The sequence below is a fragment of a genome, unplaced genomic scaffold (assembly GCF_019419815.1).
Source record: "Pyrus x bretschneideri cultivar Hongxiangsu unplaced genomic scaffold, Pyrus_bretschneideri_v1 Contig22, whole genome shotgun sequence".
In the NCBI taxonomy this organism is placed as follows: domain Eukaryota; kingdom Viridiplantae; phylum Streptophyta; class Magnoliopsida; order Rosales; family Rosaceae; genus Pyrus; species Pyrus x bretschneideri.
This window is the reverse complement of record NW_025999524.1, coordinates 1,664,524-1,806,813: the sequence shown is the minus strand read 5'-3', so window position 1 is coordinate 1,806,813 and position 142,290 is coordinate 1,664,524. Positions and strand designations below refer to the sequence as shown.

The 142,290-nt window shown below is 37.8% G+C and overlaps 14 protein-coding genes, 1 long non-coding RNA gene and 1 pseudogene across 17 annotated transcripts; 4 read left to right on the top strand and 12 right to left on the bottom strand.

The window, feature by feature from the left end:
* Positions 1-169: 169 nt before the first annotated feature.
* On the bottom strand, positions 170-1,838 carry LOC125477867 (protein pleiotropic regulatory locus 1-like). The gene has a single exon (XM_048585375.1). It carries the CDS (start codon positions 1,710-1,712, stop codon positions 282-284), a length of 1,431 nt encoding a protein of 476 aa, XP_048441332.1. The 5' UTR covers positions 1,713-1,838; the 3' UTR covers positions 170-281.
* Positions 1,839-8,873: 7,035 nt separating this feature from the next.
* LOC125477860 lies at positions 8,874-10,476 on the bottom strand (annotated as a pseudogene).
* Positions 10,477-18,585: 8,109 nt separating this feature from the next.
* Positions 18,586-21,631, top strand: LOC125477545 (transcription factor BHLH094-like). The gene is made up of 6 exons (XM_048584724.1): positions 18,586-19,279; positions 19,529-19,729; positions 20,009-20,074; positions 20,247-20,315; positions 20,417-20,488; positions 21,051-21,631. The coding sequence occupies exons 1-6, from the start codon at positions 18,971-18,973 to the stop codon at positions 21,177-21,179; spliced, it is 846 nt and encodes a 281-aa protein (XP_048440681.1). The 5' UTR covers positions 18,586-18,970; the 3' UTR covers positions 21,180-21,631.
* A 1,745-nt stretch (positions 21,632-23,376) lies between these two features.
* Positions 23,377-34,446, top strand: LOC103946285 (phospholipid-transporting ATPase 3-like). The gene is made up of 27 exons (XM_048585130.1): positions 23,377-23,556; positions 24,358-24,423; positions 24,863-24,924; positions 25,340-25,421; positions 25,633-25,743; positions 26,822-26,899; positions 27,056-27,152; positions 27,358-27,464; positions 27,808-27,873; positions 28,296-28,417; positions 28,543-28,642; positions 28,746-28,823; positions 28,924-29,040; positions 29,658-29,807; positions 29,951-30,055; positions 30,378-30,520; positions 30,838-30,939; positions 31,052-31,115; positions 31,207-31,419; positions 31,665-31,830; positions 31,970-32,049; positions 32,155-32,394; positions 32,648-32,869; positions 32,949-33,116; positions 33,257-33,607; positions 33,687-33,793; positions 33,896-34,446. Exons 1-27 carry the CDS (start codon positions 23,377-23,379, stop codon positions 34,191-34,193), a joined length of 3,675 nt encoding a protein of 1,224 aa, XP_048441087.1. The 3' UTR covers positions 34,194-34,446.
* Positions 34,447-35,201: 755 nt separating this feature from the next.
* Positions 35,202-40,688, bottom strand: LOC125468285 (disease resistance protein RPV1-like). Its single transcript, XM_048584650.1, is given in 6 exon segments — positions 35,202-35,644; positions 35,647-35,953; positions 36,071-37,642; positions 37,773-38,186; positions 38,297-39,401; positions 40,096-40,688. Coding segments are annotated over 6 exon segments (4,170 nt in total). The 5' UTR covers positions 40,593-40,688; the 3' UTR covers positions 35,202-35,369.
* A 3,115-nt stretch (positions 40,689-43,803) lies between these two features.
* Positions 43,804-52,796, bottom strand: LOC103942656 (disease resistance protein RPV1-like). Of its 2 annotated transcripts, XR_007258560.1 has the most exons (6): positions 52,224-52,796; positions 50,441-51,527; positions 49,900-50,313; positions 48,198-49,769; positions 47,327-48,094; positions 43,804-44,136 (listed from the first exon to the last, which is right to left on the bottom strand). XR_007258560.1 is itself a non-coding variant. In XM_048584649.1 (5 exons), exons 1-5 carry the CDS (start codon positions 52,718-52,720, stop codon positions 47,405-47,407), a joined length of 4,260 nt encoding a protein of 1,419 aa, XP_048440606.1. In that variant the 5' UTR covers positions 52,721-52,796; the 3' UTR covers positions 47,170-47,404. The 2 variants fall into 2 exon arrangements, 1 of the variants encoding a protein (XP_048440606.1); XM_048584649.1 differs by lacking the exon at positions 43,804-44,136 and having other exon boundaries at positions 47,170-48,094.
* Positions 52,797-54,111: 1,315 nt separating this feature from the next.
* LOC103942655 (disease resistance protein RPV1-like) lies at positions 54,112-63,022 on the bottom strand. 2 transcript variants are annotated; one of them, XR_007258559.1, is made up of 6 exons: positions 62,413-63,022; positions 60,612-61,716; positions 60,071-60,484; positions 58,365-59,939; positions 57,455-58,225; positions 54,112-54,316 (listed from the first exon to the last, which is right to left on the bottom strand). XR_007258559.1 is itself a non-coding variant. In XM_009352842.3 (5 exons), the coding sequence occupies exons 1-5, from the start codon at positions 62,907-62,909 to the stop codon at positions 57,533-57,535; spliced, it is 4,284 nt and encodes a 1,427-aa protein (XP_009351117.2). In that variant the 5' UTR covers positions 62,910-63,022; the 3' UTR covers positions 57,368-57,532. The 2 variants fall into 2 exon arrangements, 1 of the variants encoding a protein (XP_009351117.2); XM_009352842.3 differs by lacking the exon at positions 54,112-54,316 and having other exon boundaries at positions 57,368-58,225.
* Positions 63,023-63,939: 917 nt separating this feature from the next.
* On the bottom strand, positions 63,940-69,457 carry LOC103942657 (disease resistance protein RPV1). The gene is given in 6 exon segments (XM_048584651.1): positions 63,940-64,784; positions 64,896-66,418; positions 66,421-66,457; positions 66,589-67,002; positions 67,130-68,234; positions 68,929-69,457. Coding segments are annotated over 6 exon segments (4,098 nt in total). The 5' UTR covers positions 69,426-69,457; the 3' UTR covers positions 63,940-64,262.
* Positions 69,458-72,016: 2,559 nt separating this feature from the next.
* LOC125477728 (5-formyltetrahydrofolate cyclo-ligase, mitochondrial-like) lies at positions 72,017-74,226 on the bottom strand. The gene is made up of 8 exons (XM_048585144.1): positions 73,897-74,226; positions 73,674-73,814; positions 73,409-73,573; positions 73,196-73,237; positions 73,036-73,081; positions 72,707-72,777; positions 72,459-72,585; positions 72,017-72,354 (listed from the first exon to the last, which is right to left on the bottom strand). Exons 1-8 carry the CDS (start codon positions 74,171-74,173, stop codon positions 72,342-72,344), a joined length of 882 nt encoding a protein of 293 aa, XP_048441101.1. The 5' UTR covers positions 74,174-74,226; the 3' UTR covers positions 72,017-72,341.
* A 13,940-nt stretch (positions 74,227-88,166) lies between these two features.
* LOC125477816 lies at positions 88,167-89,816 on the top strand. Its single transcript, XR_007258718.1, has 2 exons — positions 88,167-88,303; positions 89,263-89,816. It is a non-coding gene; the product is annotated as an uncharacterized LOC125477816 (long non-coding RNA).
* Positions 89,817-92,801: 2,985 nt separating this feature from the next.
* Positions 92,802-95,612, top strand: LOC125477789 (serine/threonine-protein phosphatase PP2A catalytic subunit). The gene is made up of 6 exons (XM_048585253.1): positions 92,802-93,160; positions 93,679-93,793; positions 94,492-94,600; positions 94,692-94,769; positions 94,882-95,073; positions 95,174-95,612. The coding sequence occupies exons 1-6, from the start codon at positions 92,908-92,910 to the stop codon at positions 95,345-95,347; spliced, it is 921 nt and encodes a 306-aa protein (XP_048441210.1). The 5' UTR covers positions 92,802-92,907; the 3' UTR covers positions 95,348-95,612.
* Positions 95,613-95,899: 287 nt separating this feature from the next.
* On the bottom strand, positions 95,900-98,039 carry LOC125477716. Its single transcript, XM_048585129.1, is given in 5 exon segments — positions 95,900-96,228; positions 96,455-96,745; positions 97,698-97,730; positions 97,732-97,834; positions 97,963-98,039. Coding segments are annotated over 5 exon segments (615 nt in total). The 3' UTR covers positions 95,900-96,117.
* Positions 98,040-100,646: 2,607 nt separating this feature from the next.
* LOC103950908 (probable inactive receptor kinase At1g27190) lies at positions 100,647-103,144 on the bottom strand. Its single transcript, XM_009362155.3, is given in 4 exon segments — positions 100,647-101,945; positions 101,947-102,375; positions 102,377-102,624; positions 102,627-103,144. Coding segments are annotated over 4 exon segments (1,821 nt in total). The 5' UTR covers positions 102,769-103,144; the 3' UTR covers positions 100,647-100,943.
* Positions 103,145-109,241: 6,097 nt separating this feature from the next.
* On the bottom strand, positions 109,242-111,626 carry LOC125477804 (transcription factor MYB1R1). Its single transcript, XM_048585279.1, has 3 exons — positions 111,193-111,626; positions 110,780-110,991; positions 109,242-110,113 (listed from the first exon to the last, which is right to left on the bottom strand). Exons 1-3 carry the CDS (start codon positions 111,470-111,472, stop codon positions 109,613-109,615), a joined length of 993 nt encoding a protein of 330 aa, XP_048441236.1. The 5' UTR covers positions 111,473-111,626; the 3' UTR covers positions 109,242-109,612.
* An 8,583-nt stretch (positions 111,627-120,209) lies between these two features.
* Positions 120,210-122,663, bottom strand: LOC103950966 (glycosyltransferase family 92 protein RCOM_0530710). The gene has a single exon (XM_048585366.1). The coding sequence runs from the start codon at positions 122,233-122,235 to the stop codon at positions 120,412-120,414; it is 1,824 nt and encodes a 607-aa protein (XP_048441323.1). The 5' UTR covers positions 122,236-122,663; the 3' UTR covers positions 120,210-120,411.
* A 4,749-nt stretch (positions 122,664-127,412) lies between these two features.
* LOC125477649 (TORTIFOLIA1-like protein 4) lies at positions 127,413-131,652 on the bottom strand. Its single transcript, XM_048585019.1, is given in 7 exon segments — positions 127,413-127,850; positions 128,630-129,084; positions 129,556-129,709; positions 129,711-129,804; positions 129,807-130,145; positions 130,449-130,557; positions 130,713-131,652. Coding segments are annotated over 7 exon segments (2,004 nt in total). The 5' UTR covers positions 131,550-131,652; the 3' UTR covers positions 127,413-127,834.
* Between the last annotated feature and the right edge of the window lie 10,638 nt (positions 131,653-142,290).

The window sequence follows — 142,290 nt, the reverse complement described above, 5'->3', positions numbered from 1 at the left end:
ATGGAACAATAAGTTCGACTCGTACCTGTCAGAGGCAAGTAAATTTTACATGTTTAATCTAAGTGTTCTCTTCCTTTCCTTCGACTTCCTCAAACCTCAATCTTTAGCTACTTTTTTTAACTAGAGCAAACCAAGTTTTGAAGTACAATTAAGCAATTGAATTACGCATATAAAATTCAAGGCCTGATAGTAACGCATACATTATGAAGCAGAATTAAAATAAACATCATAAAAAAGTTGTAAACTTCAATATCGTAGTAACAAAGTAAGCACACCGTGAGCTAGAACCGCCCAACGTCTCTAAGATTAGGAGGCCTAAAATTTAGAGGATGAGTTTCCGGGGTGGCCTTTTCATCTTGTTTCCACATCTTGATTGTCTTGTCAGCTTCACAAGTAACCAGCCTTGTGCCAGTGACATCGTAGCAAAGAGCATAAATCCCAGCTTCACTCTCCAGCGAGCCCGGTTGTGCAATTGTTTGGGATTGCTGGAAGCTGTGGCCGCTCTTCCAATCCCAAAACCACAAGCTACCGTTGTCGCCTCCTGTAGCCATAACTCCATCTTCGTTGACGGCCATCGCGTTGATAATGGACTTCTGTTGGGAGAGCATGTTGTGCAAAAACTCACCCCTCGGAAGGTTGAACTTTTTGATGGTGTTTGTCGAAGCCGATGCGAAGCAATTACCCCGATCTAGCTTAGGATGATGTGTCAGTGCTCGCACCGATTTCTTATGGTGCGTTAAAGTTGAAAAGGTTTTTCCCTTCCTAAGGTCCCACAGCTTGACAGTTGTATCGTGAGACCCGCTAATAACTTGTGGATCCATTGGGCGGGTGAGAAGGGAGCAAACTGTATCTTCGTGTCCAGTCAATGCATGAACTTGCACATTCTTGAGACGAACATCCCAAACACGGCATACGCTATCCCGTCCCCCGGTGACTAAAACGTCAAGAGTCGGATGGAGAGCCATGCTGTAGACGCCACTAAGATGACCGTGATACGAACGGATAACCTTGTTCTGTTCAAGGTCCCAGCATTTGACTTGTTTGTCATCGCCAGCCGAGAACAAATAGGGTTGCCTGGAGCTAACGGCAAGGCTTCGTATTTGCCCAATGTGTCCGGTAAGAGAAAGTTGTAGCGTCCCGCTTGCTACGTCCCATATTTTGATTGTCCGGTCTGCAGATCCTGTGCAGACCCATCTGTTGCTTGGATCAAAAGCAACAGAGCGAACCCATCCTAGGTGACCGCTGATGACCCTGTAAATCTTCCACGGGCTATGCCAAACGGGACTTGGCCAATTTCGGGCTAAATCCAGCGTTGTTGTTGAACACCTCTGATCACGGGAACGGGACGAACCAGGGGCATACAAAACCGGAGTGGCATCAGAAATATTAATCGGCGCCTTGGCCTTGGGGGTTGCAGATGGACTCAAAAACAAATCAGCGTTTTGATCTCCTTGGGTGCTTGAATGACTCCTAGCAGTAGTAGGATTAGGATCAAGGGGAAGAGCATTGGACGATTCATCGTGGTCGGCAGCGGGGTTTTGTCGATCAGCCGTCGGTTTAAGTCCACCGTACTCAATGCTTGCCTTGGAAGTCATGCGAATTTTTTTAGTCTGCAGGTCAGGAGGGCCCAGTTCGCTGCCATGGGTGGGGAAAAATAAATCGCCAGGTCTCTTTAGAGATTTAGAAATCAACTTTCCAAGTGACGACTCCATTGGCTTCTCTTGTTTCTAAGAAAAGTTGATCAACTCCTCTATATATAGTTTCCATTGGCTCCCACTGGGAAACAAACCCTAATTATACTCGGAATTGGAATCTAAAATAGTTTCCTGTAAGTAGTAGGATTCCTTCATTGTAAGTTCTATATGAGAGCAAACACTTTGGTGATTTGATTAAAGACATTTGGAATGATAAGGAGATTAGGATTGACACTTGTGGTAAACTTATCAGGAGTTGTATTAATTAAAGTTTCAAGTCAGATACATTCTCGATAAAACTAGAACTCTTCTAGCTGATATAATGCATAAGTGTTTCACGGTGATAAGGTTACTCTTTGATATGGATCACTTAATGGGAGGGATCCTTATTGAATTCCATCGTATGAAGTATAAAACTGAGGTCCCTGCTCTCTCACAGTACACGCAAGTTTACAGAAAACTCAAGCCCCATTGAGAGAGACTTGCTTTCGGTTGTGTAGAGTTGCAGAAGAACTTCAGTTATTAATCCTAGTTCTTTAAGACGATGTCTTACACAGGTAAGTGGTTAAGTTGATAATTGTGAATAAGTTTTTCCGTTGCATAATTTACTTACATTTGGTATCAGAGCCCTTCACATATCATTTAACCCTATGTTGAAGGCATCAAGAAATTTTTCCTTGTCTCGCAGGTTACAGAACTGGTAGTGTATCATTAGGGAAATATATATGAACACGATCAAGTGATAGCTAAAGCTATCCTTGATCATAAAGACATATATTTTCATTCATATATACATACCAGTGATGGTGTTTAAATTCAAGACATGATCAATGGTCATCCAAAGAAGATCATTCTTTCATGCTTAGAATTTAAGCAGTATATCACTTTATATACGAATGTTTGAATCGAATTACTATTATCAAACCACAAAGGTTTATAATTTTGATTACAGAAATTCGAATGTTGGTTATAAAGGTGATATGATTAAAGAAAGTCTTCACATGTTCATCAATCCAAAGATGTTGAAAAGGTGATTTACAGTCTGGGGATTTAAGGATTAATACTTGAACTATGTGCTTTGATAGTTATGAATCCTAGCTCCATGCACCTTAATACAGTTGAACCACTCACTGGTGTCAACTATAAGAAATGGAAGCAAGATCTTGAGATCGTGCTAGGTGTCATGGATTGGGACTTAGCACTTAGAACTGAAGAGCCCCCTACTCCAACAGATGGAAGCACCTCAAGTCAGAAGTCTAAGTACGAAAAGTGGCACAAATCAAACAAAATTTCTTTATTGATTATCAAAAGGAGCATGACTGATGTGGTTCGAGGAGCCTTCACAGATGCTACCAATGCAAAGGATTTTCTCAAGTCCATTGAGCAGAAGTACCAAGAGTCACCGAAAACTGAGACAGATGCTACCAATGCAAGCGATTTCCTTAAGTCCATTGAAGAAAAGTACCAGGAGTCACCAAAAATTGAAACAGGTAATCTCACTGACAATCATGAGACATGATGGCATAGGGAGTGTGTGTGAGTACATTTTAAAAATGGTGGACATCGCTGGAAAACTCAAAGCTTTCGAGGTACTAATCCCTGAAACTTTCTTGGTACATGTGATATTGAGTTCCCTGCCTGATAGTTATACACATCTCAAATTGTCCTACAATGCATTGCGTGAAAAGTGGGATGTGAATGAGTTAATTTCAGTATGTGTGAGTGAAGAGGAAAGGATGAAAAGTTTGAAAATGAGAAGATTGAGTCTTTGAACTATGTACAAAGTACCACCAAGGCACATACACCCTTAACCACCGATGCAACTAGAAAGAATACTACCAAAAGGGTTCCCTCTCCTAAAAGAAACACCAAACCTAACAAGCCATCGATTCTCAAACGTTATTTTTGTATAAAGCTTGGCTTGCCACTTGAAGAAAGGTAAAAACTTTTTTTTAGCTTGTTTCGAGTCTAATTTAATTGATATACCTAGCATTAAATGGTGGCTTGACTTTAGCTTTTCTATTCATGCTACAAAATCATTGCAGAACTTCATAACAAGTAAAACATCAAGGATGAAGTCAAAGTTTTAGTTTGCAATGGAAAAAGAGTTGAAGTCAAAGCTTTAGGAAGTGTTAGGCTAAAGTTAGGATTTGGATTTTTTGTTTAGAATTAGAAAATATTGTCTATGTGCCTTCCATGAGAAGGAAGTCGATTCCGTTTCAAAGTTAGTTTTGTTGAGTTTTTTTTTTTTTTTTTTTATAAATAATATTGGCTTCAACCTATTTTACAAAGGCTAGGTCATATGTCAAAACAAAGGATGAAGTTACTTGTCAAAAATGATATTTTGCCTCCAATAATTTTTTCAATGATTTTGAGTTCTGTGTGGATTATGCTAAGGGAAAAATGACAAGTAGTAGAAAGAAAGGTTCAACAAGAAGCAAAGAAACTTTAGAAATCATCCACACGGACGTTTGTGGCCTTTTTTCCTACACAAACTATAGAGGGACATAAATATTTTATAAACTACTTTTTCTCGATTTTGTTTCATCTATCTAATTTCAAAATAATCAAATGCACTCGAAACTTTAAGATTTCAAAATTGACATCGAAAACCAATTGAAAAAAAAAAAAAACTAAGGAGGTTAGGTCTGATAGGAGAGGTGAGTTCAATGGTAGATACACTCAAACTGGCAGACATTAGTCCATCTGCTATTTTTATTACAAGAAAATGGAATTGTAGCTCAATACACCACAATGGAAATCTCGAGGAAAACGAAGTGGCTAAGAAAAGAAGGAGAACCCTAATAGACATGGTAAGGAGCATGATTTGTATGACTAATCTACCAAGTTGTTTATGGAGTTAGAGATGGATGATCATGCAAGTACAAGAACCGACAATCTTATATTTGAAGAAGCTGATTAAATGGGGAATGATGCTGAACATTCATCGATTGCAGCAGCCTTGGTTGAAATTCCAGATCAATTAGAAGAAATTAAGTATGTGTAATGATGATGGTCTGTTATACCAAAGCCTGATGATGTGTTGCTCAATGAGCAACATACTTAATTATGATCATGCAAGCTGATGAGTCAATAACTGTGAGTGGCAACTGCGATCACCGACAACTAGCAAACAAACGTGGCCAGCTGCGGTGAGCACCGACTACACCGATTGCAACAACATGCAAACATTCATGCAGGGTACGTGGAATTGACACCTGACAAACGTGGCACGAAGATGGTCTAATGGAGATTAATACTGAAAATACTGAGCCCACACCAATTGTAGCAATAGTGGTTGAATTTCCAAGTCAAGTGGAAGAAGATGAGAGCTATGATGATTGCAATTTTCAGCATGGCAAAAATCATGTGCTGTTGCATGGTGAGCAGCAAATGCGTCATCATACAAGGCACGTGGAGGAAGGAGTTTCAAGTGGCAATGACCACCGACTGAAGCATGACACTGAAATTGAGGTGTTGTTAGACGGTGAACCGCATGTAGGAAATCAGCAAGGACGCGTGGATGAAGCAGCTGTGAATGGCAGTAACCACCGACTGGAGTCAACAGTTTTGGCAGTCGGTAATGTTCCACCGTTTTGAGGAAACCAAATAGGGTAAGAAAGTCAACATTCTCATCATATTTTGTGTATTTGGTAGAGATAGATTTTAATTTATCAGAGTTTGGTAATCCTGGGATTTTCAAGCAAGTCATCTCGAGTCCAAAAATAGACAATTGATTACAGCAGACATCAAGACAATGGTACCTAAAATTTTATCGAGTTGTACAAGAGAATGTTTCACAGAGAACCCATGAGACAAATTGTGTTTATTTGAGATTCAGTGGGAGCAATTTTATCATTCTAGTTCTTTATGTGGATGATATATTGCTCACCACAAATAGTCATAGTTTGTTGGATGAAACCAAAGTTTTCTTGCAAAGACACTTCGAGATGAAAGACCTGGGAGATGACATTTATGTCCTAGGGATTCAGATCAAAAGAGAGAGAATAAGAGGGCTGTTGGGTTCTGTCACAAAGAGCATACATAGAAAAGATTTAATATGTCTTCATGTGAGACTACAGAAATGCCCATATCAAAGGGTGATATATTGAGCGAATTATAGTGTCCCAAAACAAACTTGGAGAGGACGATGATGGAAGATAAGCAATATGCATCCTGGGTTGGGAGTTTGATGTATGCACAAGTGTGCACAAGGCCTGATGTAGCCTTCACCATTTCGGTGCTTGGTAGGTTCCAATCCAGTGCTGGAGAGGCTTACTAGAATGCAGCAAAAAGAGTGATGAGATATCTTTAGAGAACTGAAGATCATACGTTAGTCTACAGAAAGACATAGGACCAAAGATCATATGTTAGTCTACATAAGGACATAAAACATCGTTTAGAAGGTTACGATGACTTAGATTTTGCGGGTTGTCCAGATGATACGAAATCAACATGGGGCTGTGTGATCTTAATGGCATGTGGAGCAGTATCTTGGAAGAGTGTAAAATAACAGACTGTGGTTGCTTCAAACTATGTTTGCAGAATACTTGTCCTATTGTGGAACTGTGAATCTAGCCATTTGGTTGAAGACTTTCATAACAGGACCACAAGAGGTGGACTCAATCTTGAGAACTACACAGATTTATTTGACAACAGAGTAGCTATATTTTTCACTTGGAATAATAAAAGGTAGAATGCAACAAGGAACTTGGATATGAAGTATCTCATTTCTCGAAAAAAGGTGGTAGCTAGTTTGGTCAAGATTGATTAGTTGGAGACTAATTCAATGATTGTTCATCCATTGAATAAGGATGTTCCCATGGCAGTTTTCAAGAAGCATGTCAGCAAAGCATGGGGGTATTGGGTGATTTTAATGCAGCAAACTCATGCAGGAAACCAGTGGGAGCAAACCGATACAGGAAGCTGCATATCAGGTTCATTTTAAATGTTAGTTTTCTTCAGTTGCAGTTCATGTTCTGGAAGTTGTATTCGAGTATTAATAATAAAGGCTTCTTAGCTAATAAAGAAAATGCTGTAAGGTTGTTAAAGTTCCCAAAAAGTATGCAGCATATAGCTATGATAAAGCATGAATGTTTTTATGCATGATGAGTAATGATCTTGAATTATTATGAAGGAAAAACAACCTAAGGGCTTCATTCAGAAGCATTGGGATTGCTTTCAATCCTGAAGGGGACCAGATGTTTGACATGTTACAAATACATATCCAGTCATGTCTTACATTGTTTTTATATCTTGTTGGAGTCTCATGTGTTGGTTAGTTTCATTGTAAGTAATTATGGGGACGGTACTCTTTGAAAGTTGAGTGTGTTGCCCTATAGTTCTCATGAATACTTGTTAATGACAGAGACTGGTAAATCGAGAAAATGTCCAATACTAATCTCATGGCCAATTCAGATTCATTCCATATTAAGTATAAACTATACAAGTTGACAAAGTATTTGCTCTAGTGGGAGAATGTAAGTTCTATATGAGAGCAAACACTTTGGTGATTTGATTAAAGACATTTGGAATGATAAGGAGATTAGGATTGACACTTGTGGTAAACTTATCAGGAGTTGTATTAATTAAAGTTTCAAGTCAGATACATTCTCGATAAAACTAGAATTCTTCTAGCTGATATAATGCATAAGTGTTTCACGGTGATAAGGTTACTCTTTGATATGGATCACTTAATGGGAGGGATCCTTATTGAATTCCATCGTATGAAGTATAAAACTGAGGTCCCTGCTCTCTCACAGTACACGCAAGTTTACAGAAAACTCAAGCCCCTCTCGGTTATGTAGAGTTGCAGAAGAACTTCAGTTATTAATCCTAGTTCTTTAAGACGATGTCTTCCACAGATAAGTGGTTAAGTTGATAATTGTGAATAAGTTTTTCCGTTGCATAATTTACTTACATTCATAACTTAGGGTTTATATTAGGTTATTAATTATTACATATTACCTTCTCCGGGTTATTCTGCGAAAAGGGAAACCTAATTCCAAATGGGAAAGTAAAGAGAACCCTAATTATTAAGGAGAGGGGAAAGGAATTAACACCTGTATTAGGAAATCTACTATCTAGGGTTAATTAACATTTTGGAATAAAAGTTTATCCTAAAAATGTCTCGAGACTGAAAACTAGATATATGTGATCGATAATGTCACTAGCTTTAAGTGATGGTGTTGAGAAATAAATTGAACGTCATCTATGGAGCTATAAAACCTCAAAACCACCCCTTTTAGCCAACCGAATTTAGGATTTAAGAGTCAAAGCTTGATAGATGATGTGTGAATGGGTTAGTAAAAATCTAAACATATTCTTTCACGATTACAAAGCTCTGGTAACTTAACAAATGTTGAATTTTCGAATTGTTAACCAGCTTTTTTCTGTAGAGTTCTAAACTCTACTTGACCCCATGATCAGGCATTGCATTTCGAAGTTGGGAGCTTGGGGATCATCATAAGGAAGATTCAAGACAACGAAGAGGTAGAGAAGTTTGAAACCTTTCAAACCCAACACCAATTACACCACCCGACACCGCTCGACACCGCAATCAAGTTCACCTATGAACAGATACGGTACTGATGGTACATATACCTGGACTTCAAACATCTATGCCCCCATGCCTTTTAAGTGATGGATAGAAGAATATTTCAAAGTATGATGGTTCCATATCTTGTCACTTGACTAATTCATGTATGAAGTTGTATTGAACGAGACATTTTGGTCAATCTAGTAAATAATGTTATATGTGATCTTTAAGTACATGCTTTTATGCTGTGATGTTATACCGTCATGAGATAGTTACGTTGTGGTATTAGCAAATGATACATTCACTGGGACGAAGAAATTGTCTCAGTTTAACTTTAAATACATGCTTAATGCAATCAAACTCATTTCCAAGGGATGACCATCTTACTACGTACTCTACTTAATTCGATATTTCAAAAATGCAGGCAGCTTCACCTCTATCGCAAAAGTGCAAGGCAGCTGATCAGAACAAGTTACAAGAGATGGAACAATAAGTTCGACTCGTACCTGTCAGAAGCAAGTAAATTTTACATGTTTAATCTAAGTGTTCGCTTCCTTTCCTTCGACTTCCTCAAACCTCAATCTTTAGCTACTTTTTTAACCAGAGCAAACCAAGTTTTGAAGTACAATTAAGCAATTGAATTACGCATATAAAATTCAAGGCCTGATAGTAACGCATACATTATGAAGCAGAATTAAAATAAACATCATAAAAAAGTTGTAAACTTCAATATCATTGTAACAAAGTAAGCACACCGTGAGCTAGAACCGCCCAACGCCTCTAAGATTAGGAGGCCTAAAATTTAGAGGATGAGTTTCCGGGGTGGCCTTTTCATCTTGTTTCCACATCTTGATTGTCTTGTCAGCTTCACAAGTAACCAGCCTTGTGCCAGTGACATCGTAGCAAAGAGCATAAATCCCAGCTTCACTCTCCAGCGAGCCCGGTTGTGCGATTGTTTGGGATTGCTGGAAGTTGTGGCCGCTCTTCCAATCCCAAAACCACAAGCTACCATTGTCGCCTCCTGTAGCCATAACTCCATCTTCATTGACGGCCATCGCGTTGATAATGGACTTCTGTTGGGAGAGCATGTTGTGCAAAAACTCACCCCTCGGAAGGTTGAACTTTTTGATGGTGTTTGTTGAAGCCGATGCGAAGCAATTACCCCGATCTAGCTTAGGATGATGTGTCAGTGCTCGCACCGATTTCTTATGATGCGTTAAAGTTGAAAAGGTTTTTCCCTTTCTAAGGTCCCACAGCTTGACAGTTGTATCGTGAGACCCGCTAATAACTTGTGGATCCGTTGGGCGGGTGAGAAGGGAGCAAACTGTATCTTCGTGTCCAGTCAATGCATGAACTTGCACATTCTTGAGACGAACATCCCAAACACGGCATACGCTATCCCGTCCCCCGGTGACTAAAACGTCAAGAGTCGGATGGAGAGCCATGCTGTAGACGCCACTAAGATGACCGTGATACGAACGGATAACCTTGTTCTGTTCAAGGTCCTAGCATTTGACTTGTTTGTCATCGCCAGCCGAGAACAAATAGGGTTGCCTGGAGCTAACGGCAAGGCTTCGTATTTGCCCAATGTGTCCGGTAAGAGAAAGTTGTAGCGTCCCGCTTGCTACGTCCCATATTTTGATTGTCCGGTCTGCGGATCCTGTACAGAACCATCTGTTGCTTGGATCAAAAGCAACAGAGCGAACCCATCCTAGGTGACCACTGATGACCCTGTAAATCTTCCACGGGCTATGCCAAACGGGACGTGGCCAATTTCGGGCTAAATCCAGCGTTGTTGTTAAACACCTCTGATCGTGGGAACGGGACGAACCAGGAGCAGAAAAAACCGGAGTGGCATCAGCAATATTAATCGGCGCCTTGGCCTTGGGGGTTGCAGATGGACTCAAAAACAAATCAGCACTTTGATCTCCTTGGGTGCTTGAATGACTCCTCGCAGTAGTAGGATTTGGATCAAGGGGAAGAGCATTGGACGATTCATCGCAGTCGGCAGCGGGGTTTTGTCGATTAGCCGTCGGTTTAAGTTCACCGTACTCCATGCTTGCCTTGTAAGTCATGCGAATTTTTTTAGTCTGCAGGTCAGGAGGGGCCAGTTCGCTGCCATGGGTGGGGAAAAATAAATCGCCAGGTCTCTTTAGAGATTTAGAAATCAACTTTCCAAGTGACGACTCCATTGGCATCTCTTGTTTCTAAGAAAAGTTGATCAACTCCTCTATATATAGTTTCCATTGGCTCCCACTGGGAAACAAACCCTAATTATATTCGGAATTGGAAGTTTCCTGTAAGTAGAAGGATTCCTTCATAACTTGGGGCTTTTATTAGGTTATTAATTATTACATATTACCTTCTCCGGGTTATTCTGCGAAAAGGAAAACCTAATTCCAAGTGGGAAAGTAAAGAGAACCTTAATTATTAAGGAGAGGCGAAAGGAATTAACAATTTGTGTTAGGAAATCTACTATCTAGGGTTGATTAACATGTTGGAGCTTCGGTGGACTTAACACTATTGGTCGTGTAAACGAGCAAAATGTATTTTCGTGCCTAAACAATTACATGAAGTTGTACATGCTTGTGACGAACTTTTATTTTAGAAAAAATTAGTATCCGATCCCTATTTACTAATGTTCATTAACTGAAATTTTATTAATTTTCATATTTTGATCCATGTTCCTAGCATTAATGTAATAATAAATTTACATGTCAGTTACATAATTTTTTAAAATAAAAGTTAATAATTAATTTAGAATTTTAATACTCACACCTTTATTAAACTCCTAACTAATTTTCAATTCAAAACATTTCCAAAATAAATAAGAAAAATTAGAATAAGTTTGTACCCATTAGCTTTTTAAAAAAAATGTTTTCAATTTTTTAATCTTATATGTACCCATTCATGTAATTTTTTTTCAAATTTTTAATCTTAAAATGTAATCATTCTTAAATATACCAATTTGTTATATGTAAAATGAACCCTTTTTTTATATAAAATCTATTCATTTTTTTTTCTAATCCATTTTTAAACTTATATGGGTACATTTTTTTTCTTTGATTTGAGAATGTATCCATTTCAAGTTTAATCGAAGAAATTTACTAATGTTATTATGCCTAATATCTTTTTTTTTTTTTGTGATTTTGAAGAATGTACCCATGTTTTGGTACAAAAATTTTTTGGTTAATTTTGATGAATGTACCCATGTTTACATATATATATATATGTGTGTGTGTGTGTATGTGTGTCTGTGCACAATAGTATATTTTTATTTTAATATTTTTAATCCCACAAATTATGATTTTTTATTTAAAATCTCATTAATATAAACAACTATAAATTTTAACTTTTAATTTAAAAAAATATAGTAACATACATAGAAATAAATTATCACAATAATTTCAGGGATTTCAATCAAAAATTGAAAACCAACAAGGTTTCAGTCAAAGAATATTCATAACTAGGGACCGCATCCAAAGTCCTCCTTTATTTTAACAAGACAATAAATTCAATCAAAGCAGTATAATTAAATTTGAATTTGAGTGCATAGAATAGTGTTTTCCCTCAAGACTAGCCAATTATAAGTAATGCCCCTTACTTTAGAGTTTACCTCACTAGAGTAACAGGTCAATAATTGATTGTGCGAGCGTGCCACAATTAAATAATGTTGTTAATTAATTTTAATTTCTAATCGAGTGTGGAAGTGACAACGATTTTTTTTAAGAAAATGATATTTACACACCTATTTTTACCTTTTACACACCTTTAATAATTTTTTATCATTAATCTTCTTCAATTTATTCGATTTGACAGACGAAAATTGAGAAGGGTATGTGAGAAGTAAAAATAAGTGTATGAATAACACTACTTTTTTTTATTCCAAGAAATTAAATCATGTATAGAAATCAAATCATGTGTATAAATCAGAATGTTTCGATTGATAAAATTTTGAATAAATTTAGGCCCAAATTAATATCACAACAAAAAATAAAGTGAAAATAATAAAAAAAATTGGTCAACAAGATCTTTATACGTATTAATTCGAAACTATAAACCAGTTTTTTATTATTATAATTATTTTTACCTCAACATCAAATAGTCTCTATTATTATGGAAGCGTGGGCAACCTTTGTGTAAGTAATTACTGAAATTAATTTGATGACGTATATCACAACGATCAGATCTCTCGTTTGGAACAAAAGGTATGCCAAGTATGCACGGTGGACGTCCATTCTAGGCCATCAATTATACTTAATAGAAAAAGTTCGGATGACAAATTTTTACAATCACATCGTCATATAATAATATTATTTAATGAACAAGTGATAATATGTATGTTTATTATCAAAATTACACCTTAGGTCCATAATGCATTAATCATCACCAACAAAGTTGGATCCACATATGAACCAAGGTGTTGTATTGGGACTCATTGGAGGCCGAAAAGCACGCCAATGAAGCCCACCAAGTGTTTGAAATAATATATGCTCGATATACCTTGGTAAATCAAGCAGCACAAAGTCTCGACAACACTCAGCATATTGTTTCTTTCTAAATACTAGATTTTTGTAATTGTGACGTCTAAAGTTGGAATCGTGGATGCGCCAGTGATATCACTTGATGGATCCGGCGGAAGAGTTTACACTCTCAACGCTTGATCATTCCGGCCAATTAACTGCGTCTGGATTTAGTTTCAAACAGGGTCGCAAAGATGATGAAAGCATGTTGAGAAAGAATTCAAAAACTCATCACATATGTTCCCCATCTGGTTGTCCACTCTCCACTTGGGCTGTCTGGCACCATTTGCTTTTATCTTCCAAATAATCAGGATTTACAGCTTTCATTTCAAACACAAAAATAATAATTCAAAAGAATCTAAAAAATATAAGTGATCATTTATCACAGTAATAGAAATGTGTTGAGCCCTTATACGACGATATGAGTTCAAACTCTATAGGTGACACATCCCGATCTAAAATCAAGGCGTGACAGCCAACACGTCTTGATTTTAGATCAGATTGTGTCAATAGGTAACTAATATAATATTCTAACAAAATCTATTGGTTTTTTTTTTTTTAATCAAATGTAACATTCATTACCAGCAACAACAAACTTTACAAAATCTATCGTTTGACAAATAGATGTGCATGTTTTTTTTTAATTGGTAGGTAAAAAGGGGAAGAGATTCTTTCCGGATCTTTTCTACCAAAGCCACTGGATCAAGTGATTCAGACTTTCTAAATTTCATCTAACAGTCAAAAATTATCACAGCTTTTAAAAGGTCAAAACAAATCGACCGTTAGATGAAATTTGATTCGATGATTTTGGTGAAAGAGATCTTGGATGAGATGTTTTGGATCCCAATCCCCATATCTAATCTTCGAATTATTATGGTTAGCCAGGTGTCTCCTGGGCCACATGTCATTTCGTTGGGCTGAAAAATATGGTCGAAATCAGGACCCAGTACGTACTTTCATTCCAGACGTACACTGCAACTGTGATATACTGATATATGCCCCAGCTAGCTAAAAGTCCAAATTATTAATGTGGTGCAGCTAAGCGCGAGCTGTTTTCTTCCTCCTTTTTCTTAACGTAAAAAAAAAAAAATTGTTATTAGCATTTCAAAAATTTCATTCTACATTTCTCACAAGTGTATTTTTCTTTCCAATTATGAAAAGTTTGAAGTGTCAAATAAGATTTTTAGAATGTTAATAACAATTCCCTTTTTCGATAACCGGAAAGAATCGATTACCGATATGATGCAAGGATGTGTTAGGATTGCACTGAACTTGCACTCTATATGTGCCACAATTCTTTAGTCCTTTCTGATCTTTTATCCTTATTCTTATTTTATTTGGACTTTCATTATCACTAAGCTTTTACTTTATATATTCTGTCTTTAACCTACTTAAGCGAATACTTTTAGATTCTAACACTTTCCATCAAAGATTAAACATGTGTTTCATCTAACAGCACTATATCATAATTATCATCTACGAAAAAACATACACCAAAAATTATCATCTTACGAAAACAATCCCAAACATAAAAGACTTTGTTGTAAACATACGTCTTACAAAATCAAATTCCAAACAGACCCTAAAATTGTAGGATGTAAAAAACACACGCTTTATGCATGCAACTTGTCAAATCTCATCAATTTTTCCTTTTTCCTAATTTATGATCACTCCCCAATTAAGAAAACCCGCGAGTGATAATATCCCCATACAACTACTTTTTCCTCAGCATTGAAATATCCATCATTAATCATAATTGAAGAAATTGGATTGAAATTTGACAATCTGTGGGTGCATATTAATTCCATAAAATTGTTCTGACATCTACAGCTATCAAACACTTTATCATCCACGGCCAGTTAGGTCCCATTTAAGTATCCTTAACATTAAGCCCCTTTTTATGTCAGTGGTCCAATTTTTTGTCGATCTAAACCATCATATACGAGTCGTTAACTGGTAACTTTAAATGATCATCTAGTTATGCAGAAATTGATAATCGTTGCGGATCTTATCAATAGCATCAAATTTTTATTTTTTTTATTTTTGTTTGTTTATGAAATTTAAATTTAGAATTTCATTAACAAAGCAGAGATTGAGTATCATTTCGTTAAATAATTCAAATGAAATGTCGACCAAACGCGCTCTTACCCCAATATGACTCATTTTGCTCACGATTTGAGAATAGTATCGCACATATGGTGACATCCCATCTGTCTACTTACTATATAAAACTGCTACATCCACCCAAAAGAGAAAATGGTCGACAGAAATTTCGTAGTACAAGCATCTGGCACAAAATCGCATGGTGATTTCGAGACCATCTTTACTATTCTCCCACATGGCATGCCTAATTGAACTAATTCCTCCATGTAACAGTAAACTTTGGTTTTAAAGAAGAAGCGATATACTACTGAATTCTAAAAGTAAAAAAATTTACGATGTTATGCAATACAACATGAAAAGAGTCTATCAAGAGACATCGATATGAAGAGTAACATAAAATGGAATATGATGAGAGTAAAATATTTCCGATCAATTAATCTCAACATTACATTCGTAACAAATCCAAATACAAAGTTATAAATATTAACTTAGCGCATTAAAATATCAATATCGATGATGATGGATGAAGAGGACACAGTGTTGTTAATCTTTGAAAAGGCAAGGCTACCAAACTTATTTCCCTTTGCTGTGCTGGTAGCTGTTAGCCATATCCATTGCATCGGATTGAACACAGACGACAAAAAAGGACCAGTGTCGCAATCAACGCACGTGATAAAATAGATTAACTGCACGAGTTGAATTTCTCGATTTAAGGTGTGGTAGTTACTTGGAGCAAGGGCAGCATATCCTTTCCGGCAACTGCGCGTGCCTAACCACAATTGATAGTAGAAAGAGGCAAAGGTTTGGCACGACTTGTACTCGAAGCGTTCATCATATCCATCAATTACTATCTTATGAGTTTTGACAAATGCGTGTTGTATGTATACCACACTAGGTCAGGCCAATGACACAACCTTACCACTTCAATTTGCTATATCAAAGAGTTGTTAAAGATAAGTACGAGTACGATATCCAATAACCGATTCCAAATTCACGTGTTTATTTATGTTACGCTTCATTAATTATGCGATGATTTTAATTGTGGATGCATTGTGAGCTACAAATGCATAAATCGTCATTATCAACCTGCAACCTGCGCACATGCAAGACCGACCTTATGATTGTTCTTTAGGGGTACTAATGAGTACAAGAGCCTTTTCGAAGCCTCTAATTTTATTTCAAAATCTCACATTTATTTAGGGATAAAATAAAAAATAAAAAAAAAAAACTCTATGCATGCATGCAAGCAATGGCTGATCTAGGATTCAAACTTTGGGAGGTCCTAATGTTATAGTTCCAAAGTTGTTTAGATAGAAACAGAGCGCGAAACTTCAAAAAAAAAAATTCAATTTATTCACTAGCATTTTGTTGAACACTTGATGGGCTTGTTATCGTCAACTTAACCAAGTTGCGCACATGTTAAAAGATATTGATCTATGCCGAAGCAATATGATGAGTGCTATCGAGAGAACTTTGTCAAGTGTTGTCGAAGCACTATGCAAGAGGCATTTCGTCAAACACTTGGTAGGCACAAAAAAGACACGTACCAAACGTTTGAAGGGTCTTCAAAAGACTTTCAAATGTATTTCTTGAACTCTAGGTGATCCTGGAACCACCTTGTCCCAACACGCATCCGTCACTGCATGCAAGAAACTGATCCTGATTGTCGTCCATGCATTCGAATGGTGATCCTAACCGTCAATACTTTACGAATTCTGCATACATCAATGATCAAGATCAACATTCACATGTATGATTTACCTTAGTCATGCTCTCATGCATATATGCAATGGATATTGTTGATATTTTTTCTAACACGTGAGAAATACATTTTAGTCACGGAAAGGAAAGTATTGCTGGGAAGTGGTCCTAGGTTATATCCTATACTCGAGCAACAGACAAGCACACTTGCTCAGTAGAAATGTGCATGTAATGGAAATCTTATTTTACCCAAAAAGCATCTGCCCAATATTTCATGCACACCTCTATATATCTCTATGTATATATATTTGCACGTGGAGTATACCAAATTCGAAGCTTTTTTTGGTGAGTGCTAGAATTGCTGTCACTGATTCTTTTCCTCTAGAGGGGTAATGATTCTCTGTCAAAGTTGGTTTGGAATAGAATTCCAAACGGATTGAGATAAATTGGAATGGAAAGCTCCCTACTTTCTTTCAACTTAACTGATAATTTAAGGTTGCAGACTAGATGATTCTTTATTGCAATGACGAAAAGTAATGATGTTTATGCATCTTAGTGCAAGTTTGATCTCTGCAAATTTCTTCCGCCTGACAACCAACAATTAAACTCACTAATGCTACTGTTTGTAAAAAAAAAAAAAAGATAATTTAAGATCTTTTTTACTTGCTCATAAGTCATTTTACTATAAATTTTAATCAAAACACTTTTAATTCTTTTTGTCAAATGTGATTGTAAAAGTTTTTAGTTGTCGTAATGCACCTTTAGTTTTTTCATAAGCTCATTAATAATGAGTGTTTTATAGTATATAATTGGAAAATACAGGATATCATTTGGTTAAAATATGCGACATAAATTCATAAATGAACGTTAGATCCAGTGACCCACAATCTTTATGATATTTATAGAAAATTCTTATGTTCAAATTTTATGAACTCTATCATTAAAAAAACCCTAAAAACATACATCCACTAATGATATTTGGATATTCCTAATGTAAATATTTGGTTAAAGATTGAGGTCGAGATTAGTTGAAAAAATAAACATCTAATTTCAAAAAAGGGTATTGCAACGTTTCCTTTTTGGGAAACAACGATCATGATAGGCCAGTTAAGGGGGGCCTCTACCTTGTCCAATCAATTCTCCCCCAACATAGATTAGTCGAATCTTTAATATTAATTAGACCTTTAACACACATCATAATCAGAACAATGATTAAACTACAGAAAACCCACTAACCCACCTTTTAGGAGATCATAAGCTACGTTAATCAAGCATTAAACAAGCCTAATCCATGCACTTAATAATCAACATATCGTCACCCGAGACCTCAAACAAGAGAGTACATTGAACTTCTACTCGGCGCTAGCCAGCGAAAACTTCAGCTTCACCCCATCTTTCATAACCCAAGAAATAGTGATCACGTTAGGGATTGAATTTGACTGTCATGGTGTTTCGGTCTACTAATACAATATTTTGTATAATTTTTTTTTCACTTGTTATTGCATTATTTGATTGTAAGGACGTGTAAATTGTTCTTAAAAAAAATTTGTATATTCTCTGTAGTAAGAAGTTTTTTCAGTACAATTTTTACTTCATCAATGGGTACTAACGATTAATTCATGTTATAACACATATCTTCTTTAGTAATAGCATACATGGGTTGTAAAAGTGTTGTCACTCAAGTAGTCGAGAGCGTTTACATTGGTACTTGTAATTTTTTTTATTGCAATGGTTCACCTTTGATATAGTCGTGTTAATAAGTAAATATAGGCTAGTGATATATAATCTTGTAATCCATTTATATTTTAATACGTGAATAACATCACACATGGTGAGACAACTTTGGGTACACCGTCGTAGTAGTATTCCGTTTCAAACAATGTATTTGTATCTTAAAAATTCTTATCTCACGTGATCGTATGACTAATGCTCCAAAGTGTCTCCCCACCGTCAATGTGATTGACTGGGATCGTACTTTGATCGGACGGTGGAGAACCGAGGAGGAGGTTTACATAAAGAAGAGTGAGAGAGAAGGGAGGGGGACGGAGGGCATGAAAAGAAAGGGACAGAGAAACGCTGGAGGCTCCGAGAAAAGCTCTCTCTGTAAGTGACTTCGCTTCGCAGCTTCCGAGGTCGCTGTCGATGAAAAAACCAAGTGCTTTGCGTGTTGTGAAATTGTGAGGAGGAAGAGGCGCAGGCGGAAGAGAAAAGTAAGAGTAAAACTCTCCAGTACGCAGTAGGCACAGTGCGCACCTACCTCCACTGTCCAAGGAGATCACGCACAGCACCAAACACTTTCTCTCTCTACATCCGTCGACTTTGAGATTTATTTGAACTTACTATTTGAATCCGGCGAATGCGAACGTTAATCCGAATCCAAACCCGAACTTGAACCGGATCGGAGTGTGAACATGGATCCGCCGACGCTCGTAAACGAGTGCTCGTTCTCCAACGCCAATGCGACGTCGTTTAATTTCTCTGAGATGTGGGAGTTCCAGATGAATAGAACCGGCGCGAGCGCCGGTGACTCCGGCGGAGCTTTGGGGCTGCGCAGGCCGAACTTTTCGCAGAGTTTCGCGCAGTTTGGGGACGTCTCGGGTGCGATTCGGGACGTCTTGGCCGGTAGTGATCCGAATCCGATGAGAGGGCATGGCGGTGCCGCGAGGAAAAGGCGCGAGGCCGACGACGAGTCTCCAAAAAGCAGTGGCAATATTGGCGCGGTATTTCTATTGTTTCTTCATTCAATATATAATTCTTCATTCAATATATAATTCAATTGTTTATTTACTTAAAACTCTGATTAGCTTTTTGCTAATTATAGCAGACTATTTCTGTTTACTTTGTGATTAGTGATTTTCTTTGAAATTTCTAATTTCTATATCTACACATGTGTAATTGGAATTAGTCCTCTTCTTTAATTGAACAATTTCTAAATCTGCATATTTTTGTTCCAAATTTTGTCTTGGCAGAGTGATTGTGATGCGAAACGGCTTAAAACATCATCTCGCTGCAGAAATGAGAGTACTCGCGAGCTGAAAGCCGAAGTGGAAACCAGTTCAGGCAAGCCGGCGGAGCAAAACGCTCAGCCGCCTGATCCGCCTAAGCAGGACTACATACATGTCCGAGCTAGAAGGGGTCAAGCTACTGATAGCCACAGTCTTGCAGAAAGAGTAATTTACTTCATTTGTCCAAGTCCAATATTTTCGAGCGATATTATGAACTACTCTAATTTACGAGACCTGAAATTGAACTCTAGGTTGTTAATGTCAGCTACTTTATACTAAGGGCTAAAATTTGAGAAACGGGACATGAATCAAGCACTTATGATCCATAACATTCTCTTTTGTTCACATAACACCATCGTCGATTTTGGTTGAATTTTCGAACAATCTTTTTGAGCTATTAAATGATAGATACTGACTGAAAATTTGGAAATATGTGGTGGACAGGCTAGAAGAGAGAAGATAAGCGAGAGGATGAAAATCCTCCAAGATCTGGTCCCTGGTTGTAACAAGGTAGGGTATGGCCATCCTCTTAATAAATTCATCTACTAGTCAACTACCAGTTGCATCTAATATGTTCGAAATAGCGCTCATGGAATTTTTTTCGGTTTTTATTTTACCGAGTTGGTTTCCGCCTTGGATTAACATGTAGAAAACTGCTGATATGGTAAGTTATCCGATTCAGGTTATTGGAAAAGCACTTGTGCTTGATGAGATAATTAATTACATCCAATCGCTACAGCGGCAGGTTGAGGTATGAATATGTTTATAATTTGCAGTCGTTCTTCATTTTTACTATGAATTTTTCAACATGCAACTTAGGCTCGAGCACTGTCCATGTTCGGGATGTTGCAGTTCCTGTCGATGAAGCTTGAAGCAGTTAGTACAAGAATGAACCGTGGAATTGAGGCGTTTCCTGCTAAAGATGTAAGTCTATAGGTTATATGCAGTTGTTAAGCGTTTAAAATCGCTTTCACCTCGCTTTTTTCTCTCTGAGTGCTTCATCGTAGTACCTTCTTGTTTTCTTTTTCCAACTTTTTTTCCATATGCCATGTATTATTGCACACATCAAATTCATCAGTCTAAACATGTACATGTCAGTCGTCTTATTTGAAAGTCGGTAAAGTAAAACCGAAGCAATATGACTATGTGAAGTTGCCCGTCTGTGTTGTTATCCATCGTTGTCCATTTTAATGACGGAAAACCAGATTTCTGTGTTTTGAAAATGTCTGTCAACATTTTGGACCACAGTTTCGTTCTCTTTCATCAGAACTCTGTTCACATTCACGCACGCATTTCTCCTAGATGAAGCTACCATATCGATCACAATAGGAATCCATGAGTTAAGAGTCCAAGTTATTGGTGAATGTGAATCTTATGTTGGGTTAAGAAACAAAAGCCGAAAAATACTGATGTGTTGGTGGGAGTTGATTCATTCCTCTATTTTATGGATTGCCATTCTTATAACAGATCAATTTTATCATTTCAGTTCGGTCAACAAACATTCGATAGTGCTGCAATGGCTTTCGGTACACAGCCTCGAAGGGAATATAGCCGCGGCAATTCACCCGAGTGGTTGCATATGCAGGTTGGTGGTGGTTTCGATAGAACAACATAGCCTAGAAAACTCGTCTTCAAACTGGGAATAAAAGCACAAAGGGAACGCTTCCTCCTTCAGCAGCTGTCTAAAAAAGTATACCGCGTTATGTTAAATCAACGAAGACCTCCTCCTCACACCCTACATCAGGCATGGAGTTGTGATCATTTCCGTCTACAATGCAGCTTAAGTTAGTAATGTAACTAAACATCTCCATGTGTTTGTGTGTTGACAAATCGAACTTTTAACTTCGTGTATCATCGCGCCTCTATAGCAGGCTACATATTCTTCTCCGTATAAATACCGAAACAAAACCCCCCGGGGCAATTAGCAATGTTCTTGTAAAAGAATGCTGCTTGTTCTATATTTTCGATACTCTCGTCACGTCTTGTGTAAACGTTGATATAACATTGATGATTTGTTATTAAGCTGAAACAACATTAATTAAATAAAATTAGTTCAGCTTTCTGGAATCCTATTTTTCTCGCTGGGATATAATGTTTTTCAGCTTAGAACTTCAGCTACCATCCTTTTAATTTGATGTAAATACCCACTGAGCAGTGAGTACAGGGAAAAGACATTGACGTGGGAGAGCACATTTGTTTACAAGTTGGGCCTAGTGACAAAGAAAGGGGGGACAATTGTTAGGCCCAAAGCCCAACAAACAAAAGTTGCACAAAGAAGTTGGCCTCGTAACAAATAAATGAGAAATTCAATTTTAAAATTTTTTTTATATGGAGATAAATTAATAATAGTACAAGCAATAATAGGGTTAATTTTATTTTTAAGGAAACTTTAACGAAAAATTCCTGGTACTATTTACTTTAACGAAAAATCATATTTTTACATTAAAAAGTTAATCCTAATACTATTCACTTTACCCTTTATTTTGTTCTTATCGTTAAAACTCAAAGTTTTCAAGCATTTTTCATTCGTTTTCCTTTATTTTTATCCGAATGACTATTGTTCATAAGCATTTTTCATACAAGTAATAGGGCAAATAGAATTCAAAATTTGTAACTTCGACTGTAAAAATTAATGCTCTTATTTAATTGAGGTTTTATGAGATTTAAGATAAGGTTTTTGCAACAATTGTAGACCAAAATAGTCACAGGCAAGGTAATAATTTACTTGACATTTTCAGTTAAATCACATGAATATGATGGAAATTTTTACTAAATGTAATAGACCCAAATTACGTATAGAGACTGTGGGTTGCATATAAATTCATTATTTTTCAAGGAGTAATGTTAGCAAGATTAAATTTTTTAAACCAAACGATGTGTATATAGATGATTAGATTATTGATTAAGTATCGATTAACATACTTCATTCTTATTGGTGACATCTCATTTAATTTGCAAGTTCGTTTAAAATTTTGATCTCTCTAGTGTTATTCTTTTAAAAATATATATTTATAAAAAATAAATAAAATTTGCCACAAGAGATGCTTATGAAAATTTTAAAATAAAAAAAATGATAAAATGGTACTCTATTTTAAACTTATTAGATGATAAGTTTTGACTAGATTGTAGTGTCACTCAGCAAAATCCACTAGAAGTCTCACACAAGTTTTTCTTCTATGTGGCAAGAGCCTTGTAAATACAAAAATAAAAAGGTTTAAAAATGCTATTAAATCATCTTATAAAAAATGGTATTAAATCCTAAATGTGCCCCATAAAATCTAACGTAAAGGGGTAGTTAGAAAAGTCCGTCAACCGCCCCAGGCCCCCAAGACCGCCACGACCCGCGTCTTCTTCCGAGTCTGAACTAACCGTTACATTTACCAACGGCGAACCAAACGACGCCGCATAGAAATTTGGGAGAACCAGGTCCTGCTTTGCGCTTAAGGTATTAACCCTTCAAACACCACGCTCCCACTCGCGCGTCAGGTCACAGTCCTTCTCCTCGGTTCCTCACCAGTCACCACATCTAGAAAGCCGCCAGATCTCGCCATACGCGCACAGAGTACTCGCGCTGAGAAATTACCTCATTCACGGTCTACGCGAAAAAGAAAATTCAAACACAAAAAAAAGGAAGAAAAATGAAAGCAGGTTTGAGGGGGCGTTGAATACGGACGCACTTCCTCCGGCACCGTTGGACGAAGCGTTTTGAACCACCTTTTACCGGCGAGAAATAGGGGAGTGGACGATTGAGGGTCCGATCGGAGATTATTCTTTGGAGACGACTCGTCGTTTGAGTTTGGATCGGGCCGAAGATGAGTGGGTGGAATCGGTCCTCGAGAGGAGCGAGGCTGGGTGGTCGCAATTCGAGTTCGCAGCCCGAGCGGACGTCGACGACTCGGACGGTTCGGCTCGGGAGAGTCCAGCCACAGGCGCCGGGTCACCGCACTATTTTCTGCAACGATCGCGAGGCTAACATTCCAGTCAGATTCTCGGTAGGTGACTCGATTTTTCTACCTATTGTCCTCATATTCTCCGTTTACTGTATTTTCTGTTTGGGTTCCGAGAAAATTAGGAGAGAATATAATCGAAATTGAAATGTTGGATTGTTGATTTTCTTCAGTTAACGTCCAGGAAAATTGGAACTTCACTGCTTTCGTTATTTTTTTTCTCCGTTGAATTAGTTGCGGTTAGTTATTGTCGGTTTTTAGTGGATAGTGTGGTATTGAAGAGATTAGGGTTTCTGTAACGGAAAAAAAAAATTTAATGCTAAAAATGCTGTTTATGCTACATGAAGCTTCCTTATGGTTCTAAGGAATGATCAATGTTCATGCAAAGCGCAATGCAGTTGTGGAAGTAAATTTAAGCTGCTTTAAGTGTTTGTGTTTTTCTAATTTATTTAATTATTTTTTGGATTCTGCTACCAACAAAAAGGAATAAAGATAGGCAAGCAAGATTATCCGCCTGTATAGAAGTATCAATGTGGGTAGTTTTCCGCTCATTGTGGTTGATTGAGGCTTCACTATTGTTCTTGTAGAGTGTTAGGCTGTTAGCTCCCCACTTTTTATCTGGATCCCAGAACAGTAGATTAGGATTTGGCATAACAGAATCTAGAATATTTGACTAGCACAGTGGATATTTTCAGGATTTTGTTTTAGCTCCACCATGTACCATCAACAGGTTGTTTGACTATAAACCTATAGGATATATAATCTATGTTCTGTTATCTGCTACTTTAAATCTTACATCGTTTTGTTTGTATACGGTTTTAACTATTATGCATTCAATTGTTCCAGGGGAATTCTATATCAACTACAAAGTACAACTTCTTTACTTTTTTGCCAAAAGGACTCTTTGAACAGGTAATTCACGGGCCTTTGAACTACATAGATGAATATGATTATATTAGAATGTAAAGTTATAATATGATTCGGTGCGGCAATTTCTGACCCAACCAAATAAGAAGTTAGAACCATAGCTTGTGTACTAAATCTTATTATGGTTGTTTTGGAGTATTGACAACTAGACTAGATGGATAAGAAAAGTTTATAGGAGATGCATTCCCCTGGTGGATAAAGTTGAAAATCTTAAAATTAAGGGCAATTTCAATGAATTTGACTTTAGTTTTAAATCAACCTGCTTGCTGATGCAGTTCAAAGCTTATCTGTTTTGTTTGTAGTGAAGTGTAGGAATATCATTCTGTGATGGGTTACATATGCATAAAACAAATTGACTAGAGTTGCCAACACCTATGATTTTATTTTGTTATGGTCCTGAGAAATTGTTTGTTTACACTGACAGTTCAGGCGGGTAGCTAACCTGTACTTTCTTACGATCTCAATTCTATCAACAACGCCAATCAGGTATTTTAACTTTATTTGGTTTGGTACTTATCTTGTAATGTTATATTACAAAGTCTTAACATGAAAACCAGTATATGTGTAGGGGTAGAACCTTTATGAAGGGGAAAATGTGCACCTGAGTATAAGAGATGCCATTTTTTTTGTTTATTTTTTGCATTCAGTTATGCACATTATTAAGTGGAAGTTTGTTTTTAGTTTCCAAACATAAAGGAGAGATGTTTGCACCCTATTTTCTTCAGTTTGGGTTCTTTTATTTGTTATTAGCACACTTATGTGCACTTTGGAAATATTACTTACAAATTTGCTTTGGCTTCACTGAATCTGAAGGGTACTGACTACAACTGATTCACTGTAATAATTTATAATAGTTGTTAAATTCTAAGCATAACGTTTTCAAGTATGTGTAATATTGCAGTCCTGTGCATCCTGTAACCAATGTGGTCCCTCTGAGTTTGGTGCTCTTTGTTTCTCTTGTTAAGGAAGCATTTGAGGATTGGGTGAGTACCGGTCTGCTTATTATATCCTGCAGCCTTGATTTTTACCTTTTTTGTTTTTCTGTATTTCCAATATCAAATCTGTGTGTGTGTGTGTGTGTGTGTGTGATAGCTGTGATTTGAAGTTTTATCTATTATTTTTATGCAGTTAAGTATGAAACTGAGGATGAATGTTTAACTAAGTATCTTTTTATTTTGAATTTATGTTAAACAGAAGCGCTTCCAGAATGATATGACCATAAATAATGCTTCTGTTGATGTCTTGCAAGATCAAAAATGGGAAAGTATTCCCTGGAAAAAGTTGCAGGTTGGAGATATTGTCAGGGTGAGTGTACTTCTTACTTAAGTTTCCTCTTGGAAATGCATTTGATGTGCCATAATATGATATATGCACTTCTATAAGGTTATTGTGTTATCCTGTAACATGGATATCAGTTGTAACTTCTGTGGATGATGATAGTTGTTGCATGTTGTAAAACCTTACCCACCCAACCCTGGTGCAGAAAAAAAGATTCCCATTTATTATATAAGCATTTGAGCACCATCTCATTTTCACCTTATGGTGCATCTATTCATTTTCTGCTGATTGTTTTTCTCCAGTTTATCGTATTATTCATTTACCCTTCTATTCCCATCATTGTTTATTGCACATTAGAACTTTGTAGGCTTGTGAATTATCGTATCCTAGCATCCTTTATTAAAAACTCTGTATTGGGGGGTTTTGCTCTGTCATATTATATTTTGATATTTTTCTATGGATAAACAAGTCTCCAAGATGATTGGCACTATTGACAACTACCCAATTATGTGGGAATTGATTTTTCTTTGTGGGAACAAGGGTGGCGGGGGGACAGAAACTACTCAGTGCTGCAGTTCAGCTGATGCGTGGTCTTGTTGGCATGTTGATTATGTGTGCATACGTGACCACGCGATAGTTGAATTGGCACTATAGCAGAATAGAGATTGTTGCTATCAGAGAGGTTTTGTCCTGTTGATGATGTGTGCAAAGTGCAAACGTGACCATGTGATAGTTGAATTGGTTGGAAGTGCTCTTTAATTGTAACTCTTCAACATGATGATGTTTTTAAATAAACTTGGTCTTGTGATGGCTGAGAAGGTTGGAAATTCCCATTAGTTGTAACTTTTCATCTCTCCCACTCTTGCTCTTTACTTGCTGCCCAAAGTTTTAGGAACATGGAATTGAGTAACGCTTTATATGGTTATGATGATTTTTTTTTTCTTTCTAGCAATCAGAAGATATTTGATGCATATTGTCTTGGATGTTTGCTGTTTTTCATTTAAAATTTTGAATTGTTCTGTTTATATATTTGCATGTTGTTTCCATTCAAAAAGGAATGTTATTTGGCACTACCTAGAACCTGATGTTTTTGTATTGGTTTCAGATCAAGCAGAACGGATATTTCCCTGCAGATCTGCTTTTTCTTGCTGGTACAAACCCCGATGGTGTCTGCTACATTGAGGTCTTTGATTCTTTCATCTCTTTTAATTTTTGAATATTCAGTAGTGCCATGTTTAACATGGATGGACTCACCCTTTTTCAAAATAAATAATAAGTGAAATATTTTGTTTGTTTGCTTTTTGTTTTTTATTTTTATTTTATTTTTTATTTGTAACAGACTGCAAATTTGGACGGGGAGACTAATTTGAAGATCCGAAAAGCATTAGAAAAGACTTGGGATTACTCGACTCCTGAGAAAGCATCTGAATTCAAAGGTTTAGTATTTCCTGTTAACCTGCCATTCAGCAAGTCTTTATAATTGTACATTCATATACTTGAGTGTTCTTCAAACAATGATTTAAGTAATCTTGTTAAATGCGATGGGTGTGAAATTTGATTGCTAAATTGATGAGTCATTTGTTGCAGTTGTGATGATTCTGATGAATGCCTTACTGATGAACGTTTAATTCCTAATTGCAGGAGAAGTGCAGTGTGAACAACCTAACAATTCATTGTACACCTTCACTGGAAATCTCATTATTGACAAGCAGACATTACCTCTATCTCCAAACCAACTTTTGCTGCGAGTATGATATTGTTTTTGTTTCTCAGTAATGGAATTTATTTTAGAACGTGATTTTAATAGCTTCTCATGGATTTGCACTCATTTTTGCTGTACAGTTACTTGTAGCTGATAAAAATGGTCTACATTTTACAATCTTGCATATCAATTTTCTGTGGAACTAGTTGGTGTGCATGAATTGTTTTTTGTCAACTACTAATTTTAGAGTTGTGAACCATGTTAATCTTTGTATTATTGATCCCTAATGGTCTTGTATCATTTGTTTGATTTGATTTCGGCTCTCCTATATACCTGTGAAATTGACCTGGAAAACTCATTGGAATTGCGACTTTGCTATATTTTTACAGGGTTGCAGTCTCAGGAATACTGAGTACATTGTTGCGACTGTTATATTTACAGGTCATGAAACCAAGGTATGTTATCAAGAAGTGGAGTAAATTAAATGCCTCTTATTTTAACTCCCAACCTTTATGTTTACATGTGTAGAGTGTAGTAAACGTGAATTCTTGGAGCAGTTTCCTTCTGTCTGTCAGTGTTCTTACTTCAGTAGATGTTTGTGACTTGGATTCCCCTTCAGAAAAAAGTACTTTTGTGCTATTGTCTTACACATGCTTTTTTTACATCTCCCATTCCTCTTAGTTGTTTCTCTTTGATTCTGAAGGGTATCAAGTCCTTAATTTTATAGTATGTTTCATGTGTGTTATAAGAAGCTACTTGCATTTTCATCTTATCCTATTGGTACCCACCGTTTTCCCTCCTCCTCCTCCTCCTCCTTCATTATGTATATTCTGTCCATACTAATGAATTATTGGTAATCTTCTATTTTCGTTTGCAGGTTATGATGAATGCCATGAATGTTCCTTCGAAAAGAAGTACACTGGAGAGGAAACTTGACAAACTGATACTCGCACTTTTTGCTTTTCTCTTTATGTTGTGTTTGATTGGAGCTATTGGCAGGTGTGAGAATATGCTATCCTGTAATTTGATTATGTATTTTCCTTTGAAATTTATATTTCCACTCAAATTCTTTACATTTTTTTTTCCACATCATGATGATGTTTTTGGTTTATGAAATTCTGTAGTGGTGTATTCATCAACCACAAGTACTACTACTTAGGTCTCCGGGGGAAAAAGAATGCTGACTCATCATACAGCTCATTTGACCCTAATAACCGTTTTCTGGTAGCATTCTAGCTTCAGCAGAATAATTGTTGTAGAGTGGATTTCTTTGAGTAATTCATGTTGTACTATATATTTTTGATTATATTGTTTATCGGTCTTATAGGTTATCCTTCTGACGATGTTTACCCTCATTACTTTGTACTCAACAATAATCCCTATTTCTCTTTATGTTTCCATTGAGGCAAGTTTCTTCGCTCAATGCTGCATCTGCCTGCTACTTAAATGTATAATGCTATTTTTGATGGGTAGAAAACTCTACTAAAATATTTTATGGATTGCAGATGATCAAATTTATCCAGTCTACCCAATATATCAATAATGACTTGCGTATGTACCATGTCGAAAGCAATACCCCTGCTTTGGCTAGGACTTCGAATTTGAATGAGGAACTTGGACAGGTAAGTTAATCCCTAACTTGTATTCTAATAGCACAAGGTTTTTTTTCTCTCTAATTTATTCTGGGGAAAACAATTATTTGTTACTATTTTTGTTTACTTTGTAATCTTATTACTATTTATCACAGTTAGTAACGTGAAAAATACGTACTGCATTATTCGGCAACTTTGTTAAAATAATACTTAAAAAAATTCGGCCGATACTTTTTAACTAATATTTATTTAAAATTTTTTAGACATTTTTATCGGGGAGCCTTGTTGGCTTGGGTCTCCCTTTATTTATTCAATATGTTAAAATACGGGTAGAATGCTTGAATTTTATATGTAAATTAACGAAAAATGTGTGAAAATAATGTGTTTTAAACATGAAAAGTACGTGTATTGTACGCTGGAGTTTTAAAAAACGTGCAATTTAACAAATCATTAATACATGTATGGAAAAGGGAAGTTTTTTTTATAAACATGTAGTCTATAATACTCGAATTTACTAACTATGCTATTTATTACTTCCTCTGCGCAATTAGAAAAATTTGCACTATTTTAGTATAACTGAGGAATGTTTTTATTGAAATCTTTATCAATTTGCTTTTATTAATGGTGACAGTCTATCCTTTGGTCAGGTGGAATACATCTTTTCTGATAAAACTGGAACTCTAACAAGAAACTTGATGGAGTTCTTTAAGTGTTCAATTGGAGGGGAGGTCTATGGAACTGGTATCACTGAAATTGAAAGGGGAATAGCAGAGCGGAATGGTATAAAACTTGATGAGGTATCTCTCTCTCTCTCTCTCTCTCTCTCTCTCTCTCTCTCTCTCTTTCTCTATACACATTTATATTATATGATATAATTATTTTATATATGAGATAGAAAATTTCCCTCTTAATGAAGTTATGATTTCACTGTTCCTTAAAGGGGTACAATTCAGGCAATGCAGCCCATGAGAAGGGATTTAACTTTGATGATCCTAAGCTTATGCGAGGAGGTTGGAGGAATGAGCCTAATCCTGATCTTTGTAAGGTAGATTTTTTTATTTGTTAGAAGTATAATGAAATATTTTTGTCATCGTTACTGAGGTGTGGAGCTACATGCAGCATGCTAAATGTTGGAAGTTCTTTTTCTCCTTTTGTTTTAGGGGATTATGTAGCTGTTTGCACTCTCTTGTAGTTTTTCTCTTTGCATCTTGTTTTATGGGTCTGTAGGGTTTATGGGAGTTTATTTTCTTAGAGGGAATTCCATACAGGATTATTCTTTTGACGGCTAAATTAGTTTCTCTGATTCTCTAACTTACCAGAAAGGCATATTATAATACTTATATTGATAGATTTTGTTCTATTGGTAGGAATTCTTCAGATGCCTTGCTATATGTCACACGGTGCTTCCTGAGGGTGATGAGTCCCCGGAAAAAATCACATATCAAGCTGCATCCCCTGATGAGTCTGCTTTGGTAATTGCTGCAAAGAACTTTGGCTTCTTCTTTTACAGGTATACAATTCTCAGTTCTGTCCTATTGACTGGGATTGCTATTGTCATACTTGTGTATATTTCAACATTTAAGCCACATAGTGACAGATGTGTGAAGGGAGGCTCAGTTTCACATCCTTTAACACCAACCTTTTTTTATTTGATCCATGAATTTGTTTCCATCCGATCTATATTTCAAATGTTTGAATGGTGTCTATTTATTTGTACTAATAAAATGTTGCTCTCCATTCTTTTTCTGGTTCTGCTAGAAGTGCTTTGAGAGAGCTGTTATCAGTTAGTCTAGCTTAATTTAAAGTAGATATCTTCCTTTTTCTCAGACGTACACCGACAACAATATATGTGCGTGAATCTCACACCGAGAAAGTCGGTAAAGTCCAAGATGTGTCTTACGAGATTCTCAATGTACTTGAATTTAATAGGTGGGTTATGTCCTTGAACACATTTGTTCACTTTTATTTTTTGGGCCACGTACTTATATAATTTCATGGTTGATTGACTTAACATTTATTGCAATTTCTATTGATTAACTAGTACGAGGAAGCGTCAGTCTGTTGTATGCCGTTACACGGATGGCAGGCTTGTTTTGTACTGCAAGGTAATACCGTATTGAGGCTTTTATATTTGATGAAAACTGCTGAGCAGTTGGCAAATAAATTAACATTATGTCAGGAACCTGTTATTGACAGGGTGCTGATAATGTAATCTACGAGAGATTGGCATATGGACAAGATGATTTGAAAAAAGTGTCTAGGGAACACTTGGAATTATTTGGATCTGCTGGATTGCGTACTCTTTGCCTGGCCTATAGAGATTTAAGTCCTGATACATATGAAAGCTGGAATGAGAAATTTATTCAGGCTAAATCCTCTCTAAGGGATCGTGAAAAGAAGTTGGATGAGGTATGTTCTGTTGAATCTGGTTTTGGTAGTATAGTGGTGTCACTTTCGAGATTTGGCATGAACTGTTATAACTTCATTACCCTTATTTCTTTGAGTCGTTTTCTGTTTTATTCTTCTATGCATCCATTTCGTTTTTGTTTTAACAACCAACCCCTCCCCCCCCCCCCTCTCTCTCTCTCTCTCTCTCTCTCATTATTTATTGATGTTGGTATTAATTATTGAAAATAATTTTGAAATCAATGAAGGTGGCAGAACTCATAGAGAAAGATCTCATTTTGATTGGATGCACTGCCATTGAAGACAAGCTTCAAGAAGGAGTTCCAAATTGCATTGAGACTCTATCAAGAGCTGGTATTAAGATTTGGGTGCTAACGGGGGACAAGATGGAAACTGCAATAAATATAGCTTATGGTGAGTTGGTATCTTATGAGAGCTGGGGCTTCTTTATTCCCTTCACCTTTGTTCACTCACCATCACTCTTTTGGTCTCTCTCTCTCTCTCTCTCTGATATCATTTATCTTTTCTTTTTTTTTCCTTAAATTTGCTGCAGCCTGCAATTTGATCAACAATGAAATGAAACAGTTCATTATCAGTTCAGAAACTGATTTGATTAGGGAAGTTGAGGACAGGGTAAGCAAAAAGTTATTAGCTTGCACGTATAGCCTTTACATACATTAGAATCACTATCAACCATGATATTTTCCACTTACATATACGTTCTGATTCTGGTGTTAGGGAGACCAAGTGGAAATTGCACGTGTCATTAGAGAAGAAGTAAAAAAACAACTAAGGAGGTGCCTTGAGGAAGCGCAGAACTATCTTCGCAGTGTGTCTCACCCAAAACTAGCACTTGTAATAGATGGGAAGTGCTTGATGTATGCCTTAGACCCCATTCTACGAGTGACGCTACTGAACTTGAGCTTGAATTGTAACTCAGTTGTTTGCTGTCGGGTTTCCCCTTTACAGAAAGCACAGGTGAGTTTTCCAATGGAATTTTAACTCTTAAGATTATGTGTTTGAGTAATAAGCCTGTGATGAAAATGGAATTGAATTATATAGTACCTTTATGAATTTCTATTTCTGTTTAACATGGTTTAATTAAGGATGTAACGTTGCTAAAATATCTGCACTAGAGAAGCATAAGGAAACGAGTTTTAGTTCTTAAAATTTTGTCTCTAATATATATAATATTTATGTAGTTTACTAATAACATTGCCACTGTCTTTAGGTGACAAGTATGGTAAAAAAAGGTGCAAAGAAGATAACACTGAGCATTGGTGATGGTGCCAATGATGTAAGCATGATCCAAGCTGCTCATGTTGGCGTTGGAATAAGTGGGCAAGAAGGAATGCAAGCAGTGATGGCTAGTGATTTTGCTATTGCCCAGTTCCGTTTTCTTACTGATTTACTGCTTGTGCATGGACGGTGGTCATATATTAGATTATGCAAGGTATGGATTTCTGGTAACTTTCAAAACTTTAACATTTGTCGGGTGGGCACGAGCTGACAAATCTTATTGCATTTTTCAGGTTATTACATACTTCTTTTACAAGAATCTTACATTCACATTGACTCAATTTTGGTTCACCTTCCAAACTGGATTTTCTGGTCAAAGATTCTACGATGATTGGTTTCAGTCATTGTATAATGTCATATTCACAGCCTTGCCTGTAATCATTGTCGGGCTTTTTGACAAGGTATTGTATCTGTCCATACACTCAATAATACCAATTTTCTTAAATTGCGCCCTGGGAGAAATTATTGTTTGGGCCGTTGCTTTATTTGTGGACGAGGCGTATAAACTCTTTTTTTGTCAACTTCTGTTCTTTATCATCAGGATGTCAGTGCAGCCCTCTCCAAGAAGTACCCTGAACTATACAAGGAGGGAATAAGAAATGCATTTTTCAAATGGAGGGTTGTGGCCGTATGGGGCTTCTTCTCAGTTTACCAATCCTTAATCTTCTATTATTTTGTCACTTCCTCGAGTGATCGTGGTCAAAATTCATCCGGAAAGATGTTTGGACTTTGGGATGTCAGCACAATGGCCTTTACTTGTGTTGTAGTGACAGTCAACTTTCGTTTGATTATGATGTGCAATTCAATCACAAGGTGGCATTATATTAGTGTTGGAGGAAGCATTGCAGCGTGGTTTATATTTATCTTCGTATATTGTATCATAGACCAGAAGGTGGGTCTCTTTATCTTCGTATTTGGTTTGTTCGTGGAGATTTTGATTTGAGATATTAACTGATTTATTTGTACTGCAGAAAAATCTTTATTACGTCATATACGTCCTGATGAGTACCTTCTATTTCTACTTTACACTTCTGCTAGTCCCAGTTTTTGCACTTTTTGGCGACTTCGTTTACCAAGGGTAAGAAAATGAGATCTCCGTTGCAATCTGCAGCTTTTCAATAGGGGGAGGGGTGGTTTCCCTTTGTTATTTGATGAATTAATCGATGTTTTTTGGATACAGGATCCAGAGATGGTTCTTCCCGTTCGATTATCAAATAATTCAGGAAGTTCACAGGCATGAGCCCGAAGGTAGAAGCAGGGAAGATTTACTGGAAATCGGAAACCAGCTCACACCAGCTGAGGCAAGGAGCTTTGCCGTAGCTCAACTCCCCAGGGAGGGATCAAAACACACTGGATTTGCTTTTGACTCGCCTGGATACGAATCATTTTTCGCTTCCCAGCTGGGAGTCCATGCCCCTCAAAAAGCATGGGATGTCGCTCGAAGAGCCAGCATGAAAAGGACACCGAAAAAGAAATAAACCAGATTAAGAAGATTTTTGTATAAATTGTCATTTCGACGTTGAGGGGTAGGAAAATTTGTAAGTAGCTGTGCCATATCATCCGTAGTTCTAGCTCTTTTGATATATCCAGTATCTGTTTTATGTGTTGGGGAACTGTAGTGGTATGTCCAGGCTTGTCACGGTTGTACATTTACATGAAGTGGTTCAACTTAGAGAAGAACATTTCGTTTCCGGTGTAAGGGAAACTAAATTTCAACCATTTTTCGTTGTCGATCGCTTTTTTCTCAATTGAGGTTGTATCTTTGTCCTATAGTTTTCTACGTATCATTTTTCGCTTCGTAATTTTCAACATCCGCTGCATCAAGTTCTTGGGTTTTCGCTTACGAACCCTAAACGCTATCAACACAATGCATCACATTGGCTCAACAACGACGTCGTTTGACTTAAAATGTGAAATTTCATTCAGGAAAAAGAGCAGATCAAAGGGATTTATCAATCAAAGCGTCTTTGTAAGCCTGGATTAGGATTGTGGTGCTTTTCTAAAGAAAGCAGTTTATTAACAAATCTGGAACATCAAATGTGTATGGTAAAACGAAAAAAAATGTGTTCTACCATGCTTCTAAAAAAAGTTTTTTTTTTTTTTTTTCAAAGCTTAGTGATGATGTCCATTTAATGAAATTTTCAAATAACAAGTACACCCTTACATACAAGTATACCCTTACATATTTTACAATATTTGTCCTTACATTATGCTCTTTAACAATTATTATATCACATTAAATATCATATCTTTTTTAATCATCTACCACATTCACAGACTCAAGACACTTTTGTTTTTTTGTTAAAAGCACTATCACAAAAAAAAAAGTTCACCAAACACTCAAAAACTTTATTTTACACTTGTTTATTCTTACAGCACAACAAAAGCAGTTTTTGTCTCCTTTTAAAAAAACATCATAATACCAAACAAGCCCGTAATGGATCCCACACATCTAAATAAACGTTTTAAGTTTCACACAGCAGAAGGATACGAGGCTGTTTTTTATAAAAGCGATAAAGGAGGAAGGAATCGAATACAGGACCTTGAGTGCAGAAGGATACCGACTGTTTAAGTTGATAGCCACAACCACAACCAACTATGACAGAAAGACGAGAGAGCACTACGAAGCAAGAAATAAAGTACCCTCGATCATATTATGACATTCTTTGTTCACTTCCTCGGTTCTCCTTCTTCAACACCAGAACTAGATTCAGGAGTGCAGTCACCTCTTCAAACGAGTCGAAAAACTTGGCCAGTTTTTCTGACAAGGATTGCTGGCTTTCATTTAATGACTCCTCGTCTCCTTCATACTCATCATCACCTTCGTAGACAAAACGAATCCCCCACTTCTTCAGCTCGACGCCTGTCATCCATGGCGGATCTCTCCTCGTTACATGTATCCTATAACCTTCTTTTAACTGAGAAACCAAGGATGCCCAGTCGGGTATTGGCACAAGTGAAATTGGTCTTCATTTGTGTTGGGTACTCCCTGTAAGTTCAATGCTGAAGTGAAGGTAGGAGAATCCACTACGAGGATCTTTGCTTGAATGTCCCCTATTGCAGGGTGTTCTTCCCTTGTTTCATCTGGTATTTGCTGGTTGAGAGAGACTACAACGACTATGATCACGCTTTTGAGAACGCGGTTTTTTCTCTCAGAGAATGTAACCACACCTTGAGAAAACCAGTCTGGTATCTTGCTTCCTGGCATGCTAAGATTGTGTATTTTCCTCAAGTAGCTCTGCAACAAAAATTTCCAAACCTATGACTGAGTTACCATTTCTATACACGTGCATGCGTGTGTATTCGTGAGAGAGAGAGAGAGAGAGAGAGAGAGAGAGAGAGAGAGAGAGAGGACCTTAGCAAGTCTTTTCTTAACAACCGATGAGCAAGCATTGCAACCACTCGCATACAACCTCACCAAGGAATTCAAGCATTCAAGGCCTGGAATATCGGCAACTTTATCACAACTTGTAAGGTTCAGCTCCACCAAGTTTTGCAGGTTTGAAATATCAGAGATACTTTCTAATGAGGTGCAGTTTGCAATATTCACTTCATCCAAACTCGAGGGAAGCGGAGGCAGAGACTTGAGCTTTTTACAATGAGACAACAAAAGCTTCTTAAGAACGGACAGTCCACTGAGACTGGCTGGAAGGCTGCAAAAACTATTGCGGCTTAAGTTCAAGGTTTCGAGTGATGACAACTTCTCAAAATCATCAACTTTTCCAGATATATTACAAGCACGAGCATCCAGATCATATAGCAAGGATAAATTTGAGAATGAAGTTGGGAGTATAAAATTGATCTCTTCTGTGTGTTCCCTCTTTTGAAGCGTCTTTCCCATTTTTAAAACCATCAAACTAGAAAGCATTCCAAAGCTCTCAGGTAGTTCTGTCACTGCAGTATCCACCATATGCAATCTGTGCAAGGACTTGAGTTGTCCTATTGAAGCTGGAAGCTTGCCTAACTGTTTACATCCGTTCAAGCGCAACACGGTAAGATTTTCCAACATCCCTACTGATTCTGGCAACTCTGTGATAGTAGCATCGGTTATGACTATAGCAGTTAGTCCCCTCATGCTTCCGATTGACTGCGGTAATGATCTAAGAAATCCACATTTCCCCATCTCAAGCTTCTCAAGTGTTTTCAAGGCACCTATTTCATGCGGGAGAATTGTGATTAATGTCTCATCTATTTGTAGCACAACTAGAGAATTTAAACCTCCAACTGAATCAGGCAATTCTCTCATAAACTCACCGCGCCCCACCGATAACTTCCTCAAGTTTGACAAAGAACCAATGGACGCAGGCAGTTCTTTGATAGGACTACCATAAGTAAGAAATTCCACTAACGAATTCAGGTGTCCAATGGAATCTGGGATGGTGGTCAATGAATTACACCAGAGCAAACTTAGTCTCTCAAGGTTTGCCAAAGATCCAAATGAATCGGGTAGTTTTTCTAAAGCTGAACCATTAAGGGATATTTCTTTGAGAGAACACAACTTTCCAATCAACTCAGGTAGCCCTTTCAAAAATTTGCATCGGTTCAAGCTGAGCCTTTTGAGTTTCGTAAGCTTGAAGATAGATTCAGGAAGACTTTCTATCACTGTCTCGTCAAGGAGAAGTTCTTTCAATGATACCATGCCGTCCATGTTGCTGGGCAATTTTTTCAATTTTGAGCAACCGGTGAGGATTAGGTTCTCAAGTTTTCTCAGGCCAGATACATCACTGGGAAGTTCAATAAGGTTCGAACAACCTCTCAGGTTCAAGTGGACTAATGTATTCAAATTCCCAACCGAGTCATGAAGTTTATTGAGATTAACACATCGCTCAAGAACAATCTTTTCCAAGGCGCGGTTACCAGATAAATCAGGTATAGCAGTTAGATAATAGCATTCGTGTAGAATCAAGAACATCAATTGCTCTGGCACCTGGAATACAATCAAAATCACCCTTTATATTACAGAGAAAACTAGCTTAGAAAATCATAAAAGTGTAAAGCATCCAAAGAGTAGGATAGAAAAGGATAAAGCAGATGATTGATCAAATCGTGAAGCATACCATGTTACGCCCGCGCCACAAACTTACAAGTTTGCTCTTTGAAAGATCAAGGACAGCAAGTCGCCGAGGGCAAAAATCCGAAGGAAGAAATTTCAAAGGACAACCTTTCCATTGTAACCACTTCAACTCAGCTGGAAGAAACTTGAACTTCCCTTCCAAATTCACAAAATTAATTTGGAGAAGTCTAAGATTGACCATTGCTCCAAGGGGTTTGGAGCAAATTACAACCTCTCTCTTCTTCTCTGCTTGATTTTGAAGATATGCTTTGTGCCTTTCCTTTAGGTATGTTACTGCAGAGCTAAAACTGGGGCTTTTTCGAAAGCTGTCCCACGAAACGCTGTCACCACTTGGATCCCGCACCATCCTTATCGATGATTCGAAGTCTAAGACTATCCCTTGTATACATCTTGTTCCCTGTTGTCAAGGTATCGAAAAATATATAAGAAACTGTGGTAAGAAATATCAAGCCAATCATCATCTAATCTAGAAATTGTGCCACATGAATATGTGAACAATAAAAGTACCATATCATCCTTGAAGACATTCAAGATTTCATCACGATCCCAAAGTCTACTACGCATGCCAGGATCTACAACGCTTTCATGTCTAACGATTTGTCTTCCCATGTCTCTAACTTGATCGTGCATCCACAGCATACCGCTTTCATAAACCTTCACGAGAGATTTTGCGGTGAGATCAGCAATTGCTATCTCACCATCAAAACCACAACCCTTCAGTATGTCAATTGCATCTTCTCTCTTCATATTCATTTTCACAAATAAACATGCAAAGTCTAGGAAGATACACTTCTCTTGCTCGTCTAGAGCATCATAACTTATCTTTAACACATTCTGAAGATTGCCGGGACGAATATGTTTCAGTTTCTGTAGACTGTCTCTCCATTCCTCTATTCTCCTCCGATATAATAGGTAAGAGCCGAATACTTCAAGAGCCAACGGTAGCCCACCTGTGAGAGACACAATTTGCTCGGACAGGGCCAGGAAATCATCAGGGGGCTTTTCCTTTCGCAGTGCATGGTAACTAAACAGTTCAAGCGCCTGAGACGAATCCAACTCCCTGACCTCATACAACTTGTTCACAAGATGATCGGGCAAGACACTTCTATCTCTTGTGGTAACAATGATTCTGCTTCCTTCATAAAACCAGTCTCTGTTGCCAATTAAAGCACTTAGTTGCTCTACATTATCAACATCATCCAAAACAATAAGAACACGCTTCTCGTACACAGTCGCTTTTATTGCAGAAATACCAGCGTTAAGTTCATTTACCGGCATCTTCAGAGTAGAAAGACTACCGATAAGTCTGTTTTGAAGCGATATTAACCCCTCGTGTCCTGCAGAAGTTTCTCTAACATTTGAGATGAAGCCGCGATGCGCGAAGTAAGCAACAAGTCTGTTAAAAAGGGCCTTGGCAAGAGTCGTCTTGCCAACACCACCCATGCCATGAATTCCGAGCACTCGAACGCCATTGGATCGAACATCCAACAACCTCATCACATCTTCAACTCGAGAATCAAGTCCCACTGTGTAGGAAGCAAGACCTACCGGGGTTTTCCTTATTTCATTCAAAACCTTTTTGACCAACCCCTGAACCACCTCTGCTTCCTTGCTGTCAAATTACATGACCACAACTACATTAGTTTGCCTCTTGGGGTGATGAGCACAAAAGATAACTTTAGCTTTTACACCTCTAATCTTTTGGATTAAGATTTCAAAGACATGAAGCAAACTAACCAAGAGAGGAATCACGTGATCAATTGAAAAAAAACTATGACCAACTTAATTTGATTAACATTTTGCTTCAATCATACAACAACAACAAAGTTTTATCCTACGGAATGGGGCCGCTGTATGACTCCCAGAATACTAGTGCGCTTGGTTTTGCGCCATAATCTTAATCTTAGATATTTTGACTTAGTTTTTCAGCCCTGATTGCAGTGTGAAACGTTAAATTGTAACCTGAATGAGAAGGATAGTTAATTGGGAAGAAGATATTATATAAAACTGAGATTTGACAAATCCCCAGATCCAAATGCATGCAGCAGCCAAAACTCAAACCATATTATATATGAATATGAATAAACAAATAGTAAACTAGGCCGTAAGATTAACTCAGTTAATTCATACTTCCAATAGACTCCAAAAAACCTTAAACATTAAATAATCAAATTCCTAATCATTTCAATTTCTGCATGCTGCTGTTAGCTAGCTAGGGTTTTAACAGATCTTTAACTGCTTGAGTGGGATTTTAACTGAAATTAGTTATGAATCAATTTTAGTACTATTACTGATTTAATTACTACCTGGAGGAGTTGCAAACGTAACCGGCTTTGCCACCGACTTTGGCCATGGCGCTCCTCCACCTCGAGACGACGGCGTTTCCATACTGCAGTTCGTGAGCTGAAAAATGTTCAGAAAACGGGCCCCTCTGTCGACGGACGTCGGAGGGATCCACTTGGTAGAACACAGGCAGAATCAGACACCTCCTGCTGCTCTCGCATATCTTAGCCAGCTCCTCCAAGCACCACCTCGAATCGGCGTATCTACGCGACAAGACGACGATTGCGGCCGCCGAGTCGTCGATCGCTTCCAGCAGGCTCGGGGCGATGCCGTCCCCGCGGTTCAAACCGTCGTCGTCTAAGAAGACTCGGACGCCGCGGCTTTTGAGGGCCTCGTACAAGCTCTTCGTGATTGTTGAGCGGGTGTCTTCTCCTCTGAAACTCAGGAACACGTCCCAGCGTAGCCGGAAGCCAGCCGAGGTTGATGAAACGGCGTCGCCGTCGTCGTCTTCTCCCGCCATTTGCCTCGTTTGCGCGTCTACGCGTTCGACATTATGGCCGTTCGTTTAGCTAAATGTGGGCACAGTTACTCTGAGCTTACGTAAATCACCGTTAAATGGATCTGTTTACTTTTCTTTTACATGCGATATTCTGAATTACAGGAATATTTCAAACTTGCGTTGAAGCATAAATTTTTCAATATATCGATAATACAGTGTTACGTCATCGTTATTACATAAGTTGTTAAAAAAATAATTTTTAAATTATTAATTTTTTATCATAAATCAGTATAAAAACATATGATATATTATTTCGTATTTTGAACACGTAAAAATATTCCTCGTGTAAAGGGGCCTGCCTCACTGGTCCCGAGATGGACATTATTGATGCTATATACTATGCACATGGAAAGAAAGACTCTTCAACCTTGTCCAAGTTACCCGTTACCAATGAATGAAGACTTGTTGACCATGAGCTAAATCACTGGTGGGTAATAGACTGGATGGAGAGTTGGTGACTCAGGCCACCTCCAATGGAGCTAAAAAAATGGGTAAAGTACAAAAAATTACCTCAACTATTGCGGTCATGACAGTTTCATACCTCATCTTTAAAAATTGACAATGTCATACTGCATCTTACGAATTTGTGACAACGTCATACCTCCGTCAAATTTTCTGTTAGTTTTTCTGTTAAATGCTGACGTGGCAATAGACGGGGACCACTTTCTATTAAAAAATTAATAAAATATTATTAAAAACTAACAAAAATATTTAATATTTTTTAGATATTAAAATAATAATTAAAAGTAAAATTAAAAAAAAAAAAAGGGTAAAGTACAAAAAACTACCTCAACTATTGGGGTTACGACAGTTTCATACCTCAACTTTTAAAATTGACAATGTCATATCGCATCTTACAAATTTGTGACAATGTCATACCTCCGTCAATTTTTCTGTTAGTTTTTCTGTTAAGTTCTGACGTGGCTTGATTCGGGACATGTTTTCTATTAAAAAATTATTAAAAACTAAAAAACAATTATTTAATATTTTTTAAATATTAAAATAATAATAAAAGCAGAGAAAAAAAAAACCATCAGTTTGTCCCTCTCCTCCCCCTGCCCCTCCTCTCTCTTCTCCCCATCTTCATTTTCTTCCCCTCACCTGCAAACCCAAAAAATTAAAAAATAAATAAAAATTTTGAAAACCCAACAACCCCCTGCAGAAGAACAAGAAGGAGAAGGAGGAGGAGTAGGAGGAGGAGGAAGGAAAAAAAAAATTCCCCCTTATCGGCGCGGAAGAAGAAGAAGGGAGAATGAGGAGGAGGAAGAAGAAGAAGAGGAAGAAAAAATATAAATAAAAAACAAATTTGAAAACCCATCAACACCCCCCTGCGGAAGAAGAAGAAGGAGAATGAGGAAAAAGAAGAAGAGGAGGAAAAAAAAGGAGAAAGGAAATTTTTTTTTTTTTTTTTTTTTAAACCATCAACTTCCCATCAAACCCCAAATCCACCACTTTCATCCATTCTCCACATCCTCTTCCGCACTCATCCTCCACCTCCTTTGTGCACCCATCTTCCCACCGACGAGATCTGGGTTTTTCTTTTTTCTGGGTTGCAGGAGGGAGAAGAGTGTGGGTGTGGGGAAATTGAGTGCGAGTGTGGGGCGAAGACAAATTGGATTTTTTTTTTTTTTGGGATTTGCAGGTGGGGGAAGAAGATGAAGATGGGGAGAGGAGAGAGGAGGGAGGAGGGGGGAGAGGAGGGACGAAATGAGGGGTTTTTTTCTGCCTTTTATTATTATTTTAATATTTAAAAAATATTAAATAATTATTTTTTAGTTTTTAATAATTTTTAATAGAAAGTCGGTTACGAATCAAGCAACGTCAGCACTTAACAGAAAAACTAACAGAAAAATTGACGGAGGTATAACATTGTCACAAATTCGTAAAATGCGATATGACATTGTCAATTTTAAAAGATGAGGTATGAAACTGTCGTGACCCCAATAGTTGAGGTAGTTTTTTGTACTTTACCCTTTTTTTTCTTAATTTTACTTTTATTTATTATTTTAATATTTATAAAATATTAAATATTTTTTTTAGTTTTTAATAATATTTTATTAATTTTTTAATAGAAAGTGGTCCCCGTCTATTGCCACGTCAGCATTTAACAGAAAAACTAACAAAAAAATTGACGGAGGTATGACATTGTCACAAATTCGTAAGATGCAGTATGACATTGTCAATTTTAAAAGATGAGGTATGAAACTGTCATGACCGCAATAGTTAAGGTAGTTTTTTGTTCTTTACCCTAAAAAAATTGATCCATTTGTTCAAAAACTCAACTCTAATCAATGTTTGAGATATAATTATATAGAATCTATCATGTCATTATTTGGCCAAGGAAGCTGCCCAAATGTAGTTCTTTTTTTATGTTATCTTCAACCGAGCCAGTCATAGGACTATAGGCCAAAAGATAACTATTTTTTACACAAAATTCATCTCCAATCAAGGTCTGGGCCAAAAAATCCAACCATATGACCAGGGGCTGGCAATCTTTAGCCAATCAGCAAGCCTCTTCAGTTGGGCCTAGCTAGATATTTTTTGTAAGACAAAATAAAAATAAAAAATAAAAAATCTAATTTTCATCCTATAAATACCTAAAACATTTCTACACTATTTCTCGCATCCTTTTCACCTTTCCATACTATCTTATTTCATTTTATTTCAATTCTTCACCTTCTATTGACATCAAACACTCTTTTTATGCACACTCCTCTCTTACCTCTTCCAATAAACTTTCTTTTATTTATTTTTTAATAATTTTCAAATGGTCACATCTTCAAGTGGCACTCAAAATATGTTCTAGGATTTATTCAGTTAGCGACAAATGACACTCAAAATATATTCGGAAACCTTATTTTAATATAGTAGTTTAATTCAATTAACCAATAAAATTGAAGAACAAACTTAAAAAAAAAAAAAAAAATTATTGAGGGGCTAAAAAATAGCCCCCTCTGGTTAGAGATGAGATATAAATATGGTCTGACAGTGTTCATTAAAAAATAATTTCTTGCAGGACTATTATCTGAACGAAGTTTAACATAGCCCATTCGATTAGAGATTGCCTTTGGCCCATTTTTAGGGGCCTAGCTCTTTATCTAGAACAATTGATTCAAATTTAATGGTAGTTTCATTAAATTAACCAATATCGTTGTACTCAAAATACAACGGCTAGATTTGAAAATACCTCTCCATTTCTTTTGATGTAAAATATATCGGTATACTAAAAAAACAAGATGGCAAGGAGAAAAACTTCAACAGAGTGCAAACAGCTATCATGATCCCCTTAAAACAAAAGGAGAAAAAGAACTTCCAACATTTAGCATGCTGCATGTAGCTACACACCTCAATAACGATGACGAAAATATTTCAATATACTTCTAACAAATAAAAAAATCTACCTTACAAAGATCAGGATTAGGCTCATTCCTCCAACCTCCTCGCATAAGCTTGGATCATCAACGTTAAATCCCTTCTCATGCACTGCATTGCCTGAATTGTACCCCTTTAAGGAACAGTGAAATCACAATTTCAATAAGAAGGACATTTTCTCATGTCATATATAAAATAATTATATCATATATATAATGTTGGTTGTAAGTGTAATTGTTGGAATTGTAGAGAGGTTAAGTGTAAAATTCAGTTTTATGGTAAGCCCTTGGATCACAATCCAAGTGTGCAGCTAAAATGTAATCTTAGGGTAGTGATGGTTTATACCACATGTCACTATCTCATAGGATAGTTGAAATTGATGGTTAGATTTACATGATGTAATTGTTAACAGAAATGCAGAAAACACAGAGATGCAGAATGAGCATGTATTGAAGAAGAAAAGAGAGAAGGGAATGAGAGAGAGAGAGAGAGAGAAAGTAATTGATTACAATGATACTGAATTGACCTTTACAACTATGAGAATACAGTGTATATAGCCATCATGACTAACTTGCAGCCTAAGCTATTTAACTAACTAATTTTGGTAACAACTCTAACAACCTTTGGATATTGTCAACATCCCCCCTCAATCTCAACTGGGATTGCCCAGTTTGAGATTGAAGCAAACCATCCACCAATCAACTTCTTACAATCACAGAAATCAAGAAACACAACCTTCTTCGACAATCGGCCTTCAATGAAGAAAGGGAACAAGAACTGCACTCCGGCAATCGGCCTTAATGGAGTTGCACAAAATAACAACAAACAAAACTTTTCAAGAACGTTACTCTGGCTCTCGGCCTTTAAAGAGTAACACACAATATCTGAGACAAAACTTTTCACCCCGGCTATTGGCCTTATGGAGGAAACAAAATGCATTCAACACACTCTTGGCAATCAGCCTTTTTCGAACAAACTGGCATACAAGAAACGCCATCGAAGAAGCAAATTTTCTCAGGGAAGAACTTTCTTGCACTATCTGCTTGGAGATTTGCTTTGAACCAATTACTACTCCTTGTGGGCACAGTTTCTGTAAGAAGAAGTGCTTGCGGTCCGCAGCTGATAAATGTGGGAAGAGGTGCCCCAAGAGCAGGCAGCTAATCAGCAATAGTAGATCCTGCACCGTCAACACGGTTCTTTGGAACACAATACAGCTTCTGTTTCCACAAGAAGTTGAAGTAAGGAAAGCTGTTGGAGCCTCAAACGGCAGAGAAGCTGATCGTCAAAGTCCTAGAAGGGCGGTATATAACGCAAGGAATGCTCAAAGTAGAAGGGCATCGGGGCATCAAGCACAACCAGCGGCAGATAAATGACCATGATGAGAAGACGGGTAATACTAAGCCAAGATGAAGAGGATGAATGATCAGAAAACCCCATCATAGAAGCTTCAACAAATCAGCTACCAGAAAACCCCAGCGAAGTAGGAAGAAATACTCAACAATCACAGCGGAAGAACAACCCCGAAGGAGCACAAGATACAATATCACAGAAAACCCAATTAACAGACAATCTTTTAGACAACAAAAAATCCCGGCAATTGGCCTTAGGGAAATACAATCAACAATTTCATAGCAACTGAGAAATGGCAATTGGCCTTCAAGATTCTCAAATATGGCATTCGGCCTTGAAGTCTTAACAAATCTGAAGTATATGTCTATCGGGGCCTTGACACTTCCAAAATTCCCAAGAAAATTCTCACTGAGACATTATCACAAACAGTTAATATGCTGGAAAGAAAACTAGTAATCTAAGACAAAACTTGAGAACATGAATCTTGAAACCCAGAACACAATTCTTACTCTCACTTTCTTCACCTCTCCATGATCTCAATCTTCGAATCCCCAAATCTCTAAAACCCTAAATCGATCATCAGCCCACAGACTCTGCGATTAGATCTTGCCAACAGAAAAATCAGAGAAGAAAGATAAAGATCACGGCTTTGCTGGTCCTCAAGTGCAATCCAGACGAATCCGACCCGATCATCAGAAAACGCACTCGAACATCCAAGCTGAAAACTCGTTCACCCACAGCAGAAGAGGATCACCAAAGATCAATCCATGGCTCTGATACCATGTTAACATAAATGCAGAAAACACAGAGATGCAGAAAGAGCATGTATTGAAGAAGAAAAGAGAGAAGGGAATGAGAGAGAGAGAAAGAGAAAGAGAAAGTAATTGATTACATTGATACTGAATTGATCTTTATAACTATGAGAATACAGTTTATATAGCCATCATGACTAACTTGCAGCCAAAGCTATTTAACTAACTAATTTTGGTAACAACTCTAACAACCTTTGGATATTGTCAACGGTAATGAGAGAATATTTCATTCTTTCTCGTCTTTCTAACGATATTCAAGTGCACAATGTGTGCGTGTGAAGGAATGAATGCAGAAGCACGTTTTCCATTTTCTTCTTCTCTCTGCAATTTCCTTTGAATTCCAGAATTCATAATCTCCAATTCTCCTTGATTGATTTCATATATAAGATAACAGTCTTATGAATGTTAACATAGCCTCAAAGCCAGGTTCGATCAATTTATTTTGGGCATTTGGATATGTGAAGGAACTACCAAGAAACTCGAAATTGTGCTTGAGTTGTCTGTGACCTGAGTCTAACATGGCAGAGTCTAGTAGTAGCGAGTTGAGAGCATTGATCTTCAATGGCGATAACTATGAGTTTTGGAGTATAAGGATGAAAACCATTTTCAAGTCTCATGGGTTGTGGGATCTTGTTGAAAAGGGGTTAGAGAGCTCAGATTCGAAGAAGGATGATGAATCTGATATGAAGAAGAAAGAAAAAGAAGAATCAAGAAGTGTTGGGAAGATGACTCTCGCAGAAAGACTTATGAAGGATGCCAAAGCTCTGGGTTTGATTCAGGGAGCCGTCGCAGAGAGACTTGTAAATGGCAAGCATGCCCCCACATCTTTTACAAAATTACAATATTTGCCCCTACGTTATTCTTTTTGACAATTATTATATCACATTAAATACCATATCTTTTTTAGTCATCTAACATATTCACACTAATTTATATAAGATTTTCTTCTTCTTTTTTTTTTTTTGTTAAAAACACTTTTACAAAAAAAAAAAAAAAAAAAAAAAAAAACCCAAACAATCAACAACTTTATTTTAAAGCTATTTATTCTCACACAACAACAGAAATAATTTTTTTTAAACGCACACCAATATCAAAGCGTGTTCTTAATGGATCCCACACATCTAAATAAAAGTTTTAAAGTTTCACAGAGCAGAAGGATACCAGACTGCTTTTGATAAAGGCGATAATGGAGGGGAGAATCAAATACAGAACCTCGAGCGCAGAAGGATACCAGACAGTTTAAGTTGATAGCCACCGCCATAACCAACTCAATGACAGAAAGACGAGAGGGAACACTACGAAGCAAGAAATGAAGTACCCTCGATCGTATAATGATAATCGTCGTTCACTTGTTTTGGTTTCTTGAACTATTTCTTCATGTGCACTAGAACTAGATTCAGGAATGCAGGTGCAGTCACCTTCTTCAAACGAGCCCAAAAACTTGGCCAGTTTTTGTGACAAGGATTGCTGGCTTTCATTTAATGACTCTTCATCTCCCTCGTAATCATCATCGTTTTCGTAGACAAAACGAACCCCCCACTTCTTCAGCTCGACGCCTTTCATCAATGGCGGATCTCTCCTCGACACATGTATCTTATAACCTTCTTTTAACTGAGAAACCAAGGGAAACCCAGTCTGGTATCGGCACAAGTGAAATTGGTCTTCATTTGTGTTTGGTACTCCCTGTAAGTTCAATGCTGAAGTGAAGGTAGGAAAATCCCCTACAAGAATCTTTGCTTGAATGTCCACTATTGCAGGGAGTTCTCTTATTTCATCTGGTATTTGCTGGTTGAGAGAGACTACAACGCCTATGATCACGCTTTTGAGAACGCAGTTTTTTCTCTCAGAGAATGTAACCACACCTTGAGAAAACCAGTCTGGTATCTTGCTTCCTGGCATGCTAAGATTGCGTATTTTCCTCAAGTAGCTCTGCAACAAAAATTTCCAAACCTATGACTGAGTTATAATTTCTATACGCGTGCATGCGTGTGTGTGTGTGTGTGAGAGAGAGAGAGAGAGAGAGAAAGAGGACCTTAGCAAGTCTTTTCTTAACAACTGATGAGCAAGCATTGCAACCACTCGCATACAACCTCACCAAGGAATTCAAGCATTCAAGGCCCGGAATATCGACAACTTTATCGCAACTTGTTAGGTTCAGCTCCACCAAGTTTTGCAGGTTTGAAATATCAGAGATACTTTCTAATGAGGTGCAGTTTGCAATATTCACTTCATCCAAACTCGAGGGAAGCGGAGGCAGAGACTTGAGCTTTTTACAATGAGACAACAAAAGCTTCTTAAGAACGGACAGTCCCCTGAGACTGGCTGGAAGGCTGCAAAAACTATTGCGGCTTAAGTTCAAGGTTTCGAGTGATGACAACCTCTCGAAATCATCAACTTTGCCAGATATATTACAAGCACGAGCATCCAGTTCATATAGCAAGGATAAATTTGAGAAAGAAGTTGGGAGTATAAAATTGATCTCTTCTGTGCGTTCCCTCTTTTGAAGCGTCTTTCCCATTTTTAAAACCATCAAACTAGAAAGCATTCCAAAGCTCTCAGGTAGTTCTGTCACCGCAGTATCCACCATATGCAATCTGTGCAAGGACTTGAGTTGTCCTATTGAAGCTGGAAGCTTGCGTAACTGTTTACATCCGTTCAAGTGGAACACAGTAAGATTTTCCAACATCCCTACTGATTCTGGCAACTCTGTGATAGTAGCATCGGTTATGACCATAGCAGTTAGTCCCCTCATGCTTCCGATTGACTGCGGTAATGATCTAAGAAATCCACATTTCCTCATCTCAAGCTTCTCAAGTGTTCTCAAGGCACCGATTTCATGCGGGAGATTTGTGATTAATGTCTCATTTATTTGTAGCACAACTAGAGAGTTTAAACCTCCAACTGAATCAGGCAATTCTCTCATAAACTCGCCGCGCCCCACCGACAACTCCCTCAAGTTTGACAATGAACCAATGGACGCAGGCAGTTCTTTGATAGGACTACCATAAGTAAGAAATTCCACTAACGAATTCAGGTGTCCAATGGAATCTGGAATGGTGGTCAGTGAATTACACCGGAGCAAACTTAGTCTCTCAAGGTTTGCCAAAGATCCAAACGAATCGGGTAGTTTTTCTAAAGCTGAATCATTAAGGGATATTTCTTTGAGAGAACACAACTTTCCTATCAACTCAGGTAGCCCTTTCAAAAATTTGCATCGGTTCAAGCTCAGCCTTTCGAGTTTCGTAAGCTTGAAGATAGATTCAGGAAGACTTTCTATCACTGTCTCGTCAAGGAGAAGTTCTTTCAATGATACCATACTGTCCATGTTGCTGGGCAGTTTTTTCAATTTTGAGCAACCGGTGAGGATTAGGTTCTCAAGTTTTCTCAGGCCAGATACATCACTGGGAAGTTCAATAAGGTTCGAACAACCTCTCAGGTTCAAGTGGACTAATGTATTCAAATTCCCAACCGAGTCATGAAGTTTATTGAGATTAACACATAGCTCAAGAACAATCTTTTCCAAGGCGCGGTTACCAGATAAATCAGGTATAGCAGTTAGATAAGAGCATTCGTGTAGAATCAAGAACATCAATTGCTCTGGCACCTGGAATACAATCAAAATCGCCCTTTGTATTACAGAGAAAACTAGCTTAGAAAATCATAAAAGTGTAAAGCATCCAAAGAGTAGGATAGAAAAGGATAAAGCAGATGATTGATCAAATCGTGAAGCATACCTTGTTACACCCGCGCCACAAACTTACAAGTTTGCTCTTTGAAAGATCAAGGACAGCAAGTCGCCGAGGGCAAAAATCCGAAGGAAGAAATTTCAAAGGACAACCTTTCCATTGTAACCACTTCAACTCAGCTGGAAGAAACTTGAACTTCCCTTCCAAATTCACAAAATTAATTTGGAGAAGTCTAAGATTGACCATTGCTCCAAGGGGTTTGGAGCAAATTACAACCTCTCTCTTTTTCTCTGCTTGATTTTGAAGATACGCTCTGTGCCTTTCCTTTAGGTATGTTACTGCAGAGCTAAAACTGGGGCTTTTTCGAAAGTTGTCCCACGAAACTCTGTCACCACTTGGATCCCGCACCATCCTTATCGATGATTCAAAGTCTAAGACTATCCCTTGTATACATCTTGTTCCCTGTTGTCAAGGTATCGAAAAATATATAAGAAACTGTGTGAAGAAATATCAAGCCAATTATCATCCAATCTAGAAATTGTCTCACATGAATATGTGAGCAATAAAAGTACCATAGTGGATTCTGTACCTTGTCATCCTTGAAGACATTCAAGATTTCATCACGATCCCAAAGTCTACTACGCATGCCAGGATCTACAACGCTTTCATGTCTAACGATTTGTCTTCCCATGTCTATAACTTGATCGTGCATCCACAGCATACCGTCTTCATAAACCTTCAGGAGAGATTTTGTGGTGAGGTCAGCAATTGCTATCTCACCATCAAAACCACAACCCTTCAGTATGTCAATGGCATCTTCTCTCTTCATATTCATTTTCACAAATAAACATGCAAAATCAAGGAAGATACACTTCTCTTGCTCGTCTAGAGCATCATAACTTATCTTTAACACATCCTGAAGATTGCCTGGACGAATATGTTTCAGTTTCTGCAGACTGTCTCTCCATTCCTCTATTCTCCTCCGATATAATAGGTAAGAGCCGAATACTTCAAGAGCCAACGGTAGCCCACCTGTGAGAGTCACAATCTGCTCGGACAGCGCCAGGAAATCACCAGGGGGCTTTTCTTTTCGCAGCGCATGGTAGCTAAACAGTTCAAGCGCCTGAGACGAATCCAACTCCCTGACCTCATACAACTTGTTCACAAGATGATCGGGCAAGGCACTTCTATCTCTTGTGGTAACAATGATTCTGCTTCCTTCATAAAACCAGTCTCTGTTGCCAACTAAAGCACTAAGTTGCTCTACATTATCAACATCATCCAAAACAATAAGAACTCGCTTCTCGTACACAGTCCCTTTCATTGCAGAAATACCAGCGTTAAGTTCATTTACCGGCATCTTCAGAGTAGAAAGACTACCGATAAGTCTGTTCTCGTGTCCTGCAGAAGTTTCTGTAACATTTGAGATGAAGCCGCGATACGCAAAGTCAGCAACAAGTCTGTTAAAAAGGGCCTTGGCAAGAGTCGTCTTGCCAACACCACCCATGCCATGAATTCCGAGCACTTGAACGCCATTGGATCGAACATCTAACAATCTCATCACATCTTCAACTCGAGAATCAAGTCCCACTGTGTAGGAAGCAAGACCTACCGGGGTTTTCCTTAATACATTCAAAACCTTTTTGACCAACCCCTGAACCACCTCTGCTTCCTTGCTGTCAAATTACTTGACCACAACTACATTAGTTTGCCTCTTGGGGTGATGAGCACAAAAGATAACTTTAGCTTCTACACCTCTAATCTTTTGGATTAAGATTTCAAAGACATGAAGCAAACTAACCAAGAGAGGAATCATGTGATCAATTGAAAAAAACTATGACCAACTTAATTTGATTAACATTTTGCTTCAATCATACAACAACAACAAAGCCTCATCCCACAGAATGGGGCTGCTATATGACTCCTAGAACGCGACTGCGCTCGGTTTTGTGCCATAATCTTAATCTTAGATATTTTGACTTAGTTTTTCAGCCCTAATTGCAGTGTGAAACTTTAAATTGCAACCTGAATGAAAAGGATAGTTAACTGGGAAGAACAAGATATTATATAAAACTGAGATTTGACAAATCCCCAAATCCAAATGCATGCTGCAGCCAAAACTCAAACCATATTATATATGAATATGAATAAACAAATAGTAAACTAGGCCGTAAGATTTACTCAGTTAATTCATACTTCCAATAGACTCCAAAAAACCTTAAACATTAAATAATCAAATTCCTAATCATTTCAATTTCTGCATGCTGCTGTTAGCTAGCTAGGGTTTTAACAGATCTTTAACTGATTGAGTGGGATTTTAACAGAAATTAGTTATGAATCAATTTTAGTACTATTACTGATTTAATTACTACCTGGAGGAGTTGCAAACGTAACCGGCTTTGCCACCGACTTTGGCCATGGCGCTCCTCCACCTCGAGACGACGGCGTTTCCGTACTGTAGTTCGTGAGCTGAAAAATGTTCGGAAAACGGGCCCCCCTGTCGTCGGACGTCGGAGGGATCCACTTGGTAGAACACAGGCAGAATCAGACACCTCCTGCTGCTCTCGCATATCTTAGCCAGCTCCTCCAAGCACCACCTCGAATCGGCGTATCTCCGCGACAAGACGACGATTGCGGCCGCCGAGTCGTCGATCGCTTCCAGCAGGCTCGGGGCGATGTCGTCCCCGCGGTCCAAACCGTCGTCGTCTAAGAAGACTCGGACGCCGCGGCTTTTGAGGGCCTCGTACAAGCTCTTCGTGATTGTTGAGCGCGTGTCTTCTCCTCTGAAACTCAGGAACACGTCCCAGCGTAGCCGGAAGCCACCCGCGGTTGACGAAACAGCGTCGCCGTCGTCGTCTTCTCCCGCCATTTGCCTCGTTTGCGCGTCTACGCGTTCGACATTATGGCCGTTCGTTTAGCTAAATGTGGGCACAGTTACTCTGAGCTTACGTATAAGTTGTAAAAACATATAATGGATCATTTCGTATTTTGAACACATAAAAATATTTCTCGTGTGAAGTAGCCTGCCTCAATGGTCCCTAGATGGACATTATTGATGCTATATATACTATGCACATGGAAAGGAAGACTCTTCAACCTTGTCCAAGTTACCCGTTACCAATGAATGAAGACTTGTTGACCATGAGCTAAATCACCGGTGGGTAATAGACTGGATGGAGAGTTGGTGACTTAGGCCACCTCCAATAGAGCTAAAAAATTGATCCATTTGTTCAAAAACTCAATTCTAATCAATGTTTGAGTTATAATTATATAAAGTCTATCAGGTTATTATTTGGTCAAAGAAACTGCCCAAATATAGTTCTTTTTTTATGTTATCTTTAACCGAGCTAGTCATAGGACTATAGGCCAAAAGATAATTATTTTTTACACAAAACCCATATGTAATCAAGGTCTGGGCCAAAAAATCCAACCATATGACCAGGGGTTGGCAATCTTTAGCCAACCAGCAAGCCTCTTCAGTTGGGCCTAGTTGGATTTTTTTTTTTAAGACAAAATAAAAATAAAAAATAAAAATCTAATTTTCGTCCTATAAATACCTAAAACATTTCTACATTATTTCTCGCATCCTTTTCACCATTCCATACTATCTTATCTCATTTTATTTCAATTTTTCACCTTCTATTGACATCAAACACTCTTTTTATGCACACTCCTCTCTTACCTCTTCCAATAAACTTTCTTTTATTTTATTTTTTTAATAATTTTCAAATGGTCACATCTTCAAGTGGCACTCAAAATATGTCGTAGGGTTTATTCAGTTAGCGACAAGTGGCACTCAAAATATGTTCGGAAACCTTATTTTAATATAGTAGTTTAATTCAATTAACCAATAAAATTGAAGAACAAACTTAAAAAAAAAAAAAAAATATTGAGGGGCTAAAAAATAGCCCCCTCTGGTTAGAGATGAGATATAAATATGGTCTGACAGTGTTCATTAAAAATTAATTTCTTGCAGGACTATTATCTGAACGGAGTTTAACATAGCCCATTCGATTAGAGATTGCCTTTGGCCCATTTTTAGGGGCCTAGCTCTTTATCTGGAATAATTGATTCAAATTCAACGGTAGTTTCATTAAAGTAACCAATATCATTGTACTCAAAATACAACGGCTAGATTTGAAAATACCTCTCCATTTCTTTTGGTATAAAATATATCATTATACTAAAAAAACAAGATGGCAAAGAGAAAAACTTCAACAGAGTGCAAACAGCTATCATGATCGCCTTAAAACAAAAGGAGAAAAAGAACTTCCAACATTTAGCATGCTGCATGTAGCTCCACACCTCAATAACGATGATGAAAATATTTCAATATACTTCTAACAAATAAAAAAATCTACCTTACAAAGATCAGGATTAGGCTCATTCCTCCAACCTCCTCGCATAAGCTTGGATCATCAACGTTAAATCCCTTCTCATGCGCTGCATTGCCTGAATTGTACCCCTTTAAGGAACAGTGAAATCACAATTTCATTAAGAAGGAAATTTTCTTATGTCATACATAAAATAATTATATCATATATATAATGTTGGTTGTAAGTGTAATTGTTGGAATTGTAGAGAGGTTAAGTGTAAAATTCAGTTTTATGGTAAGCTCTTGGATCACAATCCAAGTGTGCAGCTAAAATGTAATCTTAGGGTAAGTGATGATTTATGCCACATGTCACTATCTCATAGGATAGTTGAAATTGATGGTTAGATTTACATGATGTAATTGTTAACAGAAATGCAGAAAACACAGAGATGCAGAAAGAGCATGTATTGAAGAAGAAAAGAGAGAAGGGAATGAGAGAGAGAGAGAGAGAGAGAAAGTAATTGATTACAATGATACTGAATTGATCTTTACAACTATGAGAATACAATTTATATAGCCATCATGACTAACTTGCAACCTAAGCTATTTAACTAACTAATTTTGGTAACAACTCTAACAACCTTTGGATATTGTCAACATCCCCCCTCAATCTCAACTGGGATTGCCCAGTTTGAGATTGAAGCAGACCATTCAGCAATCAACTTCTTACAATCACAAAAATCAAGAAACACAACCTTCTTCGGCAATCGGCCTTCAATGAAGAAAGGGAACAAGAACTGCACTCCGGCAATCGGCCTTAATGGAGTTGCACATAATAACAACAAACAAAACTTTTCAAGAACGTTACTCCGGCTATCGGCCTTTAAAGAGTAACACACAATATCTGAGACAGAACTTTTCACTCCGGCTATCGGCCTTATGGAGGAAACAAAATGCATCGGCCTTTTTCGAACAAACTGGCATACAAGAAACACCATTGAAGAAGCAAATTTCTCAGGGAAGAACTTTCTTGCGCTATCTGCTTGGAGATTTTCTTTGAACCAAGTACTACTCCTTGTGGGCATAGTTTCTGTAAGAAGAAGTGCTTGTGGTCCGCCGCTGATAAATGTGGGAAGAGGTGCCCCAAGTGCAAGCAGCTAATCAGCAATAGTAGATCCTGCACCGTCAACATGGTTCTTTGGAACACAATAAAGCTTCTGTTTCCACTAGAAGTTGAAGCAAGGAAAGCTGTTGGAGCCTCAAATGGCAGAGAAACTGAACGTCAAAGTCCTGGAAGAGCGGTATATAACGCAAGGAATGCTCAAAGTAGAAGGGCATCGAGGCATCAAGCATAACCAGCGGCAGATAAATGACCATGAGGAGAAGTCGGGTAATACTAAGCCAAGATGAAGAGGATGGATGATCAGAAAACCCCATCATAGAAGCTTCAACAAATCAGCTACCAGAAAACCCAACGAAGTAGAAAGAAATCCTCAACACTCACAGCGGAAACAACCCTGAATGAGCACAAGATACAATATCACAGAAAACCCAATTAACAGACAATCTTTTAGACAACAAAAAATCCCGGCAATCGGCCTTAGGGAAATACAATCAACAATTTCATAGCAACTGAGAAAGGACAATTGACCTTAAAGATTCTCAAATATGGCATTCGGCCTTGAAGTCTTAACAAATCTGAAGTATACGTCTATCGGCCTTGACACTTCCAAAATTCCCAAGAAAATTCTCACTGAGACATTATCACAAATAGTTAATATGCTGGAAAGAAAACTAGTAATCTAAGACAAAACCTGAGAACATGAATCTTGAAACCCAGAACACAATTCTTACTCTCGCCTTCTTCACCTCTCCACGATCTCAATCTTCGAATCCCCAAATTTCTAAAACCCTAAATCGATCATCAGCCCACAGACTCTGCGATTAGATCTTGCCAACAAAAAAATCAAAGAAGAAAGATAAAGATCAAGGCTTTGCTGGTCTTCAAGTGCAATCCAGACGAATCTGACCCGATCATCAGAAAACGCACTCGAACATCCAAGCTTGTACGAAAATTCCTTCACCCACAGCAGAAGAGGATCACCAAAGATCAATCCATGGCTCTGATACCATGTTAACAGAAATGCAGAAAACACGGAGATGCAGAAAGAACATGTATTGAAGAAGAAAAGAGAGAAAGGAATGAGAGAGAGAGAGAAAAAGTAATTGATTACATTGATACTGAATTGATCTTTACAACTATGAGAATACAGTTTATATAGTCATCATGAGTAACTTGCAGCCTAAGCTATTTAACTAACTAATTTTGGTAACAACTCTAACAACCTTTGGATATTGTCAACAGTAATGAGAGAATATTCCATTCTTTCTCGTCTTTCTAACGATATTCAAGTGCACAGTGTGTGCGTGTGAAGGAATGAATGCAGAAGCACGTTTTCCATTTTCTTCTTCTCTCTTCAATTTCCTTTGAATTCCAGAATTAATAATCTCCAATTCTCATTGATTGATTTCATATATAAGACAATAGTCTTATGAATGTTAACATAGCCTCAGAGCCAGGTTCGGTCAATTGATACTGGGCGTTTGGATATGTGAAGGAACTACCAAAAAACTCAAAATTGAGCTTGAGTTGTCTGTGACCTAAGTCTAACATGGCAAGGTCTGGTAGTAGTGAGTTGAGAGCATTCATCTTCAATGGCGATAACTATGAGTTTTGGAGTACAAGGATGAAAACCATTTTCAAGTCTCATGGGTTGTGGTATCTTGTTGAAAAGGGGTTTTAGAGCTCAGATTCGAAGAAGGATGATGAATCTGATATGAAGAAGAAAGAAAAAGAAGAATCAAGCAGTGTTGGGAAGATGACTCTCGCAGAGAGACTTGTGAAGGATGCCAAAGTTGATTCAGGGAGCCGTCGCAGAGGGACTTGTAAATGGCAAGCATGCCCCCACATCTTTTACAAAATTACTATAATTGCCCCTACGTTTATTCTTTTTGACAATTATTATATCACATTAAATACCATATCTTTTTTAGTCATCTAACATATTCACACTAATTTATATAAGATTTTTTTTTTTTTTGTTAAAAACACTCTTACTAAAAAAAAAAAAAAACCCCAAACAATCAACAACTTTATTTTAAAGCTATTTATTCTCACACAACAACAGAATTAATTTTTTAAAAAAGCACACCAATATCAAAGCGTGTTCCTAATGGATCCCACACATCTAAATAAAAGTTTTAAAGTTTCACAGAGCAGAAGGATACCAGACTGCTTTTGATAAAGGCGATAATGGAGGGGAGAATCAAATACAGAACCTCGAGTGCAGAAGGATACCAGACAGTTTAAGTTGATAGCCACCGCCATAACCAACTCAATGACAGAAAGACGAGGGGGAGCACTACGAAGCAACAAATGAAGTACCCTCGATCATATAATGATAATCGTCGTTCACTTGTTTTGGTTTCTTGAACTATTTCTTCATGTGCACTAGAACTAGATTCAGGAGTGCAGGTGGAGTCACCTTCTTCAAACGAGCCGAAAAAGTTGGCCAGTTTTTGTGACAAGGATTGCTGGCTTTCATTTAATGACTCTTCATCTCCCTCGTAATCATCATCGTCTTCGTAGACAAAACGAACCCCCCACTTCTTCAGCTCGACGCCTTTCATCAATGGCGGATCCCTCCTCGACACATGTATCTTATAACCTTCTTTTAACTGAGAAACCAAGGGAACGCCAGTCGGGTATCGGCACAAGTGAAATTGGTCTTCATTTGTGTTTGGTACTCCCTGTAAGTTCAATGCTGAAGTGAAGGTAGGAAAATCCACTACAAGGATCTTTGCTTGAATGTCCACTATTGCAGGGAGTTCTTCTCTTATTTCATCTGGTATTTGTTGGTTGAGAGAGACTACAACGCCTATGATCACGCTTTTGAGAACGCAGTTTTTTCTCTCAGAGAATGTAACCACACCTTGAGAAAACCAGTCTGGTATCTTGCTTCCTGGCATGCTAAGATTGCGTATTTTCCTCAAGTAGCTCTGCAACAAAAATTTCCTGGCATGCTAAGATTGCGTATAATTTCTATACGCGTGCATGCGTGTGTGTGTGTGTGTGTGAGTGAGAGAGAGAGAGAGAGAGAGAGAGAGAGAGAGAGAGAGATTTAGAGAGAAAGAGGACCTTAGCAAGTCTTTTCTTAACAACTGATGAGCAAGCATTGCAACCACTCGCATACAACCTCACCAAGGAATTCAAGCATTCAAGGCCTGGAATATCGACAACTTTATCACAACTTGTTAGGTTCAGCTCCACCAAGTTTTGCAGGTTTGAAATATCAGAGATACTTTCTAATGAAGTGCAGTTTGCAATATTCACTTCATCCAAACTCGAGGGAAGCGGAGGCAGAGACTTGAGCTTTTTACAATGAGACAACAAAAGCTTCTTAAGAACGGACAGTCCCCTGAGACTGGCTGGAAGGCTGCAAAAACTATTGCGGCTTAAGTTCAAGGTTTCGAGTGATGACAACCTCTCGAAATCATCAACAATTTTGCCAGATATATTACAAGCATAAGCATCCAGATCATATAGCAAGGACAGATTTGAGAAAGAAGATGGGAGTATAAAATTGATCTCTTCTGTGTGTTCCCTGTTTTGATGCTTCTTTCTCATTTTTAAAACCATCAGACTAGAAAGCATTCCAAAGCTCTCAGGTAGTTCTGTTACCGCAGTATCCGCCATCTGCAATCTGTGCAAGGACATGAGTTGTCCTATTGAAGCTGGAAGTTTGCGTAACTGTTTACATCCGTTCAAGCGCAACACGGTAAGATTTTCCAACATCCCTACTGATTCTGGCAACTCTGTGATAGCAGCATCGGTTATGACTATAGCAGTTAGTCCCCTCATGCGTCCGATTGACTGCGGTAATGATCTAAGGAATCCACATTTCCTCATCTCAAGCTTCTCAAGTGTTCTCAAGGCAACGATTTCATGTGGGAGATTTGTGATTAATGTCTCATCTATTTGTAGCACAACTAGAGAACTTAAACCTCCAATTGAATCAGGCAATTCTCTCATAAACTTGCCATGCCCCACCGATAACTCCCTCAAGTTTGACAATGAACCAATGGACGCAGGCAGTTCTTTGATAGGACTACCATAAGTAAGAAATTCCACTAACGAATTCAAGTGTCCAATGGAATCTGGAATGGTGGTCAGTGAATTACACCAGAGCAAACTTAGTCTCTCAAGGTTTGCCAAAGATCCAAATGAATCGGGTAGCTTTTCTAAAGCTGAACCATTAAGGGATACTTCTTTGAGAGAACACAACTTTCCAATCAACTCAGGTAGCACTTTCAAAAATTTGCATCGGTTCAAGCTGAGCCTTTCGAGTTTCGTAAGCTTGAAGATAGATTCAGGAAGTCTTTCTATCACTGTCTCGTCAAGGAGAAGTTCTTTCAATGATACCATGCTGTCCATGTTGCTGGGCAGTGTTTTCAATTTTGAGCAACCGGTGAGGATTAGGTTCTCAAGTTTTCTCAGGCCAGATACATCACTGGGAAGTTCAATAAGGTTCGAACAACCTCTCAGGTTCAAGTGGACTAATGTATTCAAATTCCCAACCGAGTCATGAAGTTTATTGAGATTAACACATAGCTCAAGAACAATCTTTTCCAAGGCGCGGTTACCAGATAAATCAGGTATAGCAGTTAGATAAGAGCATTCGTGTAGAATCAAGAACATCAATTGCTCTGGCACCTGGAATACAATCAAAATCGCCCTTTGTATTAAAGAGAAAACTAGCTTAGAAAATCGTAAAAAGTGTAAAGCATCCAAAGAGTAGGATAGAAAAGGATAAAGCAGATGATTGATCAAATCGTGAAGCATACCTTGTTACGCCCGCGCCACAAACTTACAAGTTTGCTCCTTGAAAGATCAAGGACAGCAAGTCGCCGAGGGCAAAAATCCGAAGGAAGAAATTTCAAAGGACAACCTTTCCATTGTAACCACTTCAACTCAGCTGGAAGAAACTTGAACTTCCCTTCCAAATTCACAAAATTAATTTGGAGAAGTCTAAGATTGACCATTGCTCCAAGGGGTTTGGAGCAAATTACAACCTCTCTCTTTTTCTCAGATTGATTTTGAAGATATGCTTTGTGCCTTTCCTTTAGGTATGTTACCGCAGAGCTAAAACTGGGGCATTTTCGAAAGTTGTCCCACGAAACTCTGTCACCACTTGGATCCCGCACCATCCTTATCGATGATTCGAAGTCTAAGACTATCCCTTGTATACATCTTGTTCCCTGTTGTCAAGGTATCGAAAAATATATAAGAAACTGTGTGAAGAAATATCAAGCCAATTATCATCTAATCTAGAAATTGTCTCACATGAATATGTGAACAATAAAAGTACCATAGTGGATTCTGTACCTTATCATCCTTGAAGACATTCAAGATTTCATCACGATCCCAAAGTCTACTACGCATGCCAGGATCTACAACGCTTTCATGTCTAACGATTTGTCTTCCCATGTCTCTAACTTGATCGTGCATCCACAGCATACCGTCTTCATAAACCTTCATGAGAGATTTTGTGGTGAGGTCAGCAATTGCTATCTCACCATCAAAACCACAACCCTTCAGTATGTCAATTGCATCCCCTCTCTTCATATTCATTTTCACAAATAAACATGCAAAGTCAAGGAAGATGCACTTCTCTTGATCGTCTAGAGCATCATAACTTATCTTTAACACATCCTGAAGATTGCCGGGACGAATATGTTTCAGTTTCTGCAGACTGCCTCTCCATTCCTCTATTCTCCTCCGATCAAATAGGTAAGAGCCGAATACTTCAAGAGCCAACGGTAGCCCACCTGTGAGAGACACAATCTGCTCGGACAGGGCCAGGAAATCATCAGGGGGCTTTTCTTTTCGCAGCGCATGGTAGCTAAACAGTTCAAGCGCCTGAGACGAATCCAACTCCCTGACCTCATACAACTTGTTGACAAGATGATCGGGCAAGGCACTTCTATCTCTTGTGGTAACAATGATTCTGCTTTCTTCATAAAACCAGTCTCTGTTGCCAACTAAAGCATTTAGTTGCTCTACATTACCAACATCATCCAAAACAATAAGAACTCGCTTCTCGTACACAGTCGCTTTTATTGCAGAAATACCAGCGTTAAGTTCATTTACCGGCATCTTCACAGTAGAAAGACTACCGATAAGTCTGTTTTGAAGCGTTACTAACCCCTCGTGTCCTGCAGAAGTTTCTCTAACATTTGAGATGAAGCCGCGATACTCAAAGTCAGCAACAAGTCTGTTAAAAAGGGCCGTAGCAAGAGTCGTCTTGCCAACACCACCCATGCCATGAATTCCGAGCACTTGAACGCCATTGGATCGAACATCTAACAATCCCATCACATCTTTAACTCGAGAACCAAGTCCCACTGTGTAGGAAGCAAGACCTACCGGGGTTTTCCTTATTTCATTCAAAACCCTTTTGACCAACCCCTGAACCACCTCTGCTTCGTTGCTGTCAAATTACATGACCACAACTACATTAGTTTGCCTCTTGGGGTGATGAGCACAAAAGATAACTTTAGCTTCTACACCTCTAATCTTTTGGATTAAGATTTCAAAGATATGAAGCAAACCAACCGAGAGAGGAATCATGTGATCAATTGAAAAAAAACTATGACCAACTTAATTTGATTAACATTTTGCTTCAATCATACAACAACAACAAAGCCTCATCCCACATAATGGGACCTCTGTATGACTCCTAAAACGCCACTACGCTCGCTTTTGCGCCATAATCTTAATCTTAGATATTTTGACTTAGTTTTTCAGCCCTAATTGTAGTGTGAAACTTTAAATTGTAACCTGAACGAAAAGGATAGTTAACTGGGAAGAACAAGATATTATATAAACTGAGATTTGACAAATCCCCAAATCCAAATGCATGCTGCAGCCAAAACTCAAACCATATTATATATGAATATGAATAAACAAATAGTAAACTAGGCCGTAAGATTAACTCATTTAATTCATACTTCCAAAAGACTCCAAAAAACCTTAAACATTAAATAATCAAATTCCTAATCATTTCAATTTCTGCATGCTGCTGTTAGCTAGCTAGGGTTTTAACAGATCTTTAACTGCTTGAGTGGGATTTTAACAGAAATTATTTATGAATCAATTTTAGTACTATTACTGATTTAATTACAACCTGGAGGAGTTGCAAACGTAACCGGCTTTGCCACCGACTTTGGCCATGGCGCTCCTCCACCTCGAGACGACGGCGTTTCCATACTGCAGTTCGTGAGCTGAAAAATGTTCAGAAAACGGGCCCCTCTGTCGACGGACGTCGGAGGGATCCACTTGGTAGAACACAGGCAGAATCAGACACCTCCTGCTGCTCTCGCATATCTTAGCCAGCTCCTCCAAGCACCACCTCGAATCGGCGTATCTCCGCGACAAGATGACGATTGCGGCCGCTGAGTCGTCGATCGCTTCCAGCAGGCTCGGGGCGATGTCGTCCCCGCGCTCCAAACCGTCGTCGTCTAAGAAGACTCGGACGCCGTGGCTTTTGAGGGCCTCGTACAGGCTCTTCGTGATTGTTGCGCGGGTGTCTTCCCCTCTGAAACTCAGGAACACGTCCCAGCGTAGCCGGAAGCCACCCGGGTTTGACGAAACGGTGTCGCCGTCGTCGTCTTCTCCGGCCATTTACTTCGTTTGCGCAACTACGTGTTCGACATTGCGTCCGTTCGTCTAGTTAAGGGGGTGTGATCTAAGTCCTAACTAATTTTCTCACACACCTAAGTTCCTAACTACTTTTCCCACGCCCCTAAGTTCCTAACTACTTTTCTCACGTTCTTCTTATTTTTTTAATACTTAATTTAAGCTTCCATATATTCCCTTCCTACTTTTTAACTTTTGAAAGTTGTTTTTTATTTTTGATTTTTTCACTTAGGAAGAACCAACACTCAAAGATAAATATATTTAGATGTGTAAAGAACACATGAAGGTACATATGTTTTTGTTGATTTTTGAGTGTCTTTGAGTGTTGGTTATTCCTAAGTGAAAAAATCAAAAATAAAAAACAACTTTCAAAAGTCAAAAAGTAGGAAGGGTATATATGGAAGATTAAATTGTACGATACTAATTAAATATTAAAAAATTAGGAAGGGTGTGGCAAAAGTAGTTAGGGGTCTGTGAATATCACACCCATAGTTAAGAAGTGAGCACATATTCCCTGCCAAAAAAAAAACATTGAGTTCAACAAAATAAAAGGTATAGTGAATAGTACCATGATTGACTTTTTAGTGTAAAAATATGATTTTTCATTAAAATAAACAGAACATAGAGCTTTTCATTAAAATTCTCAAAAAAAGAGCAGATTAAAGGGATTTATTAATCAAAGCGTCTTTTTAAGCCTCGATTGGGAAGAAAAATAGTTTATTAACAAATCTGGAACATCAAATGCGTTCGGTAAAACGAAAAAAATGTGTTCTACCATGCTTCTAAAAAAAGTTTTTTTTTTTCAAAGCATAGTGATGGTGCCCGTTTAATGAAATTTTCAAATGTCAAGTATACCCTCACATATTTTATAAAATTACAATATTTGTCCTTACATTATTCTCTTTGACAATTATTATATCACATTAAATATCATATCTTCTTTTAATCATCTAACACATTCACAGACTCAAGACACTTTTGTTTTTTTGTTAAAAGCACTATCACAAATAAAAAGTTTACCAAACACTCAAAAACTTTATTTTACACTTATTTATTCTTATAGCACAACAGAAGCAGTTTTTGCCTCTTTTTAAAAAAACATCGTAATACCAAACAAGCCCGTAATGGATCCCATACATCTAAATAAAACTTTTAAGTTTCACACAGCAGAAGGATACCGGACTGCTTAAGTTGATAGCCACAACCACAACCAACTAGATGACAGAAAGACGAGAGAGCACTACGAAGCAAGAAATAAAGTACCCTCGATCATATTATGACAATCTTTGTTCACTTCCTCGGTTCTCCTTCTTCAACACCAGAACTAGATTCAGGAGTTCAGTCACCTTCTTCAAACGAGTCGAAAAACTTGGCCAGTTTTTCTGACAAGGATTGCTGGCTTTCATTTAATGACTCCTCATCTCCTTCATACTCATCATCACCTTCGTAGACAAAACGAATCCCCCACTTCTTCAGCTCGATGCCTGTCATCCATGGCGGATCTCTCCTCGTTACATGTATCTTATAACCTTCTTTTAACTGAGAAACCATGGGATGCCACGTCGGGTATTGGCACAAGTGAAATTGGTCTTCATTTGTGTTGGGTACTCCCTGTAAGTTCAATGCTGAAGTGAAGGTAGGAAAATCCACAACGAGGATCTTTGCTTGAATGTCCCCTATTGCAGCGTGTTCTTCCCTTGTTTCATCTGGTATTTGCTGGTTGAGAGAGACTACAACGCCTATGATCACGCTTTTGAGAACGCAGTTTTTTCTCTCAGAGAATGTAACCACACGTTGAGAAAACCAGTCTGGTATCTTGCTTCCTGGCATGCTAAGATTGCGTATTTTCCTCAAGTAGCTCTGCAACAAAAATTTCCAAACCTATGACTGAGTTACCATTTCTATATGCGTGCATGCGTGTGTATTTGTGTGTGTGTGTGTGTGTGTGAGAGAGAGAGAGAGAGAGAGGACCTTAGCAAGTCTTTTCTTAACAACCGATGAGCAAGCATTGCAACCACTCGCATACAACCTCACCAAGGAATTCAAGCATTCAAGGCCTGGAATATCGGCAACTTTATCACAACTTGTAAGGTTCAGCTCCACCAAGTTTTGTAGGTTTGAAATATCAGAGATACTTTCTAATGAGGTGCAGTTTGCAATATTCACTTCATCCAAACTCGAGGGAAGCGGATGCAGAGACTTGAGCTTTTTACAATGAGGCAACAAAAGCTTCTTAAGAACGGACAGTCCCCTGAGACTGGCTGGAAGGCTGGAAAAACTATTGCGGCTTAAGTTCAAGGTTTCGAGTGATGACAACCTCTCGAAATCATCAACTTTGCCAGATATGTTACAAGCACGAGCATCCAGATCATATAGCAAGGATAAATTTGAGAATGAATTTGGGAGTATAAAATTGATCTCTTCTGTGTGTTCCCTCTTTTGAAGCGTCTTTCCCATTTTTAAAACCATCAAACTAGAAAGCATTCCAAAGCTCTCAGGTAGTTCTGTCACCGCAGTATCCACCATATGCAATCTGTGCAAGGACTTGAGTTGTCCTATTGAAGCTGGGAGCTTGCCTAACTGTTTACATCCGTTCAAGCGCAACACGGTAAGATTTTCCAACATCCCTACTGATTCTGGCAACTCTGTGATAGTAGCATCGGTTATGACTATAGCAGTTAGTCCCCTCATGCTTCCGATTGACTGCGGTAATGATCTAAGAAATCCACATTTCCTCATCTCAAGCTTCTCAAGTGTTTTCAAGGCACCGATCTCATGTGGGAGAATTGTGATTAATGTCTCATTTATTTGTAGCACAACTAGAGAATTTAAACCTCCAACTGAATCAGGCAATTCTCTCATAAACTCGCCGCGCCCCACCGATAACTCCCTCAAGTTTGACAATGAACCAATGGACGCAGGCAGTTCTTTGATAGGACTACCATAAGTAAGAAATTCCACTAACGAATTCAGGTGTCCAATGGAATCTGGAATGATGGTCAGTGAATTACACCAGAGCAAACTTAGTCTCTCAAGGTTTGCCAAAGATCCAAATGAATCGGGTAGTTTTTCTAAAGCTGAATCATTAAGGGATATTTCTTTGAGAGAACACAACTTTCCTATCAACTCAGGTAGCCCTTTCAAAAATTTGCATCGGTTCAAGCTCAGCCTTTCGAGTTTCGTAAGCTTGAAGATAGATTCAGGAAGACTTTCTATCACTGTCTCGTCAAGGAGAAGTTCTTTCAATGATACCATGCTGTCCATGTTGCTGGGCAGTTTTTTCAATTTTGAGCAACCGGTGAGGATTAGGTTCTCAAGTTTTCTCAGGCCAGATACATCACTGGGAAGTTCAATAAGGTTCGAACAACCTCTCAGGTTCAAGTGGACTAATGTATTCAAATTCCCAACCGAGTCATGAAGTTTATTGAGATTAACACATAGCTCAAGAACAATCTTTTCCAAGGCGCGGTTATCTAACATGCAGTTAGATAAGAGCATTCGTGTAGAATCAAGAACATCAATTGCTCTGGCACCTGGAATACAATCAAAATCGCCCTTTGTATTAAAGAGAAAACTAGCTTAGAAAATCGTAGAAAGTGTAAAGCATCCAAAGAGTAGGATAGAAAAGGATAAAGCAGATGATTGATCAAATCGTGAAGCATACCTTGTTACGCCCGCGCCACAAACTTACAAGTTTGCTCTTTGAAAGATCAAGGACAGCAAGTTGCCGAGGGGAAAAATCCGAAGGAAGAAATTTCAAAGGACAACCTTTCCATTGTAACCACTTCAACTCTGCTGGAAGAAACTTGAACTTCCCTTCCAAATTCACAAAATTAATTTGGAGAAGTCTAAGATTGACCATTGCTCCAAGGGGTTTGGAGCAAATTACAACCTCTCTCTTTTTCTCTGCTTGATTTTGAAGATATGCTTTGTGCCTTTCCTTTAGGTATGTTACTGCAGAGCTAAAACTGGGGCATTTTCGAAAGTTGTCCCACGAAACTCTGTCACCACTTGGATCCCGCACCATCCTTATCGATGATTCGAAGTCTAAGACTATCCCTTGTATACATCTTGTTCCCTGTTGTCAAGGTATCGAAACATATATAAGAAACTGTGTGAAGAAATATCAAGCCAATTATCATCTAATCTAGAAACTGTCTCACATGAATATGCGAACAATAAAAGTACCATAGTGGATTCTGTACCTTATCATCCTTGAAGACGTTCAAGATTTCATCACGATCCCAAAGTCTACTACGCATGCCAGGATCTTCAACGTTTTCATGTCTAACGATTTGTCTTCCCATGTCTCTAACTTGATCGTGCATCCACAGCATACCGTCTTCATAAACCTTCATGAGAGATTTTGCGGTGAGGTCAGCAATTGCTATCTCACCATCAAAACCACAACCCTTCAGTATGTCAATGGCATCTTCTCTCTTCATATTCATTTTCACAAATAAACATGCAAAGTCAAGGAAGATACACTTCTCTTGCTCGTCTAGAGCATCATAACTTATCTTTAACACATCTTGAAGATCGCCGGGACGAATATGTTTCAGTTTCTGCAGACTGTCTCTCCATTCCTCTATTCTCCTCCGATAAAATATGTAAGAGCCAAATACTTCAAGAGCCAACGGTAGCCCACCTGTGAGAGACACAATCTGCTTGGACAGGGCCAGGAAATCATCAGGGGGCTTTTCTTTTCGCAGCGCATGGTAGCTAAACAGTTCAAGCGCCTGGGACGAATCCAACTCCCTGACCTCATACAACTTGTTCACAAGACGATCGGGCAAGGCACTTCTATCTCTTGTGGTAACAATGATTCTGCTTCCTTCATAAAACCAGTCTCTGTTGCCAACTAAAGCACTTAGTTGCTCTACATTATCAACATCATCCAAAACAATAAGAACTCGCTTCTCGTACACAGTCGCTTTTATTGCAGAAATACCAACGTTAAGTTCATTTACCGGCATCTTCAGAGTAGAAAGACTACCGATAAGTCTGTTTTGAAGCGTTACTAACCCCTCGTGTCCTGCAGAAGTTTCTCTAACATTTGAGATGAAGCCGCGATGCTCGAAGTAAGCAACAAGTCTGTTAAAAAGGGCCTTGGCAAGAGTCGTCTTGCCAACACCACCCATGCCATGAATTCCGAGCACTCGAACGCCATTGGATCGAACATCCAACAACCTCATCGCATCTTCAACTCGAGAATCAAGTCCCACTGTGTAGGAAGCAAGACCTACCGGGGTTTTCCTTATTTCATTCAAAACCCTTTTGACCAACCCCTGAACCACCTCTGCTTCCTTGCTGTCAAATTACATGACCACAACTACATTAGTTTGCCTCTTGGGGTGATGAGCACAAAAGATAACTTTAGCTTTTACACCTCTAATCTTTTGGATTAAGATTTCAAAGACATGAAGCAAACTAACCAAGAGAGGAATCACGTGATCAATTGAAGAAAAACTATGACCAACTTAATTTGATTAACATTTTGCTTCAATCATACAACAACAACAAAGCTTTATCCTACGGAATGGGGCTACTGTATGACTCCCAGAATGCTACTGCGCTCGGTTTTGCGCCATAATCTTAATCTTAGATATTTTGACTTAGTTTTTCAGCCCTAATTGCAGTGTGAAACTTTAAATTGTAACCTGAATGAGAAGGATAGTTAATTGGGAAGAAGATATTATATAAAACTGAGATTTGACAAATCCCCAGATCCAAATGCATGCAGCAGCCAAAACTCAAACCATATTATATATGAATATGAATAAACAAATAGTAAACTAGGCCGTAAGATTTACTCAGTTAACTCATACTTCCAATAGACTCCAAAAAACCTTAAACATTAAATAATCAAATTCCTAATCATTTCAATTTCTGCATGCTGCTGTTAGCTAGCTAGGGTTTTAACAGATCTTTAACTGCTTGAGTGGGGTTTTAACAGAAATTAGTTATGAATCAATTTTAGTACTATTACTGATTTAATTACTACCTGGAGGAGTTGCAAACGTAACCGGCTTTGCCACCGACTTTGGCCATGGCGCTCCTCCACCTCGAGACGACGGCGTTTCCATACTGCAGTTCGTGAGCTGAAAAATGTTCAGAAAACGGGCCCCTCTGTCGACGGACGTCGGAGGGATCCACTTGGTAGAACACAGGCAGAATCAGACACCTCCTGCTGCTCTCGCATATCTTAGCCAGCTCCTCCAAGCACCACCTCGAATCGGCGTATCTCCGCGACAAGACGACGATTGCGGCCGCCGAGTCGTCGATCGCTTCCAGCAGGGTCGGGGCGATGTCGTCCCCGCGGTCCAAACCGTCGTCGTCTAAGAAGACTCGGACGCCACGGCTTTTGAGGGCCTCGTACAAGCTCTTCGTGATTGTTGAGCGCGTGTCTTCTCCTCTGAAACTCAGGAACACGTCCCAGCGTAGCCGGAAGCCACCCGGGGTTGACGAAATGGCGTCGCCGTCGTCGTCTTCTCCCGCCATTTGCCTCCTTTGCACGTCTACGCGTTCGACATTATGGGCGTTCGTATGGTTAAGCGGGTGTGATATTCACACACCCTAAGTTCCTGATACTTTGCCCACCACCCTAAGTTCCTAACCATTTTTCCCTAAGTTGCTGATACTTTGCCCACCACCCTAAGTTCCTAACTATTTTTCCCGCGCCCTTTCTTATTTTTTAATACTTAATTGGTATCCTACGATTTAATCTTCCATATATATCATTCCTACTTTTTAACTTATGAGAGTTGTTTTTTATTTTTTATTTATTCACTTAGTAAGAACCAACACTCAAAGATAAATATATTTAGTTTGACTTATGAAAGTTGTTTTTTATTTTTGATTTTTTCACTTAGTAAGAACCAACACTCAAAGATAAATATATTTAGATGTGTAAAGAACACATGAAGGTAGATATATTTTTGTTGATTTTTTGAGTGTCTTTGAGTGTTGGTTATTCCTAAGTGAAAAAATCAAAAATAATAAAGGGGTTTTTTGATATGGGTTCAAAATAACTAAAATTGAACCTATTTCAAAAGTCAAAAGTCACTAAAAATTGGTCATATTTCAAAATGTGACCTATAAAATTGAACCTATTTCAAATTTTCCTAATAAAAAACAACTTTCAAAAGTCAAAAAGTAGGAAGGGTATATATGAAAGATTAAATTGTAGGATATTAATTAAGTATTAAAAAATTAGGAAGGGTGTGAGAAAAGTAGTTAGGGGTGTGTGAATATCACACCCCTAGTTAAGAAGTGAGCACATATTCCCTCCCAAAAAAAAAAAAAAAAAACATTGAGTTCGATAAAATAAAAGGTATAGTAAATAGTACCATGATTGATTTTTTAGTGTAAAAATATGATTTTTCATTAAAATAAACAGTACATGAAACTTTTTATTAAAATTCCCAAAAAAAATGTAGAGATGATAACTTAGAGGTGAACATGCTTATTAAAATTTTAACATTTTGACAGAATGGTGGAACATCACATTTTATTATATAAGTGAAGAAAATTCAATTTAAATTGTAATTTTTTAATACAAATATCTCACTATTTATATATTATTTTATATTATGAACACGCTGAAAAAAAATTCCTTGCTTAGGATCTAGAAACCTTTCGGGGGAAGGTTTGGGAAAAAAAGCAAAAAATAGTAAAAGATGGATGGTCCCAGACTATCTGAGTAAGAAAAATATACTATATGTTGTAATATAATATGTGGATGGCCCACATGAATAGTTTGTTACTATTTATCTAAAAAAAAATCAAATGGATTATTATTCATATGAAGAAAAACATATGAGTTACTATTCATTTGAAGAAAATTTGGGAATTGGATTCTTTCCGAGGCAATGCCTCGGAATCCTACTGATCGAACAACATAGGCCGTTGGATTTTGATCCAACGGCTACAATTATTATAACTTTTAGAGGGACCCCCTATTTGTAGTCGTTGGATCAAAATTCAACGGTCTATGTTGTCCAGTCAGTAGAATCCTGAGGCATTGCCTCGGAGAGGATCCAATTCCGAAAATTTATATAGTAAATAGTATTGCTACAGTAATCTTTTGCTTATAAAAATAAATGAGAAGGAGAGTTGACACACAACTCTTGGCCGAGAAGAGAAACATAAGGAAGAGAGAAAAGAGAGGAAGAAGAGGAGATAATAGAAAGAGTTATCTTTATACTCTTATTATTTCAAATTATAAATGAAAGCACGCTGCTGCCCCGAGGACATACTTTAGTCATACTGACTGTAGAGGAACCTCGTAAATTTTGTGTCTTGTTTCATTTATTCCACTGCACACATAACGCCGATTTTACAACAATATAAAGATATTTTGAGAACATTCTGAATGTTTGGTATAGGTCTATTTTGTGCTTATTAAATATTTAATGTAATGCATGCTAGGGATAACTTAATATGTTGTGTGGATAACACTCGACAAGTTCTTTCTATATCACTCATCAGATTACTTCAGTATATGTCAGATATCTGTAGACATGTGCACAACAAGCCCACCATAAGAATAAACTGATTTGTTTTTTACATGCTTCGCTTTCTGTTCTTATCTAAAAAACTTGTATTTAACACTATGACCTCCAAAATTCAAATCCTGAATCCGTCACTAGGAGGGATGGCAGTCACAAGAAAGGGAGAGAAGTGTCCAAACCCCCAAAGAGAGCTCTCAAGCCTCTCCCCCTCCATATAAATGTCATAGCTCTTCAAATACTCAATACAAATACAACCATAGTGAATGTAGTCATATTATAGGTGAACAGCTATAGGTCTGTATTTATTATGTCTAACTACGACCTAACCATTGACTTCCACTCCCGCAAAGTTATTAGTTGTCCTACTAGTTTTTGGCGACAATATATATCATTGACATATTAATTATGAAAAAAGTACTTATAGTGTAACTGTAAGGCCATCACGTTATTGTTTTTGTTGATTTCAGCCATTTGCAGACGAGGGGGATGACTCTTCTTAGCCAAACAGCATACTCTTAAATATATTTGGTTAGTTTTCAAACTCTTTATCCTGCTATTTTTCTTTCTAAAAATTAGAAATACAAAAAACTCGGATCATAATTAGGCAACAAAGTACAGTTGGTTACATACATATAGATATCCTCGATTCCGTTCTTTCCGTAACAAAATTTTCAGGAATTCGACGGGATGCAAATCCAGCAAACAAGGTTCTTATGCATTATGCACCTCCAAATTGACAATCGTCGATGAGGCAGGACCGCTGGAAAGTGGCTATGTCCGTTAGCTTGTGCTTAGTAATTGACAAGACTATCTTGGAAGACAGATGAAGCAGCTAATTAAAACAGAATCTTGCAACAATGATGGCGCTCTGTACTGCGGTCCATCTTGAAAACAAATCCGTTGATTATCCCATGCTCCTGTTAGATTAGAGGCAAATAAAAGATGAGCTGTGACATCCCGATTTGCCCTGGTGGATTTTAGAAAGATATAGGATATGCCGAAATCATTATTCAGGCTTCACCTCTCCTGAGCAGCAGGGCTTATGGGAATGACACCGGCTGGAGATGCAAGAGCATCCACAGAAACATCATTTGAAGTGACAGCTATGGCTCCTTCCTCCACGATCTGTACAGAATATGACAGCGCAACTGCAACCAAATCATAGAGAAGACGACATCATGAAAAAACTGTACTATCAAGCACTAGCAGCAAGTCCAAGACCATATATAATTACAAGTTACCGTTGAACTAACAACAATTGTTATTTACCTCGAAGGGGCTCCTTCCATTGTCGTTGCTTTGTAAGCTCTTGGTACTTCTTTAGGAACAAATCATAGTAACTTCAAGATTCAACCAGGCAATCAAATAGTTCAGCAAAGTTATACCAGTATCTTAGAAAAGAAATTAATGAATGAGATGCATTGCTATGGGTCTAGATTTCAGGTAGCTTCCATGTTCGACAATTCAAATCATCAAACACTTAACAGCCTTATTAGAGTCCAGTGATCATGCATCATAAATGAACAAATCACACGAACTCTATCGTGGTTAGAAATTAAGATAATGTAAAAAACTGAAGCAAAGATGCATCAACCTACCCTCCACCACGGCCTAAACGCCTTCCACATCTGTCAAATGCAAGCCCTAGAATAAAAACTGATGTGAGATAACATGAAATTATACTTTTAAGTCTCCCACAATTGGAGTTTTCTGAGGTAGGTAAGTAATTACAAGCAAGGTTAAGAAAAAAATACACACCGGGCAGGATGAACAAGTCAACTGGATCGCTTGCCTCCAAAACTGCAACAAATAGGTCCTTCAGGTCCTTCAAATAATTAACCGCCATTACCAACAACCGAAAAAGAAACTACTTCTAGGAGGAAAATATTGAAAACAAATTTTAGCACAAATGAATGTATAAACAGATCGAGAACATTTACTCGTGCAAATTATAGTTTAGAAAAAGGGTACCATCTTCGTGTTGTTTCCCATCAGAATCCAAAAGAGCTGGCTCCAAAATGTCCATCGAGTTCACGATCAGATCATCAACGCTGGAAATCCTAAGCATCCTCATGTTGCTATTCCTATCCTCCACACGCGGAACATAAAGCTTTTTCCTGTTCTGCACATCACCCTCTTGAGTTGAAACCAACAGTAAGGATCTCCAAAAGTTTAAGCACAACAACAAAATGCAGACGAATTATGAACACACACAAATGCTATATTATACACGCACCATTGGCAGGTTTGGATAGAATTTCTGAAACAATTCTTGACGTATCGACTTCTCGTAAAGCAGGAGAGCTTATGTAAGCGCATATGCTCTTACTGGATTGGAACCAGGGAGCATTTAAAACAATGCTCTGAATTGCAGCATCTGAGAATTCAACAGTTTCAGTCAGACAAAAACACAAACACTTAGAGGGCAATTTGAGGAAGCTCGAACTTGAACGGGCTACCTTCTTCGGACCTCCGAACCGGGTCCATATTCTTGAGCTCTTTGCGGATTCTGGACCGGAGCAACCGCTTCTGCCGGAATATAGCTTCGATTGGGTCGTTGTCGTCTCGGTTCATGGTGGCGTAGGGGCGGTGAGAATGGGATGCGAGGCGTTCGTTAGCTAAGCGAGAAGGGAAGAGGGTACGAGAAGCTAACGTGCGCGGCTTGGTGATGAGCGCCACCGCCTCCTTTGCCCCGTTTATGAGCCCACTCGCGCTTGCTCTGCTGTGACTGAACATGCTTCGTGACTCTCGTGTTTTTGCGGGTTTTTCCGTTAATTTGGCGCTCTTTGGTTGGAGAAATTTTTCCAAGTGCCGGGTTCCCTCACACATCAGGATTTGACATCTTGAATATCCTTCAATTTTATATTTCAATAAATATAAAAAACTAAATCCTAATGTGTGAGGGAACACCATGTGTCATGGTGTTCCCGGCACATGGAAAAATTTTTGCTTTGGTTGCGCGTAGGCGCGGTTGAAGAGTTCGGGTCGGATAGGATTTGTTTACGGTTCAGGTCATATAAGATTTGTTTACACCGCATTATAATTTAAAGAAAAACTAATTAAAAGGATTTGAAAACTTTGAATTTTAATGATAAAGATAAAATAAAAGGTAAATTAAATAATACCATGATTGACTCGTTAAAGTAAACAATTCTGGAAGCTTTTCGTTAAAGTTCCTTACATTTAAATTTAATGGTCTAAACCATTTCATTTTAGGTCTTCTTTGAAAAATATTTGTGAGAAAGAATTATTCAAATTTTGAATCGTTTACTTACTCAATTAAATGGTTGTCGTTTTAGTGTTGTCTATGTTATCATGTTCCTTTATTTTCTTGATTATAGTTAAATGTCTTAACAATTCCTAATTTGTTTTAAATTTCTATGAAGATGGTTTTTTTTTTTATAACAAAAGTACGAGAAATAACTGATTTACAACAATAAAGTTTGTATATAAAATCATATTATGGACAATTTTTTTGCACACGCACAATTTCATTGTGTGTGAATTCTCATATCATACTCGTTGGTTTATATAACATCATCAAGAAAGGTCTATGTAGACATCAAAATTTCGGTGAAATGAATGTTGACCAATAATTAAAATTTCAACACTCACGTGTCACATAAATTTTACATGTAGCGTGTGACTCAACGAAAAATCGAAATAAATTGGAAAGGTCATCAAATAGGACACGTGTCAATACCTAGCAGAAATGATTTATTTCATCTGATTATTTAAATTCAAAAATCAAGTTTTGGAATTCTATAAATAGGAAGTCAAGGCATTCATTTGAAAAAAAAAAGAAAGGAAGGAAGGAAGAGGAATTTGCATTACACAAAAACCTTCAAGCCTTGAAACTCTAAAGGTCTCAAGCAAATCCCGAAGGACCAAGAAAACACTCTTCGTTCTTCGTCAAATCCTCCTTCAAGATCAAGCCCCAACGACCCTTGAAGAACTTCCACCAACTCAAGATCAAGCCCCGACGGCCCTTGAGGAAAGTGTTCATCGCTCATCATCCGTTCATCTTAAGATCAAGCCCCCAACGGCCCTTTGGATCAACAACCTCAACAAATCCACACATCCAATCGTTCTTCAAGATTAAGCCCAAAAGCCCTTGAAGATCCGCTCATTCATCAACCTTCAAGATCAAGCCCCGACGGCCCTTGAAGAACTTCCACCAACTCAAGATCAAGCCCCGACGGCCCCTTGAAGAAAGTGTTCATCATTCATCATCCGTTCATCCTAAGATCAAGCCCCAACGGCCCTTTGGATCAACAACCTCAACAAACTCATACACCCATTCTTCAAGATCAAGCCCAACGCCCCTTGAAGATCCATTCATCAACTGTTCATCCTTAGATCAAGCCCCGACGACCCTTTGGATCAACAACTCATCCACAAACCTACACCCTACGAAGATAGAATCAGAGGACCAAATTACAAAGAGATTGTAACCCCAAAATCATTAATACAAATATATATTTTGTACACGTATTCTTGTCTCTTGTTTCAGGAATTTTTCGTGTTTACAAATTTGGCACGCCCAGTGGGACTATCTCTACCTCTCATCTCTATCCTCAAATCATCGAAAAACGCAAATGGCATCAAGAAAGGATCAAGCTGTTCCTGCAATCAAAGCAAAGAACAAGAACATCATCGCCGCAAGTGGTGATATTTCGGGCATCATAACCCGAAGTAAGGCAAAAGATCTTTTTGCCGCGGCTTCCGCCCCTGCATTAACTCTGTCAAAGGAACAACAACACCTGAGGTACGAGCCTGTGATCACCCTAGCCTCGCTAAGGGCATCAATGGGGGAAAGCCCGAGGAAATACTCAGAGTCCCTACTCTCCGACGCTGATTCGAGCGGCAGTACAACCATGCAAGTCATGACCACTGGAGCAACTTCAATCGAGGAGCAGCTAGCTCAGATGAATGAAGCAATATCAAAGCTCACACGGACTGTGGAAGAGAAGGACTTGCAGATTGCCGCACTTGTCAACCAACTAGATGCGCTGCCCGACGTGAAAGTCGACCCAAATGTTGGCCTATTAAAGAAAAAAGTCGACGAAGAAGAGGAGCCACCAGCGGAGAAAGTTGAAGAAAAGCCGAAGCTAGACCAAGCAACGGCATTCATGAGATCTCTCTCTATCCAGCAGCTACAGGAGATGATCGCAAGCACTATCAAGACACAGTACGAAGGAAGCTCGCATGACTCCGTACTATACTCAAAGCCTTACTCCAAGAAGATTGATGCTTTGAAGATGCCAAGGGGTTATCAGCCCCCAAAATTCATGCAGTTCGATGGAAAAGGCAACCCGAAGCAACATGTCGCTCATTTCATTGAAACTTGCAACAATGCTGGGACAGAGGGAGACTACCTCGTCAAACAGTTCGTGCGTTCACTAAAAAGTAACGCTTTTGACTGGTACACTGACCTCGAACCTGAGTCTATCAACAGTTGGGACCAGCTAGAAAGGGAATTCCTCAACCGTTTCTACAGCACTCGTCGTACTGTAAGCATGTTAGAGCTGACCAGTACGAAACAGTGGAAAGATGAACCTGTCGTCGACTACATAAATAAATGGCGTTCTTTAAGTCTGGATTGCAAAGATCGGCTTTCTGAAACCTCTGCCATTGAGATGTGCGTTCAAGGCATGCAGTGGGGACTACACTACATCCTTCAAGGCATCAAACCACGAACATTTGAGGAGTTAGCCACCCGCGCCCATGATATGGAGTTAAGCATCACCCGTCATGGGAAGAAAGAACAGATCGCCGACTACATGAATGACAAAGTTTTGGGGCCAAAGGTGGATAAGGCTACGTGGAAACCCACCAAGGAAGCAATGACGGTCAACACAACTCCAGTCAAAATCCATACACGAAGCAAGGCGATTCAAACCGAAGCTTTTCGTGATCAAGAGATACGTAGACGCACTTTGAAGGAGCTTGAGGAGAAGACTTATCCATTCCCCGACTCTGACGTGGTTGCCATGTTGAAAGACTTGCTTGACAAAAAGGTGATCGACCTACCTGAGTGCAAACGGCCAGAAGATATGAACCGTACTGACAGTCCAAGGTACTGTAAATTCCACCGCTTCATTAGTCATCCGACGGAAAAGTGCTTTGTGCTAAAAGATCTCATCATGAAGTTGGCTCAGAAATGGATCATCGAGCTAGATCTTAATGATGTGGTGAAGTCAAACTATACCACCGTCATTTCTGGCTCTTTGAACTCAAAATCTTCACCTCAACCGCTGGGGGCATGCTCCAAAACCATGTCAGTCAAGTCAAGTGAAGTTGAAGGATGGACTTATGTCACTCCAAAGAAAATGCACAAGAAACATAGGTCTCCTCCACAAGTTCACCAATCGGAAAGGGGGCAAAGCAGCTACCGTCAACCTTCAAAGCTACATGAAAGTGTTGAGGATGATGAAGTTATGACACAAAGATCGTCCGTTGCCATCACGATGCGCGATTTCTTCCCCAAAGACTTCTTCAATCACTCAGTCAAGACTTCTTGCTATAAAGATTGCAAGGAATGCTTCTCTAAGATCATTTGACAAATTCACAAAAGCTCCTCGTTCGCACGAGCCTAAAAAGGCGACAACCAAAGCTCCTTGTTCACACGAGCCTAAAAGGTGACAACAAACGCTCCTTGCCTGCACGAGCTGAAACTGCAAACGCACCACGCTCCTTGCCTGCACGAGCTGAAACTGCAAACGCACCACGCCCCTTGCCTGCACGAGCTGAAACTACAAACGCACCACGCTCCTGGCCCGCAAGAGCATAAACTGTGTACGGCAAAATCATCATCAAAATCATCACTCATTTGAACTACGTTATGACTTGATCTCTTCTTTGGAAGAGTACGTAGGCAACTTGAAACTTCAAAACTTCAAGTACAGTCACATCAAAATAAATAAATAAATGTTTCATTAAAGAAAATCAATTTTATTAGAAAAAAAAATACATATGTTACTATGTATTAGAAAAAAATATATATATATATATTCTCTATCAAAAAAAAAAAAAACATATGTTACTATGTATTAGAAAAAAAATATATATATTCTCTATCAAAAAAAAAAAAAAATTATACATGTTAAAGTGGGTTTGCCTACACTTAAGACCCATGCCAACTCAAAGAAACAGAAGTTGAAGTCCACAAAAAGGAGCAGCCCAAATCCAGGCCCAAGCCATGCCCAAAAAGGAATTAGACAAGCGAACAGTTTCGCCTCATCGATTTCCACTTTTACGGTCTGGATCTCTTGCAAGTAGGCCAACTACTCCAAACAAAAGTCGATCAAGTACCCCGAACTCAAGTAGGCCGACAACTCCAAATCTTTCTAATCCAAGAAGACGGTACCCTTCAGAGCCTCGGAAGTCAGCTTCAATGCGATTACCTGATGAAAGAGATAATGGCAGAGAGGTTGAACAATACCCCAGCAAAAGTAAACGGCTCCTCAAGGCCTTGCTTAGCCGGCGCAAGTCGAAGAAAGATGACATGTTATACACTTATTTGGATGAATACTGAGAAATTGAGGGAGGATGGACAATGGAAGCAGAAAGTCACTGTTTCCGGCTTTCCCCTTTTGTTTGATTACCTTTTCCTTTTACACAGCAGTGTAATGTTTTCAAGTTTTGTAAACAGTATATATCAATTATTACTTCCCATAAAAAAAATAAAAATAAAAAATCGAAACACGGTAAAAAGGGGGTTCACGGCAAAGCGAGCAAAAGTACTAGGTATAAATTTATTGTTTATAATTTGTTCTTTGTCTTGGTGTTGCTTCAGCTTTTTGCAGAGGAAGAGAAAGAAGACTTGGCTCTTCTTATTTTCACAAAAGCAAAGAAAAAGGTGAAAGTTCCACCATCGCAGCCATCAGAAGACACGGCTACTGCAGCAATCACTACCGCCAGTGTTAACCTCCCCAGGGACAATGCAACAATCCACACTTGCAACCGCGGCGAAGCAACATTGGGTATCAAGCATGCAGTAAGGGACAACGAAGACGATGCCAAAGAAACAGTTGCAGAAGGGGAGAAGGCAGCGGAACACGAAGCCAAAGGTGCGGTTGGCGAGCAGAGAAGGAAAACGCAGAGAAGAAAGAGAGACGATCTCCGCTCCCTGCCGCTGTCGACTCCCCAAGGTCCAGACGGCTGCTCCTTGTTCCTCTCTGCCCAACGAGACTGCCATCCATGAGCCCAGAGACCACAACGTGCACCCTCGTCTCGGTCGATAACAACGGAAAGGCAGTAGCAAAGTGGTGACATTCGGAGACCACAGTTCTCTCTCTACTTCTCTTGGACTCTCCTTCAACGCACACTGCAGCCCTTCCTTCCTCGCATATTGCTGCAACAATCGCCGACGTCAGACAGAAGCCTAAACGGAGGTAGAAGCCGTGCCATGTCTCCGGCCGTCATCTCCGGTTGTCTTGCAGAAAGAGCCCATGCATTCTGTGACTTGAAGGAGATGGATTTGGTGATGCAGTGTCGCACAAAGCTAGAAGAGACCGAAGAAAGCTGAGAATTTGAGGAAAGCAGAGAGGACGACAGACATGGTTAAAGAGGAAAGAGAAATGGCTGGTAGTGCTTGTCGTAGTTCTCTATGCCGTTTACATGCTCAGCATCTTCGACATCTACTTCAAGTCCTTCATTGTCCACAGCATAGATCCCGTCACCTTTCGCTTCTCAAGTCACCTTCTCCTCTCGCCAACAACAGCTCATCACCTAGCGCCGCTGCAATTCCTCCACTTCAAACTCGACGCCTTACATTCTGCCTCAAGCTCTGGCTGTTTCTGCACCTCCGCCATGGCTGCTGCCTTTGAATGTGATCAACAAAATCAAAGTTTGTCAACTCACACCCAAAGATCTCATCCGTCTGCTTGCCTCTGCTGCTGCCTTTGAATGTGATTGACAAAATCAATGTTTGTCAACTCACACCCAAAGATCTCCTCCGTCTTCTCTCGGACTCGGCCTGGGTTTTCACCCACAAACTCAGCCTTGCAGATCACCATATATAAAAAAAAAAAATGATGGAATCGTGGTGGACAGCACCATGTAAAAAAAAAAAAAAAAAAAATCAAGTCTTTCATGGTGGACGGCACCATGTAAAAAAAAATAATAAAACAAAATTATCAAGTCTTTCATGATGGAATCCATCAGCCCATTTTGAAAAGAAGAGTAAAAAATTAAAAAGAAAAAAAAAGAAAAAAAACAATGATGGTGCTTCTGGAACCATGTGCAAAAAGAAAAAAAATATATAATAAAAAGAAAGAAAAAACAATGGTGGTGCTTCTGGCACCATCTGAAATATATATATATAAATGAATGGTGGATCAGCGCCACCGAAAGCAAAGAAAAGAATAAAAATAAATAAATAATAAAATAAAATAAAAAGGAATGATGATGGACGGTGATGTATATGTTTTATCTGTATTTAGCACAATACACTGAATAAAATAAAGCATGTCCATTAATCTCCAAGAAATTACAAGTGCGTACAAAAAAAAAAAAAAAAAAAAAAGACGGAGCTTTCACAAAGGTTGTTTACGTGTAGCCCCACTACTTGGCCAAACTCCAGGAGCGGGAGGCACCGAAGATAGATCATTCGAGGCCCCAATACTTGGTGGAACGCTAGATGACGCAGAAAAAATGTGCCTCTGGAAGAAAGACGCAAGCCTTTGACGGTCACTTTGAATTTGACCTTGAGATTCTAGCATCTCATCAAGCTTCCTCTTCATGCCTGTCGAATAATTATTGGCAAACACGTGCAAACTTCTATTCTCGTGCTTAAGCTGTTTGATCTCTTGCTTGAGATTTTCCACCTCTGCCATCAATGATTCAACCTGACGGGATCGAGCAAGTAGGCGTTGGCCCATGTTGGACACAGAGCCCGCGCACTGAACACTGAGAGCTAGGGATTCTTGAACGGCCAACTCATCGGATCGTCCGGAAAGCAGTTGACTATCTTTAGGAGTGAGGAGGTTCCGAGCTACTATCGTAGCTGTTGTTGCATCCGTCATCACAGAGTCTTCACCTGTAAGAAAGCCATTAGAAGATAAGAAGGACGGGCACCATACCTTACCCTGACGCGGCGTGCCCGTATCATTGCTGAGGCTCAAATCTAAGCAAATGTTAGATGGGTTAGTCATTTTCAAAGGTGTTAAAAGAGAAGGGTTGGATGGAGTAAAATCTCAAAGGGCCGTTAAAACAAAATACGCCGGAGACGATTTTCACAAATGGGCAATCTTCAAAGTGTGCATGTTAGAGGTGACCGATCATCTCTATAAAAGGAGAGGCGACACAATCACCGATTCAAATTGAAGAGACACCACTCTTCAAAGCTGGATTTTCCTGCGTAAAGAACGGCCAACTCTTCAGACACAATCTCGGCTTTCCAGATAAAGCGTTCAACTTTATCAAAAGATCTCTGACAAAGTTGAAGACGCGTGGAGGTCTCGCGGGTTTTCAGATAAAGCGTTCAACTTTGTAAAAAGATCTCTGACAAAGTTGAAGACGCGTGGAGGTTGCCGACAAGCGTGGGTGATAAAGTCGCAATCTCGGCTTTTCAGATAACGCGTGCAACTTTGTCAAAAGATCTCTGACAAAGTTGAAGACGCGTGGATGTCATTGCCGCATCCGCACTACCACTTGCTATTGGGAAATCCCTATATATGTCGACCTTCATCTTTTATGGCAAGGCAGACATGCAAAAAAAAAAATGCCCAACTCTTCCTCACCTCCGAGAGTACACTCCCAGCAAAGCATCTCAAAATGCTCAGTTTTCTTCCTCTCCGGGAATACCCTTGCAAACAAATGACACCAAGGTAAAAGTATCTCATATCATCAAGGGCGAAAGCAAAGGTATCTCATATCATGCTTTTTCCCTGTCTTTTCCTTTACCTTTGCTCTTACCTGCAGGACAAGGGGAAATAGAGTTATCAGTCGGAACCTGAAATCAAACTTCCGACCTGGAACTGATTGCCTGGAACCTTTGCCTGGTTGCTTACCTTGCATTGCTCTCGAGTACTCATCGTCGCTGAGAAGTAATGTTTTGAAGCACCATTTAAATGAAAAGGTTGCATTCCACTCCTGCATCAGGAACAAATACTACAAGAGAAGATGCCAAACCTACATAAGGAAATACCACTTCTGCAAAGGGAGCAAGTAAGGCAAGTGAAAATGATACATCGAAGCATATGGAGACAAGCACAACAAATATATGTGCTGATTCATTCGCTACTTCTTCAAAAGCAAAGGTATCTTATATCATGCTTTCTCCATGTCCTTTCTTTTGTCCTTATTCTTACTCGCATGGCAAAGTGAGAAGAGCAATCAGCCGGCACTTGGAGTCAGTCTTCCGATTTACCCTCTTCAATACGAATTGGAAAGATTGAACAAAGAAACAGGTCATCACTTCTACCTCGTGCTTGCCTGCTATGTGTCTGAATCCTGAAACCACTCATGGTCTTATTTCCAATTCAAGATCAAGCCTCGATGGCCCTTGAAGAAATGACAAGTCCGATTCAAAATCAAGTGTTCACCACCCTTGAATCAAATTCAACTCCAGATAAAAGGAGTAAGTTCAGACCTTCGGAGGAAACCAAAAGAATCCTCCAGCCCAGTTCAAAATTAAGCCTGCGGAAAATCAACGATTGGAGGAAACCAGAAAATCTTCCAGTCGAACTCAAGATCAAGCCTCGATGGCCCTTGAAGAAATTTCCAGCCCAATTCAAGATCAAGCCTTGACGGCCCTTGGGTTGACATCTACATTAAGGGACTTCAAAACGCATCTTCTACACGTGACAAGCACATGTTTACGACGCGCCTTGAAGTGGGGGCATTTGTAGACATCAAAATTTCGGTGAAATGAATGTTGACCAATAATTAAAATTTCAACGCTCACGTGTCACATAAATTTTACATGTAGCGTGTGACTCAACGAAAAATCGAAATAAATTGGAAAGGTCATCAAATAAGACACGTGTCAATACCTGGCAGAAATGATTTATTTCATCTGATTATTTAAATCCAAAAATCAAGTTTTGGAATTCTATAAATAGGAAGCCAAGACATTCATTTGAAGAAAAAAAAGAAAGGAAGGAAGGAAGAAGAATTTGCATTACACAAAAACCTTCAAGCCTTGAAACTCTAAAGGTCTCAAGCAAATCCCGAAGGACCAAGAAAACACTCTTCGTTCTTCGTCAAATCCTCCTTCAAGTTCAAGCCCCAACGGCCCTTGAAGAACTTCCACCAACTCAAGATCAAGCCCCGACGGCCCTTGAGGAAAGTGTTCATCGCTCATCATCCGTTCATCCTAAGATCAAGCCCCCAACGGCCCTTTGGATCAACAACCTCAACAAATCCACACATCCAATCGTTCTTCAAGATTAAGCCCAAAAGCCCTTGAAGATCCGCTCATTCATCAACCTTCAAGATCAAGCCCCGACGGCCCTTGAAGAACTTCCACCAACTCAAGATCAAGCCCCGACGGCCCCTTGAAGAAAGTGTTCATCATTCATCATCCGTTCATCCTAAGATCAAGCCCCAACGGCCCTTTGGATCAACAACCTCAACAAACTCATACACCCATTCTTCAAGATCAAGCCCAACGCCCCTTGAAGATCCATTCATCAACTGTTCATCCTTAGATCAAGCCCCGACGACCCTTTGGATCAACAACTCATCCACAAACCTACACCCTACGAAGATAGAATCAGAGGACCAAATTGCAAAGAGATTGTAACCCCAAAATCATTAATACAAATATATATTTTGTACACGTATTCTTGTCTCTTGTTTCAGAAATTTTTCGTGTTTACAGTCTAATCACAAGAAAAAATTATTTTGCTTTTGAGAAACTCTAATCACAATTAACTAGCCACTAAACATATGATATGATAATTTAAAATGCATATGACTATCGTGATTATTAATATTGTACCCTAGTCTTTCATTCCTACATAGTAACATAAACCAATTAGAAAGAAGAGAAAAAGCATATACATACATACATACATACATATATATATATATATATCAACTTCCAATTATATAATTGATGATAAGATTCCATTTTTCCTAAGAGTTGTCGACATCTAAACAGTCGCAAAAGAATCTCGCGGGAGAGAGATGCATGATGGAAGTCTGGACGAAATGAGTAATAATATCTAATCTAATCATGCTTAATTAGCATGGTTACGCATATGAAGAACAGAATAATATCTTTGGAGGGGTTTTTGTTTGCGATGTTACATGCATGTTGATTTTATTCGAGCCTTAAACATATCGAATAAGTGGGAAACATTTCACTAATTAAGTTGTCGTGTACAAATCCTGATATACAAAAAGAACAAATGAACAGTTAAGAGGTCGTTTGATAACTATTTCATTTTCAGTTTTTTGTTTTTGTTTTCATTTTTTTGAAAACTGAAAACTAAAATCATATAGAATAAGTGTGATACATTTCACTAATTAACTTGTCGTGTACGAATCCTAAAATACAAAAAGAACAAATAAATAATTAAAGGCATGTTTGATAACTATTTCGTTTTCAATTCTTTGTTTTTATTTTTACTCTTTTGAAAACTGAGGAAAAAAAAAACCGAAATCTTGTTTGTATATATATAGGCTAATAGGGATGTCTTCTATTAGGTGCCTATAGCGGATGAAACTATGTACTTGTACAAATTTTGTGACAGAATCTCATACAAAATTATTATTATTATTTAAGATGATTACATTAGCTGACAGCTGGCTCAGATGACCAAAGGTATAAACTTGTGATTTGACCAAAAATTGATTTTCCATTGACCACCGTTGACAAAAAAAGGGGCACCAAGCTCACTGATTTTGTTTCCTACTTTCGTCATAAAGGTCGCCATTGATTACAAGCTTCTAGAGTATATTAATTCCAATTTGTTTACTTTTTGACATTGGGAAAATACGTAGTGCAATTATTGTCACACTATATTAATTCATGTGTTATAAGTTAATTAAATGTTATTTTACTCTTTTTTATGTAACTTTAAACTGTTTTTAAACTTAATAATTAAGGGGCCATTTCTGGAAACACCATTTCCCGCTTGACTTGCACGTGTTAAGCATGCAGCCAACGTTGAAATCAATAGAACCGTAATTAAACTCTAAAAACTGTCAATAGCTATTTCAGCTTCAATTTTTTATTTTTATTTTCACTTTTTTGAAAACCGAAAACTTAACTTTTGTTTATATAATATAGGGATGCCTTCTATAAGTGCCTATAGTGGATGAAACTACATACGTATACAAATTTTGTGATAGAATCTCATACATATTATTATTTAAGGTATCTACCTTAGCTGGACAGCTGGTCCAGAATATCAAAGGCATAAACTTTGTGATTTGACAAAAAAAAAAAATTATTTTCAATGACCACCAAGTTGACTGATTTTGCTTCCAAATTTCCTAATTTCATCACAGAGGTCGCCATTGATTATAAGCTCCTAGAGTATATTAATTCGAAATCGTTTACTTTTGGACGTAGAGAAAATACATAGTGCAATTGTCATTACATAATATTTACTAATTCACATATTATAAACTGAACTGTCATCGAACTCAATTCTTGTCACAGTGCTTTATAAATAAAAAGAGGGATCAATCCAAACCAAAGCCTCATCATTTGAGTTTATGATGAGATGGGGATAAATAGGAATATCAGAATATCAGCAGGTAGAGACTATCCAACACTACAGAGAATATCAGCTATATTATATGCATCGCAGCCATTCCAAATGAACAGTTTTGTACCACGGTGAAGTCAATATCTAGAAACTAAATAATGGATTCCATCCAAAACCATATTTTTTTCGAAATTAGGGTTTAAGTTATATAGTTATGCACATTACATTTACATGTCGTGTCACCATGGTATTAAATATAACCATCGTCACATAAACATATACATGAGCGTTTAAACGCTAATCAATTGGTTGGTAAGATTACAAGGTGCTAACCTGTCTTTGTACTGCACTAGCAAAGCCAAAGCGCCCCACATCTGATTTTAAATAGTGCCAGCATCGATCCCATATCTTTGTACTGCACTAGCATGCTAGCTAGCACGTATTTTTACTGGTTTGGGTAGTTTTTATATGTGTGTAGCTTTATTTACCTTCAACAAGAAGCTAATACAGGAGCGAGAGAAGCATTTGATTCTTGCAACAATAATTTTTATTGCTGCCACTACACTGCTACGCCCTGATATATTCATATGAGAATGGATAAGACAAAATGTGCGAAATGCTTGCTGCTTTGGCCTTGTGGAGTTTTAATATGGCATGCATGCGAAATATTCCTTCTAATCAACACCAACACCTGTTGCAAAGAACCACCTTCAATATATATTCAAGGATCCTGTACTGAAATTCCAAGAGAAAGAGTGCAGTGCAGGAACGTATTAAATTAACAGTCCCATGTAAAGGGTGATTCTAATTATCAAGGCATAATTTTGTGGACCATGGCTGCAAGCCGGAATTATAAATTTCATAAATAATTAATAGATTAAATCATCAACTGTATCTATGTTTTGTGAGTGCTAGATTTTTAGTAGCGTCGTAGTTAAATTTAATATAGAAGTCATTTTTTTAGTATTTGAACATCGTCACTTGGTATAATTAATTCAGTTCATGTTAACACGTGTGGAGTGATTGTTAATTTCATACCCTAGATTATAGATCTCATTGTCTCAATGAAACAAGAATGATTGGTCGGTTTTGTTGTGTCACCCCTTAATGTTGAGGTTTGTTAATATGTCTTAATTGATTAAGAGTATTGACTCATATATATGAGATTTTGAGTTCGATTCTCCTTCCCTAATTTATATAACCACCAAAAAAAATTACTAAATCCAATTCCAATCAGCTCACTCCATGTACTGGGGGACGTGGCCCCATCGGTTAGATGTAAACCAATCATTAAATATAGTTTTATTCTTCCTATATATGCCTTTGTATGGAGATTATTTATGGACCAAGAGACATGGAGATTTGATGCATTTCACGTACAGCGGGCAACCCCCAAGCCCCTTTTAGTATTTGCTCCTGTTGTACCTTAGGGATTGTCTTTTGGCATCGTAGAGAGATGTGCTATCTGCATGAAAATACACAAATCAAAGCAAAGCAAAAGAAGAGTGTCGTAGTTCACCTAAAAAAGAAGAGTGCCGTATCCAAGCCTTCTCAGTATAAAGCAAAGTTGCTCTCTCTCTCTCTCTCTCTCTCTCTCCATGTCACGTTCCAAACCAGCTAAGCTAACCCTTCTTTCTTTCTCTCTCTCAAGGTTCGAGAAAGTGCATCATAAACCCTCAAAAATCCTATAAAGAAAACCAACCACCCCCAACACCATATGAAGTAAAAAACTGCCTCTCTAGCTAATTAAGAAACTTCTTAGCTTTTAAGCTCTTAACCCTCCTGCCTCCCTCTCTTCTCTTACTTATCTTCTTTCTATTAATTCACCAATCATCAAGCAAGGATGAATATTATCTTCTTCTTCTAATTATTTCCCTGCATCCATGTCCTAGCTAGCCAGCTATAACGACCTTTCTTATAGCTAGTATAGCTAGTATATTTTGGAATAAAGGGAAAGAAAACAAATTATGGGTGGTGGTGTTTCTTGCCTTAAGTTGTTCTTGCAAACGCTTGTGGTAGTAGGGTTTATCTGTTTCTTGTTGATCGGAACACTAGAGACTCGAGGGGGTACAAGTACAGCAGCCTCAAAGCATGCTGATGCGGTTGGAAGAGAGAAGCTTGTTCATCCAGACTTGGATCTCAACTATATGGTGAGCAAAAGAAGAGTTCCCAAAGGACCAGATCCTATTCACAACAGGTGAGGATTTATATGGTTTCACTCTTGATCACTTTCTTCGTGGTGGTAATTGAGTTTATAAGTTTTAGATTAGGAGTTGTAAATGGAAAATAATATAATTAATTTGCCAAAACTAGTGAGTGAGTATACATATATATACGCTTCTCACATTTACAAGTCACATACCGCTCATGTAATAAAATGATCATGACAAGAAACGCACGCACCCTCTGCACAAGAAACGCACGCACCCTCTGCTCTTTCTTTTATATGGTGTGATTCACATGCATTGATGCAATTATGATTATGTATCTCTTAAATACTTTAGGATATTTGTGTGTGTGTGTGTGCATGCGTGTATGTTCATCAAGCAAACGTTCCTCTGCAATTATGATTGTGTATCTGGTGATGCATGGCTTTTCCCTTCCCTTTAGGTTCCCAATTAGAACATGATATTATATCTTCTTCTTGATCTTTCTAGCAAAATATATAACAATAGAGATGCTAATAGAGAATTGGTTCTCTTTGTTTCCTTTCTGTTTTACTTTTAGGTTATAATATTTGAGTATCTAATGCAACTGCATATATGAAGTACGCACATGCATGCGGATATGCACCCAAAATTAAAAGAAAACTAATATGCACTCCTGATGCTTTATCTGTTACATTGATTTGTTGCAACGATTAAATCACGATTAGGTACAGTTTTTAATCCCCATTCACTGACTCCAACAAAAGAAAAATAAAGCATGCTTCTTCACTTTATTCCATTCCTTAATGATGTTTGTTTAAAACTAATTAACCTTTAACCTTGTTCTATACATTTATGGTACCTTCAACCTTTACATTTGTGTCTTTTCTTTCCCCTTCTTTTTTTGCCTCCTTTATTAGGTATGATGCTTCATATTAACGGATAGTTACCTTTCAATTAGGCATCTGCGTTTAACTAATTACTTACTTTACTTGATTTCTTCTCACAGGAGAGCCGGGAGCTCGGGACGGCCCCCCGGTCAAGCTTAGCCACTAATTAAGTACTCCAACAGGAGTAGTGCAGATGAAGACGATGCACGGGATGGATCGAGATGCATACGAATCGATGGAGATGCATATGCCCTTTAGGCTTATGTATGTATGTCTGTGTTTAAATATTCTTGGAAAAATATTGTGAAAACTCCCAGCTGTACGTGTATGCATATGCAAATCTTTTTCATGACAGAAATAGCTCTGGGAGGCGTTCGGGGAGAGTATACGAAAGGAAATGAAGATTGCCACTCACACAAAAATACGTTCATCGGTCAAATATTACTGTTTTCTCCATAATTTTTTTTAGTGAGTGATAGATATAGCAAATTTTTAGTCGATAGAGGAAATTTGTCTTTGCATGTAAAAAAGCCGATGAGAATATATTTATGTGTGGAACATAACTTAAAGTACTCAAAAGATGTTGTAGCAGTCACCATGCGTGCATGGGATGGTTTGGCCTGCACTTTTCAAGATGCTCAAATATATATATACAAGGGAAGTGATTTTTACAGTTCTTTTTAATTTCTCACGCACATCTTTTTGTTTCTAACCATTAGATTAAATAAATCAAATATAATCAACGATCATGATTAAACATGAATATGTAAAAACTAAAAAGTTAAAAGAGTGTATGTTTATCATTTTCCTATATATTTTAGTTTAACTATCAACAAGTAATTTAAAAATTAAATAAATATGCTTATGGCATGAGTTCCAAAACTAAAGTGAACATATCCTACCAATTAATAAAAGTGGAATATTGCATCTGGAAAATAAAGTTGCCTCTTGGATGTGTGTGAGTCATCTTTTTCCTTGATTCTTTAGCGAAATGCTTACTGTTTTGGTCTTTGGTCCATTCAAACTTAGTTTTGCGTAGGACAAAACTTACAAATCAAGGTTTTGCGCAAAAAGTTTTTATTTGTGTTTTTATGAATTATTTCTGTACGTATATCGGACTATAATTTCCCAAAACGAAGACGAAAGAGTCGAACAGTGTTCTTTTTTCAACAACAAAAAAAAAAAAAAAAAAAAAAAAAAACTGTGTTCTTTTGTATATCATAACCGAAAAAATAAATAAAGAAACAAAATAAAAGAGGTTAAAAGTAAAGGAAGAACTATACGGTCTTCAATAGCTTCAAAGTGAAGCCTTTTTATCCTCTCCTTTCTCTTTTGTGGGGTTTTATATTTTTTATTGGATTGAGAAGCGAAAAAACAAAGACCTAAGGGAGATATGCCCAAAGATAATATTAGGGAGACCAACTTTTTAGATTAAATTTTGTAAGCCAAATGATGTGGTTGTTGATGATTTGATTATTATTAAGTGTTGATTAACGTGTTTATTTTTTGTTTGTGACATATCATATAATTTACAAATTTAATCTATCTAGTATCACTCAAACAGAAAAATAAAAAATAAATAAATAACTAAAAACTTGAAGGTTTTGCTCATTCCACTATGTGAGAGTGAGACAGAGATAAGTCTAACGAGAATGAATTATCAAATTACAACATACATTTTCAATAATACTCTATAAAGAAATAAGTTTTATGTAGTTATAATTTTTTCTTGGAGAGATTAAAAAATTTACCTTCACATATTAACACTCACCCTTCAACACCACCTTTTACGAGTGCATCGAATCGTTAGCGCTAGCGCTTGATAAGGCAACCGTTGGATTTTGTATAAATCTGCTAGGGAGAGTGGACAAGCTTCAAGTGGCGCACTACAATCGGGGAAACTACATTTTCTTTAAGTTCGATACGAGAGAACAAAAGGATAGATTGTACTCCTTTATGTGGGACAACAAGACTTAGTTTAGTCATTTGCTTCAATACTGCCGACAGTGCCGAGTAATAAAAAAATATATAATATTATTACGAATAAAAATTTAAAATAAAATAAAATATTTCTCTAGAGATATATGTGACAATGATGCACTAGTTTTTAGAGATCATGTTATAATTTCATATTATAGCTATATAAAAATCTTTCAGAAGTCTACATTCTATGTGCTGAAACATTGACAATGATTCATATAATTATAAATACCTAGTGGTGCTGAAGTTATATATATAAAAACCGGTGGGACAATCATCGTAGCTTACTCCATGTTCAAACTTCAAAGACTAGTTGAACCTTATATATATATGTATAAAAAAAAAATTATAACAAGACTAGTTGAACTTAACTCTAAGGCCTCATGTGCTGGCGGATCCAATTTGGCGACTCTGAAGGGGAGCAACCGGTGCAATTGCAAGAGCGCTCCTCACCTCACACCAAAAACAAAAAAGGAAGTCGAATTTAGCTCGAAAATTGAGTGGAACTCAAATAAAATCCTTCAAATCTCATAGACGATCCTAGTCCAAATACCACATGAATTTACAAACTATATAAAACTTAATTTGAAAGCACACTAAGCTTCACGTCTTTTTGAATACCGTCAATGTTTGAAAAGTCTTCATCCGAAGGCTCAAAATTGAATGAATCTTCAGTGTGATTTCTAGACCAAATAAACTCAAAACAAATGCCCTTTGATGTCATGGTTTGGACCAAATAAACTCAAAATTATTCCCCTTGCTGTTAGGGTTTTGTCTGCTGGCCCTCCTTCAAGTGTTTGTTCTCAATTGTGCATGTATAAAAGGGAATTTGCACAAATGGTTCTTACAACTTGTATATTGCTTAGATAGAAACGACACAAAATATAATTTTCAACGACAATAAAATTAGTTTAGCTTAATATCAAATTTCAAGTACCGTACTCGAAGTAAATGACAAAAATGCAATTAAAAAACGGTACTCATGAAGTTCAGGTGTCAAATGTCCCTTAGGAGGGAGGACACCCGACGCCCGATCAAACAAAAAGTTTGGGTGTCAAATTAGCAAATCGTAAGTGACGAGAATGCTATTGAAAAGGGACCGTCTTGAAGTTTGAGTGCCAAATTGTAATACAATATGAAGTTTGGGGATAGATTGTAAAAACTTTTAATTTAAGTGGTAATTGCACGAAACCAAAAAGTCCATGTAGTATTGTGCAATATTTCCTTGAAAAATATTATAAAAAAGAGAAAAAGAAAGAAAAATCGGATGGTGGGGACAAGAAGAAGCGCTTAGCAGGTTGAACTGTCCAAAAGAGCAGCTGGAGTCGACACGTGTCGATCATTAGCGAGGTTGACTCGGCGGAGCCACCGGAGAGAGAAAATGTTTTCTTCCTCACAATATTGACGAAAAACAAAAAATCTAAAAAATTCCAAAATCTGCATTTTCACTTGCATTTGCATTTCATTTCGCAGCGAGCGAGAGAGGCTCTCTCCCTTTCTTCTTCACATAAATAAAATACAAATTTCGATTTAATTTCCAGATTTTTTGACCTTTTTAATTTTTTTTCTGTTTAAACAAATAAAACAAAGACGGTGCGAGGAATGATAGAAGAGGGGTCGAAACTCGACCGATCTCCTCCAAAACGACTCGTTTCGCTCCCTGCCTCGAGATCGCTCCGCCGGCGCTGAGTTCGCGCGCATCGGTTTTTTGTTTTGGATCTGTAGGAATCGGAATTGGCGATTGGATCTGAGGGCGGCGGTGTTGGTGGTGGTGAAGCGAAGCGATGCCGTCTCATTCGGATCTGGACCGTCAGATCGAGCATCTGATGGAGTGCAAGACGTTGCCGGAGGCGGAGGTGAAGACGCTGTGCGAGCAGGCGAGGGCGATCCTGGTGGAGGAGTGGAACGTGCAGCCGGTGAAGTGCCCCGTGACGGTGTGCGGAGATATACACGGCCAGTTTTACGACCTCATTGAGCTGTTTCGGATAGGAGGGAACGCTCCCGATACTAATTACTGTTTTATGGGTGATTATGTAGGTCAGTTTCTTTTTTCTTTTTCTTTCCTTTTCTGCTTTTTTTTTTCCCTTATTTTCTTTTGGGTTTTGATTCGTTTACCGTTTTTGGGATTTATTTTTTTATTTGTGGAAATGAATGAGGCTCTGGATTTGATTTCTGTTTGACTTGCGAATAATCCAGTTTGTATATTTGGAATCACATGCTATGATCCGGTTGTTTTCTTGGATTAATGTGAAAAGGATTAAATTTTATGTGATATTTTGTTGTGGCCTCGATCAATCTTACTGTAATTGTTATCAGGGAATTGGTTGGCTGGGTTTCTATTGCTTGTATTGTGTTCTTATCTGTCTAAAATCTGTTGGAATGTCAAGCATGATTTTCCGTAAATGGGGAAATATAATTATGCTGAGCTATATGCGTTGTGTTGTTTAGCTTAATTGATGGGTTGGCATTGTTTTAGAAAGTGGAACGCCTCAGTTTGGAATTTTACGTGTACATATGTGCCAGTGTTTTCTTAATATCATGTTGCACAAATGCAGATCGTGGGTACTATTCCGTGGAGACTGTCACGCTTCTGGTCGCCCTCAAAGTCCGTTATAGAGATAGAATTACAATCCTCAGAGGAAATCACGAGAGTCGGCAAATTACTCAAGTGTAAGAATGTTTATTCTATTTCATGTCCGTTGCTCATAGTCTGACAGTTTTGTTATAGCAATCCAAGTTGTGGGTTGTGTCTAAATTTTCACTGTGTTGTTTTGCTGATCGACTCTAAAGGTTTTACAAAAGAGTAGTGTAGATAATGCTCGGAAATGCCATGTTAGCTTGAAGGCTTTTTCTCTTCTTTTTCCTTGGCTTAGTCTCTTGACAGATATTATTTAAGCGATGTAGATACTTGCTTTCGTAGTTAGATATAGTATGCTTTTGTGGGACTGTACACTCCAGAAAAAAATCATGTTTTTATAATTCCGTGGTCCCTATAATATATTTCCATGTTCCCTGGGGTATCCAAATGACAGCAGAATATATAAGGTATAGCCCTTCAAGGCTCCCGCATCATGTTCCTATCGTTAAAGGCTCCTGCCTTATGGTAACATTTTCTTAAATATAGACACATCTAATCCGTCCACTGTACTTTATATAGCTGCACTGGATGGGGTTCCATTGATACTGGAACCAGCGCTATTTACAAATTACTTGTTGATGTGGCTGCATGGAAAAATAAAGCCGAGAGTTGAATCAGCTTAATTCCATGGACTTTTGAAAGATTTGTTGATTGACAGAGATATTTTTTTCTTTCTTTTTATTGGATCCTAGTTTTATTTATTCTGTATCTCATTTTTGTCCTTTTCCAGGTATGGTTTTTATGACGAATGCTTGAGAAAGTATGGGAATGCCAATGTCTGGAAGTTCTTTACCGATTTATTTGATTATCTTCCCCTTACAGCCCTCATTGAGAGTCAGGTTAAGTTACTTGTTTTGCTGGCAGTTTGATAAGCTTCTTCAAGACATGTTGGTTGCAGTAGTTTTTGACAGCTTCTGGTATATCTTGTAGGTCTTCTGTTTGCACGGGGGTCTTTCACCATCTTTGGACACTTTGGACAATATTCGAGCTTTGGACCGTATACAGGAGGTACGATATGCGTTATATGCTTCAATTCAGTTGCTAATATGGGCGCATGGTTTTGCATCGTATAAGCTTGTTGTGGTTATTTTTACATCATAACATGTTTCTGAATGAGCAGGTTCCACATGAAGGACCAATGTGCGATCTCTTGTGGTCTGACCCAGATGACCGCTGTGGGTGGGGAATATCTCCACGTGGTGCTGGTTATACATTCGGGCAGGATATAGCCGCTCAGTTTAACCATACCAATGGACTCAGTCTGATTTCAAGAGCCCATCAGCTTGTCATGGAAGGATACAATTGGTGCCAGGTGCGCAAACCCCGATTGGAAATAGAAGCTTGTCCTCTTTTCCTCATTTTGCGTCATTTTTAGCTGTATTTTTAACTTCCGTCGTAACTTTGTCTTTCAGGAGAAGAATGTGGTGACTGTTTTTAGCGCTCCAAACTATTGTTATCGGTGCGGGAACATGGCTGCAATTTTGGAAATTGGGGAGAAGATGGAACAGAATTTTCTGCAGTTTGATCCCGCCCCTCGTCAAATTGAACCTGACAACACACGCAAGACTCCGGACTATTTTTTGTAATTTCAATTTCTTACAGGCTGTTTGTAATCCATGTTTTCTGCCGTGTTTAAATGCGTCGTAAAGGAGCTGTGTTTGTTTAAGTTGAGGGTTATTGTCAACATGATTCTTTTGTTTGGAGTTTGTGGTCCACAGCGCTGCTGCTTTGTTGATTTTCTGAAGAACCTCGTTAGGACAACTGACAATAGTCACCAATGGCCTATGGCTGTTGTCTTGTATATTTTTCGGACAGAAAACGTCAATAACACCGGTATATCTTGTTCTGGAATTTTGCAACCTCAACGTAAAGCTTGTTTGGATGTGCTTTTAAAATGATTGAAAACGTTTTTGGTAAAACTTGTTTAGATGTACTTTTAAAATGATTGAAAACGTTTTTGGTGAAAATGTTTTTTAAACCAATCCTTAGTAAAAATACAAGTAAATTTTAGAAAAGCACGTAAATTGCTTCTTGTAGAAAGCACTTTTAAGTGCTTTTGGAATAAAAAAATATTTTGTCTAAAAACACTTTCAGTAAAATTGCTATGAGCCATTTGGTTGCCGCATTTGCTCGCATCGAACCGAAAAATAACTTATATTGAACTGCATGGTAATGCAGGACCTTCTTTACATTTCTTTCGCACAAGCGTAACTAGATCGACGAGCATAAAGTGAGCTTTTGCAATACATTCCTAACGGAAGAATAGTAAGCTATGTGAGAAATATTATGCAGATGAAATTGAAGGCAGAAGACGGTACAGTTCGAGTGAGCTTCCGATGTGGCATTGAATCTCCATTTAAAACCTCGAGTTGTTTTGAATTCGTACAAATCCTGCAGTTGAAGTAGTCTGCTTTCTTCTGAAGTATACTAATGAACCGCTGATGAGCAACAAGAACAGCACGATCACCTGTTCCAGCAATTCATAACACCATACATTAACATGGAAAAAAGAATATAGATGAACTAGTATTTCAAGGATACAAGCCACCGTTGTTAGTTTCCGTTATCAACACCCTTCGATTAACTTATTTGATCAAGCATAGTATGACAACCACCGAGCTCGTTTTTCATATCGGATATAAACAAGCAAAAAGGAAGGTACCAAAGCGTATTATCAAAAGATATATGCATACCTCGAAACCAAGCACCGACAACTTCTCTTCATTAACTGCTGGTATACAGCTTCTATATGTAATGTAAGCCTGTGGCTCTTGTGCGGATGAATCATCAAGTAAACTTCTATGCTTTACGTAAGCACCGAGGTCCTCTGCATTATGCGATTCTTCAACGTTGTGGGAGATCTCCAGAGCAGATCGACTCTTTTGAGCACCTTTCTCTTTTGCTTCCTTTGAGCCAAGTTTCATTTCAACACATTTCAAAGGGATGCGATACCCAGTCTCACTGCAGCGATATTTCTCGTCTTTCTACAGAAATAACAAATAATTACAACCGTACAAGGCAAAGGAATCAGAAACAAGAGAGAACACATAAAGCCAATATAAAATTCAATCTTCAAAAGTGCACGACATGCAGCAATGATTCATATAATCATTAGATATACACGGTTAATTTTCAGACCACCATTATTTCAAATCATCGCATTATAGCTACAGTGCTTCTAACAATCTACGAAAGGCAACTAGAGCAGATGAATTGCGCTAATGTGGTCCACATATGTGGGGGCAGTTCACTATCTCATATAACCTCATTTGGTTATATCTAATGAAATCCTAAAATACCAGTAATTCATAGCAGAACGAGTTAAAAATATTGCTTATCGGGGCTCATTCGAACACAACACAAACCACAATGGAAGTGCTTCAAATTCATTCAGTTTCAAGCCAGCGTGTTCAAATATCAATCCTGACTTGTACTACTGTTACTCAAGTGTAGATCTAAATCAAACCAAACCCTTCTGTCCAATACTTTTCTCAATTTCATGAAAAATTGGCATTCAGGGAATGTCCCACGACAAAAATCCAAACTTGCGGCATCGTCACTCAAGTGTAGAGCTAATTATACCAATCCATTCTGTCCATTTTTTTTATCTTAATTTGACAGAAACTTGCCAAACAGGGAATCGTCCCACAACAAAATCCTAACTTGCAGCATAAGCAAAACTAGACCAATCAATTCTTTTCAAATTTGTTCTTAATTCGAGGAAAACGTCCGAGTTCCGAACACCAAACATCCCACAACAAAATCCAGAAACCGAAATCATATCCAAATAACCTCAAACAATAGTTGAATGCTCAAGATATTCTACCACACCAGGATCACAAAGTACATCAGAATACGATTGAGAAACAATCAATTGGCCGAAATGAGTTCATAAAAACGAAATATAAAACGATCAAAAAGCACAAGATTAAAAACCTTTTCGGGGTAAAGGCAAGGAACGCAAGGGCCATGCAGGAGAGCATTCGTAGGTGGCGTTGCTTCCGTGAGGTGTTTCTTTCAGACTCAGCAGCGCCCTCCGCCCAATCCCTCCTCCGATTTCTTCGCTTCCGATCCTGAAATATCAAACCCAACAAAGAAAATTGTTGAAAATTCAACTGCCGCACTTAATCGCATATCAAATATTCGCAAGCATACATATACACATGTATATGTATGTATAGATTCCAGGGTTAGGGCTTACGTGGCGTGGGCTACTGAGAGCAGATTGAAGGCTATGGAGAAGAGCAGTAGGAGAACGAGTGATGAATCTGAAGGCATAATTGCTCTCTCTCTCTCTCTCTTCGCCTCTTTCTTTCTCTTCTATTCTCTTCTGCTAAATCGGGAGCTTCATAATTTTTTTTATTTCCCTGGATTCCCCTGAAGTTCTTTGCTATTATAAAATTGGCCCCCGTGTTCACAGTATTTCGCAGACTGGTATATGGGCTTTTGTAACTGGGCCGTGTTTGATGAGACGATGACATGTCGTTTACATTTGGGCCCTAATAGTAATGCTTAAGAGTTCATAACTGCAGCCCACCCATTTGCAGTTGAATCTTGAGTGAGTGGGACTTTTCCCACAAATTACGGTTTTGTGTACACAAACTTAGTTGACTGACGTGGTCAGGGGTGAGTAGGAAGAAGGTTGCCGGATATGAAGTTGGGTGGCTGACGGCTGTTAGGTTTTCTGGTTTTTTATTTTATTTTATTTTTAATTTTACAGTTAACACTGTTAGATGGGTTAGGAAGTTTACCTTCGTCATGTGTCAAAATATTAAGAGTGGGCTTTTATTTATTTTTTATTTTTTTGCAAAGAAGAATTGAAGGCTTTTTTGTACACATATTTAAACTCAAGAAATACTGAGGGTTTTTTTAAAAGTGGAACTCTTTATAAATTTTATGTAACCTCATAGTTTAACATCAATTTATATGCTATATCAAACATTGTGAAAAAAATATGAGGTGTCAGAGAGTACATGGAGAGTTTCACTTTTGAGAGAGTCAACTAAGCATTTCTCCTTAAACTATGATTGACATGAATATATAAATTCCTATTTTCAATAGTGGGGTGCGGTGTTTGGGGTGGAGAGGTAACAATGGTGGTACGGCTTTAAAAACAAATGAGGGTATTACCTGAATTGAAAATATCCTTTAAAGATTCAACTCCCCTTTTTATTAAAGCAGCTTTTAATATAAAAAGCAGTGTAAAACAATTTGGTAAATTTTAATATAAAAGTGATATAATTGTATATAGTAACAAAAAATGGACATGGTTGTGGGGTGGTGGTGATGACAGTAGTGGCGAGGGCAGTAGTGGTGATGGTGGCGGTATGGGTGATGCTAGCAACAAAAGTGGGGGTATGGTGGTGGTGCCAATAATGGGGTGTAGAGGTAACAATGGTGGTAAAGGAGGTGATTCTCGTGTCAATGGTGATGACTGTAGTTATGGAGGTGATGGCGGCAGTGGTGGCGATTACGATGGTGGTGGTAATGGCAGTAGTGGTGTAAGGTTAGTGTTTGTAATAGTAGGTGGTCACGGTCACTTTGTTCTTCAAGGGATAAAGTGAGTTGAAGGTTAAACAATGTAAACTTATAAAAACTAATGAGGGTTTTACATTAATTGAATATCTATTAAATATTCAACTCTGCTTTTTTTTTTTTAAAGCAGCTTTTAAAAATAACCTACATGTTGCTTTTAAATACTATTTTTAATTGCTTAACTTTAAAATAAAGTTGTTTTCGATAACAAAAATAAAAAAAATCAGTACAAAACGAAGCTTAAATGGTACGAGAAATGATTAGCTGAAATTAAAAATAAGAAGATCCAACATTTATAGAAATGAAATATAATGACTAAAAAACTCATAACATTGAGTACTAGGTAATGTTGAAAGCACACCTCATTGAGTGCAATGACATAGTGGGTGGAATTGACAGAGTGGGGTTGGGACCATGACCATGTGGGTCAAAATTTACGAGGTGTACAAAATACAAAGTAGCAAATGAATAAAGGCCCATAATGTCACAACACGGACGTTCAATTTTAATAAAAGCTTTGAAGTATACGGAACCACTAAAAGATAGGTCATAAATAATGGAAAACAATCATCCACGGATCTTTGTCTATAGATTTTAGGAATTCTGCAATCGCGTTCATTCATCGTATATCGAAAGGTCAAAAATTATTTAAAATTCAAATCTAAATAGTACTTAACGAAAACTGACCTCACAATGTACAATGAACAGACACGATTACAGAATCATTAGGATCCTTAGGAAAAATATCCTTTACCATAAATAATCACATTTATATGATTCAGTTGTAGCAGTTGGCGATGATGATGATGATGAAGTTAGAAGAAGATTCTTATGTCTTTTCAGATTTCAGTACTAAACTTTTAATGCTGTCACGAGAAGACCATGTTTCTGACATGACCTAAACTCCTTTTTGAGTTTTCACTTTCTTCTTTATGGTGTGGACAGAAAAGTCGTTAGTGGTTGGGATTATCAACCGAACTCCAAAATAATCACCATGTAATTTCTCGGAAGATGATTCTTTTGGAGAGTCAGCCTGCAGGTAAGACTTTATCCGACATAAGAAGATTGTCACCATCACATCCCATGTCACTAACATAATGCTACAGGAAGAGAAAGTTACGCATGACATTGTATCTTTGTAAGTGGACATCACGACAGCAGTGTTCCCGTGCCATGGAGAGAAATTTCTCTCCAAAAGGTGAGTTCTTTGCTGGATTTGAGAACCTACTTAGACAACAAGTTAATGGGAAACCCTAGAGGTACCATAATGGGCAGTATTTTGGTTAACAAGAAGATTCACCGAAAGAAAAGTTGAACATCTGTGAATACAAACTCACAAGACACACATGGTGAACAATATTAATGGTTAATTTCAAGCATTTTCTGGCAAGGGAAACTTACAACGAAGATTCTGAGGGAGCATTTTCAAGAAACGAAAACAGAGAATTTGTGGATTACATAAACGTTACAATGCATAATGCTTGTTTAAAATACAGAATGATTCAACGAGATGAGCATTACAACAGCGAAATCATGCCCTAGCGGAAACCATACCAATCACAGAACACGCCTTTCGTAAGCATACGATGAAGAATGTTGCATTATCTTGCGCTTTGGAACTCTCCCTGCGCGATTATTTCTTTGAAATCAGGATTCGGGAACAGGTTTGCCATAGACCAACGGAAATTCATAATACTGTTCGGAGAAACCGTGTTTCTCAGCAAAACTCTTCAGTGACTCGTAAACCTGGTACATGGAAGGCCTATCCTTTGGCCTAGAAACAACACAAGTACAAGCAACCCTCATAAACTGCAAAATTTCATCATCGTGACCTTTCCCAGATAAGACATTGTCAATGGCATCCATGCTTCTACCAGTGTTTGATAAATGATTCACCCAATCCACCAAGTTCCCCTTGAATCCTTCCACTACATTACTGATTTCAAGTGGCTTCTGTCCAGTCACCAATTCCAAAAGAACCACCCCAAAACCATACACATCTCCTTTCAACGATGCCACCATCGTGCTCGAGTACTCAGGAGCCACATAACCAAACTCTCCCAAATCCCCATTTACAAACGAACTGTCATTGGAGTCACGAGAAGCCACCAGCCTTGCCAGCCCAAAATCCGTTATGCGAGCTTCAAAATCATAGTCGAGAAGAATCACATTCGAGCTAATGTTCTGATGCAGATAAGGCGGCTGACACGCATGGTGAAGCCAGGCAAGCCCTCTAGCAGCACCTACACCAATCCTTAGCCGAGTCGGCCAATCCAAAAAACCATACTGGCTATTCACATTACCACTTCCATGTAACTGGGAGTGTAATGTGCCATTGTACATGTGCTTATACACCAAAAGCTTCTCTTCCTCCAAACCACAAAACCCCAGCAAAGGCACCAAATTTGGATGCCTAAGCTGCCCCAACCTATTCATCTCCGACCTAAACTGTTTCTCACCAAGCTTACACGCATTGAGCCGCTTAATCGCCATTGCCGACCCATCAGGAAGCACAGCCTTGTACGAAACACCGGTCCTCGTAGAAATGACAATGTTTCGGGGGTCGAAACTGTTGGTGGCGGCCAACAAATCTGCCAACCGGACTTTCACAATGGGTTTTTGAAACAGAGACACTTGAATAGCCTTGTGTAGACCTCAATAACCCAACCCAGCCACCCTCACTCTTATCACCACCGCCAACACCGTCCCCAAAGCTTCTCTTTTTCCGACCCGCCCTGACGAAAAACCACCACCAAATGCCCAATCCCAAGATCAGAGACCCGGCAGCACTAATAGCACCGGCGGCGATGATAATGCCGAGGCTTTTGCTGCTCAATCCACCGCATTTCGACCCCAGAGGCTTCCCACAAAGCCCGTCATTCCCATCAAAATCATCCTTCTCAAAATTCGACAGGTCCAGCGGAATAGTGCCGGTTAAATCGTTATTAGCGACGGACAATTTCTTCAGCCTATCAAGCCGGCCGAGCTCGTAAGGCAAAGAACCGGAGAGGCGATTGTCGTTCAAAATTAGAGTGTTGAGGAACTTACAGTCGGCGATCTCCGGCGGGATTGAACCGGAGAAGAGAGTTGCCGGAAAGATCTAGGGTTACGAGGTAAGGAAGCCAGTTGCAGATTTGGGGAGGAATCGAACCGGAGAGAGCGTTACCAGAGAGATCCAAGCTCTGGAGGCTGTGGCAGAACTTGAGAGACTCCGGGAGCTTGCCGGCGAGCTCCATTGACGAGAGCTGGAGGCTGATGAGGCGATTCTCCTTCTCGTTCCAGCAGGTAACGCCGACCAGCTTGCAGATGGAGGCAACCGACCTGTTGCAAGGTCCCATTGGCTCAGCCGCCCTTCTGGATCGGTGAGCGAGGACTTGACGCCCTCGAGGCATGCAACGTCGTCTTCTATGGAGTGGCAGGGGAGGAGGGAGTTGAAGAGCAAGAGTGAGACTATGACCAAAATGACCTTCATGGTTGTTGGAAATTGCGATTGGTGTTGGGTATTTTCTGGTGAATTGTGGGAGGTGGGATTTAGGGCTGTGGATGTGGAGGCGGCGGTGATGGCGACGGTGGAGGTTGGGGTAGATGGGAATCCATTTGACTGTGGCCTTCAGTCTTAACTCTTGAGAAGGACCAGCCTTTTGGAGTTTTTGATTGCCACCTGATATCTGGGCATTTTATGGGGTTATGGTGTCGTTTTATAGCACTCTTTTGACATAGAATAATATAATAATCTTTGTTCACATGACACTATTTTATTAACAAAGAATATTACGTAACAATGTAACAGTATCATCTAAATTGTTGTTCTTTTAGTGTAGGTATTTTCATGCTGTCACGTATTGTTATTAATGTAACAATGTATTAGTATCATCTAAATTGTTGTTATTTTAGCGTAAGCATTGTCATGCCGTCATGTGTTGTTATTAATGAATCATGTTATTACATATATATCTAATTAATAACGTAATACATAAAATAAACCGTCAAAATGCTAGTGTTCCAAAACTAATCACAAATCGTCATGTATTAATTTCTCATATAACTTTAACTAGCTTAAGAAATGATAATATAAGGACTACTGTTTCATTTAAATCTTTCTCGTGATATTTCAATTATATAACTAATTTGAAAGTACTTTAAAATGATCGAAAACGCTTTTAGAGAAAATAGTTGGGTTCCTAATTTCAGGATTCACTTGCAGTTTACTAAAGATTAGTTCATAAAACATTAGAAAAAATGTTGTCAGTCATTTTAGAAGTATATTCAAACGAGCTCATATTTATCAATGTTATAAAATCTGGATTTGACATGTCTATGATGACCTGCCAACTAATTAGTTTACCACTAATATATTAATGAGGTTTAGCTTGGAGTAAAGACATACACAACAAGTCTTGAGAGCTCCACTTAGAGTAGTTTGGATTAGCTCCAACTAACCTATCGATTATCATTTGTTTGGAATCTTTGTCTTACTTTTTTTTTTCTTCTTTTTTTCATATTTTATTTTTTGGGATTTTAGTTTAGGGTGGGCTTTCAGTGGCCATATGATTACTGTAAGGCCTCCGCATTTGGTGGATCTAGGAGTCTCATATGGTGATTAATTTTGGGTTTTTAGGGCCTTGTTCGAATTGATAGTTTCTTGGGGGTATCAACAACCTAAATTTTCTCTAGTGCACGTCTGAGGTGGGCACCGTCCTCGTGGATCCAGGGCCCATTAATTAAACATCTAAACAAGAATCGTTAGATCTTGTTAAGTTATATAACCTAACAACGCTTTTATAGATGTGTAACTTAAATGTGCACTGGAAAAAAAGCGTCACTCTCTTAGATCCCTGCAACAACTTAAAAGACAAGGTTAAGTAAATGTTTTTATAATGCTAAGAGAATCGAACTCTTGATCTAGCCTAAAACTCTTCTTCTTTTTCATTTGTAGCCTAACCTCAATAGTTTAAATATTCGAATTCAATTATTTTCATATGTAATCTGGAATTTTTTTTATGCAAGAAGCGAGAATTTTGGGTAGCACTGCTTGTTTAGGGAAACTACCACACAAGAGTCATGTTTTTTACCACGTGGTCAGACTACCCTACCCAAATTATTTTCCTACAGAAATAAATGTTTACATTTTGTTAACAGTACATTCATTGAATTAAGATAGGATCGGATTTGAATGAGTCACCACAAGATGGAGCCCAAATCAACAACTCAAACTTAAAAGCCCAATTCCAATAAAAATTACAAAAGGTTACCACAAGGCCCAAGCTCTGCATAACACAAACATAATGGATAGTTAATACCTTAGATCCATCAATAACACGTAAACTAATAGCATATGTGTTCGTGTAAATCGTCACATTAAAAAATTTCTCCATCCAACTTTGAGAATTCTCCAGAAAATTAGGTGGGACACCGACTCTCGGCTTCAGGAGAAAGGAAAAAGGAAAAAGGATGGAGCATAAAAGAAGATCCAAGAAAATGATGCCATAATTGATGATCATGAAAGAGAATGGAGGGCATACGTCAGAGAACTCTGAGATCATCCAATCAAGGCATATATATATATATATATATATATGTATTATATGAGGCAGATATGTAACACCACTCTTTTTATACAATTTTTGACACATGTTTTTTTTTTCGGGAGCACTTCGTTGTTTATTTTAACTATTTGAATCGTCTTTCTTTTAGAACATCATTCATAGATTATTCTTGCATAAAATTAGATAAATCCAAACCATTAAAAAATTCATCTGTAGTGAATAAAATAGACAAATAGAGTTCTACTATGAAATCCTAAACCCTTAATCAAGTGGTAATATGGTTTCAGATTTGGATGATTTTTTGTAGACATGATATTTGAAAAAAGACCTAAAAGATAGACGATTTAGATTGTTGAAATACTTATACAGTGGGCCAACAAAAAATAGTGTAAAAAAATAGTGTTATGGATTCGGGAATGGAATGTGATTCTTATGTGAACACACCAAGGAGAGGCTAAAGATTCGAACATTGTGAAGTGAACACTAGACGAAGCAGCTGGTTCGTGTGAGAAACTCTCTTTTTCGATGGAACAAAAAGATGTGTGTATTGGTGGTGGTGGCGAGACGGGAACCAATTTAGGGTAAGCAATTACTTTGAAAAGGTGGATATAATCATTTGGAGACCAATCCTTTTTTTTGGGGAAACTATGGAGACGAATCTTGCCCCTAAAGCTTCTTTATTGGATTACTTGACGTTCATGGCAAGAGCAAAGACCAAACGCATATTAATTCATCTACTCCTAATTATAATTAAACAACTCATTGGCTAGAACACGTTGTATCAGAAACAGTTGAAGTTAACATATGTAAGAGACGCATCTTATTCTTAACTAAAGTTTTCTCTAAAGACAGAACGTGGTTATCAGAGAAAACTTTTATGTTAGAGTCAAGACAACTCGAAGGGACTCATTATGTTAGAATCAAGATCACGTTCTGATTTTTGGGGTTCTTGATGAATTTTTATGTTCTCAAAACAAACCAAGACAACTCGAAGGGACTCATTATGTTAGAATCAAGTTCTCTTTGCTATGTTTTGCCTATGTATATTAAAAGGGAAGTGTTACTGGCACTCCAAAAATCTCATTTTAAACTTCTTACAAATGTATTTTTCTTTCTAAATATAGAAAGTTTAGAGTGTAGAATGAGAAATTTAGAGTAACAATAACAATTTCCTATTCAAAATGGAAAATAATGTTGACCATCCACTCGTTCTCATTACACGACGACAATTACACAGAAAATTTAAGGAATAAAGGAATTTTAGATCCTTACAGCACAAAACACGTGAGAATTTCTTTCCAGCCAGAAAATAATAAAATTGAAGTATTTGCACAGTAGTGAAGTCCTTACTAATCTGCTCATCATCCAGTTAGTTTCAGCTGCAGGAACCCCACAGAACAGAATAACTTGACTTAATTTCCTTCCTTTTTTGTTTCTTTTATTTTCATCTTTCCAGATTTCGTACAGCTTATTATAAATGCAATGAGATATATTCATAAATTGATCACAGCCAATCTAGAAACCCTAAATTCACTGGTTGCTTGTTTGGTCAAATTCGGGAAGCCATGAAACACAAGGGTAGTAGTACCACTAGTCGCAAGAACAAATCTCTGTGTGAAAAGTCAATGATTTTGGTGGCAAACGTCATTAAACTTTCATCTCTTTCTCTTGGCAATATCCATCTTCAACAACCATGACCAGGCCTCCGCCAAATCCCAGCAGAAGCGCCTGCTAAAGTTACCAAAGTAGACGTCCCTGATCCTCAAAGTCCCAGAAGCCCGCCGAAAAGGTTGCAGGAACCAGAAAATGAATCAAAGCCGTTCTCCTTCGTGATGCAGTTACCAAGCACAGATCAGAATACTGGTACTACTATTGCTGCTACTACAACTACAAGTACTCAGCCATGGGACACGAGTAAGAATAGTAAGAGCGAAGCAGGCAGCGATGTTGATTGGAAAGCTGAAGCTTATATTAAAAGGATGCGTGACAAGATTCAGAACCAAAGCGATCAACCAGCAGTGAACCCTACTCCTAGTACTACTACGGCTGGAATAGAATCATCCAAACGTCCTTCACATGCACGGCCTGCCCCAGCTCCTAAAATATCCAAGCAGCACTACTATTCTTAAGCATATGTGTGCTTGTTGGTATAATTCCTGGAATAATTAAATTTGTGAAGTACTTGGAAGAGTAATTAATGTTCTCCTGCATTAATTTGTTATATATTTCCATCTAGCTTGTTCATGTTTATATAATATATATATATATATATGCGTGTGTGTATATATATGTGATTCCAATAAGTTGTTTTAATTTGTGAAATTATTTAAGGGCCTTGATGCATCTCATAAAACTTCAAAGGTGCGTTTCAGAAAAATATGCGACACTGTAAAATCGGTAAAAATTGTAGAGATCCTGCAGGTAGCTAACAAGTAGCATGCAATATTTATAAGGTTTATTTTTAAGGAAAACTAATGAAAAGGGCTTGAAAACTTTGAGTTTTAACGATAATGACAAAATAAAGGGTAAAGTGAATAGTACAAGGTTTAACTTTTTAGTGTAAAAATGTGGTTTTTCATTAAAGTGAACAGTACCACGAGTTTTCGTTAAAACTCCCTACTAGATTTTAATTTCATTACTCCATGTAACTCAAAAGTCACCACTTTATTCCCTGAAACTCAAAGTTCATTTCACTTTGCTCCTGAAACTCGATTTGATCTCATTTTGCCCCCTGAAACTTGAAAGTTTCTTTGTAAAACTCAAAATTCACTCCACGTTGCCTTAGATGTAATTTCTTATGTGAGTTTGATTTGGGTGCTCTAGATTAATCATTTTATTTTTTATTTTTTTTCATCTCTTCAATTTCTTTTAAACTTAATATTCTCCAATTGTTGAATGTTAACGCATAATGAAGATTTATAATCAAATTTATTGCACATCTGGCATGATCTTATTTGGTATTAGGTCCCACGTATGTTTTAATATGCGACCTATAAGTTTCATTGAGAAGAAAGAGTCCACAAGTCAATGAAGAACGAATTTTGAGTTTCAGGGAGTAAAGTGGTACTTTTGAGTGACAAGGGGCATAGTGAGATCAAAATAAAGTTCTAAGGGGCATTGATAAAATAAGCCTATTTATAATGAATATATTTTAAATCACACCTGTAATTTACATATTCAGTTACTTCTTAGAGTGGCAAAATTTCAGGCTTTTATTTCACAAGGCATGTTTTGGGTTCAATTCTTGGCACTGTGTGATCACACGATGTTAGCCATGTGGAGATTGAAATGCCTTTGTGGGTCTTTCCAACCCTCTAAAAGGTGAACTGTCATGAGAAAGCTACTTGGTCCCTTTTAAAAAATAAAAAATCAACCCAACGTACATATAAAATATGCACACGATGAAATGCATATTGCGTAGCAAGGTGAAGGAATTGTTGCCACTTAGCATTACGGTCTAGTGGTATTTCTCTTCACTTGTAAGTGAGAGGTCTTAGGTTTGATTCTCACCAAAGAGAAATTTAAACCACATTGTTGCTAACCATTGTGAGACTAAGCCTATCCCTTCTCCTTAATATAGTATCATTTGCTATAAAAAAAAATAGTGAAGGAATTGTTTATTTGGACGAAAAAAAGATTAATGATTGGTGGAGAACAACTCCTTACTCATTTTGTATTTTAAAATAGGGTGGCAACCAACTTTCTTTCAATATCATTGGTGTGTGTTTTGCCACATCGATCAGCAATAAGAATCACAATCTTGTGCTAGTGTACACTATATTTACAACACTGCTTTTCTTGAAAAATAATGGTTTTCAGAGAGAAGAATATTTTAGCGATTAGTTGGTTAATTGAAGTTTTAATATGGATTTTAAAGTTTTAATATTTGATGAGTATTATGTTTGGATTAGACCAGTTCTCATAAATGATGCTTGAGTCTTTTGGACTCGTTTTGTGACCATTGCTGTTTTGTAGTTTGTTTTTTGAGTTGTACTCCCCACTCTATTTTTACTACAATTGATTGATTTGAGAGATTATACTTAATATACCAATGATCTATGATCACATAAGAAAGTGCAAGGAAATCGTCCATCATTCGAACCCTGATTTTAGTATTCGTTATGCGCACTAGTTCATTGATTCAATTCTATATGATTCTATATGATTGGACATGAAAAAGATTTCAAGACGTATGTTTTAAATAAAAGGAAGAAGAAAAATAAACCAAACAAATTCTATATGATACCATATGTGTACCGTTCACTTTGTTATTTGGTAGAGATTAAGATTCGAAAAACACATTTATTTATTTTTGGCTTAAATCAAAATGGTTTCTATATTTTATCTATCAGTCGATTTGGTGCTATATTTTTAAGTTGCAAAGGGTCCAGCCAGAGGATCAAATAACACTGCGCACCTGGTGCTCTCTATTATCATTCCATCCCAATAGGTACCAAACAAAAATCAACCACAAGAATCCCCACCACTGCGAGAAGACTCAAACCGATCTTGTCCTAAATCTATATAAATTAAACCCAACCATCCTGTACAAAATAAGCAAATTAATCGCCTAATCAACTAACTACATGAACGCTAATCACCCTTTTGCCCCTAAGTAATCACACTGGTCGATCTAATCTCGGGCCCACCAAATAATTAATTTCCATTTGCCACCATACTGCTTTAGCTAGCTACTTCTACATTGCCGGCCCTATTATAACACACACGGACGACATATATCGACATCAAATTGTTCAATAATTCATTTAATTAAGCAACGCTAATGACACTGTCAGAGCCACTAGGCATGGCCTGAAACGCAGACGAATGCGACGGCGTCGTGGGCGATTGCTCCTCGGACGGATTCGTGGAGAGCTTCAGAGACAATGGCAGTGGATCCCTGGTGGGTGACGATGAGTACTTCTTGTTCAAGTTAAGACCGGCCATTTTAGAAGAAGGAGGGACGACCGGAGGGTGAAGTGGGATCGGACGGATGAGCTTAGTAGTTGTTTGTGCGACTTTTGTCGGGCTCAGCTGCATGTCATTTAATGACTTCATGTTTAATCCTGGTGATGTCAGCTTACTTTCTGTCGGTGAGCTTTCACCCGGCAGGGCTGCTGGAGAAGGAGCAACCGGAAAAGTCGAAACTGGAAACCCTCCAAGAATATTGCAACCCAAATTAGACTCTGGCTGTGTTGGGATTGGGAATGGCAATACTGGTACAACTGTTGGTGAGGATTCGCCTAGATCTTCTTCCATCAATGAATTCAACTGCACATATTTAAAGTACACAATTAATATAATCCATGGCTTTTTCTACAAGACGAAAGTATAGATTATACGAATCTACGAAAAAAGAAAGTAATCGGACTTGGGCGCAAGAAAATGCCGTGTAAAATGGTTTGGTCATAACTCATGATTAACAATGACATATGTAAACGTAGAAAAGTTGCTACAATGTCAAGTTGATTTTAACTATAATGTCAAACAATAAATCTGAACCTTAAATTTAGTGATTTGTGTAATAAATAGATATAAATTTTAAAATTTAAACTCATTCAATAATGATAAGTAGATAATGAAAATTACCACTGTTTGAGAACGGTGAGTAAAAATGCACCAAAAGACAAATCAAACTCATGGAAATAACAATAGGCATGAACTAAAATTAGGGCAATTAATTATGACATATTTGCACCGCTGGTGCTTGTGTTTTGTGTTACTTGTGGGGACTATGTAGGGATTTATTATGTTTGTTTGCTGTGCTTTCCTCTCTCCAGATCAAGGATTTGGTCACCGAAAAAATGCACTCTGGCACCCTTCCTGTAACTTTATTTAACTTTTAATGAAATATCGTTATCGATTCGTATTAAAGAAAAAAAAAACTAAGGAAATTAATATATAATTAACTATGATTAAAATATTGATAGCACATACAGGGGTATCGGTGGTGATGTCGAAAAGACTAGATCTGCGGCGTCGACGGTTATGGTTGTTGCGCCGGAGAAAGTACTTCTGAGCATGACTCGCCACCTGAGTCGGCGTACGAGTCTTCACGAAGTTCCTAGAAATCCCCCTCCAATCTCCTTTCCCTACCTTCTGTAAGCCCACCAAGAACAGCTTGTGCTCCTCCTCCGTCCACGCAACACCTTCCCATATCAAAAACCAACCAATTCAACAATTAGTCAAGTAAAAAATAATTAATCCAAATAAATGAACAAATTAAGATAATTAAACTCCAGATTAGATCAGCAAGACGCTTGCACATGAGATTTCTGAGTTTGATTTCTCGTTCTAATAAAGAAATTAAAAATAAAAAAAAAATAGGTCCACGAGTACGTACTACATACCTCTCTTGCGCTCGCGGCGGTGTCCAGAGGCGTGGACGACGTCGTCAGAAGCGTAACCGGCGTCGGCGTTTGAGTCGGCCTGCAGAGGCTGCTCATACTGGGACAAGTTGTTCATGCTGGCGCTCTTTCTGAACGCGTTTGCCTCCGTGAGTCTAACGCCAAAAAGCATGATGCCATTTTCGGCAGAGGCGGTCGCGCCACCACCGACTCCTCCGCTGGCATCCGTGCAAGTGCGGGAGTTGTGACCGTTGTTCCCACACTGAGAGCACGTGCGAGACATGATCTTCTCCCGCGACTCACACGTTGTTGTTGGTGTAGGTGGTGGTGGTATTTCAACAAGGCATGCAAGGAAAGAAAGGAAGAAAAAGGTAATAGTCTTGGGAAAAGACAGGAATTGGTTTGTCTAATGAAAGAGAAAAATGAGGGCTGCTGTGGTTCATATATAGTTGCAGATCTAATTAATAACCCTGCGTTTTGCGTATTTTTTAGGGTTTCTGTGTACGAACATGGACCGTGGAATTAAAATCGGACGGTTCATGTTTAGGGTTCCACGGACTTGTTAAAATTCTTGAATCAGGGTCGTTCAGTTTGGGGATGCTTGTCGATACAACTAAGCCTGTGTGTCATAGTAATGTCCACAGTAGGATAGTATAACCTGGATGAGATTTATCTTGTTTACCATCCGTTGGATTAAAATTTAAATGTATCTACACCGTTAGTTATGCAGCGGATGTCTTTACTTGTTTGGATGGGTTGGTCGTAGGGTTTTTGCCAAATTATTTATTTCGTTTCGTGCATATTGCCCTTTGAGATTGGACACTAATGATTATTAGCTAATTAACTTACTTATGTTTTTTCTCCACTTTTTATATTGTTAATTTTTTTAACAAGAACAGTGGTTCCAACTTGAAACTTATTTTAATTTTTAAAATTAAATTGAAAAATCACAATATTAATAATTTTAATTATTAGTATGTTGATATATAGTTTGTTGTCATATAATATGTTGCACTGTATAGGATTTATGTTTCTTTTTTAGACAGAAATAAATTATATATTTTTTATAAGAAAAATTATATCTGTTATATAAATAATTTCATAAGTTGTATCCACTTAAAATATCATCCCATTTAAGTGTAAATATGAAATCCTATGTGTTCTTAAATGAAATCCTGTGTGTTCTTAATATATATTTTTTAGTTGACAGGTTAATTAATCTGTGAGCTATAGTTTTTATATATTATCCTAGCTACAACAAGTATTATTGTTAATTAAGGCCTCTGTAGACAAATATTTGCGTAAAATAATTCAACATTTAAAAAAAAAAAACTATTATTAGCATTCCAAAAATCTCATTTAGCACTCCAAACTTTCTATAATTAGAAAGAAAAATACACTTGTGAGGAGTGTAAAATGAAAATTTTGAAATGTTAATAGTAGTTCTCTAAAAAAAAAACATATAATATATGGAAAAAAGCGATGGTGGAGGGCCAAAGTGATTTCTGCACCGTCGACTGGGCATATTCGATGGCTCTTTGAGAAAGACGTCGTTGTCTCAATGCCTTCACGTTATTCAGATCGTCCATTAGATATCAACCATGGTGGTGGATATTGGTGGTGGGATGGGATGTGGTTGTGGATGATAAGTAAGGCCTGGACCCCATCCATCACCTTTCACTACAAAACTTCCATCTTTAACCTCAACCTTTGTATGTGGCTCTCCACCACCCCTTGGTGGTGGTGGATGGATGCACTTTTGCTTTTCTTTTTTATTTCTTTTACCATCACTTTCTCCCTCTTTTTATTTTCGTTTTCTCCTGCTTTTCTATTGGTGAGTGAGACCCGTAACGTATACAAAAGATTTGTCCACCGTAAGCTCTCATACCCAACCATGTCAGACCACGTAAGTAATAGCATGCACAACATGGAAACATTTTTCAAGAAAATTGTAGCAGTGATCCCTCAACTTTAACTCAATGAAATAATAATTCCTCAATTAAAACTTTCTGGCCATTGGTCCCTCAACTAAAAATCCATGACATTTGGTCTCTTAACTCATCAAAACATGCAATTATGGTCTTTTTCGTCAACTACGTTAGAATTTTTGTCAAAATAAGTCACATGCTACACACGTGAGGCTAAATTAAGAAGGCAAATATGAAAGACCAAATGAAAAAAATAGTAGCAATAGTCCCTCAACTCTAACTCAATTGAAGAAACGGTCTTTCAACTTTAATTCAATTGAAGTAATAGTTCCTCAACGTTAACCCAATCGTATAAATGATCCTTCCAACATAACTCATTTTGACAGGAGTTGATGAAAATGACCATAGCTACACGTTTTGATGAGTTAAGTGAGCAATGGTCGTGAATTTTTAATTAAGGGACCATTGGTTCAATTGGATTAAAATTGAGAAACCATTTCTTCAATTTTCTCAAGTTTTTCAATCTGCTTATATTGTAATACTTTCATGTGATATTACTAAACTTCCATACATCAATATGTTCATTAATATCATAACTTAACTTAATTACATATCAATTATTTCAGTCATGCGGATTAATAATATCACTGGTCAATGCGACAAACACGAAATTTCTCCAAATCATGGGAGATTGTGAGTGTGAGGTGAATGGGCTTTGTTTAAAGCAGAAGAGGCCATAGGCCATGTCATTCTATTGATGTGCTGTCTCTTTGGAAGCACGTGTTCCTAATTTGTTACGTTGCTTTCAAAGCATTTGATTCGTTTCATCTTTTTATCTACGTCTAATTTTCTAATTAGGTGTGTTCTCTGTTCTGTCTACATCTTGTTTTCTTCGGCAATTTGTCTGTAGTCACATGCAGTGAATCAATGTGTGCGTTGTCAAGCGTAGTACCGGCGGGCCGGCGGCTACAAGTGTGACTTTCTTTTTCTTCGACACCCAGTTCCTTCAACTGTTAATTACATATTGCGACTTTTGTTCTTAGCCTTGTCTTTAGTTATTCGGTTTCTCCATACTAACAACTAAACTGGGTTGATCAATTGAACCCTAGGTCGTCACTAAAAACATGCAAATTATATTTGTATAAAATAGTTGCGTTAAAATTTATTTTTAAGTAATTTATAATATGAATAGAAACACGAACTTGACTGCTATATAATATATATAATCTGTTGTAAAATCGATGGTGTGTACAGTGGAATAAAAGAAACAAGACACAAAATTTACAAGGTTCTCTACAGTCAATGTGAATGGAGTACATCTCGGAGCAGCAGTGATGCTTTCATTATAATTTAGAATAATAAGAGTACAAAATAACTCTCTCTCTATTATCCCCTCTCCTCTTCCTCTCTTTTCTCTCTTCCTCTTTTGTGAGCCTTGTGACTTCTATCTCCTCATTCGTTTTATAAGCAAAGAGAATACTATTCATTTTACAATTTTTCCACAAATGAATAGTGAAAATACTGTGCATAAATAATAACAAACTATTCATGTGGGTCATCCACATATTATTCACAACATAATCAAGCTTTTCTGCCGTATTGCACAAACATTTAAACAAATTTAATTAGAAGAAAGCTCTTAAAATATTGAAACCAAATTAATTGAAAAAGCAAAAGAAAGAAGATAAAGAATTATGAATATATTATTTAAGGAAATCTCCTACCATCCAATCTGTTGACTCCACTACGTAAACATAAAATAATTCTGTTCACACGATGAAAGACCGTGTTCTCACTCAGATCACATGATAGAATTAAAATAGGTAGCATTGAGCAGTAACATTGGATATTCCAACATTTAGAAACATATGAAAACCTCTAATTTTGTGTGTGGCAATTTCGTGTCTTTGATATTGATTAACACATGTTTTTAAAATTAACTCTTCTTACTCTGCTGTCATAAACTTAATACATGTCCATCAATAATAGAGGTGGCCACACACAAAATAGGTGTAGAAGATTTGAACTCTCCTAAATCAAAATCAACTAGCTAATAATAATTGCTCTTAAGAGAACTTAACTTAACAAGGGTAATGCTATCTACATGCTTATTTTTTATTTTTTATATACGCTTCTTAATTTCAACCGTCATACCAAATGTAGAAGAACACCTTTGAATTATAGTACCAAGTGTGAGACTAAAATTGGATACTGATAAAATAACTAAACAAGCGAGGCATATAATTGTACTGGTGCAGCCTGTAGGGAAGCAATGGTCATTATCAAGCAAAGACAGGTTCATCTCATATCCACGTTGGGATAAGTTTTCTGACTTGGATTGGTCATTCTACCAATTGATTGGTGTTTGGTATCATCTTTCGATAGGACGACATGTCTTGAGATTGGTTAACAATAGCATCGGTTAAAATGTTTTTCTAGAGCCACCCTGGATCAACCACAGTGATCGATGTCTCCAACCTAACGTTGGATTTGGATCATCGGTCAACACATCTTTTTTTATTTTTATTTCTTTTTAACTTGTTTTCCCAGGTAATTTAATTGAAAGTGAAGGTTAAACTAGACCATATCCTCTTCTTGATCGCTTATGAACGTGTGAAAATTTAGGTCGTTCAGTTTTTTATGTGTGAGGATTTCTGATTGATAGTTAAAGAATAAATTCAAAGATATGTTATAATCAGTTGTTTATGGGCGGGTGATGATTTTTGTTCAATCATCTTTACACGTGTGAAAATTTATATCACTTAATTTTCTTATCACGTATCTAATTTATGTTGACAATATCTTCTCAAAACATACTTTGATACCAAAATATTGCTCCATGTATCCGTGAACTGGACAATCAATATAGATATTTCCATTAGAATTGATATTTAAAATTTTGAATACATGAGCATGATCAACGAAAGATGAATTAGTATCGCAAATATCCATAGCAAATTACAGAAAGCTCCACAAATCCAATGGCAACGGGGCAGTGTGGCACACAAATTTAATACCTTGAGTTTGATGTTGACTTGTCTACCCTTGTTTCTTAACGATAAGGAAACCCTAATCATACAAAACCACCAAGCTAATTTAGAGTTTAATTTCCTTAATTAACTGTTAATTAATTACATGCATTTTCATTGGATTCGTTGTTGCAGGAATACTAGTGTACGGACGGGCATGGTTTGATACTTGATGTCAAGAACAGCCTGCAAGTATTAGTTATTTAGTATAGCCAAGGATTAAACTTTTTTGCCCCCTAATATTAAGTTCGCTTTTGTTTTCTCTTTATATAGAAGGCTTGTAATCGTTTTGTTTTAATAAATCAATGACAATGTAGTTCTATGAATTATGTAATCATCTATAACATATAGTATTTCTTTCGTTTTAATTAGTGAAATAATATTCGTAGTTTCGTGCTCTTTTTCTTCAATATGATGGCGGATTTATGAAAATAACGTAATGTTTAAAATGAGTAATATATCAACGGGAGCAACCTTTTTGTCTTGTAGTTATCTCCCCAAATTCAAGTGGGCCGACCTATAAGATATTAAATTTTGACCATAAACATGTTGATCATATTGGAGGGGGAGTTTATGGTTCTGATTGTAACATGTGTACGAGGATATATTAATATTGGGATCATATTGGAGGGGGAGTTTATGGTTCTGATTGTAACATCTGTACGAGGATATATTAATACGGGGATGTATCTCCATCAGTATGTATGCTACACTACACCCAATGCTGCATTTATTTGAAGAGTGATGATATTTAGAGCAGTTTTTGATAGTTATTTCAGTTTTAAATTTTAAATTTTTATGTTTGAAATATAAAGAAGGTGTATGAAAGAAAAAACGGATGAAGGTGAGTGTAGTAAGTAGAGATGTAGAAGAAATGCATTACAAAACGAACTCTAAAAATCTAAAAGGAGAAAAAACACTATTAAAAAGTTGGTTTTTTTTTTTTCAGTGTTTTGTAATTATTCAATTTTTTTTTTTTTCTTCCTCTCCTTCTTACTGCCCTTCTTCAGCTTGTACTGTCTTCAACTTTCCTATATCACAAACATGAAAAAGGAAAGCTAAAAATAATTATGAAATATGAAATATATTGTAACTTTTTCTCAAGAGGTAATATCTCACTTAGTCGGGTAAAATGGCTACAACTAATGGCCTCCTTTAGTGATATATAAGTTTGGATTTTGGCATGGATAAGAGACTGAAGATATGTTGAAAGAAGACATTAAAATATTGTGACCGAGAGGCAGGAAAATGATTATTCAAGAAGAAAATTTATTCATTCTAATGTTCTCCAAAACGGTATTCTTCGACCCAAAAAAGAAGAAGTCTGACTTGAATTTAGAGGGTTTTTATTTCCAATTCAATCCTTTGACAAAGAAAATGGGGTCAACTATGGGCCTAGTCCGAGCCCAAAAATGTTAGTCTGGTTTAGTTAAAGTCCAAGTCCAAAAAAGTTGTTAAGTAAAAGTTGTTAATTGTTATATTCCAAATTTTCAAGTCCTAGTCAGCATAAGTCATAAATCTCCTCGATGTCCAAAGTTCCAAACCACAAGGGAGCATGGAAATGAAGTCAACTAAACGACAGGCCGTTTCCAATCAAAGGCAAAAATATCGGAAGAGGATCTTCTCCGAATTTGCTTTGTGGAGATCTTAAGCATCTTATATTTTAGTCGTTCATCGTATATTGTGCGGCTAGTTTTCGTCAGATACTATTTATATTCAAATGATTTCTGATCGCACAATATACGATAAATAATTAAGATGTAAGATCCCCACAAAATGGATCCGGATGGGATTCAATTTCAAAAATATCAAATATCAAGCCACGTCACCTACCCCACAGATATCGATGGAAGTGGGAACCTTGCTCCGCAGTCCAATCCATGGACTCCAAAAGGAGGTAGATTGTATGCCCTCTTGTTTAGGTGCCCTTCACATCCCCTTATATTTTGTGCGATCACGGTTAAGCCAAATCAACATTTTATATTGATTTTTTATAAAGATAATAAGATAAAAAGCAATAGGAATATAAAATATTGACGTAGCTTAACCGTGATCGCACAAATAGGAAAGGATGAGAAGGACACCCAAAAAGTATGGCAGACAACCTGTCTCCCTCCAAAATGCCCTCTCCGACGTCGTCTCGTACCTGCTTTCCCGCGCACCATTAGGGCTTCGAGTTCAGACACGCGTTACAGAGGCCCAAAGCCCAATAGAACATTAGGGCTTCGAGTTCAGACAAGCGTTACGGAGGCCCAAAGCCCAAGAGAACATTAGGGCTTCGAGTTCAGACACGCGTTATAGAGGCCCAAAGCCCAAGAGAAATTGAGTCACCGATTGGGTCTCCATTCCAACAACGACGACACCGCTCGGAGCTTGCCGATATACGCGGGGGCCGCCTACCTCCTGGCCGTCCTCTTTAACCGCACCGTTTCGGACATCTCTCTCGTCGCCGACGCCAGCAGGTAAGCACGCAAAGAGTATCGCTGTCTGTTTAATTACAACCACTGCCACTTCAATGCAATATTCAGAATTTTGAAGCTTCATTTCTCAGTTATTAGTGAGCTTAATTAGTGGTTAATTAATTATGTTTAATTTGTAGTTCACAGTCTAGAACCGATTTATTGACTTTGAGATTGGCCGTGACCAAAATATTAGCTAAAATCTATATCTAAGGTGAGAAGTTGAGCTGATTGATCCCATATTTTGAGATGACTTAGGGCTAAATATTTTTAGGGTTTAATTTCAGGTGAATCCGGAAGGTGTCGAATGCGTGTCGAATGCGAGCAGATGTGTTCGAATCTCCCTAGGACTCTACCATCTGAGTTATTGTGGTAAGACATGTTACATAGCAATGTTGGTCAAATATCTGTTACTAGAGAATGTTTACCCTCTTCGTCATCGTCCGCGGTTCATGTGTTTTCAAGTCGTAGTGTGGAACTCTGTTTTTATAGAGCCGAAACGAAAACCTTGATGTTAAGTAAGAGAGGGGGGAAATGTAGGTTATTTGTAGCGATTGGCGGATTAAAAAATCGGTACTTTGCTAATCTGAGCATGGCTGGTTAGGTGTTGTGTATCAAAGGTTTTCTGACAAAAGAAAAAGGTTTGTGAGAGGTACATCTATCAAATTTCAGCACAAACTACTCATGCCCAACCGCGCGACGTATCTCTCTTTAAATTGCAGCTGACCTATTTAAACGTGTTAAAGACATAAAGATAATCGCTCTTTCTGATAATAGGTTGGACTGAGTGAATCTCTAGCTATATGTATGGTTGTATAAATATGTACGCACTTTCGACATCTAAAACCCTATTCACTTAGAGAGGAGCATTATCGAGTGTTGGAAGCAGAAGACTACTTCCGTTGATTCTTCAACGGCGATACCTCCACATAAGTTGTTATTATCAGATTGCATGTTGTTATACATTAGTTGTTGTGAATCCTAGTGTTGTGTTGGCTTTCTACATTGCTGTAGTTCATATATTTGTATACTGCTTACATTTTCGTTCTTAGGTTTCCTCAAGCAACAGCTTTATCATAACAGAGGATGAAGGATAACGATTATCGAGATCACATTCCCGTGCATTCCAATTCTGTTGCGATACCAGATCTACAAATGTTGCTGTGCTGAAATATATAACGTACGCAGAGTCTGTTTCTTTCTTGTATTATCAGTCAGTTATCATTGACAGTGCTTTTAGAACGGATTCTTCGGAGCTGCTTGCTGGGAAATTGTATACGAAAGCGTAAGAAGCTGAAGCGTTTGCGGATTCAGATATTCTTCGGATTCGTTTCTAATTCTCAATAACCACAGTTTCATTATTAATGCATGTACTTTTGTTCGAGTTCTCTATTACGAATGTTCAATCACCCGAGATGAGCTGTGATTTTACCCTTTATGAGAAGGGAATGACGGGTTTACTTGCACTGCAAGCACCTGTTTTTTTTATACATATGAAGTTTGTATAATTTAAATCACTCTACGAATTTAATGTTACCTGCAATTTCTTTTCCTTTAAATAATTTAAATCACATGAAAACGCATAATAAAATGACAAAAAGAAGAGAGGAAGATATCCGTACTCCATTTTATTTGATTGAGAAAAATGAATTTGTATACAAGCCAAGAAAAAATTCATTTGATATTGTCACAAAATTTACACTGTAAGACTCTTGAAATTAATTCGATTCTGTGTAGAACATGTGTAAAGAAAAAAAAATAATTAGATTAAAAAAAATGAAAAAAATGGCGGCTCTCTGTGATTTACTATGCAGAAGTGAGAAACTTCTTCTCCCATGGCAGCAACCTAGTTACAGGATCAACGAAGTACCCCAGTACAAAGTCCTTCAGCCCCGTGTCCCAAACCTCACAGAACCTCAGCCGCCAATCGGACGGCTCAACCGCCTCCGTCCCCAGCCCCGGCGCCCTATCTTTCGACCCCTTATTCCGATCCTCCTGCCAGTCAACCACGTAGGTCGCCACCCTCCTAAAAAACTTGGCCCTGAAAGTCTCCCACACCTGGTACTTATAGTGGTTGATCACCGCGATTCCCTCCGGCACATTGACGTGCCTGTATCCCTCTCTCAGCCTGAAATGGTGCACCGCATTGAGCAGAGTTACGTCGAGCAGCTCCGTCCGCACAATCGACTTGTGCCGCTCGGGACTCTGCAGCCGGCAAGTGTACCCCACCATGACTCCCTGCGACGGGTGCGAGCTCAGCCCTGACGGCCCGAAGCTGTGGCAATCGGTTCTAATTTCAGCAACGGTCGCTGAATTTGAAAAATTCGAAACCAGTTTTCGCAGAGAGTTCTCCCCCGGAACACTGAAATCTCCTCCGCGGCGGCGGAAGGCGCGCGGGAAGTAGAAGAACTCGTCCACGTCAAAGAACCCGACCCAATTGCACTCGTCTTTTGCTCTCAAGGCGCAGTGGGAAAAGCCTGCTTCTTGGGTTTTGATCCACGGCCAGCTCTGCCTGCTGACATTGTAGTTCTGCGAATCGAGCTCCCGAACGACGTCTTCGATTCCGTCGTCGCTGTTGTTGTCGTAGATGAACCACCGCTCGACGCCGAGCCATGAGTGGTACATAATCCACTCCCTAATCGCCGGTGCTTGGTTCCACAGCATTGTGCAAACACAAAGCTCGTGCTTCTTCGGATTGGATTGCACTGGATTGGATTTGGAACTGTGAATTGTGGCCACGGAAGGCAGAATGACGTGGACTGGAGCCCTGGGGTGGCTGGTGTTGTACCCGATTGTGACTCGGATTCCGTGGGGGTTGTTACGGATAGTCCGGGGGAGGAGGCACCGGACGACTTCTTGAGCGGCGGTGACGGCTTCGGTGGAAAGCACAGAGACGCTGTGGTTTTCGTCTCTGTCCAAAATCCCCAACTCGAAATAACATCTTAGCCAGGTCGGATCCGTTATCTTGTGAGGTCGGAGTATCAGCCCCTTAACGAACACAACCGCCGTGTCTCCGTCAATAACCGCCTCGTAAACCACCTTGTTCCATGGAGAAGCCGTGCCGTTAGTCCCAGCCGTCGAGTAGTAACTGCCGCGTCGTCGCAAATCAATGGCTGTGGAGAAACTGAGCGGCGGCAGCGGACACCGGACGATGGACCGGAACTCATCGTAGTCGTCGGTGGACAAAACCGGTCGAACAGCAAAATCCAGGTGCTTATTCTTTTCTTTAACTTCAAGAATGTCGTCACCCGAACTGTTGAACTGCTTGTGGTAAACGCACTCCAACTCCTCGTCTTGGCCGAACCGATTGGGCGCAATGAAAAGCACGTGATCGGGAAACAAGATTCGATCTTGGACTCGAAACGACGGCTGCGATTCGTTGCCGTGGGCAGCGAAGGACTCGAGTATCGAGTTGCTGGCGGTGGAGGAGAGGAGGGAGAGGGTGGTGGAGGAGGCGTTAAGGACTGGCCGAAACGACGCCGGGCGGAAGCGGTCGGATAATACGAACAGAAAGAAGATAAAGAACGAGAAGCAGAGAAAGATGGGTCGCCTCAGAGACAAATACTGCTTCGCCTGTAAGTAGGACCGCACCATGCGCTTCCGCTTGCGGCGCTGCTCTGGCAACTCCATAGTTGCCAAAAGTGGAAACTGAGAAAAAGCCCAAAAAAGTTGGAGAATAATTAGTGGGTTTTGCAGACTTTCAGGGGTTTGAGAGAGAGAGAGAGAGAGAGAGGGAGGGAGGCTGGTGGTGGTGGTGGACACTGGATGAGGTGTGGAATGGGAAAGACGGGTGGTGGTGGAGGAGGTGGGGGATTAAGAGGTGTGATTAGTTAAAGCTGTCTACGTTGATTAGTTAAGGGATTTTTGGCAGGAAGAAGACCGAAATAATTGAGATTTGAGGTGGACGCTTTTGGGGGAGGTGAATATGAATATTATATTGTAATTTGTAATTATATGGCGTGAGGTAGAAGACAGGCATACAAGAAGGTTGCTCAGAAACTACACATTTCATTCATCTTTTTTTTGTTACTTGTTTACTGCTCTCCATCTCCGCATGAACAGTGAGATGATGATTGACCATGTCGGACATACGTATAAGTTAGGCCACTCCTTTGGTAGCACTCACTTTCGTTTTTCTTACAGAAGATTTTGAGTTTAAATTTCATTGACGAGAACTGCTCATCAAAAGAAGAAAATGTTGATTTTATATTAATACGAAGAGAAATGTTAGCGATACTTTTTACCGTTTGTTTCAACAACTTGAATTTTTTCTATTTGATTTTTCTCAAGAATAAACTCAAGTACAAAAATCGTTACCCAATAAAAAATATTTTACTCAATTGAAACTAATCATATATGTATTTTATTATTCGTCATCTCATGTTTATAAGATAATTTTCGTATCAATATTATAAAATATTGTGCCGAATAGTTCATTGAAAGTCTCGCTTTAAGATGGCCAATAACCATCTAAATATATATATATTGTAAATATTGTGTGACTTAAATTTTACTCTAACCAGGTGAAGGCTTTTGCTACAACTTCGAGCTCCATATTTTATCGTTCGATTATGTCATTAGTAATAGTGTGCAAAAATAAAATAATATGGCATTCGTCACAATCTTTGTTTTTTCTTTATCATTATTCTTTATGGTGACAAGTGACAACCGTAAACTTTATTTTGGAAAATTTGACAACCATAAATGTCGTCCACTTGTCACTGACCCATTTATTCCTTTGCTCAAGGATTTATTGACTCTTCCCGAAACCGGATTCTTTGAACCGTTAAAATTTGATCCAACAACTATAATTATTATAACTTTTAGAGGGCTTCCCTGTTTGTAGCCATTTGATCAAATTTCAACGGTATGAATCATTTACTCAAAAGACTCAGTTTATTTGGATTGGAAGGTGATTCGGTTATGCTCATCCATGATGGATTTATGATTATTGTATGATTGTGTTTTTTTTTTTTTTTTTTTACTACAATGATATAGTTTACGTTAAGAGAATGAGGAATTCGGCTAAACCACACAATGGGCAACCTAATTTCGTATCGAATTCGTCATCCACGAGATTCAAACCTAAGACCTCTCGCTTATAGATAAAGAGGAATACCAACATACCGTAGTACTGAGCGAGGATTCTATGATTGTTATTTGGCTTTTAACAAAGCAAGCTTTATTTAGGGTTTAGTTGTTTTCTCTTCATTGGTGGATTCATGATTTAAATTTTGGGAGGTCCAATATTAAATGTTCAAAGTTATAAAATAGAAATAGAGTTCGAAATCTGAAGAAGAAAAGAAATTCATGCATCCACCACTGATTTTATCCAATTATATCGACATAGACATAATGAACAAGCATAAGGCTGAATATATGTCTATTTTTTCTATCGAACAATTTCAATATCACATCTGTAACGAATCTAAACGCAAATCTAAAATAATACAAAGAGAATTATCCGCAACAAAAAAAAAAAAAAAAAATTCAATCATTAACCAGTTATTTCCGCTCGCTTCACTCTGCCTATATGGGACATACTCATATAAGCATAGCTCAATTTTCTAGCCCTCCTTAATTATTTTGATAAAAACCTACTAACCGTAACGTAAGCGCATGTCAAGAGGACTAATAACATAAACCTCAAATATGTTTCTTATCTCGTGAGACTTACAAACAATTGTAGCAGCAAAATGTTTGATACACATTGACTTTAGGTGGTCTATGCGTTGCCTAAGGAGCCGGTCGACCTTCGTTCCAAAAGAACATGTATTCTTTTTCTTTTTTTATCCTTTTTATTTATTTTTTTTTAGTTTGGTCAAGACTCAATAGGGAGGGAGGCTTAGCTGGCAAAAGGTTAGGACTTAGGACTCGTAACAAAACCGTGTAAGCTACTGCATAATTCCATGTGCTTCCCACGATAATTCGAACCACCATTCTCACTGTCATTTGATTCATTTCTTGCACCCTAGGAAACATATATTCTCTACAAAGTAAAAGCTTTTTTCCACAAATATTTCATTGAGATCCGCGTAACTTTTTATTTTGATCTTTCTTAATGAAAATTGATAGAAGTTATTCATGAATTTGTCTATTGTAAATGATTGTGGTATTTCCAGAAAAATTTGTCAATATTCTCGTTAAGTGGAGGAGTTTGTTTGACAAAAATCCCCTAATAAAGGTGGTCATGTAATCGTTCACGTGACAAGTTAATGAGGTATTGACAAATTTTGTACAAAATGAGCAAAATGATTTACAGTGGACAAAATTTAGCGATTGCATATATTGATTTTCATTATCAGATACCAAAATGAGAAGTTATGATAATCTCATAGATTATTTTTGATAAAAAAACCCAAAGTAAAATAGTAAATGCATCAAATGGCCTGTGAGATAACTTGGCCGGTTCTTTTACATCACGGTAATTGCACATTTAAAGTCAAATTTATTAGTGATATATTGACCGCAAGTTAATAGCAGTAAGGTCAAAGTTTCAATTATATCAATAGCATCAACGACATGTCCGCACTTAAAAAAAAAAAAAAAGAGAGTTAACCGTATTGTAGAAAATTTGAGAAATGAAATCCATGACTTTTTTTTTTTTTTTTTTTTGTGCACAGTCTTGTTAATTTTCATCTCTTAAAGGTTCGTAAAAAGAAAAGTGTGATAAATAGGTGGTGAAAAGGGTGATTTATTCAATTGAATAAGTGTAAATTTTGAGATTTGTGTTTATCCACTATATATTTCTCGAAGTTTAAACCCATCTAACAATGATAAATTGAGTGGTGAGCATCATCATCACTTGAGAGTGATCAGTGAAAATATAGTGAGCATCACCATCACTTAAGAGTGGTTAGCTTTCCAACGCACATAAAAGATTCTAAAATGAAGACTTTCATATTGAATTTATGCAATAAGTTTAGGCAACTTTAACAAAAAGTTCATGATACTGTTTACTTTAACGAAAAACCACATTTTTACACTAAAAAGTCAATCATGGTACTATTCACTTTATCATTTATTTCGTCCTTATCGTTAAAACTCAAAGTTTTCAAACATTTTTCATTAGTTTTCTATTAATTTATGGTCAATCGAGTTTAAGTGTTGATTTTGATGGATTTGTGGTCTAATTCAACATAATAATTAGATAAGCCAACGAATAAAACCATTCGTGAAAAGGATGACTGAAATGAATTTAGGATAATTCAAGGGAATTTATGACAATTCAAGGAATTTATCCAACTTTTCTGTCAAATTATGATTAGCATTTAGCTACTCTAAATATTTAATTTAATGCAGGAAAAAACAGTAGTAAGGATATATAATCCGGTCAATTTTTTTTTATTAATTTTTAAAAGGTTAGGAAAATGTTTTTCGGTGGTTGACACTTGACAGGTTTGAACAGTTTAGAAAACGACGGAAAATTTTGAGTCGTTTTCGTATTATTAAGACTGTAAATGAACACCATTAGGCGTTTTTTGGGGGTATATTATTAATTATCTAGCCACACCAAGAACAAGTCTTGCTCAATCATTAATAAAATAAAATGCAAAAAGTGTATGAAATTAGGTATTGGTCCTCTATAAAAATCCAGTTCAAGTTTTAATTATTCGAATTGTATATTTAAAACTGGGTCCACTGCCGTGACTTCGTGCATGTTATGAAAATATTAGAATATTTATAATTTTTTTATACAAGATGATACTTGTCACATTTTTTACACCGCATTGCACTATTTTATAATAAAGATGGAATCCACATGTGTTGATGCAATACCTTTATTAAAAATATGGTACAAATGTATTATGAAAAATGTGACAAATGTAACATTACTTTTCTTATAAGTCGGACAAGTGAATTGTTTGTCCAGCACCAAAAATGGTAGAAAAGGCCCAATTTTCTATCCTCCCTTCTGCACAGCCCAAATTTTTTGGTCCCCAGAGAATTAGGTCATTTTCAGACCGACGTGGAGATAAAAGAAGTTTCTAGATGCACTCAAACATTTGGTGACCGCAGCATATAACAAAACATATCATTTTTTCGTTATACCCCGAGATTAGGGAGAACTTTCGATAGTACTATTTGATTAGAGTAACTCTCACGACAAGTAGGTTAGCGTGAAATCAAGTGGAACTACAATACAACATGGTCTTGTATTTTTGTGAGAGAAGACTTCAGCACTATCACACACCTTTTTTTTCTCCCGCTACATGCTCCCGTTTAGTTTCGTCTGTTGCTCCAGTGCCTGTTTGGGCCATTCCTAAACGCGAGAGGATTGTTTAATCTCTTACGAGCTTTATTTGTTTAAATCATGCACGTGCTTTTTAATTTTCATACAGATTAATATTTTCTTGCTTAGTGATGAAATGGAAGTGTTTGCACAAAACTGAGCATAGTGACGTTCTAAGATTTATAAAACCAACTCCACTCTTAGTAGGATAAGGCTTGGTTGTTGATGTGGTGGTGAAATGATGTGGGAAATTAGATTTAAAGTATTAATGTGGATGGAACTTGGACTGCTTGAAGCTAAATCTAGCTGTACTACGGCTTGATTTTGCACACACCATGTGACCTTACTGTTTTTGAGTGAGATGGCATGCTTCAATTTTGCAGCCCACGTTCTCTTGTTCTAATAGGTTTGGAACCAGACAAAAATTTACCAAGGCATTTGTAGTCAGGCCACCTAGGTGCTAGGTGGCCTGACTACAAATGCCACCTAGGTGGTCTGACTAATGCCACCTAGGTGGCCTGACTACAAATGCCTTGGTAAACACCTAGGCGGAGATTTTTAAATCGCTTGTATATTTATAGCGACAATAAAACTTATTGAGCATTTACAGCAAGTAACAGCAATCCAAGAAAAGATGAGCAAACTTGGATCTGTAGTTCTGTACAGATTAGCTTCCTTCCCTTACCGGCAATGGTGCAGGCTAGTAATAAATAAGAACACATGCTACAAAAGGCTACTCTGGGTATTGCATTTAAATCTGAAAGCTGCCTTTTGGAGGGAGGGTAACGTACTATCATGTAGAACGAGAGCCCTATGCTCCCTGTGCATCAAATGCTACATTGATTTATAAATCTAATAAAGTATGCGCACCTACGTATCTGACTTGATCGGCCTCGGCATTCAATTGAATGTGTTCCGGTACTTCGATGACGCACAGTATGGTGCCTGTATCTCGGCCAAAATCGATCCATCCAACAATTTCCATTTCCGTTCTATCTAATAAGCAGATGGTCTGAGAAACAAGAAGAAAGAGTTGATTTAGAAATTGCTTGTTTGAGGATAAAGTGCACATTACAAAATTATGCTAGAGGGAGAAGAATGATTACGGTCAAAAACAGAAAGGAAAAATTTAAGCAATCATAACTTCCGATGTTTTGAAATAAAAAACGAACTTCCAACGAATCAAACTACTTAGGTTAATGTTGTAATTGATGGAATGTGAACGTCCAACCAAACACCAATTGGGAATAGGCGGGGAGGCACAATATCGCTTAAGCACGTATGCTAGACTTCCTTCGATGTGGGAAGTTGCGTTGTTTAGAACCTATTTTGGTTTACAGATAAGCTGTATATAATGGCAGGACATGGGAAGGGTATAGGATTTGTATCTGGCTCCCTTGAAGAGGTAACCCACAATTGAACTTTGCGATGTCTTGGACGAAATTTGTTCTAATTTCAGAGGTAACCAGTTTAAAGTTACCAAAGCAGTAAAACTGAAAGCTAAACAGATAATCTGCTTCATAGATTTCTATAGCCAATGGCCCACCGGAGATGATTAAAGAACGTTTTCACAAATTTGTGGGAAAAGTACATTTTCAGTAGAAAGATATACTCGTGAAAGTGTTGCAAAAGATCCACTATGAAGTTCAGCGTAAGAATTATTTTGAGCAAAATTCCAGCTAATTATAAATGCATGAAAAAGTGAACTACCAATCTGTAAACAGGAAGACAAGAAAATATGATGAAACAACTAGAAGTAAAAGATAAAGTGCTAAAATTAGTTATCCTTACCTTTTGTTCAGGTTCCTTGATGATGTAAAAGTAGCTGGCGAAACCCCATCATACCGACTAGCATTGCAAGCCTGAACCCTCTCAGCATCTTGCATTTTTGCCACCGAGTGACCGGTAGATGCACCTCTACTTTGGTGCTGAAACCTTTCGCGGTCAAAAGTACATGATTCAGCACTTGTATTTTTAATAGCTATGTTAGGCATAGCATTAAGTGAGGGAATGGTTCCAGAAGTGAGACTTGAAGTAGAATACCTCCCATCTGTTCTACGCCAGAACTTGGAACTCAAGAATTCTGCACCCGGCAGCTTGCAGCAGGTGTTTTCTGCAGATTCCGAGTTTGGGATCCTTCCACTTGATATTGCCAAATCGTATGATATTTCATCTAGAGCCATCTCAAGGCCGTGCACACGTGACTCCAGAGCATTCAACCCACTCTGAGAGCTCCCAATAAATCTCTGTAGACACGTAGAAAAGGGGATTAAGTAGCAGACCAGAAGCTTCTTTAACATTGTGCATCACTATGAATAATTTAATATTGGCCTGAAGCCTTTAAGTTCGGAACAGGATACGAATTTTAAGAATGAAACTTTGAAAATACAAAAACTGACTAACAAAGTCAGTAAGCAGAGACGAGGAGATAAATCGTGAAACTACACTTCATCTAAAAACTTAAAATGGCAAGACTAAATAACAATGCCTGCATTATCTCATTCCTCATTATCAAATTTTAAGTATGAAGAGACCAGGCAACAATGCGGCAGTAAGAGCCTCATGAAAAGTAAGGCAGAGTAACTTCGATTAACAATAATACTACCACCCGAAAGATAAAAGTTAAAAAGAAGACGATAATAAAGTAACACCTCTCGTTGTGGTGCAATTAACATTTCCAATTATGAGAGAAAAGGTGAACAAGTACAGGAACATACCTGCAGTAGGTTTAATAAACTGGACTGCTGGTTTTCAATCTGAATAAGTTGTTCGCGGATCAAACTGAGATCCTCAGCATCCTTTTGGTTCTCATAAACTTCTTCTGCATCATTGCTGACTTCAACATCTGAGTCATAGTTTTCATGATCATTAAACTGGAACAACACGTGACCCAGATTTTAAACCACCAAATCTGTATGCTTTTTCAACAGGATTCTTAGTAAAGAGTAAGCTGTTAGTTTCTAGCACGCCATTCCAATGTGGTCATTCTTTCCTGATTCCAGATCTCTAGGGTCACTCCTAACAATATCATCCTTATGGGTCACCTTTGAAGAGAGAGAGTTTGGCGTAGCAAGTTCAATTTTCCAATCAGTGGGTTTCTTGTGCTCCTGCTTCGAGAACACGGCAGTGTCTGGTTTTCTATCGTTTCTAGTTAAAGGACTTCCCTTTTTAGCTGTGGTCACCAAAGAAGCATCTGAGGGAGGGGACCTGTTTGTGGGGACTGTTTTCTTTGGTTGAGGAATCCTACAACAACCGGCATCATCGGAACTTTTCGATGAGGGAGGAGAGCATCGACCAATCCCATTATCTGGTCCCATCGGAAAGAGAAAATCCAACAGAAAACAGAAGACTAAATGACATTAGATGGGTCCCAAAGTTGTTTTAACTTTAAAGATTATATATTGCAGAATAAAGACCACAACAGAGCTTACTCAAACTGGACAAATTAACACCATAGTAACAACAATTTCATAGTTCAAAAAATAGCTTTCGAATTCGGATTCATGTCATAAATCTCTAAAACTGTTTGATCAAATAATTGAACAAGTAAAGAACTTGCAGGCATTTATTGCTACAATTTGTGTTTCGGAAACAAAGAAAAGGCCTTTACCAGTTGAAGATCTGGATTGAATTGGAGCAGGAATCTCTTCGGAATCGCTGGCAAGAAGAACCTTCCACACCTCCAATGTCTCGTTCATAGTTTCCCGGACTAACTTCACCTGTTAAAGAACGAATTAGTAAAATTCTAACAAAAAATTATTAAGAAAAAGAAAAGAAAATAACTGATATGATTGAAATCACAGGTACTTTTCCTCTTCCCTACCCTTTCTCAGCAACCAAACAACCGATTTGGGAGGTAGGGAAGGCAATATACCTTATCAAATCTCCGACTTTCCAAGGCATTCAAGCACAAAGCTTTATAAATCGGTGCCAAATCTGTCTCCACCGTAGCCACCTTCCCAAGCGCCTCGGCCGCGGCCTTCCTCGTTGTCCAGTCCTCGCTGCTCAAAAACTCAATCACGCACGGCACAAGCCAGTCCAACGCGCTTTGGCTCGACGCGCCACCAGCCCCGATAATGCTCCCAACAAGCACCAGTAGCGCCGCCTTGGCCTTGAAGCTCTCGCTCTTCGCCAGCTTCGAGAGCCGCTGCAGGCTCCGCTTCAGCTGAACCGGGTCCGGGTCAGGCGCAGAATCGATCGCGGCGGCCAGACACAGCGCCGAGCCGATCTGAGAATTCAAGTCTTGCTCCGTCGCCAGAGTGTCCATCAATGGCTTTAAGAATGACGACGAAAACGCCGGCGTCGTGATCTTGGACGACATGGCGGAAACTGCCTCCACGCAAGCGGACCGGACGACGGAGTCGGGGTCGCGGAGACGGCGGACGACGGTGGAGATCATTTTGGACAAAAACGGAGCGAGGGCGTCGCCGTGGGAGTTCGACAGCAGGGTGAGGAGAGAAACGCATTGCTTGCGGACGGGCGGCTTGGTGGAAGAGTCGGTGTTGTGAATGCAGATGAGGAAGGTAGCGAAGAAGCCGGGGGCGAGGGTTCGGGCAATGGAGTCGAGCTCGGCGGAGGCCATGGCGAGAGTGTCGCGGTCGGCGAGCTTGTTGAGGCAGGTGATGACGCGGTGCTTCAGATCCGGAGTGGAAGATCCGGCGGTTGGTTGGGGCGAGCTGCCGAAGGAGGCTCGCCGGGAGAGAGACGCCATTGGTGATTGCTGGCGAGGTGTTTGATGGAATGCCGCGGTGAACTGGGAGGGGGTTGAGTAATTGAGGGAGGAGGTCAGTTTGTGGGCATTGGGATTGGGGGAGATGAAGGGGGAGGCGGTTGAAGCGGTGGAGGGAGAGTGATTTGGCGGCAGAGTTGTATGGGGGATGTATCAGTTGGACAGGGTCTCTGGGGTTTTTAAATGTTTGAGAGGGACGAGGATCGCTGAGTGGACCTGAGTCGACTTATTACAGTGTACAGGCAGCATCTCGGTAACTTCCTTATTTTTTCGCGGGGAAAAGAAAAATACCAAGTTTTGCCCTGAATTTTTTCGTTAGGACAAAAATTATTGGAGAATTATTTTCACACATTATTTTTAACTTCTAACACATTTAAAAATGAATAACATATTTTTTCCTTAAAAAACACATTTTTTTTTTTTAATTATGACCATTAGATTGAACAAATCAAATGAAATTGAATGCCACAATTAAATAGAAATGTGTAAGAATCTAAAAATGATGTGTGAAAATCATTTTCTGAATTATATTATGTTTCGAACAACTTTTTAATTTTTAAGTTGTTAAATAAAAATCTAACAGTTTAAAATAAATTAACTTTTTTTGTGAAGTGCTTTCGCAATGCTTTTAATTGTAAGAAAGCATTCTTAACCTTTGCCAAAATAAGTCTCAAACATAGTCATATTTTCATTGTTAGTGAGAATGAGTTAAAGTATTTTTTGTTGGATAATATTAGCTATTTATTTAATTATTTGAATTTTCTTGTTAGTTTAATATTTCGGGCCTAATAAGTTAAACCACCTTCAACCAATCCGGCCAGAGGGCCAGAGAGTCGAAAATAGCCTGAAATGACACAAAAATCGTCTCCAACCGAGGGCTAGGGCAAAGGGCTCATGGGCCCAACCAAGCCAAAAAAATAGAGAAAAGGGCCAACCAGCTAGCCCCAGGCTGGACCATATTTTGAATGCAACGGCCGTCGTTATATTTGATTTTTTTTTTTTTTACAATTTTTTTGTTTCCTATAACCATTAAACAACATTAAACAATATTAAACAACATTAAATAATATTAAGTAACATTAAACAACATAAAAATTATACAACATAAAAATAAAAATAAACATTTAACAACATGAAACTTAAACAACATTTTTTAAAACATTTAACAACATAAAATTTAAACGCCTACTCCATGCTTCTTTTGGCCAAAAGCTGTGCAACAAGATCCTGTTGTAGGTACTTGTTTGTGGCACGGAAACGTATCATCCTATAGCGTATCATGTACTCATCTGAAGGTATGTGAATTATAACCCAATATTCACCCTATTTATGGACATTGGAAGCTAAAGATAATAAGTGTCACACAGATAAAAATCCTATCTAAAATCCTTACAACTAATTACATCTCGACACGTGACACTCGAAAACTGAGACGTAAAATTATTGAGATTCCTTATCGATAAGAAATCTGCAAAGTCACTCAGATATCAACACGTGGCACTCAAAATCAGAGACGTAAAATTATTGAGATTCCTTTTTGACAAGAAATCTGCAAAGTCACTCAGATATCGACACGTGGCACTCGAAATCCGAGACGCGAAATTATTGAGATTCCTTATCGACAAAAAATCTGCAAAGTCACCAAGATATCGACATGTGGCACCCGAAATCCGAGATGCAAAATTATTGAGATTCCTTATCGAGGTAGTTTAATTATTGAGGTAGTTTAATTTAAGTAACCATATTAATTCAATTAAAATAATAAATTATGTTTGGCCCTATAGCCATTTGACCCCTCGGTTAGAGATAATTCTTTGTCATAGGGCTATGTTTGGCCTATGGTCCTCTGGCCCCTCAATTGAAGATGTTAAGAAATATGGGTTGGCACTGTTCATTAAAATATTAATTTCTTGGAGGGCTATATTAGAACTAGTAACTAATCCCAACATTGAAGTATTGGAAAAACTCATATAAGCAAAAAATCTCAAATATCCCCGATCATGAGACATATAATTGTCACTATAAATAAGAACCATAAGTCCAACAGTAGTGATTAATATCGACATAAGGGCCAAAGAGAGCCATATGGCCCTCCTTCGATTGGAGATGGCCTTAGAATTAGGGTTTAGTTTCCCTGCCTATTATGGTGAAGTTAGTTCTATATATGTATGATATTTTTTAACCTTGTAAATCATAATAACTCAATCAAGATGTAGCATCTTCAATTCATGTAGTCTTTTTGACAATTATGTACTTTTTTTATTTAATAAAGTTTTTATGTTCAGTTAGTTCATAGTATACCTTGATATTCAACTTATTTTCTAGTTAATTAAAATACAGTTTAAACAGTATGGTATGCTTCTGTAGAGTTGTTCAGGAGATGCTTTTTGAATAATAATTGAATCTTAATTTGTAAAATTATATATTTTTCAGTTGGATCATTGAATGAAATTTGTAGTTTTGGGCAATGCACATGCATGAAAGCACAGAAAGTCAGATGGCACATGAGAAGCCATACACAAAACAAATTAGGTCACTGAACAGGATTAGCAGGCCACGTTACCGAGAGCCAATCAGCTTCTAATGATGGGAAGGTTTACAACTTAATTAAGGTTTGACCAGTCCAATTATTGTTTAATTAGCATCTTAATTATTAATATATACATCTTATCCAAAACTTGTATGATAAACATGCATGTTACTCCAGGCAATGAGAGAGGAACCTGACCGGATTCTCTTTACGAAGATTCCGGATATCCTTCAATTATATCTGTTCATTTACATTGTGCGGCGAGTTTTCATCAATTACTATTTATATTTAATTTTAAATTAAAAAATTTATAATAATTCTTAACCACACGATATATGATAAACATATACGATTTAAGGATTACCGGAATCTACAGAAAGAGAATACGGCGAGAATCCTTACTCATTAGGCAATGGCTACGCATGAAGGTTGGGAATAATAAATACACGACCTCCACGCATATATTCCACATGCAATTACGTCATCGAGGAGATCGAGCATCGTCCTGCAGTGCAGCTCTGCGGGTGAAAGAATGATTGGAGAGTTGAAAGAGCAAACCCTAGTTTCTAAAAGGCTATAAAGGCACGTGATCGCAGAACCAGACGAGGACTTCCATACTCCATAATCACGTGTACGTCCACTTTCGCGTCTCCCGCCGATAATATAACAATGATAATACTTGTGTCTCATTTTATTTTTCTTCTCCTTAGAGCAACTCCACCCTTATCCACTTTGCGCCAGCACCCAGCTCATTTATCCACTTAATTGAACAGTAATAGACCCAATGAACAGTAATAGGCCAAAGCATCTCCACCCCAAAAAAAATGTGCTGGCACCTAGTCTAAAAATGCGCTGGCACAAACGATCACCACCCCTACAAAATGCGCTGGCACCCAGTCCATTTAAAATATTAAATAATTTTTTTATAAAATAATAAATAAATAAAAAAGTTTTAATTTCGGATACGATTTTTAACCAATCTCGTCACGCCACGTGTCATTATCCGAACGTACTATTTTTTGAATAGATTTCCGCTAAGATTTTCAACCAATCCCGACAACCCACGTGTCACTTCCTATTTACAATAATATTCAAATGTAGAAAGTGTACAAAATATTCAAATGTAGAAAGTGTAGAAAGTGTAGAAAATATTGAAATGTGGTGTAAGGTGGAAGATGAGGGTTAGGTATATATAGAAAAAAAAATTTAATTTTTTAAAATTTTTTTGTATTTTTTAAAAAAATTTTGACATTTTTAATTAATTTTTAATAAATTTTAATGTTGTAATTAATCTGGACCGTTGGATTTGAAAAATAATCAAATCCAACAGCCAACACGCCGCCACGTGGCCAACGGTCAAATTTCTGACCGTTGGACCTTTTTTTTTTTTTTTTTTAATTTTTGGTGAAAAAAACGTGGACCGTTGATCTGTGATCGTACGGTCCAATTTAAAAGTGAAATTTAAATTTTTTTTACCGTTGGAAATCCAACGGCCTACAAAAACTAGCCGTTGGAAATCCAACGGCTCTGAGGAGGGCCACGTAGCCCTTTGAAAGACTCAGTCCACTTGCCCTGCACCGCGGGCCCCACTGCTGCAGACGCTGTCGGCTACTCGCTGGTTCCACCGCGTGTGTTGCACGCGCCAGCACACGGACCGGCCTCTGGGTCTGTCCATTTTAGGCTGGCCTCTTGACTGGCACGGGCTGGGTGCTAGCCTATTTTCCGGGCTGGAGCTGATGGACACAGTGCCGGGCCATTTTCTTCACTGGGTGCCGGGCCATTGAAGAAGGGCTGGACTTGCTCTTATGAACGAACTTTATTATTTGAACATCGTAATCGAAATTATTTATTATTTTTATAATATCTAACTATATTAAAAAAAAATCGTTTAGTCATTCATATACATAAAATAAATTGACAGTTCATCATGAGAATGCTACTTATTATCAAAATCGTTGATTGATTTAACACGTATGGATAACTAAACGACTTTTAATTTGCAGATATGATTTTTAGATGATGATAAAAAGAATGACCGATTTTGATTACGACATTCGAATAGTAAACGTTTGTTAATCATAAGTGGATGACAAGTAAGTTTATCACACAAGTATTATCCATAAAACAAAATGTGTAAAAAAATTACATATGAAAACAAGGTAATCGCGTGACTCGAAGCTTTGATATTCAATGAACCAAATCTAGTAACAATGTATCTTCTAGCTAAAGCAGAAGAATTAGGTTGGATTCGAGTCCAGATGTAGAAGATGATTCTTTTATTTCAGATTTGCTTTGATGTGCTAGTCGAGAATAGGACCCACCACCCCGTTTGATTCATCTTTTATCATTTTTTTAGTTACCGGGACTGCTAAGACTAGTGTATCATGTTATGCTAATCACGATGTTAATAGGGTTGATTAACTTGATTTAGCTGGGCCTGTGGGGTCGTCGAAAGTGGACCCTTTATCTATCTATACCCACCAAACCTAATCGCCACGGTTTTGCCGTGCCACAATATTATTACAGCATCTCTGTGTGTTATGTGTACTTTTTGAGTGATACAGAAAGGGCCCCAAGTTGGTGTAAATCCCCCCGTCATTTAAGTTTAAATGAATGACATTAATTATGAAAAGCATGATTAATGACTGGTTTGGTATTGCTGTACTTTGAAAAAAAAATTACTTCTGTTGTGTTATGAGAATAAGCTCATTTTTGCTGCTTCAAGTTTTCAGTTTTTTTTTTTTTCACTCAAAACTGTGAAAATAAGTTGTTTTTAAGTGTTTGCCGAACACCTTTCTGAACTTAGTTTTTTTTTTATACCCATTTTTTATAAAAGCACATCAGTACCAAACTAGAACTAAGTTGATTTTTATGTGTTTTCAAAATACATGCATGTTTAAGTGGTGTATTATTTTATGTGTTGTAAGATAAACAAGCGATATGGTTAATATTTTCATGTTTAGAGTATATCAATAAAAAATATACATATCGTAATTGAAGTTAAATAATAACACTACATAATGTTGAGATGAATTCCATGTTCGGGAAATGAGAGACCTTACATATGCTTATAAGTAATTAGGTTACTCTTCATATTATTGATTGATTTTACGGTGAAACCCAACTTTCTTCATAGTATCAAAGCACGTTATGTGTGAAGCTCAACAGCCACACGTACTTTACGTCATCCAATTTGTGTTATCCATGTGTTGGCTTGAAAATTCACTACAGGCGAATGAAATGTATATGTATGTTGGGACACGTGGATGAGTTAGAATACCATATACTCAAAATATTGAAAAATCTATAGTGACAAAAACTAAAAAAATTCAAAACTGGGTACACCATATTTGCCTAAATTTGAAGGGAACATATATGTATGTTGGGACACTAAATACGTTAGAATTCATGTGGCATCTTTCATTTTTTGCAAAAGGTTTGGCACTATCCGGCACTGATCTCTTGCTTTCGCACTTGTGTAGTTATATTGAGATCACACCAAGTTAAAATAATATATCCCTCTTTTTGAAATTCAGAAAAACGAACTAGTTGCAAATGTTTAGTTTTAACTTTTAAGGGTCATTAAAAATGTTGCAGCAGATGGATTATATCTTACAAAATAAGTGGAAAATAGGGAGGAATTTTCAACGATATTATTTAAGATTAATTGTTAAATTAATGTATGCTAAAAAGGCAACAGCTGAGCGTGGTGTTTGGAATATCATCAGTTTTAGTTTTTGCTTTTGAATAAAATAAGTCTGCACACAGTAAATATATACTGCAACGATGTCAACTTTTGGACTTCAATTACTTTAATTAATCATGCCCCATTTGCTTGCGTAGAATGTAGGAATGGTTTACGAAACATGCATATCTCAGACTTGTAACTAAAAATTACCAGATGATCTTATATATCTCAGTACAAAGAAAAGATTGTACATCGTATAAGATAAGTCTATTTATATTAGTTGTCAACTAAGTACATTATTCAATGTCTTGGTAGCTACAAACTCGATGATGCACAGTTTAATTAGAGCTACGTATGTATAATGTAGCTGTAATTATTAAGAGAGAACTTTAGATGGGATTCCTATCTACAAGCTCTCCACGTACGACAATTATTTAAGTCATCAATCTATAATATGCATACTAAATGTACTAACTTTGAGAAGTCATTGAAATCACGAGCAGCAACAAAGAAGCAAAAATCTTCTTCTCTCCCTACACCACCTTATGTACTATTATTGTAAGAGAGTGGGCATCTAAGCCTTAAATTTATAGATGAGAATATTAGATTTATTGCCCATAAAGAAAGCCTAATAGACACGTATCTTTAATACTTTCAAAATTCATGACCTAATAAGATATATATTCTCATTAGCAGAATTCATGACCTATAAGATAAAAAAAGCCCTAATGGTCAAATAATTCAAAATAATAATTTTACTTTCTATCTTGTATTCTTAATTAATAGAACTTCTAAATAAATATTCTCAACAAAATTGTTACAAAATATACTCGATGAGCGTGGATATGCAAACATGGATATACAGACAAAGAAAGTAGATAGATAAGATCATAAGCAGTCGCTGAGAGAGAAGATAGAGATTATCGGTCGAACTAAAATGTAAGTGGATATATTGGATATTGGACGACTGTGCATGCATGGTGTCATTGGTGTGGTGTGGTGTGGTCCATGCATGCTGCATGCAAAAGCAGTAGCGGCCATGTTGTTTGACTGAGAGGCAGACCCCATCTGAGAGCTAAGCTTTGTCCTTGGATAGTAACTCGGGATAGCTTGGCGGCCCTTCACATGGGAAGGCCAGGCCAAAATTTAGACCAAAACCATCGAATTCTTTCTTTCTTTCGATGATTAATATCCATCCATCCCTGCATTTATATATTTGTCCCTTCCATTCCATGTGTTTTGTGTTTTCCTTCTCACAGACGACAATCTCACATGTAGCGTTTGTTTTGGTACAAACTAGAATGACGGGCCAAGTCGATCCAACAATATTTATGGACCATATATATCTAAATTATCTATTAATAGAATCTCGGTAGTTCAAAACTCAAGGAAATTATAATTTTAACCCCATCATCAAAACTGAACAAATATAAAAAAATATAAAAAATATGAGCAATTTAGTAATTACATGAACATAAATTTTACAGTTTTTTATAACAACCTCACAACCATGTTAGTATAACGTGCTCTATTTGAAAATTGATAAAGAAAACTGCTCATCATTATCCCAATTTTCATAACTGATTTTTTTTTTAATTTTAAAAACTAATCACACTTCATAATAATAAAAAAATGAAATAAAACTGTTCACACAAAGCATCTGCTCGTATATATAAGGGAATGGTTTCTCTGGGCGCCATATGGTTGTCCAAAGATGGATACTAGTGGTGGTTCAAGAAGCTAGATACAATAGTGTCATCGTGAAACAAGATAGCTATTGTTAAAAGCGTGATAACAAGTAAATTTTTTAATAAAAATATTACTTATTTTTTACTTTTTGGCACACGTTTTAACTTTTTGACACATTTTTTACATGAGCTAATTAATAACTACACTTGGTCTGTGTCTGTTGCTCATTTTTCTTTAATCGAATAACTTAATTTATAGTTTGTTCAATCTTTTAACATATGCAAAACAAAAGGGCTCAGCCGAATCAAATATAAAAACATTGGCCGTTGATTTCACACGCTGGCCAGCAACAGCAATACACACTTCATCAAATAATTGTATCAAACATAAATTTATGACTTCACGTAGGCGAAAGCTATGCAAGGGAGTTTAGGTCTTCCCTAATGATTAAGAATCTAACAATATGTATGATTAGGGCTATGTAATGAATCTGTCCTACAGTTGTAGGGCAGGGCCCAATATGACTAAGAATCTAACAATATGCATGATTAGGGCTATGTAATGAATATGTCCTAGAGTTGTAGGGCAGTGCCCAATATGATTAAAAATCTAACTGATTAGGGCTATGTAATGGATCTGTCCTAGAGTTGGAGGACAGTGCCCCACTGGCCAATATTGTGGGACCTGATGAGTTCGTCTTCTGCGTGTACCAACTATACTAGTTACGTATCACGCTTCATGTTCGGAATCTGTGTACCATGGAAATTCAATAATTCCACGTGGTGGCTGCAACACAACGACAAGCATCCACTGTTTTTGGGTTCATGTCTTATCCAGCAAACATTCTTTACTATAAATAAATAAGAGATTTTTAAGTTCAATTATGTCAAATGCGAATTTGATGTCCATGTATACTCGTTGGACTTTTTCCATATGCCATAAAGCTGTAAAGATGGGCTAGGCTTCTTTACTATCTTAATGTTCATGCAGCCGTAAAGCCCAAATACTACCGGACTCGGACAGACAAAATGTGAACTTGTATCCGGATTCGGTATTCAAAACAACAATTTTTGCGAAAACCGAAAATCAAACCAAATTGATTCGGTTTTATTTCAGTTAAATAAACAAAAAATCAAAGCGAACTTAAATAAATAAAAAATATATTAATTTATACTTATTCAGTTCGGTTTGGTTTAGTTTCTGGAATCTAAAAGCGAAATTGTACCAATGATGTAATAAATAATAGCACTCAAATTAAATTCTCTTTTTGACAATTGTAGTAAAGATATAAGTAGGAATCGTTCTAGACCAGGGATTAGGAGGGATTGCTAATCTAATGAAAATTGACTCAAAGATATAAAAATATGTTTCAAAACACTTAAACAAACTCAAAAGACTCTTAACTAAACTTATATGACTCAAAACAAACTTTAAAAACTCAAAACAACACAAACCAATCAAAAAGACTCAAACTAGACTCTAGGACTCAATTTGGACGAAAATAGAATTGGTTTTGACTCAAAATACTCAAAAACACTCAATAGGACAGATTTGAAACAAGTAAGTAAAGAGGATTGGGTTTTGGACGAAATTAATGTAAAAACAAGTACTTAAAAGACTTAAATGAAATTTGGACGAATTTGAGAAAAACAATGGATGATTAGATAGCTAGAGGATACTTTTCCACACATGATACATTCAAACACAAATTGATTTCCAGTCGCTTTTTCGATAAACCATGAACCTCAACACCCCAGATTAACTGTGACATCACTAATTAACCCTCAAATTTTCCTTTAGTTATTGGATTGGATGACATCATACGACAACCCAAAGCATTCTTCAAAAGTTCCCTACATGACATCAAAATAGAGATACAATCAAAGATCATTACGTTCAATGAAAATCATAAGTATTGACAAAGCACTTGTAACTATGACATCATGATACTCATGCTAGGAATTTACTTAACATGATTGTGAAAAAAACCTTAACTACTTGTGAATAAAAGTTTGTGACGATTATGTGAAACTCCCTTATATTCTAGCACCAAATTCAAGCATGCAAATTAAGTAGGCCTCCCTAATCAACAGACAAGAATAAGTTATCCATCAAACGGTTAAGTAAATTGCATTCACAATTTATGAAATCACAATTGGAATTAGTCAATTCATATCATAAACATAATCATGGTTTCAAAGCCTCCCCTAGCTAAAACGAGTTTAGCCTCTCATGTTCACAATAAAACAACGAAGACTTGAATTAAACATTGAAAACAAAAGATAGATTACACCTAAAAACATTCCAACACTCCAACTTGAATGCACAAACGTCCAAGGCTTATTATTCTCTTATTCTTCCTTGCAAAGCTTCGACACAAGAGTCTAGGGGTGATTTTGGATGGATTTATGGGTTATGAATGGATTTAGGTTGGTAGGGTGGTGTGGCAAAGGTTAGGGGTGATGTATGGGTGTTTGGGTAAAGGTATGGAAGTGTGTGAATGGTGGAAGAAAGGTTGAAAGCTGTGGCAAAGGCTTAAGTGTTTTGTGAATGATGGCTGATTGTGTGGGTGAATGATTAAGGTCCTCTAAGGGTTCGTCATTGGGTATTTATTCGAATGAAAGAATCCTAACTTTTATTACATAGTTTAGGAAATGATTAGACCCCAAATCCACAAGGAAAATGAGACATAAAGTCATAAATCCTAAGAGAAAGGGAAAGAAACTTGCGGCATTAAATTGTAAAAAAAGGAAAATGTTTTAAGGCTGAAATTAGGCAAGGATTTAGGATAGAATAGGTATGTAAGGTGCGGCTGA

Excerpts from the sequence above, each read along its gene's own strand:
- LOC103942655 (XM_009352842.3), bottom strand. The coding sequence starts at position 62,909 with ATGGCCGGAGAAGACGACGACGGCGACACCGTTTCGTCAAACCCGGGT. Across the intron at positions 61,717-62,412 it reads TACGTTTGCAACTCCTCCAG|CAACGAAGCAGAGGTGGTTC; the intron begins GTTGTAATTAAA and ends GTAATTTGACAG. Across the intron at positions 59,940-60,070 it reads TGTGGCGCGGGCGTAACAAG|GTGCCAGAGCAATTGATGTT; the intron begins GTATGCTTCACG and ends ATTGTATTCCAG.
- LOC125477804 (XM_048585279.1), bottom strand. The coding sequence starts at position 111,472 with ATGTCTCGCACGTGCTCTCAGTGTGGGAACAACGGTCACAACTCCCGC. Across the intron at positions 110,992-111,192 it reads CCGCCGCGAGCGCAAGAGAG|GTGTTGCGTGGACGGAGGAG; the intron begins GTATGTAGTACG and ends TGATATGGGAAG. Across the intron at positions 110,114-110,779 it reads ACATCACCACCGATACCCCT|TTGAATTCATTGATGGAAGA; the intron begins GTATGTGCTATC and ends AAATATGTGCAG.
- LOC103950966 (XM_048585366.1), bottom strand. The coding sequence starts at position 122,235 with ATGGAGTTGCCAGAGCAGCGCCGCAAGCGGAAGCGCATGGTGCGGTCC.
- LOC103946285 (XM_048585130.1), top strand. The coding sequence starts at position 23,377 with ATGAGTGGGTGGAATCGGTCCTCGAGAGGAGCGAGGCTGGGTGGTCGC. Across the intron at positions 25,744-26,821 it reads AGGTTGGAGATATTGTCAGG|ATCAAGCAGAACGGATATTT; the intron begins GTGAGTGTACTT and ends TATTGGTTTCAG. Across the intron at positions 28,824-28,923 it reads CTCTTTATGTTTCCATTGAG|ATGATCAAATTTATCCAGTC; the intron begins GCAAGTTTCTTC and ends TATGGATTGCAG.
- LOC125477867 (XM_048585375.1), bottom strand. The coding sequence starts at position 1,712 with ATGGAGTCGTCACTTGGAAAGTTGATTTCTAAATCTCTAAAGAGACCT.
- LOC103942656 (XM_048584649.1), bottom strand. The coding sequence starts at position 52,720 with ATGGCGGGAGAAGACGACGACGGCGACGCTGTTTCGTCAACCGCGGGT. Across the intron at positions 51,528-52,223 it reads TACGTTTGCAACTCCTCCAG|CAAGGAAGCAGAGGTGGTTC; the intron begins GTAGTAATTAAA and ends GTAATTTGACAG. Across the intron at positions 48,095-48,197 it reads TTAAGAAAAGACTTGCTAAG|AGCTACTTGAGGAAAATACG; the intron begins GTCCTCTTTCTC and ends TTTTTGTTGCAG.
- LOC125477728 (XM_048585144.1), bottom strand. The coding sequence starts at position 74,173 with ATGTTCAGTCACAGCAGAGCAAGCGCGAGTGGGCTCATAAACGGGGCA. Across the intron at positions 73,574-73,673 it reads TCTATCCAAACCTGCCAATG|AGGGTGATGTGCAGAACAGG; the intron begins GTGCGTGTATAA and ends TTTCAACTCAAG. Across the intron at positions 73,082-73,195 it reads TGACTTGTTCATCCTGCCCG|GGCTTGCATTTGACAGATGT; the intron begins GTGTGTATTTTT and ends TTTTTATTCTAG.
- LOC125477545 (XM_048584724.1), top strand. The coding sequence starts at position 18,971 with ATGGATCCGCCGACGCTCGTAAACGAGTGCTCGTTCTCCAACGCCAAT. Across the intron at positions 20,316-20,416 it reads CGCTACAGCGGCAGGTTGAG|TTCCTGTCGATGAAGCTTGA; the intron begins GTATGAATATGT and ends GGGATGTTGCAG. Across the intron at positions 20,489-21,050 it reads AGGCGTTTCCTGCTAAAGAT|TTCGGTCAACAAACATTCGA; the intron begins GTAAGTCTATAG and ends TTATCATTTCAG.
- LOC125477789 (XM_048585253.1), top strand. The coding sequence starts at position 92,908 with ATGCCGTCTCATTCGGATCTGGACCGTCAGATCGAGCATCTGATGGAG. Across the intron at positions 94,601-94,691 it reads CAGCCCTCATTGAGAGTCAG|GTCTTCTGTTTGCACGGGGG; the intron begins GTTAAGTTACTT and ends TATATCTTGTAG. Across the intron at positions 95,074-95,173 it reads AAGGATACAATTGGTGCCAG|GAGAAGAATGTGGTGACTGT; the intron begins GTGCGCAAACCC and ends TTTGTCTTTCAG.